The 114518-nt window shown below is 42.2% G+C and overlaps 6 protein-coding genes across 8 annotated transcripts; 2 read left to right on the top strand and 4 right to left on the bottom strand.

Moving 5' to 3' along the window:
* Positions 1 to 2844: 2844 nt before the first annotated feature.
* ARPC3 (actin related protein 2/3 complex subunit 3) lies at positions 2845 to 12410 on the bottom strand. The gene is made up of 7 exons (XM_045846422.1): positions 12278 to 12410; positions 10090 to 10189; positions 6543 to 6619; positions 5002 to 5070; positions 4063 to 4189; positions 3661 to 3755; positions 2845 to 3162 (listed from the first exon to the last, which is right to left on the bottom strand). The coding sequence occupies exons 1-7, from the start codon at positions 12281 to 12283 to the stop codon at positions 3100 to 3102; spliced, it is 537 nt and encodes a 178-aa protein (XP_045702378.1). The 5' UTR covers positions 12284 to 12410; the 3' UTR covers positions 2845 to 3099.
* A 1104-nt stretch (positions 12411 to 13514) lies between these two features.
* On the bottom strand, positions 13515 to 21780 carry GPN3 (GPN-loop GTPase 3). Its single transcript, XM_045842332.1, has 8 exons — positions 21648 to 21780; positions 19632 to 19740; positions 17699 to 17866; positions 16512 to 16636; positions 15627 to 15742; positions 15381 to 15477; positions 14742 to 14870; positions 13515 to 14143 (listed from the first exon to the last, which is right to left on the bottom strand). The coding sequence occupies exons 1-8, from the start codon at positions 21693 to 21695 to the stop codon at positions 14081 to 14083; spliced, it is 855 nt and encodes a 284-aa protein (XP_045698288.1). The 5' UTR covers positions 21696 to 21780; the 3' UTR covers positions 13515 to 14080.
* A 147-nt stretch (positions 21781 to 21927) lies between these two features.
* FAM216A (family with sequence similarity 216 member A) lies at positions 21928 to 29819 on the top strand. Its single transcript, XM_045842346.1, has 7 exons — positions 21928 to 22576; positions 23884 to 23924; positions 25692 to 25813; positions 27347 to 27476; positions 27558 to 27735; positions 28273 to 28355; positions 29508 to 29819. The coding sequence occupies exons 1-7, from the start codon at positions 22485 to 22487 to the stop codon at positions 29621 to 29623; spliced, it is 762 nt and encodes a 253-aa protein (XP_045698302.1). The 5' UTR covers positions 21928 to 22484; the 3' UTR covers positions 29624 to 29819.
* An 872-nt stretch (positions 29820 to 30691) lies between these two features.
* On the bottom strand, positions 30692 to 38861 carry VPS29 (VPS29 retromer complex component). 2 transcript variants are annotated; one of them, XM_045842352.1, is made up of 5 exons: positions 38786 to 38861; positions 36732 to 36743; positions 33875 to 34066; positions 31421 to 31656; positions 30692 to 31188 (listed from the first exon to the last, which is right to left on the bottom strand). In XM_045842352.1, the coding sequence occupies exons 1-5, from the start codon at positions 38786 to 38788 to the stop codon at positions 31071 to 31073; spliced, it is 561 nt and encodes a 186-aa protein (XP_045698308.1). In that variant the 5' UTR covers positions 38789 to 38861; the 3' UTR covers positions 30692 to 31070. The 2 variants fall into 2 exon arrangements, with proteins under 2 accessions (XP_045698308.1, XP_045698317.1); XM_045842361.1 differs by lacking the exon at positions 36732 to 36743 and having other exon boundaries at positions 38786 to 38859.
* Positions 37507 to 57394, top strand: RAD9B (RAD9 checkpoint clamp component B). Of its 2 annotated transcripts, XM_045842313.1 has the most exons (11): positions 37507 to 38101; positions 40953 to 41023; positions 42116 to 42265; positions 42478 to 42592; positions 44741 to 44840; positions 49029 to 49135; positions 52309 to 52415; positions 52501 to 52565; positions 53116 to 53238; positions 54216 to 54453; positions 57269 to 57394. In XM_045842313.1, the coding sequence occupies exons 1-11, from the start codon at positions 37987 to 37989 to the stop codon at positions 57392 to 57394; spliced, it is 1317 nt and encodes a 438-aa protein (XP_045698269.1). In that variant the 5' UTR covers positions 37507 to 37986. The 2 variants fall into 2 exon arrangements, with proteins under 2 accessions (XP_045698269.1, XP_045698279.1); XM_045842323.1 differs by lacking the exons at positions 37507 to 38101; positions 57269 to 57394 and adding an exon at positions 39077 to 39118 and having other exon boundaries at positions 54216 to 54689.
* A 1869-nt stretch (positions 57395 to 59263) lies between these two features.
* PPTC7 (protein phosphatase targeting COQ7) lies at positions 59264 to 96950 on the bottom strand. Its single transcript, XM_045842749.1, has 6 exons — positions 96408 to 96950; positions 75352 to 75531; positions 69732 to 69930; positions 65953 to 66076; positions 64086 to 64215; positions 59264 to 63074 (listed from the first exon to the last, which is right to left on the bottom strand). The coding sequence occupies exons 1-6, from the start codon at positions 96637 to 96639 to the stop codon at positions 63016 to 63018; spliced, it is 924 nt and encodes a 307-aa protein (XP_045698705.1). The 5' UTR covers positions 96640 to 96950; the 3' UTR covers positions 59264 to 63015.
* Between the last annotated feature and the right edge of the window lie 17568 nt (positions 96951 to 114518).

The following is a 114518-nucleotide window of genomic DNA, read 5'->3' as shown; positions in this document are numbered from 1 at the left end:
CAGAAAAAGTGATGGATGAGAATAGCGGTGGGTAAAAGCGTGCCCGAGTGTGGACCATCTGTCGAGTCCTTTGTGCTGCTAATAAAGTACAGTTTCAACTTCCAAGCCTGACCCTGGCTCTCAAAAACGTGGGGCGATACCTCCTGCTAGGAAAGTTTCTTCCCCATCAGGTCCTTTGCCCCCTAGTTTCCCTCACGTCAGGCTCAGTCACGGCACATAGCTGGCTCGATTTACCCCGTTCCCATGTAGCCTGTCTAACTAACTTGGCCCACTTGTTCTGGTGAGCTCAGGTAGTTCCCGTGCCGCCTTCGCTAATCTTTTCCAGCCGACCTCAGTGTTAACTGCCCGCTCTCTGGGCCTCTACAGCACTGGGCAGTCACATCCATCTTCCCGTGTGTCTCAGTTTCTATCTTGAGGGACACATTTCTCATCAGATGGCTGAGGTCCTGGACAACAGAGTTCACACTTATATTTCTAGAACATCCTTCCAACGGCTGGCACAGCAGAAGGAACAGCGCAATCTCCTGACCTTGTTGCCTGAATGTGTTACTAAAAGTAGCAACGGAGCGAAGTGACCATCTTATGGGCCAGCCCTGAATTCGGAAAGACTCGGCTTAAACTGTCATTTCTGCCAACTTCCAGATGTCTGGTAGTATATTATCCATATGTCATTTATATTAATTATATTATTACAGCAAGTTATTTTTAATTTTATTTAAATTGTTGCAGTACAATTTTCTTTTACTCCCATCCCAACCCACCCACCCAACCCTCCCCTTCTCCCTCCCATTTCCACCCAGCAAGTTATAATTTAATTTCTGAAGGCCTCGCTTCTTCACCTGGTGAAGAGGTGTCTACCAGCGTCTGCCACCAAGGTTCTTGCAAGGGTGAAATAGGACGAACAATGTGCAGTGTGAGCACACTGCCAGGTCACCTATAAATCAGAGCCGCGGCGCTAAACCAAAGTGGAAAGTCACGATTGATGTTTTATCTCAAAATCAACACGGAACAGATGTGGCCCTAATGTTCCACTCTGCTAATGGAATGGTCCTCCAAACTTCTGTCAACAACATGAAGGGAGGAACAAACCAAATGGCTTTTGGACACAGTTCCAAACCTTTTACTCAAGTCTTCAGTACTAGCAGTTGTGGAGAAAAGGAAAAGGCAGAATAAAACAATCCTCATAAATCTTGTTTTGAGTCTTCCTATGGACTGTAATCTTTCAACACATGACAGTAATGGGTGGCATATTAAAATGGTAAATATAAACCGGATGCTTAAGGAAAAAGAGCAAGGTGACTGTTGTCCTAGTCTGTTTTGGGCTAATAAATTTTTTTCTAGAATTTGATTTCCCATCTATGAAAAGCTTTTCCCCCTGGTTATGAGGCTAGCACGTATTTGAGTGAATTACAGTGTGCATGACCTAGCCCATACAAGTCTTTGTAATCATTCCTGCCTCAAGAAAGTCACTGTTAAGGGTCTGATGTACGTACACACACAGTTTTTCCTAGAGTACGTACAATTAAATAAACACGGGTGGAATCAGATTAAATACTACCCACAATGGTTTTTTTAATAAGGCATCTTTCCATGACATGACAGGTAGAACCTCTTTTTTAATGGCTGCATATTTCATTTTTTGGATGTAGCATAACTTACTTATCCAATTCTCTATTTAAAAACCACATTATTTCCAGGTGTGTGCGTGTGTGTTTCAGCATTCAACAATGCTTGCACTGGAGTGGCTGGATCAAAAAGAATGAGCATTTAAAACTGTTACACCATTTTAAAAAGATACAACCGCAAAACAAGTCAAAATAAGTCTTACAGTTCTCACTAAATTGCTTTCCCTAAAAAGTTGTACCTGGTAACAACCCTCTTTTAATGTCAGCATTGTGTTGAATGAAGCTGTACTTTCAAATCCATGACGTTATACTTCTTGTGTAATTTGTTTTAAATCCTTTGGAAACTGTTCCCTTGGGTGCATTAAAAAAAGGGAACACCTCCATTACACAGGAAGTGTTTGAGAGGCCAAGCTCCGGCCCCCACTGTGTGTGCTCCCCCTGCTGGCACTAACGGAACAGGCACCACAGAGAGCTGGTTTCTAGCACAAAGGCTCCACAAGTTTTTAAAAACCACGTTTGTTAAAAACAAACGTCTAATCTTTATGAATCACTGTGGCTTTTTTTACTTCCTTTCTGACATGTCTCTCAGAGCCTGTAACAGAAGTTCAACCCAAACACCCAGAATGTGACTTGAGGTAAGGTATTATAAAACAAAACCACCCAAAAAACACTCTCTTGGTTTCAAGACCGTCTTTCTTGCATCTGCAGTATGTTTTTTTTTTCCCCAATCCTCACCCAGGGACATGCTTATTGATTTCAGAGAGAGGGGAGGGAAGGGAGAGAAACTCTGATTGGCTGCCTCTCGTACACGTCTCCACGGGCCACCGAACCCTCAAGCTGGGCTTGTGCCCTGACTGGGAAGGGACCCCGCAACCTTTTGGTTTAGGGGACGCCGCTCCGACCCACTGCGCCACACCGGCCAGCGATACAGAGTGCGTTTGGACATGCTCATACTCCTGAGTACGCGAAATGTGGTACTTAGGTCGTAATTCAGATCAGATGCTCAAGAGCATTTAACTCGCACATTAAAATTACACGTTAACCCATAAGGCCAAAATGGCAACCCGAGTTGACCGAGCATCAGGGTAAACTCCAGTTTTTATCAGTGGCAAGGGCTGCTAGACTTTGCATATATGCTAAAAACCGCTGAATTGTACACTTTAAAAGGGTGAGTGTTATCTCTCGAAAAAGTTTAAATGAATGCCAAAGATAAGCAATGTTTTCCTGACATAAAATGTTAGAAATTTCTTTATTATTACTTATTAAGCACCAGCTTAATACTGCAGAAAATTTCAAATCACCCCTTGACAACTCATTCTCCCCACCCCCAAATGCTTGATAATGAGCTTTTCAAATAAAGGCATGTTCTCTTCTCTCTTCTGTATAAAACTTTATGAAACAGACAAAGAACTGTGTACATCTTGCTGTGAAATGCAGCCCTCGGCTGTGGATACAGCGTCTGCCCGGGCTCTCTTCACTGTCCAGGTCCCGAGAGACTCTTGTTCATGAACTGTCTCTTCACAAAGCAAGTCCACCACTAACAAGAGGGGACAAAACAGAATGAGCAGTGGCAGTCAACTCACAATGCAAGTTCAAGGTTAAGGACGGAATGTGAATTTGTTTAAAACAAATTTTAATATTAGACTGGCAGCCCTTATGTTATACACACTCCTTGAAAGCACATGTAAAAATTTCTTCCTTTTTTATTTTTGTTGACCTAAAGGTTACTCAAAATTACAAGGACAAGATAGATGTAATATATTCAAGATATCTCAAGCAACAAAACCCATGTTCTATGGGGCTTTCGGTGTCTCGACATAAGAACAACCAACCCGAATTTTTTATTACATGCAATCACTATTCACTGTGATTCGGTGAATTCCTACTGTGTGCAAGGCACACACCCACAAGCTTAGCAACACTGCAACGCAGAAACTAACAGTATTCTTGCAATGAAAGACCTTTGTGCATTTCATTTAATGGAAACTATAGGATGCAAGGTGATTTATCAACTGAATAGCAAAGAGGGTCTTACCTTGCTGGGTTTATCATTCTGAGGGTCAAAAACTTTCTCACAAAGCCGCAGTCCAGTCTCTTGCCTTAGCTGCTGTAAATAGGCCCTCATCACTTCTAAAATAAGGAGCAGGAAGAATACAAAGAAGGTGTCTTTGAGAATGCATCGCAAATGTGCTCGCTGTTGATCTGGGCACTGACCTTTGCATTCACACAGGGTAAGAAATAGAAACGCCAGTCTGAAGGGATCTCTCCACGCCATACTGTTACCAAGACTCTCGTGTGAGAGTGGCTATAAGACAGTACGTGTGCTAATGATTCCATTCTCAATTATATACCATTCAAGGCAAGAAGAGCAGGGGGGAATATATCAAACGGAGAAAACCTCGTGCTACATAAAGAGAGGGAGAGACCCTGTTCTTACCGTCTTCCTGTTTGTTCGCAGGTTTGGCATAAATTGCATTAAGTGGAAAACCAGGCTCTCCAGGAATGGGAAAATTAGTGATTCCCAGTGTATACATTTCTTTCTCGCCTTGGCTTTTGGAATTGCACTAAAAAAAAAAAAAATCATATATACACATGTATTTTACAGGGAGAAGGATAATAATATCCAATTTGCAATGTTTTAGTCTAAGCTGGCTATGGCTGGGGTTCGTATTTTTGATGACCTTTTGTAATCTGGTGAAGCCTGCGGCTCCCTTCTCAGAATCATGTTTTCCAATGAATAAAATAAAATACATAGAATTACAAAAAAAAAACAATTATAGTGAAATAGAAAATTATAGTATTAAAAAACCAAATTTATGATACAGTCATACACATGCTTCTTTATTCATACACTAAACACAAGATCTTGCACTGGCTGAAATAACTATAATTCTGAAGTAGTAATAAGTGTACACAAAGTTGCAAAAAATCTACTCTAAATGCAACGTGAAATGCTGTGAGTTCTATTGGAGAAAAAGTCACAGGTATTGCTAATACAACTGTGGGTTCTTGTCCACGTTAATAATGAAAGTACTAAATTCCAGTTAGAGGTTGGTGAAAAGAAAGATGGAATCTTTTCCCTCTCAAGTTCATGGACCCTTGAATTCTACCCTTGGCCTCCAAGTTAAGAATCTCTGACCAAAGGCTTAAAAGGAATATTCTGCTCAAGATTTCTGTCTTGGGAAAATACATGCAAAGCCTTACCCTCTGATTAACTGACAACGCTGTAAGTTTAGAGATCTACATTCAGAGTTTCCTCTTAAGTCCATGCTGTGTGTCAGTGGAGATATGTCCTACTTGCCCTTAAAGCCCCACCAAGTCCAAATACCTATTAGTAATTTGTTTTCCTGACAGATGATCATCCAAGTTTAATTACCTTTTGGAGCCTCTTCAGACACTCAGAAATGTAGAGCGTTACATATATCAAGGTTCTATCAGCTTCATTCTACAGGGTAGAAAAACAAAACTTAAAAACAGTCCTGAACAAAACACAACCATGTGCAATTAATGAATTCAACCTTTGTCTTTTGCTTATCGGCTGAAAACTATGAAAAGTGTCGTTTATACAGCACCAGAAATCCCCGTTCTCCAAATGCAACCTTCTCCAGCCCCCTTCTGTCTGCCCTGGGCTGGGCGGCGCTCCTGCTGTCCTCAGCTCCTCCGGCTGCGGGGCTCCCCGGGCGCTGTGCCAGCAGCCCCTCACTCCGCGTGGGAAGCAGAGTTCCCAGAGCCGCCGGGGAAACCTGAGGTGCACCATATGGTGGCTGGCTCATTTTTAAAAAGCCTTTCACTTCAGGATCTCTGCCGAGAACAGAAACATCCATGACTCTAAAAGAGGAAGCAATTATTTCTCAGGTGACTTGTTTTTGAAGCGCTCCATAAGCTCAACGCTTAACCTCACCAAAAGGGACATGTGGACAAGGCCAATGGGTGCTGATGGAACTCGGCATGTACTTCCTGTCAGATTTTACGCAGATTTATAGTCTGAAAAAACAAGCTATGCATTTCCCTACGTTTAAGATCATGTGATATTCAAAAGAGAATGAAAATGGCAGAATTATAACATTTATTCACACCTATTACAAACACAACACTTGGACCATGGACCCAGAAAACACTCTGCTCATCTCGGAGAAAGTTCAGACTATAGTTTGGAGACCAAGAGTCGACAAACACGGATTTCGCACCCTGTTTGACTCCCAAAGGTCCAAGTTCGGCAGGAAGTTCCATATTCCAGAATGTTAACCATAAAATGTGTTGACATTTCTTGTAACCTGCTCACAGCGGGAGCTCGGAAACCTTTTCCCATTTCCCCATCTCCTCCCGCCGCACCTTCCCCGCGGCCTCATTCCTGCCAGGGACTAAGACAAGGGGAGGAAGGGTGCTGCTGGTAGGAAGGACCGGGTCACTGAAGTTTCTTCATTTCACCATCTCTGGTCCAGGACACAGAAGTATATAAAAAAGCAACATAGCATATAGGATTTCCAGTTTTGGATGGGCACATAGTAGGTGCTTAATTCATGCTGAATACAGAACAAAGGACCAGATAATAAATATTTCAGGCTCTGCAGGCTATACGGTTTTTATCACGACTACTCAACGTGGCTGCTGGGGTGTGAAAGCCTCCACAGGCAACCTGCCCACAGACTGTGTGGCTGTGTTCAAACCACACTTTAGTTACAGGAAGAGGAGATGGGCCGGCTTTGGCCCTCTGGCTGTCGTCTGCCGACCTGGTGCAGACTTCGGAGGAAGAAAACGAGACATGAATATTGACGTAGAGCCTCACATTAAGTGCTGCTCTGGATTTTTAAAAGCATGCAGTCTCATTCCACTCACTCCTCAGAGCAGCCCTGACTGCCAAGAGGGATGTTTTCCCTGTCAGAAAGTTAATTAAATATGAAAAGCTCTGTACTTTACCTTAATTTCATAGTTTTTGAAGAAGACATTGGCCTTGAAGTAATAGATGGCTTCATCCACAATATCTGTATCTTTTGCTAAGAAGGACACAAGGGGAGGGGGCGGAGAACATTAGCTTAATGCAAAACACAACATCTACAAAAGCTATAAATAAGAAAAGTATCTACAGTCAATGGTCAAGAGTTTTGGAGTTGAAGGAAATGAGACTACTGAAATATAATGTCTTTAGAAACAACTTCTAAAAAAGTAAGTACATGATTCATTCTTATATTGGATTGACCAAAAAGTTCGTTTGGTTTTCTCCATACAATGGCTCTGGTAGTGCCGTTGTTGTCTTGAACCTCATTTGAAACAATTTTGTTAGATTGTACTGTGACAGCTGTCATATCAGTGTGCACTTAAAAAAAAACAACCAAAAACCCTATCAAGCCCTGGCTGGTGTGGCTCAGTGGATTGACTGCAGGCCTGAGAACTGAAAGGCTATTGGTTCGATTCCCAGTCAGGGCACGTGCCTGGGTTGCAGGGCAGGTCCCCAGTTGGGCGCGTGTGAGAAGCAACCCATGCACACCAGTGTTTCTCCTCTTCTTCTCCCTCTTTCTAAAAATAAATAAATACATTCTTAATAAAAAAAAAAACACTGATCAAAATTGGTGAATTTTTGTGTAGCCATTTAGTATTGAACATGGAACAAGATACGCAACATTTTCAGTGTATTACGCTTTACTATTTCAAGAAAGGTAAAAACGCAACTGAAACACACAAAGAAGATTTGCGCCATGTATGGAGAAGGTCTTGTGACTACTGAACGTGTCAAAAGTGGTTTGTGAAGCTTCTTGGTCCTACTGACACTTGAACCAAAGAACTCTTTGCTCCGGGGCTGTCTTACGCACTGGACGGTGTTTAGCAGCGCCCCTGGCCTCTACCCACTGGTAGCCAACAGTCGGAGACAGCTCACATACTCAAAATATCCAAATCGATAAAGTTATTGGTGAAAATAAAAATGTGTCTTTTACTTTACAAAAAACCATATGGACTTTTTGACCAACCCAACAGCTTTAGTATTTTTACAAAAATTATACATGCTCATTAGAAAAATTATGTAATCAATACCAAAATATTTTCAACCGTCACCCTAGTCTCACTCCCCCAGAATGACTACTATTGATGAATATCATTCAAAATGACCACGTTTGATGAATGTCATTCCAGACATCTCCTAGTGCGTTTACAGGAGATACAGACTAAACTTTGACAAAATGATTTTAAAAGTATTCAATATAATTTTATTTGAATTTATATACTATAGTTTTCAGAGAACAAAAACTCTCAACTATCATTTTGGAACCCACTGAGGTTCTCATACATAACTTTCTGTTTATATAAAAACTACGACTTCGAATATATTTACACAAGCTGTTCTAGGTGGCTAGAGGCTGAAAAAAGCCAGAAATACTGTGGCGACAAAGACAGATCTCATTACACAATTTCTTTGGCAATTTTCCCCGTTTTTTATTTTAAAAAGGTCACAATCCCAGGGTCTCGGTATCCGGCAGCTGGTTTCAGCAACACAGAGACAGTTAGTTATGTTTCTCATCCATCACTGCTGTCCCTCTCACACAGCAGAAATGCACAGCAAGCCTGCACTGCTAATGCTCTGTAATTCCCTTCCACGTACCCCTGCTCGTGCCTCTGCTACAGAATTTCAGCGGAATCTGAACTCTAGACTTGTGTTCCTTGCCATCTTTTTTCTGAGTTGCAAAAAGGAAACTTCTTCGAAGGACTCAACAGTGGTTACAAAAACCAGCTTGTTCTTTCAAATGTCGCCCTAGGTGCATGTGTGGTGAGGAGGCTGCAGGATTCAGAACCTACAAGGGTGTCTGGCACGTAAAAGGGGTTCAAAAGGTATCTGTTGGAGGCAAATAATTGGATGACTGCCAACAATTTTTTAGCCCCCAGCCAAGGTTTACACTTTTCCATAATTCCAGTTCTGTTCTAATCCAGTCCCCCGGGGAAGAGTAACAGGTCATTCTCTGTCTGTAGAAACCCCCAGAGAATTGTAAAGGTGGTGGTTAGGATTACTCTGTGGCCAACTGCATGTTTGGATACACCACACGGTATTCTGCAAAGGCCTGAAAAGGGTTCTTCTCAATGAATCTGCACCAACATTGACTCATTTTTTTCTTTGCACTGGGATTCTTTTGCGTCATCTGTCTTCCTTTTGGCCTGCTCCCCCCGCCCCCAGCTGTTCCTTTTTCTTCAGAATCAGGTAAAGACTGTGGTGACTCACCAGATTTATTAAGTTTACTGAGCTTTCAACTGGTGTTGGAAACAAAATTAGATTTTAAAAGGTCAAGTCAAACAGTCTGGCAGAGGGATGGAGATGGCCTCGGCACAAAATTGGTAATTAAAACCTTGGCCTTGGACACCGTGAATGGAACTCGGTGCGGACCCTCTCTGGAGGCAGGGAAACCATGCCCAACATGATGCAAAGTACCCTGTTGGCAGGGTGTCTCAGAATGTGTCAGAGGAGTCTCAGATAGTGTCTGAAAGAACGGAGCTTTCTGAACAGTATTTTTAAAAAGGCTCTGAAATAAAGAGAGAAAATGAGTACCCAGAAAGAAAGCCAAGATATAAACTCAGTATTAGTAGTGTTATATAGGATGCTTAAGATTTAAGACGAAGGTAGTATTGCTGAAAGTGAAGCTCCTGCCCCGGCCAGGTGACTCAGCTGGCTGGAGCGTCATCCTGTACACCAAAAGGTTGTGGGTTCGATCCCCAGTCAGGGAGCGTGCAGAAAGCAACCAAGAGACGTTTCTCTCTCCACTGATGTTTTTCTCCCTCTCCCTTCCTCTCTCTCTAATAATGAAAAAAAACCCTTGGGTAAGGATTAAAAAAAAATTAAATGAAGCTCTTGAAGAATGGCTAAAGTAGATTTAGATGGGCAAGAGGTTAAAACATGTTTTGTTTTTTTCCAGCCTGATAACAGAGAAGGGGTGGGGGGGGACATGGCATTCAACAGAAGGAGTAGCACTGGTTTGTAAGAACTGACTGTGATGACAGAAACAGTGTCAAGACTTTTTAAAAAGATTTTACTTATTGTCAGAGAGAGGGGAATGGAGGGAGAAAGAAAGGGAAAAGCATCAAAGTGCGAGAGAAACAGCAACTGGTTGCCTTTTGCACGCCCCTAACTGGGGACCTGACCCACAGCCCTGATGGGAATGGTGTCCGGAGACCTTTTGGTTTGTGCGACAAGGCTCAAACCGCCGCGCCACACCAGTCGGGGCCGGGGTCAAGCACGTTTTCTCTCACCCCTCAACAAAATACCCTGGGGAATTAACAGCAATACATTTCCTATTAGATGCCACCTATACCCACGCCCTTGAAAGGTCTAAAGAGCAATGCCCTACCACGCAAAGAGAAACAGAAAACACAAGAGCACCCAGAGGCAGAAGACTGAGCTACGGATTCCCCTGACTTGATAATGTCAGAGGGTTGCCAGATGTCCCAGAGCGACACCTGAGAATAACGGGAAGGGGTTTAGACTCACTCTCTCTAGGGGCGGGTCCTTTGAACTGACTCCTGATTGGCAGCAGTGCCATGTTGCCGACGAGTCTGGTGTCGGGGTCCATGAGGGAGGAGTGGTAAGCCTGCAGGGGCAAGCCGGGCAAGGGCACAAAGCAGAAAAGAACAGATGTCAGCGGCGCAGACGAGTGCATTTCTCCAAAGGAGTAAAAGAGGAACCCACCCAACATCAACCATGGGACGCGGCAAAAGGGATGGTGGCAGCCGTGCGCGGACTGGCTCTTACCGGCTCACGGCAACCAACGGGGAGATTTTTAGGAATTAAAAAAATGTTGAGCCAAGCTGCTTGTGGAACACAACCAGTATTAAAAATTAAATTATAGACACTTGCGATCAATTATATTGAAAATGAAAGTAGTACAGACTCAAAATTCATCACTTCCTTTTTAAAAAATTATTTTACTATTGTCTCTGATCTTCAAGTTATTTGTGTCTTTTGTATTTTTATGGCAGAAATACTATATAATGGGGTGCTACTTTGCATCTCCGTCATGCTCGGTGAGGTCACACTGGTAACTGGCGGAAGTACCCACACGACAGAAATAGGCCAACACCATATAAACCGGGGTACCCGCCCATCGGCTGTTGTTAAGCCAGAACCCGAGCACTGGCTTTTCAGTTCTGCCCCTTCCTGGCTTTATATCTGAGACATCACTTTTCTTGCCTTATTTCCAAATTTGTAAAATGAGGATATATATCCTGCTTTCAGTGGGTTGATGGGAGTTAGAGGATGCGGGGCGGGGGGGGGGATCACATTTATGAAAGCAATTTCTGTATGATTCCTAGCCCTGCCTTTTACAAAATGCCTGGGTTTTTGTAAGACAGCAGGGCCCCATTCATACATTCATACATTCATTCATTCACCAAACGATTACTTAGCACCTAAGTGCAAGGCATGGCGATCTGAAGGCAGGCAAGACCAGTATGGTCCTCATCCCTGAGGAACTTTCGGGCCAATGGAGAAGACAGGTATTCGTAAGTAATGGCACGGAAAGTCCAGGGTGCTTGCTCTATGCCCAGCTGGGATGAGCACAGGGTTGCAGAGTCACTGGGTCAGTGTGGGGGTTAAATGGGATAATTTATATAAAGCATGTAGCTCAGGGCCTGCCTGGCACACATCAGGTGTCACATGGTAGCTACGGGACTCGTAACATATGTACCCATAACCATGGCTTGCGCCGTTTATCACAGGTATGCTTAGGCAGCCTCCACCCTCCCCTCCACCAGCTACCGTCTTGTTTCCCCATCTGTTTCCTTCATAGCATGTCGCTATCAGAAATATCTCCTTTATTTTAATTACATGTACACGTTAATTGTCTGCCTCCCCATTAGAATGTAAACTCCCTAGGAGCAGCGACTTGCTGGCCGTATTCACTGCTCTAACAGTGCTGAGCATGCAGCAGGTGCTCAGTAATGTCTGTTGTTTGAATAATCCATGTTACTGAACGTCCTTTTCCCTATTCTGCAACATGGAGGCCAACCATGATGACGTAAGTGTACCCCGCAGGCTGGCTGTCAGAAATTAAGAGAAAGCCGACCACCACCACCAATTTTACTTCTACTCTGAGGCACAATAAAATAGAAACGTTTGGAAACCAGGCGCAGATCCTGAGCTTGCGCTGGGGGCCCGAAGCCCAGTGGCTGTGGGGTGGCCGTCACTGCGGGGGCCACAGGGGAGGAAGTGGGTCTCACAGATGACCAGAAGCGGAAGGGGCCCGCCCCCTGGGGCGGTGGAGGAAGTGGGGCTTCAGAAAAACGGAGAAGCCGGACCCTCGACTTGAAAAATGAAAAATGAAAAATAAAAAGCGCAGCCCTTGGCTTCGCGGCTCTACTGAGGCTTTGGGGACCCAGCCGGAGTCAGAGGCTGCCAAAAGGGCAAAGATGGGGTCGGAACTGGAGAGAAGGGGCCGGAAGGGCTGAGGCAGCCTCTTCTGCACGCCCACTCTGGAGTCTTCTGCTGCCCCCCCGGCCCCCGCGGCCGACATCCCCAGACCTCCCCAATCCTACCAGAACCGGCCCCCTCCCCTCTTCCCTTCTCTGGACCTCGCTTCCTCTCTGACCACCTTGGCCCGCTTCTCTCAGCGCACGCACGATTCCTCGCCGCTCTCCCCAATTCTCGCGGTCACAACACACCCCTGACTCGGACCCCTTACCGGCATCCTTGCGGCCACCGAGTTTCAACCCAGAGGAGCAGGAGCAGGTTAGACAGAAGCGCTTCCGGTCTGGCAGCTTGGGTGCGGTAGGAGGAAGTGAGCCGGGGGGAGGGTGAGGGGAGGGACAGCGCTTCCGGCCTGTTCCGCCACTGGCTGCTGCGGCTGCGCGAACCGAGGGGGGCGCCAGGGGGCGCGCCAGCACTAGCTAGGGGGTTGCGTCCCGTGTGCGCGTGCGCGAGGCGTGCAGCTGGCGATGGATCTTGGGGTTACAAAACCCGTAGGAGCATTCTTGGGGCCACACTATTGTAAACTCAACTCGACTCCATGCCCATAGCTTATCTGCCCTTCCCTTTTACGATTCTTTTACTTAGTTAACTTTTGATATTTATCTCTCCATTCATGTGAACGTCAAAGGCAGGGATTTTTGTCGCTTTCGTTCACTACTGTATCCCCGGTCTAAAATAATGATGGTACATAAGTTTCAATAAATATTTGCTAAGTGAATGAATGCACCCAACCCACTGGTTTCTAAAATGGGGAAAGGACAGCACACTAAGGGATCTGTGCATTCATTCCTCTATACTGCTGTTCTTTGTGCAATGGTTGAAGAAAATGGACTGTGGGTTTGAATTCCAGCTCCAACACTTACTGGCTGTGTAATTTTGGGGTAGTTAATGAACCTCTCTGCATCAGTTGCCTCCCCTGGAAATGGAGATGACAGTACTTAACTCAGTTTGGTGAGGATGAATGAATTGCATGTAAGAGGCTTAGAATTTACATGCCTAGAACATCTGAGGCTCAGGAATTTTTAATCTCATACTAGAAAATGCCTCATGTTAAGAGCCAAGTTCATTGATGCTTTGGGCCGTTTCTTTGACTGGAGTACTTCATCCCCTCTTCCACAACTGATTTCTTATTTCGGTTTCTGGCCAAACAGCACCTTATAGGAGGAGTCTTCTTTGACAATGAGCCCAAAGTAGCCTATCACTCTCCCTTTCATTAGTTTCTTCTTCCCATTCCTTTATCAGAGGTTTCCTTGTTTATGGCTAGTCTCCAGGACCCAGCAGGTCAGCTCCCTGAGAATAAGGTCTTGTCTTCTGTCCTGCGCGCTCCCATTTTATCCCCAGTGCCTGACACCCACCAGTAAATTGAATCACGTCAGGCTCTCCTATGTGGGAGAGTTTACTAATTCAAAAATTTGCCCTGGCTGTTTCAAATTCTGAATGGAGAACAAGAGTGTAATAAGAAGTCAGTGTTGTTTATTTTACTTATATACATATATCTTAAAACATAGTAATGTTTCATTTTTTAATTATACAAACAATACATTTTCAACATGGGAAAATTGAAAGACAAATAAATAATGGTCTTATTTATACCCTTACAGAGTTTTACCTATGGACACACACATGTATATTTTGTTACAATAATTCCTGCCCATGGGAAAAAAAAAACCTTTGAAATATAACAAAAGCCAAACAGAAAAAAATAAAGGTAGCCTGGTCCTAACTACCACAGGCGCTAATTTACATTATATACAAATCGATGTGCATTCATTTCAATTTCAACTTTTAAAATCTAAATTGATGCTGTAAAAATATAACACTAAAGGATTCCACTTTAAACAGCAGCAGTTTCAGAATAACTATGAACTTGATTCAGCTGTGCTGTGGATAAAGAGCCACGTATTACTTTTTTCATGAAAATAAGCAGCTTTCTAGTATTACGTCCTTTGAGAAAAATGTTTTGCTGGTTCAGCCACAAACTCTCTTCACATATATAGTTACTTTTTAAATAAACTCTTTATTCTTTCTGGTGCTCTTGAAAATATTCATCAAACATGGAAGACGACTCATCTTCATGTTCCTAACACAAAGGAAACAAAATTGAAAGTACATTGATTTCCCCAGTTACACCTAGTACGTGTTTACGTATTTTTCAGGTAATTCTCTATGAGGAGCTGACGCCCCAGCACCAGCTCCGGGTGGTGTGCACAGGTTAACAGTTAACAATAACGGAAGGCACGACCAGTAGATGATCTCCAGATATGTGATCAGTGAGAGGGCTTGGATCTCACTAGAAGCAGTTCTCACGTGAGCTGGCGCTCACTCTGACTCTCAACTACTTTGCTGTGCCAGTGCTCCCCCGACAACTCTCGTTAGTCTTTTCCCCGACATATGTGAGGGCAGCCCAAGTTCAGTTGGGTTTCACCTCCTCTTTGCACCTACCCCAAGCTCTGAGTACAGAGAGGCACAACTCAGTAACGGTGCCTCAGTAAAAGGTAGCGCCAAACTGATACTGCTCTTTAAGCTCAGGTGTCAATCTGAGAGATCACCCAGAAAAGCCCAGGATATGGCCAGCACTAGGACAGAACTTAATTTGAGTTCCTGGGATGATGCAGGAGACCAAGAAATGCTGGCAAACATTTTTACCAAAAGTCAATCAACACCCTAAACCAAATTACCTTCGGTTCTTTAAATTCCAAGTCTTCTCCATACTGAATGGCAAAATCGATATGCTGTAGCACAATGTTCATGCTCTCTTCGTCCGACTGATCGTACGGCAGGAACCGAACCATGCTGTAGTCGTCAATCTGTGAGTTGCGGATTTCAGAAAGGCTCATGATGAAATTATGCAAAACGCTTAACTTTTAACTACACTGGACTTTTATAACCACTTACAACGATTAAACCATTTGTGGTGGGGGGGTAGTAATAGACACACACAGAACAGAAAATCGATATTAATTTTTCTGATCTGACTTACTAGAATACTCAACTGACTACTTAACTAGATGCTGTTTCATAGGGATTCCTCTGAATTCAACAACCACTGGAAATTTCAACAGGGCACGGACAGTTCTGAACCCCCAAAATGGCTCGGAATAATGGACATGTCAGTTACTTTACTGGCTGTTGCCAATAACTGCTTCTACATCAAACCGCTGACTGGCCAGCGCACAGCCTCTCACCACCATCTCCCCTTTGCAAGGAAACAGGGGTGGACTGTGTTTTCCATAATGGTGGTCACTGACTGGACACTGGTGAACACCTGACCAGATCATTTAAAAAAAAAAAATCTCAAAACAACTTAAGAAGCTTACCAGTCCACATATAGCTTTAGTCAATTTTTTGAATTTTTTGCTTCTTAAGTCACTTGTAGAGTCCTCTAATAAAGAATACATGTCTGGATCTAGAAACCTTTAAAAGTGAGAAAGAGACAGATGAGTAAAAGGAAAAATGAATCGGGAAACTGGATTTACAGGTGCACAGAACCTCACATGTAAGTAAGGCTTAGAGGGTTCACCTCTGCAATTCGGACCTGGTGATAATGGAAGGCGTGAACTTACTTCTCAATTTCCTTCTTAGCCTTCTTACTCAGCAGGTCCATTTTCGTCATGATGTTAACTTGTGGGATTTCTAGAGAGATCATAGCACTCAGAGCTGCCAAGATGCCAGAAATGAACTAAAGGAGGAAACAGGGAAGGGAAGATGACATCAACCAGTGCCAACAAAATCCCCCAGTCTCCGTGTGCAAGAGAGGCTTCCGCTCCCCTCAGAGCAAGACTGGCCTTCGTGGAACAAACGCCCATCCTAAAGGACAGACAGTCCAACAGTCCGCTGGCTGACCCTTGGCTTCCAAACGCGTGGGGAAAAAAGATGTAAATTTAATCTATGGGGTTCACAAACCTCAATTTAGATGATAACTTTAACCTTCTTTCCCACTGACAATTCCTCACGAGTTATTTATTAATGAGAAATAAAGTTTTAGACAGTTCATAGCCCTGGCCGGGGAGCTCAGTTGGTTAGAGCATTGTCTAAACACGCCAAGGTTGCAGGTTTGATCCCTGGGCAGGGGATCATACAAGAATCAAGCAATGAATACGTAAATAAGTGAAACAACAAATTGATGTTTCTCTCTCTTCTCCTTTCTGTCTAAAAATCAGTAAGTTAAAAAAATTAGGTAGTTCATAAACGAGATAAATGATCCTCAGAAAATTAGAAGCATATATAATGTGCACCGGCTTCATTTTTCCTGGTAAGTAGTTATCCAAAACCTATCTATTATAATTTATCATCCCAGTGAAAAATACATTATAATAACTTAATAGTAAGGGATACTACGTAACCCTAGAGTACGGTTTGTGAAACGCCCAGAACGGCACAATGACTGAAGGAGACTGTCATCTGCTCGCACCCACGACTGAAATATCGGCCACAGATCATCCTCCAACCTTGAACGACTCCACCATGAACTGGGAATCGACCAGGAAGACTCCGCAGACTCGGAACTCCCACTGTTCCAGCTGCTGGACCAGCTGCTTCATCACGGGCAGGTGCGTATACAACTCAATCTGACCTGCGTAGAGATCATCACAAGACCCTTACAATCAGGAAATACATTAAATCATCAAATTACAGGAAAAAAACGTTCCCCAAAAATGGTTTTAAAAACACATATTCTGTTTTAAGGAGCCTTATAGTCTCCTGACTCAATCACAAGACCATGAGGTTCATCACACTTTAGCTTTTGCCCATCAGAAGCAAGTGCTTCAGAGGTGTGTGTAGTGTGGGAATCCTGGTCAAGCGGTGCACTTGGTATCTGCACTTTTCTGTGGGTGGGTGTACGTTCCATGAAAAGCAAAGGGATTCTGACTGGTGTGGCTCAGTGGGTTGGGTGCTGTTCTGCAAAGCAAAAAGTCATCAGGTGGATTCCTGGGCAGGGTACGTGTTTGGGAATGCATGGGTCCAGGTCCTAAATAAAATCTAAATAGAAGCAAAGGGAAAAAGTAAGAGCCACAAATGATCAAAGCTAGGTGAAGCTCAAGTCTAACACTTACAATTTGGCTTCCGAAGTCACGTGCGATGATCTGCCCCCTGCCAGCCTCAGTCCCCAAGTTTCCCCTTTGCGCACTGGGCGCTTCGGCCATGCTGGCCTTTTTGGTGCCTCAGACTTACCTCTTCCTGCCCCTGGGCCTGCGACACGCTGTGCCTGCCGCCTGGACCACAGTCTCCCTCCCCTTCACCCTATGGCGCAGCCTACAGGCCGCCAGACCAGAAGCCTCCCCTAACCTCCCTGCTGCGTGGTGATGGGCTGTCTGCTCCTGCGGGGCGCATGTCACAGATGAAGAGTAAATAGTCATTGTGGTGGCTTTTGTTTATACTGTCTAGCACTGACCCTTGACTGTGAGCTCCCTGAGGGCGTAGACCCTGGTGGCCTGGCTCTCTGCGGTATTCCCAGGGTACAAAGTCGAGCACGCAATAAACTCAATGGACGAACGAGAGAGCCAGCGAGTAAGAGCTTCATACCTCACTGCAGGGTGTGGAGTTCAGAGCTACAAAGGCTCACTCCACCTTCCCCCACTGAGGACAGAACCAGCGTGACGTCAAGGCAAACAACACCTTCAAATTTCTGACCCACCTGGACAGTCAAAAAGGATGTAGTCGTCCTCTACGTGGCCGAGGCAGCTCTCTAGCCAGTCAAAATTATTGGCAAAGTACTCCATGCAAAATACCAATCCTCCATTGGGACCGAACCGCAGAGAATCGTCCTCCATGACGTCATCCACTTCGATCAGTTCCCGGATGTCTGAAAAAGATAGGCAGGACCCACGATAGAGGAGTGTCCACTTGAAAGTTATTGTCCTCACTGGTGACAGTTAACAATTAGAGAGAAACTCACATGTATGACTTTATTTCTGTACATGGCTGCTCACTCCAGTAGTGTCTGTGGAACTAAGTTATCACACAGCCAGACTGTAAGAATGTCACTGCTTGTGTTTACAAGCAAGGCAGAGACTCACGACGCTATATACACAGTAATGCACATTTTGATTTTACGTGCATGGGTTCTCTACGGAAAGACAGCCCAGAGACTGGCAACTGGCTGCGTCCTGGGAGGGGAGCCGACTGCTGGGACACAGCTGAGAGGGAGACTTGACTTTTTTGCACCTTTTGCATTTTGAGCCATGTAAACATACAACACCTATAGCACAACAAGTAAAACCAAGCCAAGAAAACCAACGATTACTGCTTAACACGAAGAACCCAGGGAAGCTACTTAACCTCCCTGTGCCAACAGCTCCACGCCCCCAACTTCCCGGCTGCATCTGACATAACCAACCACCATCGCTTTCTTGAAACATTCTCTCCTCCTGGCTTTTGTGATGCAATGTTCTCCTGACCTTTAATTTTTTTAAAGGTTTTATTTTATTTTTTAGAGAGAAGGGAAGAAAGGAAACATCAGTGTGAGAGAGAAGCACGGATCTGTTGCCTCTCATACACCCCCCACCGGGGACCTGGCCCACAACCCAGGCACTTACCTTGACGGGGAATCAAACCAGCGACCTTTCAATTCACAGGTCAGTGCTCAATCCACTGAGCCACACCAGCCAGGGCTGTCCTGACTTTTTTGCTACCTCACTGACTTCACCTCCTCTACCCAGCCTCTGAAGATGAGACGACTTCCAGGCTTGGTCTTGGTTGAGCATACCATGTCCCGACATGATCTCATCCAGTCCTGCTCCATCTCTATGCTGCTGGCCCTCAAATTTATGTCTTCAGGTCTGACCTCATCCCCGAACCCCAAACTATCATATCCAATCAGCTTCCTGATGTTGCCTCTTGATATCTATCAGACATCTCGAACTTAGTAAGTGCAGAGAAAACTGCCCCAAACCTAAACCAGCTCCTGATCATTTCTTTCTTTCACTTATTATTCTTTTTCTGGAATACCCTTTCCCATTTCTAGGCTGCCCAGTGACCTTCACGTCCCCTCATCCTGGAAGGCCTTTCCCCAGCCTGGTGAGCACATTACACCTTCAGGTCTGGGCCCAACACCATCCCGGCCTACACCGAAAGCAATCTCCCTAGTTACTCCCTCTCCTCAGCCGACAGGCAGTCCTTATCTCAAAATCTGTAAACGGGTGACTGCTGCTTATCTCCCCCACTAAAGGGTACATGAAGGCAGGTATAGTTATGTGTTGTTCCACAGGCATCTGAATGAATATAGTAAAAGAATTAAAACCCACGTAGGTGGCTCACTCAGAGTATGAGCAGCAGTAAACCAGACTCACGGCAGTGGCACCAAGCATGAAAGGGGCCGAAGGGAAAGGTGGGGGAGGAAGGCATCTACTCACTTCTGCTTCATACATACGAGACCGAGAAAGGATACTGTCACACACATCAACAAAAGTGGATGTCATCAAATGACATTTCAACTCATGCTGTTCACCGTGAAACCAGGGGACCGGCTGTAATAATTTTTCTGCTTCGGGGCTGAGCGGCCAGCACCCTGTGCCTCCTCACCCCCTCATTTTCCCCACAGGAGCGGGAAGGCTCTGCTCAGGACTCACCGGCCATTACGGAGTAGTTGAAGTGTTCTGCTGCGGGATCAAGGTTCACGACTTGAACGGACCGGTTGAGGGCTTCACAGTGCTGGACCATGGTGGCACAGTAGGTGCTCTGCAGGGGCACAAGGCACAAGGGGTCAGGGCAACAGTACTGTCTGTCATACCCCAGGATGACTCTCTCCGCCCCTCGGGCAGTGCCCAGTAAGGACAAAACTCGGCCCTCCTCGACCAAGAAGCTGAATGAAAACAGAAAAGGCACTGAGCTGGGAGTCAAGACGCCTGACTGGCTGCGGATCCAGCCAGGCTGTGACTCAGGGGTAACTTTGGGGTACAGCTTCTCCACTCTGCCCCTCTATTTTCTCATCTGTATCTGGGTTGACCTCCACGACCCATAAGGCTCCCTACCGCTCTCCCATGCAACAAGCAGAATTAAAGAGACTATTTCCGGTCACATACTGCAGCACCCACCACGTGGAGTCTCCACTAGGACCTGCATCGTCCAAACAGAGCTGCAGGCAGGGCGGTCAGCGATGATGCGTCTGAGGAGGGGATGCTGGAGCAGAGGAAGGGGAATGTGCTTGCCAAGCCAGAGGAAGAGCATTCCAAGGAGAGGGAACACCGAGGTCGATAAACAGTACGGAGGTGGGCTATGGGTTCGCAACTTTTGGTTTAGAGAGTCCTTTATCACTCCGGTAGCTGTGATCACACTGTGTTAAAACCTCTCGGCTACCTGTCTTCTCTCCCACCCTCTATGTGAAGGGAGCGATGTGTTGTATTCAGTTTTGTAAGTCTAGGGACTAGCATAGAACCTGGTACATAATAAAATGCTTGGTAATAACTTCTCACTGACCGACTTCATGTTTGATTCTAAACTCCACAAGAGTACAGATGTCTGGGTGCTTTGTTCAACAACACAGTCCTCCGGGCCCAGGACAGTGCTTGGCACAGAGATCAGGCTCAGTGAGATTTTCTGACAGCTCAGCATCAAAAATGTATAGAAAGATAATTTCTAATATGATCAGTTTGAAAAGCAATCTAGAAAATAGAAATAACCTCCATCTGGCTCTCTCATCAGTGACTTTACTCATACATGTTGGGTAGGCAAGCCCCATATCACGGCCACACGTATGTACAGCTCCCGTACCCAGATTAGAGCAAACCTCAGAACAATGTGTTAATTTAAAGACTGAAGCTACCCAGCATCCCCACAGACTTGAGTGTTTCCCACACTCTGGTTATTTGACATCTTCACCATCTCTACCACATTTGAAGGCCTCTAATATTATTCCCTTAATATTTGTTTACAAGAAAAAAAAATTGTGTCCCTCTTGTAAACAGAAAACCAGCTGTATTTATCCGAACACGAAGGTAACCATGAAACTGAATGAAACTTTAGAACCTTTTTGATCTAGATAAATATAAATGCCTGTCAAAAGCTGTGAGGCTAAGATCTGAAAAGGCTTGGGGATTTAAATAAGTGTCGAAGAAACACAAGCATCAAACCGACAACTTCACCTCATTGCAAACTGCAGACAATCGAGAAGGGAGCAACTTTTTCAATACGTGATTCAATGTACATTCATGTCAGGCCCATGCCCCCTCCTAAAATCGCTCAAATACCAGAAGTCTATGTTTCAAGGTCTGAGAAACAGTGATTAAGGAGACCCCTGGCAGCTAGACAGGGCCAGATTCGGTAATTAGACAAAACTGAATTTCAGACGCCATTTAACTAGCCGTGATCCTGGGCAAAGAACCTCTATGTCTCCTTTTTCTGTAAAATGGAAATAATAGGACTTATCAGAGGGTTGTTGTTGAAATAAACGAAGCGTTCAGCGCGGTAGCTGGGGGATATACACAATAAACATTAGCAACTATCATTACTCCTTTTCAAAACAACAGGAGCCTGAAGCCCAGGCTACAGAAGCGAGCTGCTAGGGTCTCAAGATCCCTCCGCGGGAGCCGGCCTCCCGGCCTCCCACGAACTCCGATGTTTCCCTCTTTCATCTGCCAAATCCTCACCTTCCCGCTGCCTGCCGGGCCCATGACCAGCTGCGCATACCGAGGCATGTCTGCGCCCCCGGGGCCTCCCGCCGCAGAACCACTAGTGCGAGCCAGACGGCCACGCTCCCTCCAGCCTTCGCGCAACGCCCCGAGTTCCGGAAACACGAAGTGCGGACCAATCACAACCCAAAATCCGTTCTGTGTCCCGTTCTGCCCACCCCTCCGACTACGGAGCCTCCCGCAGGTCAAATCCCGAGTGAAACGCGTCCTGAGAAAACCGCGGGAAACGGGGGGAAGTTGAGCGCGTGCACAGAAGTATTAACAACTGGCGGAAGCCGGCCGTTAGGAGACCGGCGAAGCCTTCTTACTTTGGTGGTAACTGTTAACGGATAACGGATAATACTCAGCATTCCTGCGCCGGGTGCTTTGGTCTTTGGTTTGCGTACTGATGTTGGACCTACACGGTGACACTCAAGATTTGCAGATTTGCTGAGGGTCCGGAATACTGAGGTGGAAGGCACCTCCTGTTTAAGGGGGCATGTATATTTCCTTTCCGTGACGCATCCGTTCCACAAAAAGATGCAAACGTGCCAACGCGCAGTCAACTAAAAAAAACAAAAACAAAAACAAAAAACCCACCCCTCTCCCAATTTAACTCCGGGATCGTGGATCTGCCCTTTCAGCTCTCCCGAAGCTATTCGGACGGTGTCCGGGGAGCACCGGAGGGGGCTAGAATCTGGCGCCCTCCTCTTCACCCTCAAGATCATCCGACCTGACGCACGCGTGCTAATCCTGGAGGGAAAGAAGGGACAGCTTTTCTCGCACACAGCTCGCGATCCGGGCACCCGGGACGAGATGCCCGGCCAGGGTCCGGTGCCCACCAAGACGTACTGCTGCTCTTCCGCAGAGCCACCTGCAGGGGCCAGGACCGAGGGTGGTGACAGCGGGTGAGGCTGCGGAGCCCTAACGGGTTAGGGAGGACGGCGACCGGCCCCGCGGCGCGATGCCCCTGGTAGAGGAGTGGGTGGGAGGTGGCTGCTCCAAGCGACTGGTCCCCAGTGCACTGAAGCGAGAGGCGGGGAGAACCTTTGTTGTGGCCCGGATGGGAAATATGGAAGCCAACTCATTGTTTAAGGGAAGGGCTTCTGAGGAGGTGTGTTTGTGGCAATGACCAGGCGGTGACTGCGACAGTCGCCTGCATGCATTTTTCTGCCCCGAGGGGGGCGCAGCAAAACCTGCTGGAAAAATTGCGGTCTGGCCACCGGACCTCCACGGAACCCCGGGCGACGGAGATCGCGAGACTGCTGCAGAGTCCCCTGCTCAACCCAGGGCTAACCAAATAAATCAGTTCCCTGAGTGTGACTTTAGCCACCTTTATGTCAAGTGAGGATTCATAATCGTCAATGAAACAGATGACTATGAAGATTAGAGACATTTGATCTTGACATGTTCTTCATGCAGAAGTTTCTTTCTTCATAAGCCTACTTTATTTTGAGCAGGTTTTTACTATTATTTCCCGGATGCGGAAGACAATTGGTTGCTGAAGTCCCTGCAGAAGGCAGTACCCCCTCCTCCCTCTCATCGGTCATTCCCGAGCTGTTCCTCTCGGTTCAGCTCATAGCCCTGGCTCCGGCCTTTTTTTTTTAAATATGTGGCCTTTGTTTCTTTTCTGTTCATCACTGTGCTTAGTGAAGTGCTGGATCCTAGTATATTAGGAGATAAATGAACTCTTGCTCATTGGATAGATTGAAGGAGGAAGGAAGGGTGTGTTAATTTGAAAAAGGAAAAAAGAACTTGTACAAAATTAGAAACATTCTAAACTAAGTTCTAGTACACCTTAATTACATACAATAAATAACAAGATAGTCTTTTCCATAGCCAAACTACTTCTTTAAAAGTAAAGACAGCAAGAACATATTCTGGATAGCACAGAAGCCCAGACTACATTACTGAAATCAATGTAGGAATTACAGTAGGTTAGGCGGATATAAAAGTAAGACCAAACCTGGCTTAAAGTAAATCCTGTCTAATATGGAAAAAAAAAAAAAACCCTCAGATAACTCACTTTGAATAAGTCTGGAGCCATTAGGACATAACCAGAATTATAGGAGAAAATTTGCCAAACATTCTTTCTAATGAAAAGTATAAAGCATATGCAATGCTATTCTTTTTTTCATTTGAAATACTTTTTAATGCTTATAACACTGTCAGTTATTACCTATTATTTACACCCTTTCTTTCTTTTTTTTAACAGATCAGCTGGACATTCTTATTACCAGAATTCCAAAAGTACTGGTGAGTAGAGCATAGAAAGCAGATAATACCTATAAATGACATGGTTCAGAGAAGCCAATTTTGCTATAACTACTCACACAATGGAGTTTTAAAAATAGGTGTTATTAGTATCCCTTGGTGAACGTAGTCTTCAAGGTTGTTCAGAGAACAATCAGCAGGTTCTTTTCTCCCTTTAAGATATCGTACATCAAGCATTTTAAAAACAATATTTCAAAATGCCAATGAATCTGAGAGCTGTTTATAACTGATGTTGGTTGAGAAGCCCAGAGCACAGCCTGGGGTTTATACACAAGCTGACAAGAAAAAATTTTAATTGAACAACTTCAAAGAATGTAAAATATTTCTGAGTGCTGCTGTTTTCCTCTCTCTTGGAGTCAAGGATAGAGCTGCTGGAGTTAAGAGGGTTAGACCAGGCTATGATATGCGTCTCATAAATACTTATTATCAGGGACAAAAAATTATATTCCTAGATAATTAGCCCACATTTATGACTTGAGAATTTTAAAAAGTAAACTTTTGAAATGTTCACTTGATATTCACTTTATTGTTATAGTTTCTAAATTATGATTTAAGAGCCATAATACCAATTTCCTCATGATTTTCTATTTGTTGGCAAACTACTTAGCAATATTTGATTTGCCCAAGTCTGAAAGAAATAACTCAATTTGAAGTTTAATATGTAAAATTATAGTGGCCTTTGTTGTCAATAATATTGAAACAAAACCGTGCTTAAGTAATTTACTAAGTAAAAGCTTTTCACTGAAAGCCTGTTCCGCCAGCTTTATCTGGAACAGCCCAGATGTCCATCTACAGGTAGACGTAGCATCAGGTGGTGGTTTGTACGACATGCAATGGAATATAACCCAACAATAAAGACAAACTATTGTTATACTCACATGGATGGATTTCAAACTAATTTTGTTGAGTTAAAAAGCCAAACAAGATAAAACATCAATATATACTGTACATTTCCATTCGTATCAAACTCGAGAAAATGCAAACTAGTTTATAGTGATGGCACATCAGTTGGGGGAGGGGTGGGCAGAAGGGAAGCGTTACAAAGAGTTATTTCTTGATTAAATTTTGCCAGATATGGCCTTTCCCCCTGACTGCTACTGAAGTTTGCACCCTAAAGTAAGTTACTGGTCTCAATATGTCTGAAACTGAAAACTAGTTCCCATTCTTCTGGGAAGATGTCTCAACTTTCATTTTTATTGAAAGATTATCCTTCCAATCAGCCCACATCAGCATTTTAAACAATGTGATAACTGAAATTATGTAAAAATAGTGTTTATAAACTTCTGCAGAGCTCTTTATTTTAACACTGTCTCATTAAAGGGATTAAATTTGTATCATTCTATCTTGGGTATAATACAGAGTAGAATTTTTAAACTAAATACTAAAGTCAAATGAATGATAAAATTTTGTTATAAATCTTTAAAGTGCAAATCCTGCATGTATATTCCTGTTTAGTATGATCTGACATACAATAAACTAAAAAAAACATATGAGTTTGCATCTCAGCTGACTTCAAAATTATGTAGTCCATATATAATGATACATGTACAGGAAGTATATTGATAAATACCTTAGATTTTTGTGCTTTACAACCAAATGGCATAGCATATAGTCTCTTCGTATTTAACAGTGATTCATGTCACTACTCTAGAATAATCATTGACACATGCAAATACATAGATCTTAATAATTAATTTGCTGAACTGATCTTTCTCATGAAAGTCACACAATTAATGTCCTTGCCTACAGATGGAATCAAAGATGGGCACAAAATGAATTCCCACATAGTCAAGCTACAAGAGTTATGGAAAACTCCTCAAATTCAAACAATTGACATTCCTCAGTCAATTACAGATGTGTCCTTTCTAAAGGTATGCTAACTACCTACCAGTACTTTATTTAAATACCACTTGTCTTTGTATTGAGAGCTGAACTTGCTTTTTAAAAAGATTATATTTATTTTTAGAGTGAGGGGAAGGGAGGGAGAAAGAAAGGGAGAGAAACATCGATGAGTTGCCACTCATATGTGTCTCCGGGGACTGAAGCCGCAACCCAGGCCTGTGCCCTGACCCATAATCCAACTGCCAGTCTTTTGCTTTGTGCCCAATACCCACCCAAGTCACACCTGTCAGGGCGGGGCTGAACTTTTTGTTGAAGACAAGCTATTTAGAGCAATGATTTTGACCCTTTTTCATCTCATGGCACACACAAACTACTAAAAATTCTGCAGCACATCAAAAACTATACTTTTTGCCGATCTGACAAAAAATAAATAAGTATAATTTTGATTCATTCACACCAGATGGCTATTGCTTGTCTGACTGTTGTCAGTTTTTCATTTGGCAATCTAAAGGGAAACAGGCCAGTGGCCCTGACGACGTAGTCGGGTACTGCATGTTTTAAATGCTCCAGTGGCACACTGGTTGAAAATTGCTGACTTAGAGGGTAAGGCACTGCAGAAGACCAGTTGCACCCAGCATATTGTATAGGAGTCCATACGTATCTGTTGGGTAAACCCATGAATGAATGGATCATTATAGATTCCTTATCATAACAATAAGGGCTTTATGATATGTCAGATCCGATGTACCTTTGTGCAGGAAACTCAGTACTCCAAACATAAAGGAGGCTTACTAAAGATTTGTACCAACTGGTAAAGATTTTCTGGCCAACATTTTGAATTTTCCCTGGATTATTATCCATCCAGTTCAGGAAGTCCTGTGTGTGTATATATTGTTTGCATATATGCACATGTACTGGAATCGCGCATTTTAGGCAAGTGTTAACCTCTACAATCAGCAAGTACAGTGAAAATCTTAGTCGAAATTACTTCTATCAGAGACCATCAGACTACCCTGAAGTCTGCTCAATACAGTTTTTCTTCTGGTGCTAGAAGAGAGTGTTCCTTCAGAAAAAGTAGGAGTAATTGGGTTGCTTTTATATCCTACACTACATAGAGGGTGAGATGCCCACACTCAGAGAGCCACGTGGAATTAAGACTCCCTGACCTGGGGTGGTGAGCACACAGTACAATACACAGATGATGTGTGATAGAATTGTACACCTGAAACCTATATAATTTTCTTAACCAATGTCATCACAATAACTTCAGTTTTTAAAAAAGATGCGTCACACACACAAAAGGCTCACTGACAAAATAGCATATTCATATTTTCCTTATTCTTCTGGGGGCAGTAGTTCTCAAACCTCGCGGGGCACGTGAATCACTTGAGTGGAAATGGCAAGCAGAGTTACTTGTATTGTTTAAATGGCCATTGCTTTCTTTCTGTTTGGCCAAATTAACACAGTTGAATTTGCTTAAGTAAAACGTACAGATGGTGCAACTCTGCTGGACGTTCATCCTTTCAGATAAAAACCTTTGTAAGCCTTGCCCTCTCTTTCAGCATCCAGACCTCACCACGTGCCAGGAGCGCTACCTGTGCGGCATCGCTAAGGTCTGTAACGTGAACTACCTGAGGGTGTTAATGAAGAGGCAGTACATGCACATGGTCCAGCGCAACTCTCAAAAGCCAGGCAGGTGCCCCCGCCGTTAGTTTCTGACGAGTCGTCACAAGAGATGAGAGGGTCTTCTAACGGAGGTGCTTTGTATGACAGGTGTCCTCACTCATCACAGGAGCCGCCTCAGTTCCCGTCCCTTGCAGAGGCAGCATCACCCCTGCACTACATGGCGACACCAGCTGGATAGAGAGGACTCGGGGCCTTCCAACACTGCAGCTGCCCCTGCACCTGCAAAACAGCATTCCCTTTGGCGACCAGTGAGAAACAAAGGAGGGTCTGTTTCTTATTGTTTAAAAGGAGGAAAATGTACCTAATTTTATTTGGAGGGTAGCTCAATGATATGAAAGCTCGGGATCCCTATTATGTTCACTTTGCTAAGTTCAGAATAGGTTGGACAAAAAGCGCAAAAGGATATCTTACAGTCACTTTACTGAGCTGACTGGGATATGCCACATCTTTTAGAACTTATTTTGTGGAATTACCAACATTTCTTGACCAGCTGGAGATATGGAAGACCGCCCTTTGCAGTGATTCCCACTGAAATTCAAAGTAATACAAACACTTCCAAAAGCAGAAGGGTATGGTTGCTTCTGCACAGGGGAATACTATACACAAAAAGAGGGGAAAAGAGAGGTAAGCCTAATTATTCAACCTGCACAATAGTTAGCCTTGCATTTCAGGAGAATTTGGGGGCTGAACGGGTCTCTGGCGATGCTGGCAGCTTAATAGAGAGAGTTGGTGTGGTCTTCCACATGTATCAGGCAGCTGTTTACTCTGCAGGTTCCAATTAAGATGCCTCTCTTTCTTGTAGACTAAAAACTGGATATGTGTCTAAAACAAGATATAAGTCACTGAAGATTTTTAGAAAAACAGGAAGACTGTTCATGAAATCAGGTAAATGTGGAATTTAAAAATGCATTTTTAAACATCTTATGCTTAAAAAATATTAAACCCAATTTGGAGTCATTTTTATTACAGAAGGCGTTGAAAATTTAGAATGTGATTTGCTTGTATGGCTCCAAACAAAATTAAACATGAAATATATTTCTTCTCTCATTTAAAAGAACACACTGCTCAGAGGAGTAAGATTCAAGGTATTTCCAATTCTAAATAAAGATACAGGATCAAGGTCAGAGACTTCACAGAGAATTTATCGAAACCCAGATTCACAAAAACATGACTTTTTCAAGCCTTTGCATTCTCTTATGAAGTAGTGTCATTTTTGGATGGACAACATATTTTGTGTGGCATCAAATAAGGTACAAAGGGCTGTTACCACCGATACCATTTTAACAGTCAACAAACCAGGGGAGGCGCAAGCCAAGCAGGTGCCAGAGCAACTCAGAGCAACCCAGAGTCAGGAAGGATCCGCATACAGGGTCCTCCTGCCACCATCACAGACTACCACAAAATGAAAGAGACAGAAAGGAAGAAGGACCAAATGCTCAGAAGTGTTCCTCAGAATTGACAAAGTGGAAAGGATGAAGTGGAAGTAACTTTCTAGTTACTACCACAGTGAGCAGGGAAGGGGATAGCAAATGGGGAGGTCAGACCTTCTGAACTAGTACCCGGTTGCTGTGTGACAGCACCACTCAGCTCTGCTCTGCACGACATCCTTGGCCTATCCAAGAAGTGAGGGGAATGGCAGGGGTCAAGGTGAGTCTGGTTCCAAAAAGAGCAGCTGGAGGAAGCCCCAGGTAGGGGAAAGGTCCCTGTGGTCCCCAAGAGAGAGATGAGAAGGAAATTAAAGAACATGGAGAATGCTGAAACTAACTTCCCTCTAACCAGGAGTTCAAAAAGCAAAGGAAAAATAGGACTTAGAGAACTTGCTATATAACTTGGCTGGAATACAATAATGGGTATCTTATTTTAAAAAGTAAGAGATTTGGGGGAAGGGGGTGTTACTACGTTTTGAAAATTATAAGCAATCTGTTTCTGCTAAATGTTTATCAACAAGATAGGTCACTTTGAAGGTTGTTCTTATATACAAATTTCAGTTTTCAGGATGAAATAATTTTGTTTCCAACCCTTTTTTGTTGTCTTCAGTTTCTACAAATGATTTTGAATCATACATGAACGAAGACAAAAAGGAAGAGTCACTAAGTACATGTATGCAATCCATGTCAATTGAAGAACAGGGAGAACATCGGATGTCACCTTGATGAACTTGTGTATCGAAATGCCAAAGCTAGGGTAGGGGTTGTGAATTGTGTCCTCTGTCTGCCTTTAGGACAGTATTGTTATACACCATTAAGTCATTCAATAATTCTAGTTTGTTCAGAAACTTTTATAGCAATGTAATTGGTTTGATAAAGTTCTATGTTCCAATATTTGTGTAATAAAGTCTATGTGCAATAATGCTTTTATTTCTAGCTTGATACAATTAAAAATTTTGTCGCATAAATGGGATTATTTTTTCTTTAAATCTGATGAATACATTGAATAATTCTTTTTCTGTTTACAGTAAGTCCTAAAACAGCAACACTGGAATATTTGACAAGTATTTTCTTGATTGGGCTGAGGAAAAGTCTTGAAATATCCTAATAGAGCATAGTATTCAATAGAGATAACACCCTGGCTTGCAAAGAAGATGCTTAATAAACACTTGCTGCTTGAATACAACTTAAAAAGGGCAATTTTAATTTGCCTATTTTATGAAAATTGCCAAATGTTTGGCCTCTCACACTAGAGAGCAGAGAAAGAGGTCTTTGCATTCTTCTTCCCTTCTAAACATTAGTTTCAAAAAACTCTTCTTTGTTCAAACTTGAAAAGTAGGAATAGGGCAATTTTTTTAATGTTATTTACTTATTTTGAGAGAGGGGGGAAGGGAGGGACAAAGTGAGGGCGAGAAACCATGATGTAGATGCCTCTTGCACACCCCCAACAGAGGACCTGGGCCTGACATCCAGGCACATGCCCTGACTGGGAATCAAACCAGCAACCTTTCCGTTCACAGGCCAGCCCTCAATCCACTGAGCCACACCAGCCAGGGCAGGAACAGGGCAATGGAAAGCAGCAGTCTGAAGAATCTCTGCTGATTTGCTCTGTCCATATGGCATCTTATTCAGAAAGTGAAATCCGAGTTGAGAATTATGATTCAGAATGTTGTAAGAAACGAGAACGCTCTGAAAGGGCGTCTTGTCCATCTCATCACTTCAGTCCTTGTCCACAGTTTCATTTGATCTCTCATTTTCATGGTTTTTAAAAATCAGAGCAGTTTATCGACAAAGTGTAAATGAAACGTAGCTTTATTACTGGAGAAGAGAAAAATGTGTACAAGAAAGTCCAGATTTTTTCCTCATGCACTACTTTTATAATAAAGTCCTAAATATCAACTTTGAAGATATTTACAAGGATAAATTTTTCTTAATATGTGACCATTTACTGTGTGGTGGACATTTTTTCATAGAAATCATATACTTAAACTAAATAAATTCTTAATAGTTTACAAGAAGCTTAGAACATTGTATTAACAGAAGACGATGTTTTTACTGCAAAATATTATAAAAGTGATACAATTTTGTGGCTCTTAAATGTTTAATTACTTGATTTGAACAGGGGAATTAAAAAAAGAAAAAAAAAAAAACAAAAATCAAGACAGGCCGGGCTTTAAGATTTTTTGTATTCGATTCGTTCTACTTTCACATCATCTCCAATTAGCTGATACACATAAGTGACAACTGTAGAAGCCTGGATATCCATCAACACAAATGAAGGAATAATGTTTCTGGAAGAAAATATAAATACTGTCAGTGTTTTTTACTAAAAAGCAATAGCACTGTAAATTTCAATTTAAGATGACAATTTGGATTCCAGGAGAAATCTGGTTGTTACATATTAAAAATAATTATCACCAAAAAGGCTATAATTATTTAAATGTTTGCATTTTTAATGAAATATCACACATGCAATTATTAAATTTATAAAACCCCCAAATTCGCAAATTACATACTACTTACGTTTCCAAGGCATTATACGCTCCAGTGGCAGAACCTGGGTTAATGTAGAATTTATTTTCATGCTCAAATGCCTCAAATTTGTGTGTGTGTCCTGAGATAAGAATGTCCACATCGAACTGCCGCTGCAACAGGGCTAAGCTGGCCATATCTCCCCATGGAATAACCTGATGTCCATGGATCAAGCCAATTTTGAACTGCCCAACAGTCACAACTTTCTGTTCCGGGTAATTCAGATTCTAAAATACAAAATTGACATAAGGAAAGTAAGTTTTAGAGATACCGATGTTCAAAAATCCTGCCTTTATTTATTTTTTAAAAGCCCCACCTGAGGATGTGCTTATTGATTTTAGAGACAGAGGAAGGAAAGAGAGAGAGAAACACCGTGAGAGAGGAATGCGGATCAGATGCCTCCCGTACATGCCCCGACTGGGGACTGAACCCACAACATAGGTATGCGCCCTGATTGGGATCGAACCCACAACCTCTTGGTATACGGGACGATGTTCCAATTAATGGAGCCACCAGACCAGGGTGGAAAAAAACCAACCAACCTGTTTTTGAACATTTGATCTCATGGATTTTTTGCTCCACAACCAACATATTGATTAAATATCTGATTTCTTCTCAGTCTCTGAGGCCGTAACTAAGCTCAAAACATAACCAGAATTTCCATGCAGTCCCTTCTTGTGTTTATTTTTATAGAGCATAGATTACTGTGAGCATGCTGTAGAAAATAATTATTCCCCCAAATCTGTGAGTTCTTCTACCTAAGCATCCTAGGCATATGACCTATAAGCTACGGTGAGTTTAAATCATACTGCAGGCTGTAACAGTTATATAGATGGCTGAAAATGATGATAGTTAAAACACATAGTACTTAGTATGAATCACAAATTATTCTAAGGGCTTTATAAATGTCAACCTACCAAATACTTACAAAGAACCCTAAGAGGTAGGTTCTATTCTGACCCCCATTTCATGGATGGAAAAAAACTGAGGCATGGTTAAAGCTGAGGTTAAAATAACCTGAGGTTAACAACCATTACTAAGTTGTTAAGCCAAGATCCAAACTCTGGTACATGTTTCCAGGGTCTGTGACTTGAGCAAATTTATAGCAAAAATTTGAATTCTTGGTACTGAAACTGTCTTGAGCATAACACAAACAGAACCCCTAATGTTCTTAACAACCCAGACCCACATTCTCATCACTGACAAGAAGCTTGCCCCTTCCCTTCTCATCCCTGTGTCTTTCACCGCTGGGCCACGTCTAATTTGCTCAAACCTTTTAAAATCCACCGGGAAAAACCCAAAACCAACACTATGGTCATTCAGTTTGGTATAAAGGACCCCCACTAAAAAGTACCAATGAAGTTAAATAACTTATGAAAATGCTTGTATTTCTAAGAATCCTTCATAAATGTTTATACTAGAATCACCTTTATCATTCTAAATCATACAATGTTAATACTGGCAGGGGTCTTAGAAGTCATCTATTCCAATCATATTTACATAGAAGGGAACTAGGGCCAGAAAGGACATAATTTGCCTAGATTTTCCTTCTAATGAATGGGTAAAGTTGGAACCCCAGAATTTCTAACTTATTTCTTTAAATCAGGTTTACTGAGATATAACTTACATACAGTGAAACTGTCCTTTTTAGTGTACAAGTCAAGGGGTTTTGACAAATGCATACAGTCATGTCGGCACCACCACAGTCAAGATCTAGAACAGTTCTACGACCTCAACACTTCATCATCTCCCTTTAGTTAACACTCTGACAGAGAACCACGGCAGGGTTTTCAACAGATTAGTGAGCTGCTCTTCACGTTAAAAAGGTCACTCTGATTGCTACCTGGAGAACAAACTGTGGAGGGAGGAAGGGTAGAATCAGGAAGTTGGAATACAGGAAAGTGATATGGTGCTTGGAACAGAGTAGTACAGGTGGTAGCAATAAGTTCAAAACAAAACATTTATAAACAATGACAGTAGTATAAAAAACAGTGACAAAACCATCTTTGTGTTGATTTAGTTAGAACAAGTATTTAATATGTTTATCAAGCAGTCTGAAATCAGTGATTTTCACACAGGAAGGGGTATGCGTAGTAATTTTACATCTGGAAAATAAAAAAGGACCTTTCACAGTTGAGAAACTGGTCTAAAGGATAAAACTTTCTTGATAAATATCAAGAAAAGAAAATAATGGGCCTGGCTGTTGTGGCTCAGCGGATTGAGAGCCGGGCCTGCAAACCGAAAGGTCACCGGTTCAATTCCTGGTTAGGACACACGGCTGGGCTGTGGGCCAGGTCTCCAGTTGGGGACATGCAAGAGATAAGCGATGTTTCTCTTTCTCCCTCCCTTCTCCTCTCTCTAAAAATAAATAAAATCTTAAAAAAAAAAAAAAAAAGAACAGAAGAAAGAAAAGGAAATACTGGGAAGGAAAGGGAAATACATCACCTCGTCGAAGTCTCCTCTCACAATATGAACGTCACCGGCCAGAGTCTTGAGATAGTCATAGCTCTCTTTGGTGCAAAGGTTTCCAGTGCAGAGTATGTGCTGAATCTTCCCTGGCACCAGCAGTTTTTTGAACTTCGCTGGCAAACTGTTGCACCGGTGTGGGATGTGCAGGTCTCCTAATACCAACACCAACTTCAAAGTGTCAAGGTGAGACAGAGTGTAATGTTAAGCATGAGGTCAAAACAAGATACTTTCTTCTAGTAACTCCCATTTTAAATTAATCAGAGATTCCAGAACACGAAAGAGCGGAAGTTATTCATACAATTCCTTATCATGACCATTTAGACAAACGCACGTATCATGTATATAATAATGTATTCTGTTCTAAATCAATCTTTTTTAATTTGATCACAAATATGCTATACAATAAATATGTATCATTCTAGTAACCAAGAATAAAATCAAGCTTCCTAAAGAGATTCATTTACAGACCTATAAACTACACTGAATAACAAAATTGCAAAATGAAAATATATTACTGGGCCCTATGGAATTTGGAATTTTTGAAGACTGATATGGTAATGCATATTTCTGCAATTATAATGTAAAATAACATGTATTGATTCCAGGGACATTATTAAGAGAACTGTTAGAAATGTAATGATAGAGAAAAAAGGTAATTCTATACTTTATGTTTACTAGACTGATAACTATTTTAAGGAATAATAGCCAAAATATTTGCTACAATATTTGCTACTTAAAACTATTAGTTACACATTACAGAAGAATAAAAACAGCGTATGCTTCAAAAAGTTTCAATAGGGCAACTGTGTGCTTTTGAATTACAATCTTCATCTTCTCTTTCTTTCATTATTAGAAATCCTCACTGTCATATATTCATTGTCTAGATTAAATTGCTTATGTACTTTGTTTAATTTCCAAACTTAAAATAACATTTTCGCAATCTTTCATGTGCATTAGAGCATTAAAAAAGAGGTCAGTTAAACAAGTGATGAATTTAGCAAGAGGAACATAGTCTCAGATGATAAAAATTCTTAATCTATAAAATTTTAATTTTAGAGATCTTACATTTAAATTTTTTTTCAGTTATTTAACAGAATATTGTCAAAAAGCTCATTGAAAAATAATATCTGCTCTCCTGCCATGGCTGGTGTGGCTCAGTGGACTGAGTGCCAGCTTGTGAACTGAAGGGTCACAGGTTCGATTCCCAGTCAGGGCACATATCTGGGTTGTGGTCTGGGCCCCCAGTTGGGGGCATGCAAGAGGTACTTGATCAATGTATCTCTCACACTTGACCCTTCTCACCCTCCCTCTCTCTCTCCCTACCCATCTCTCTAAAAATAAATAAATAAAATCTTTAAAAAAAATCTGCCCTGACCAGTGTGGTTCAGTTGGTTGGGCATCAGCCCATAAAGCAAGAGGCAGCTGGTTTGCTTCCTGGTCAGAGCACAAGCCTGGGTTACAGGTTAGGTCCCTGTCAGGGTTCATATGAGAGCCAAAAATCAATGTTTCTCTCACATGATGTTCCTCACCCTCTCCTCTAAAAATAAATAAACGAAATCTTTAAAAAATAAAAATAAAAAGATCTGCCGTGCAAAGGACAACAATTTCCTCACGTTGATTAGTACAAGCACCTTCATCCTATGACAGCATGTTTCCCCACGCAGACGTCCCATTCATAAACGTACGTGCCCTTTCACTGCTTTTAAAAGAGGCACCATTGTTCCCTAATGTCAAAGAAAACATTAAATATCTAAAACAAGATAAAGCAGAAAATGGTGTTGTCACCACTGACTTTGTAAATTGAAATTAATAAAAAGCAAAATGTGTGAATTTAAAATTATTATTAAACCAAGCTTGACTGATCTGGCAACAAATATCAAAGGGATTACAAAGGGAAGGAATTGTTATCAGGAAGTAGAGTAACTGCAGTAAAATTAATGCACTTTAAAATAAATTGTTAAACAAGTTTCCTCTTTATAAAGAGTGTTCAGCTGAATTTGCTCAATGACTTAATACGGTTTCAATCCAGATAGATAAAACACCTGTAAAACTAAAAACCACCATGAAGTCTCCACCTTCATTGGTAATCAATACAAAAGTACCTGGAGACAGAACAATCTTCATCTTTAGAGGGGGATCCCTTCAAATATGGATTGAAGTACATAGTTAATGTGGAAAGCTGGTATTTGAGAAAAAGGTAAAAAGTAGATTTCTTTATTAAAAAAAGAAATAACAAACTCATAAACTCAAAAAGTAGATTTCTTTATTAAAAAAAGAAATCTCAAACTCATAAAAGGGTACATATCTGTATCAGGTTAAAAATGTCTGGGGCTAAAAACGAATGAGCTGTTCAATCTTAATGAACTAGAAAGAGCACTAGTAGGACATGATACTTTATCATGATTGACAACCTAAAATTCTCTAATGTACTGTGGATTATGCCCATGTGCCTAGACTATCAACATCCTAAAAATATATAACTGTATGAATGACCACACAGCAATTATTTCAGATTAGTAAGAATCCTAACTAGGGCTCTGGTTTCCTACAGGTGACAAGGTGATAGGGGAAATAATGTCACAAAACAAGTGTCATACTTTAAGGAGTGCCCTTGCCCAAATTCCACACTTTGATAATTCAGGTTAGACATAGCTTTTAAGAGAGCAAAAGATTCTGGAAATGGCAGTCTTGTTAAATTCAAATGAAGAACCAACCCAATCAAAGCATAGGAATTTGGTTATTTCCTATTTGACTAAGACTATAAAGGGGTGAAAATCCCAGTAATCAGACACCCAACCACCATTATTAGGAGGAGCTAAGAGAAGCAACTTACTCTGTGCCCAGCCTTAGTGGAATGAAGAAGTTGATTGCAGACAGGGGGAATGAAAAAAAAAAAGGGTGAAACATGACCAATGTTAAAAGAAAGCAACAAAAAGAAACAAACCAAAAAAAAGAACAAAAAACTTATATCAAATGAATATGCAAACAATTGTTAATGATTTTGGAGTGTTATGAAAGAAAATGTTAAAAATCAGCTTTGCTTAAACGTGACACATACACACACACACACACACACTTTTAATAAATTTTGCCTTGTCGATTTTTTTCCTAAACTTATTCTTCACATTGACTCGCATCCCTTTCATTTTCCCGTTTTGTTTAGAATTGTATAAGACAATTCAGAAAATTCAGCAGTCATGGCTTAAATGAAAGCTAACATTTTCCAGATTCTTATGGCTTATTTATTCCTCAAGTATATTGATTTTAATTATCTTACGTTAAAAATTCTGGTTGTAAAATTATGCTGCAGTTAGGTCATTATTTTGAATAGACGATCTAACACAACACTACAAATATCAAGCGATGAAGTCACCAAAGGTGATAAAAACAAACACATTCCTCCAGATGAAAATGGACCTTCCCCACACCGAAGTCTGCTGCCTGCAGACTCTTGGATACTACTAAGCGTTGAATGTTTCTACCTCCTTTGCCAAATAAAGTGCTTTTCATTATAAAAGAATCAGCTAATGCTAAATTTTGACCAGTTCTGTTGGACATGCCAGTGCAAGTACCCTCAAAAAGTGTTCACCTCTCAAAAAGCTCTTTAGAAACATGTCGGGAAATTCCTCCTTCTCCCAGGACTTACTATCTCAAAATTACTGTAAAAGGAATTGCTCTAAACTGCAAATTTGTTTATAAGCAAAAATCAAAAGCGAGATGAAAGCTTTTTACATTATATGCAGAAGCCTATATACCATAAATCTCTGTGAGGTCTATAAGCCACCTCAAAGGCTATGTTTGTCCTAGGCTTGTGATAATCTTAAAAATTTAATGGACACCCGTCAGAAATTCAAGTTCCTTTACAGTTAAGCCTCATCAGCACAAATACCAAGATAATCAGAGCTCCTTTGGAAAAACTGTTCTCAACTTTTTAAGGGGTCACGGGCACCTCTGATCACTGATTCCAGCTGTGAGCCCTCGCCAGTAGCAGCTCCCCGAGTTTTTCCGTAGGAAGGTCTTAGGCGCAGCAACCCATTGCGGGGAGAAGGTGACGGCCCGGCCCGTGGCAGGCGGGGCCAATCTGATGAATGAACCAAGTCAAGCTCCCCAAACTGCTCCGTGAGCGCCAACCCTGGCCCTTCACCCAGAAAGCCGTGCATATTCTCAAAATTTCCCAAACAATTTCAAGGAGTTCACAGACTGGTAAGGGACCCTACTCTAAAGGGAGGGGGGGGGGCGGCATCCTAGCTAAACCAGTGGTTCCAGCAATTCGAAGAGCCGAAAATGCAGTCCTTTGCGAACACACTGCCACAGTGCCATGGCAGCTGCACCTCGTTTCGGGGGCGAAAGGGATCGTTTTTATATCCCCTTTCCTTAGGTGCCAAACTGCACTGGGTGAGGGATCCTGCTCGCTACTTCCCGTTCCGAATCCGAGCAGCCAGCTTTCGCCAACGGGGGGTGGTAACGCGTCCACCCCAACCAGCGGGAGGTGCCTTTTGCGGGGAAGAAGTAGGGAAACGTCTGGAAACGCAGGGGAACCGTGCCCCTTTCTCGGGGACAGTCGAAGCACAGAGCCAAAGGCCTTTCCCGGCTTCGGCATGTGCGTCTCGAGACAGGACTAGGAGCAATGATGGGCCTCTCTCCCCCTAACAGGTCCTCTGGCGTCTTGGGCGGGGGTGCAAGGCCAGAGCCCGCTGCACCCAGACGTGGCCGTTCCCAGATCTCCCTTCCCACCCCCCCAGGGCCTTCCCCCCGGCCGGGCCTGGGCCCCGCCCGCCCAGGCCTCCGGGATCGCCCAAACCGTCGCCCAGGCACTCCCAGTGGCTCCCTACGACGCAGCCCCCCGGCGGAGGGCCAGGCCTCGGTCGCCGCAGCTGCCATCCTCACCATCCTGTCACTGGGCTCCGCTCAGCTACCACAACCGCCACCGCCCTCTTCCTCAGACTCCTCGGCGATCCGCCCACCGCACCCACAGCCAATAGGAAACGAAGACTGCAGAGACCTCTCTACGGTGGCCCGCAGAGGCCCTCCCCCGCTGTAAAGCAAAGCTGCTTTCGGGGAAAGAGGGGAAGTGGAGGGGAAGGGTGAGATCTCGTAGCTTCCAAAAGCTCGGGCCACATCCGGGAACCCGGGGCGTCGAGTTGAGGCGCACTTGGCGACCCGGCTGGTTAGGGCCTGCAGCCATGCTGAAGTGCGGGATGAACGGCAGCCAGGTTAAAGGTGGAGCAGCCTTTTTTCCTAGCTAGGGAGGAAGAGGGAAAGCCCGAAGTGCATGGGGGAGTTCCACCATCCGCACACTTCTTCCCAGTTGCTTTTATGCATCAGGGCTGAGGACACCAAAGTCTCCTCAGAGCCAGCGCGCTCCCCCATGGTCCCGGCCCGTGAGCTTCTGAGGGGAAGAAGAAGGCCCATGTGCTTCGATTTATGCACAATATTTATATTTTCATTGGTATCTAAGAAATCAAGTTGCACCATCGGGCGTCAAAATCGGGAAGATACTGCGTGGGGCGGACTCGGGGGGTAAAAAATAATGCTGGAACAGTTAAAAGTATTTTAGTGTCACGGGGAAAACACAAACCAGGTTTTTATCGTCGCCCCGCCATTTTTAAACGTACGACCCGGGACACGCCACTGAATCACGTTGGGGCTCAGTTTCTTCCTCACGCAGGTGACAAGCAGAGCATCCCTGTTGTGCGGATGAGATGGAAATGCACGCAAAGCGCTCCATAAGTGGGAGTGGACGGGGACGATGGTTACGCGTGGTGCTTGGAACACGCGTGGGGCTCCAGGGAGTCTGTGTTGAGAAAAGCGACTGAAACCTGACCACGATCACGGACAGGCGTGCTGTGTTGGGGCTGGCTTCCCCGGCGTCGAGGACGGCTTCGGAACCGGAAGTGCCCTTCGGCGGCGCGTCCCTCCCTTCCTAACGAGCAGGGATGTGCGTGCTTGTTTGCTCTCGCGGGCCTGGAAGCGCTGCGAGGGCGCGATCTCCCCCTTCCTTCTCCGTCCCTGGACCGCCATTGCCGCGCGCGCTGTGTTTGGGGCCATAGTCGACGCTCAATAAATAAACATTCCTTGGCTGGACGAAAGGCCTGCCCGAGGCAGCTCGGTGAAAAAGTAGTGAAATGGATGCGGTACCAAAGGACGTTGCCTCTAGCTTTTTGTTTTTCTTTTTTGTTACAAGGCCATCCGTTGTTCTCTCAGTTGGAGACCCACGCCGCCCAACTCCTGCTCCTAAAATTCATAAGCATTATCATCTGATGTCCTGGAATGATTTTTCCTTTTTTTCTCCTTTTCCATTGATTGATATTGCCATCCATTTTTTTTTTTTTATCGCAGCATAACATGCCGTATCTCTTTGCTACGCTTTTTTTTTTTTTCTCACTTCTTCGTAACTCAAGAACATGAAAGGGTCACACCCGATCAGACGGGATTTCACCCAGCCCTCGCCTCTGTTTCTGAAAGGACATCTAAGTGTGTGTGGTGGGGAGGTCCGACACCTTCCACACAACATCCGACATCAGACGTGCATCGTGTGTGCCTCCAATTTCTCTCCTCACTCGTTTCGACTTTGCCACGAGTCAAATTATTCAAACCCTTCAAACCAACCTCTCCATTTCTTGTTTTTACATTTTTTTTCTGGGGTGGGGGGAAAGACACAAGTTTTAAAATACGTTAGAACGAAAACTATACTTGAACAACAAATAAAATAAAATAAAATAAAATAAAATAAAATAAAATAAAATAAAATACATTAGTGCAGAAATTGGCTTGCCACGGTGGCTCCATGCCACGCTGCAAACAAACAGAAAGGAAGAATTCTGTTGCACGTTATCGTTTCACACACTCATTCTTCGAATTCATTGAACTGTTACTGTGAACCTGGCATTTTGCCAAGGGTATTATCACGGTATTTCTTACAGTAACTCGTAGTATTAGTCTATAAACACTGTTCTTTATGAATTTAAGTCCTGTGAATGCTGAAGTAGTCTTGTGATTTGTTTTTATTGTTCGAGAGAACGAATGTAAGCAGCAACTTTCTTTTTCTCCGTAGTATTCGGGAAAGCAATCCAAGCTCTGTCACGAATTAGTGACGAGCTGTGGCTAGACCCGTCCGAGAAAGGTGTAAGTACAAAAGTTAATTCAGACACTGTCTATTACCACAAAAGAGGTCTAGATTGTATGTTAACTAGGAAATCCAAAAATTGTAACTATCCCTTTCATTGTTCATCTTGATGGCGCATATCTGAATACATTTAAAGCAGCAATTTTTAACCTTTCTCATCTCGTGGCACATGTAAACTAATTACTAAAATTCTGTGGCATAACAAAAAATATATTTTTTGCCGATCCGACCGAAAAATAGGTATAATTTTGATTCATTCACACCGAATGGTTGTTCTCATGTTGGTTGTTGTCATTTTTTTTTTAATTTGACAATCTAAGGGAAAAGAGGTCAGTGCCCCTGAATAAATAGTCAAGTATTGCATGTTTTAAAAATTCTTGCAGCACACTGGTTGAAATTGCCAATTTAGAGCAGCATAGTAAACTTTAAAATCATGCAGATAAACACAATTTATTTAAATCAAAAGTCACAAACTGGTGGCCAAGAGGCTACATATAGCTTGTAGAAGTGTTTTCTGTGGATTGCACTGTGTTTTTTAAAGAATTGAAATAATTTCTAACAGTTAAAAATGGGGAGAGTCCACAAGAAAAATCTGAATTTCTTGCTTCTCTTGAAAACCCAGAAAAGGTCTGACAGTGTGGGGCCTTTATACCCAAGCAGAAGTAGTTGGCGGACACTAACAGTTGCTCTCTTTACACAAGGCCAGAGATCACCATTTTGCTGCGTTCTTTTTTCACTCCCTTTTATATTGCCTTCTGCCACTTCCTGTATTACAATTAAGACCCCTCTAGGCATTTGCCGTTTTACAGTTTCAACATGCAAGATTTTAGGTGTAATACCTATATGTATGCAATATAGATATGTAGACGTATGTATGTATATGCAGACTCAATATGCACTGAACGAATGCAATCCCTATAACATATATTATAATTCATATGGGCAATGCAGACATATAATGCAGTTATCATCTGATAGCATAATTTGAGTTCATTTAATTGCTATGTGAAACAAAATAGAATTTTTAAAATTAATCATTTAAAGAAGTTTGATTTTTTTCCCCCTAAATAGTTATTACTGTATTTTCCCAGCTTGCCTTAAGGTCTGTGAATTCTTGTCGGTCAGCGTATGGATGTGTCCTCTTCTCTCCGGTGTTTTTCCAAAATTACCAATGGTCAGCTGCTGTGGAAATGAAAGATAGAAACACAGTATCAAATTTAAATTGCAAATTGGGAATGAAGGTAAAAATACAAGTGGTCCTAGTTTTCTTTTCTATTGTGGAAATATTCAGTATATTTGACATAAAATCTATTTTGTATTTAATACTTGGTTTAATGCCATGTAGGACAAATGTGTTCATTTATAAATATACACACTCTTTTGTGTTAGTTTGTTAAACTAATTAAACAACCATATTGAGTGTGTGCTGTTCTATAATCTGTTTGTATTACAGTCACTTTTGCCCATCTTTAGATGTCCGAATTCCCTCGAAAGAAATGTCGAGATGTGCAAAATATTCACCAGATCTGATAAGTGCAAAGTAATTATTCAATTCTTCTGCAGATATGGTAGGTATAATTAAAACTAGTTTAAATGCATTGTGTGCTTTTGTTAATATTTTTTAAGTTTAGAGTATTCAAACCATATGCAATAATACAAGAGATCTCATTGCATTATTGCTTAGAATTTATGTAGTTTTGTGGTAGGAAAGCTGAAAGTACCTGAAAAGTATTATCTTACTTGACTTTGAAGAAGTATTGTGAGATGATTAGTAGTATTTCCCTTTTATACTTGTCAGTGACACAAACTTTACTTGCATACAAACCAATTATTATTTTTTAAGATTTTATGTATTTATTTTTAGAGAGAGGGGAAGGGAAGGAGAAAGAGAGGGAGAGAAACATCAGTGTATGGTTGCCTCTCATGAGCCTCCCATTGGGGACCTGGCCCGCAACCCAGGCATGTGCCCTGACTGGGAATTGAACCTGCAACGTTTTGATTTACAGGCCTGCGCTCAATCCACTGAGCCACATCAGCCAGGGTACAAACCAGTTTTTAAAATCCAGTTGCATTTAACCAGTTGGTTGTTCTCAAATTAACTGGCTGCTTGATATTCTGTAAGAGTGCCTTGGTAATGGTGTTCTTTGGTAAGAAAGAAAAGAATCATTCCCTCTAGGAGGCAGATAGTATTAGATCTGGGGCTGAAAGAAGTGTGGTGACTGGCCCAAGGTCACAGAAGTAGTAAATTGCAGAGCCTGGGTTAGAGTCCTGCCCCTCAATAGTAGGAGCCAAAACCTTCATTCATTCTCTCTGCCACACCAAGCTATAAAGCGGTTTTTCTGCCCCCCAGCCTTGCACAGTCTTTATTCAGATGTACTCATAGGACTTTTACATACTGAAATATGTACGGCCTGGTGCTTAACAGCGTGGGCTCTGGAGGCCATCGTGTCTAGGGGGGAATCCTGCTCTGCCCCTTCCTTACAGAGACCTTGGGCAAATCATTTACATTCCTACGTCTCAGTTTCCCAGTGTGTAAATTGGGGAAAATGTTAGTACTGACCTGCTAGGGTTTTTGCGAGGATCTATGAGTTCTAGGAAGTTATAATTCTAAACTGTTTAAAAATGTGCCTGGCACATTTTCTAAGTGTTAACTCTAGTTATATTTATTATGATTGCTGGTATTTTATTTGAAGTTGGCAGGTGGAATTTTATGCTTTAAAAAAATCTTATACTTGTGATATTGGTCCAAATCTTTCTTTTTGTAGTACGTGCTCAGTAAATATTTTTGAAATTAATAAATGTTGCTGTTATCACCTAAGTAAAAAAAAATAATAAGTTGAGAAATGTTATCGCTAGTGAGACCTTTAGATTCACACTGCTACATTATTATGCTGTAGAAGGTTCTAGCCCACGTGGATTTTATTACATGGGCTCTGTATTCAAATTTAGAATTAAATTCTAGCTATAAGGTAAGTCCCCACTTAACATCATTGACGGGCAAAATGATGGATAATGAAGCCAACTCTACCATAGGCTGATTAATGTAAACAAGATTTTAGTTCCTAAGGCATCTCATCAACATTGTAATGCAACGACTTTGAATGAAACATTGTTGGAAGACCTGCTGTACTTGTTAAAAGAGCATAGCCTTGAAAGGTCGTTCAGCCTCACCAAGCTATTGCTTCCTCTCCTGAGATTAAGTGCACACCCCGAAGGGATGTCGTGCGAGTCCCAGGTGAGGAATGTAAAATGTGTGCCGCAGTTCCCCGCACAAAGGGCAATAACATTCTTGCCACACACTTTTCCCCTCTTCCTCTCAGCGGAAAAGAATCCACAGGCCCCCGATGTTCAGCTTCATAATCCAAAGGTGCCATCCAGCAATATCGGTCCTGGATGCCAGGTACTGAAGGGGAGTCATAGATACCTGAGCTGCAGTGGGCAATCGATGTTTTACACACAATTTAAGAAATGACCTGTATTTCAAAAGAATGTGGGAACTCGACTGCCTGCTTGGTCAGAGGGTCTGACATGTTGCCTGGTGTCCACTAGGGGGCGATAAACACATCCACTAAGGCCGAGTGTTTCTCCACACTAGGCACCTGCAGATACTAAATATAACTTCACTTACAGTATTTTAATTTGGCTGTGAAAGTTAAAGACTTTTTAACCTGTTAACTTTGCAATTAAAATTAACAGGTTGCTATACTCTCTTTAAGGTATTAAAAGGACCCATAATGTGTGTTTTCAAGAAAGTCAGCCTTTGCAAGTTATTTTCGAAAAGAGTACGTGTACTAATGTACTAGTGATTCAACCAAGGTAATGAGTTCTCTGTTCTGGTTTTTTATTTTTCTGAATGTAGTATGGTTACAGAGTAAAGAATTAATGTCCTAGAGCTTTTAAAGATTTTATTTGCTTATTTTTAAAGGGAAGGGAAGGGAGAGAGGAAGGAAGGGAGAAAATATTGATATGAGAGACAAATATCGATAGGTTGTCTCTCGCACACTCCCAGCCTGCCTGCAACCCAGGCACGTGCCCTAACTGGGAACTGAACTGGCAACCTTTTGGTTTGCAGGCTGGCACTCAATCCACTGAGCCACACCAGCCAAGGCTCTGTCCTAGAGTTTTATTCTTAGGATTTTATTTATTTATTTTTAGAGAGGAAAGAAAGGGAGAAAGAGAGAGAGAAAAATATCAATGTGTGGTTGCTGGGGGCCATGGCCTGCAGCCCAGGCATGTACCCTGACTGGGAATTGAACCTGCGATGCTTTGGTTTGCAGCCCGAGCTCAATCCACTGAGCTACACCAGCCAGGGCTGTCCTAGAGCTTTTAAATCAGTTACTTTTTTTAAGCTAACACTGGACTTGGAGAAAGCTCTCACAGAATCGAGAGAGAGAAAGAAAACCTTGTTAAAGATAATAGTGGACCAGCAGTTTTCAATCTTTTTCATCTCACATCACAGATACACTAATTACCAAGATTCTGCAGCACATCAAAAAAAACATTTTTTTTTGCCAATCAAAGGTATCATTTTAATTCATTCACACCAGATGACAATTGTTGTGTTGACTGTTGTCATTTTTTAAAACTAAATAGTCAGGAATTGCATGTCTTAAAAATCTTGCCGCACACCGGTGTGCCGCAGCACATTGCTTGGAAATTGCTGTAATAGATCAAAACTGCATAATGGTAGCAGTAATAATTTAGTGGCCAAGAAAGTTCTAAAAATATTCCATCAGTAGCTTTCTTCATCAAATGATATCAAGAAAAATATATTATCTAAGAATACTTTCCATTTATATGGTGCCTTTTATCTGAGTCTTAGAACATGCAGCATAAGAAAATTTCAGCATTTTTGATGTGAACTGCTTTTGTCCTTAAGTGTTTCCATTTTTCCTCTAGAGAATGAGTCAGTGCACTCGATTTTTCAATGCTAAGCTGTAACATTAAACATTAATTAGTTTGTGAGCCAAAAGGTATTTTATCCTTGTTGTTTTTTTAAATTACAAAAGAAATATGTGCTCTCCAAATGCATCTGCAACTCCTAGAAGATTGCAAAGATTAAAAAATGAGCCCTGGCTGGCGTAGCTCAGTGGATTGAGCGCGGGCTGCAAACCAAAGCATCGCAGGTTCGATTCCCAGTCAGGGCACATGCCTGGGTTGCAGGCCATGGCCCCCAGCAACTGCACATTGATGTTTCTCTCTCTCTCTCTTTCTCCCTCCCTTCCCTCTCTAAAAAATAAATAAATAAAATCTTTAAAAAAAATGAAAGTCTTTCTCCTCCACCTGCCCCCTCTACCCCACAGCAGGGGGAACGTCTGTTAATAACTTGGTGTATATCATTCTAGCTCTTCTCTGTTTATAGCTATTTTGTTAAATTTAGAGCCAATCCCTGTAACTCCTCCCTCCTTATCATTTGGTTATCTCTTTCTCCCACCTCTCAAATTTATGTCACATACCAGATAAATATTTTATATAGTTTTTCATAATATATATCATACATAGATTTTTCAAAGAAAATATCCCATTATTATTATCATTTGGCAATTTGCTTTGTTTAGTTTCTGTGTCAGTTCACCTAAATCAGTCTTATTCTTTTTAACGACTGTGTAAGTTTTCACTGTATGACTTAGCGGTAATTTCCTTACCCTCAGCCCTACAGCAGTCCCCTCCCCTCCCCAGCTGATGCCTGGAACCCGGGATAGTGCCGAACCCTATAGACACTATGTTTTTTCTTAGACAGACATACCTGTGATCAAGTTGAATTTATAAATTAGGCATAGTAAGAGACTAACAATAACGAATAATAAAATAGAACAGTTGTAACAATATACTGTTGCAAAAGTTGTGTGAATGTGGTCACTTGTTTCAGGCGTCCCCTCGCTCAGGACTTCGTGCAAGCTCAGTTCTTTCCGGTGTATCACGTTGCCCTCAGTCGGAATGTGTTTTCTGCTCCTGTCTTCCACCCTCAAATTTAACGCCTTTTCCATCTTAACTAAGGACTTACCATGCACTGTTGGCCAAAAGTTTTGCAGCTTCAGGTGCAACAGCAAGACTAGCAGGAATCTCTTTTTCTTCTTTACAACGTCACAGAAGGTTTGTTCTTACTACTGATCCTTAGTCGTATGCAACCTCAGCATACGACTTTTTTTCTTTATTTAGTAAGTCTAGGAGAACTTTCGCCTTTTCACTTAAAGGAAGCACTGTATGGCTTCCCTCTGGCATATGCGAATTGTCAGCATCGCCACTCTTGCGATTCGGGGATGTTATTACGTAGAATAAGGGTGCCTTGAACACAGGCACCGCGGTGCTCAGCAGTCGAGCTGATGACAACGGGACAGCCCCTGAGTGACTAGCGGGCAGGTAGCACCCACAGCCTGGAGACGCTGGACAAAGGGATGAGTCACATCCTGGGCAGGAGGGCCCCGGATGGCGTGAGATTTCATCACACCACTCACACTGACAAGCAGTTTAAAAACTTACAGATTATTTCTGGAATTTTCCAGTTAATATTTTCAGATCGCAGTTGACTGGAGGTAACTGAAACCCAGAAAAATGAAACCTCGGTTAAGGGTCATTTCCAACTTTTTACTATGTGTGGTAGTAACACAAAAAAGTAGGTTGTTCCAACGTTTTACTACCACAGACAACGCTGCTAGTACCAGGGCAGTGCATTAGTTATCTGTTGCTGTGGAGCAAATTCCCCCAAATCTGGGAGCCTTAGAAAACCAGACATTTATTACTTCACGCTAGTAAGTGCAGCTTGACTGGGCGCAAATGGCTGAAGGTCTCAGGTTGAGGAGCGGTTGAAGTTAAGCCGCCAGCAGGACTGGGCACTCATCTGAAGGTTGTTGCGGGGCGGGGCGGGGGCGGGGGTCACTTCCAAGCTCGCCGACACTGTGGTTGGGAGCCCTCGGAAGATCCGCTTCCAGGCTCGCTCCTGCGGCTGCCTGCCGGTGGACGCCAGCTCCTCTCGGGCAGGCCTCCGTGGAGGCTGCCCACCGTCCTCCCGACAGGGTGAGGAGGGACAGGGAGAGGGAGACTCCCAAGACGGAGTCAGAATCTCAGAACGGCCGTCTTACCACTTCTGCCATTTTCTTTTTGTTAGGAGGGAACCTCATCGGCCCAGCCCGCACTCCAGGGGAGGGGATCATGTAAGGGCAGGAATCCCAGGAGCTGGGGACCCTTGGGGGCCTTCTTCTGGGCTGCCTAACACAGACAGAAATGAAACTGCCGGCTCCAACACAAATTTTAAATTTGCACACGTACTATCAGATTGCTATCTGGAAAGTCTGTACCAGTTTACATTCCCACCAAAAGTGTAGGAGAATCCTTCTGAGTAAAGGATACGATCAATCTTTAAAATTCTTGCCAATATAATAGGTAGAAAATGATATTAGTAGAGTCCTTTGTCATGTCTATTTTATTACTAGGGAGTTTGAGCATCTTTTCATATCTTTATTAGCAATTGGTATTTTTCCTCATTTTGGAATTTCACACTCATGTTGTCAGTTTTTGTATCAGGCTGTCTGGTATCTTGGACAACATCCCCCTTACCACTGGAAAAGTTTCCGATGAACTTGGTAGGTGTTCTGACATCCTGCATCAAGAGACACCGCTGAGCTCGTGTCTGGCATCAGGATGACACCAGCACCACAAACATTCTCAGAATCTGTTTTTTTATCTACTCACGCCTCAGTTTCAAAAGTAGCTCGGAACTTATAATGCAATAATAGGCAGAGGTTGGTTTATCCTGCAGCTTTCACATGTCTCACTAAGAATGTATTTTACTCTTCTCTTGGCCTCTAAATGGAGCTACAATCATTAAATATACTAAAATATAGCAGCTCATATAGAAGAACGAATATAAAGTCCTTTGGGTGAATTTTTCTAAATCTAAGCCAACTAACCTATTTACTTTTAGATTAAGGATTTGAGCTTCATTAGGAAGCTGTTTTCTTTCTGTTTGTTTTTCAAATAATGTGGTATTTTTATTACGTCTCACAGAGTGCTTGCTGAGGCGGCTGTCTTTTTTCCATCGAGTCAAGAGGAAGTCACCCTGGCTGTCACTCCCCTGGAAGTCTGCATGAAGAGTTCTAGTGAGGAATCAGTGGGTGAGTGTCCTCTTTGTCACGTGCTTTGATGTAATATTACTTCCTGGCTTTCTTGACTACTAACCACTCAGTAAATATTGGTGGTATAATATTTATTTTGGTCTAAAAAGCAGTAACATGTAGAAAGATCATTAAATTCCAGTTGTTTTAAAATTAGGAGAATGGTTACAGAGAAAAATACTTTTAAAGTTAGGAGTTCAAGGTCTATTTCTCCTCCTTTATCATACTTTGTACTTAGCATCAAGAAGAATTAAGAGGCCAGCCATTGAGATGATCTTTGACGACATAAGCAAAAGTAAATTTAACTTGGAAATGTAAGGTATTCCCGACAGCAAAAACGTAGGGCAGAAAATGTGAATGCTTCTTAAATCAGTCTCCCAAGAGTTATGGAGATGGTATGGAGAAACTAAGGCATGAGTAAGTCAGGAGTTTTGGTATTAAGAAAATCTTCTTGGGTCTTTTTGGCACAAGTTGTCGAAGACTCTTTGATCTTGTATGATTTTTGTTGGTGATGGCAGTAAAGAAAGTGTACGAAGGGAGGAACCGCGACATTTTCAAGTGAAAAACCGGTAGAACCAGGGATTAAGTTGGGTCAGATGACTTTTGCAGCATTTAGTTGGTGCCAGGTTCGGTTCTAAATGGTTTGCATCTCTGAATTCATTTGATCTTCCTGACAACTCCGTGATGTAGGTACTGCGATGACCCCCATTTTCCGTCTGGAGAACAGGAAGCGGGGAGAGACTAAATGACTCGCGGGGCGGCACACGGGTGGCAAGCGTGGTCGTGGGTCTGAGCACAGGGCCCAAGCTCCCGCCCCCCGCGCCGGGGCTGCGCCTCTCAGACTCCACCCTCCGTTGGGTCCTGGCCCTCAGGAGCGCGGGGCCTGGGAAATGTGAGCTGGACTCGCGGCGGGTCTGTTTATACCCCACGCCCCCGTCTCTGAATAAAGGCGGCCATTTAACAACCAGGAGACACTGTCCCTCCCCGACGACTGTCTAAAACTGTCTAACGAGCAGCTGCAGTCGTGTTTGCCTGGGGACCCGACCGTTTCACCGTGTTCCTGACCTTACTCTCTGCTGATGCCCTGAGAGTGACACGAGCCCTCTTGTTTGAGGTGAATGCATTCGTAAGGTATCGTTTGGTCCTTTAAAAAGTATATACCATTTATCCTGTGTTCTCATACTGACACAATTCATGTTCGCTGGAGAAAATAATTTTTAAAAAAGACTAATAAAAAAATCACTTGAGATCCCACTATCCAGAGACAAGCACCGTTAATGCCTGTTGTATACTTCAGATCTAACAACAGGCGATCGGTTGGGTTAAAGTAATGAAATACTTCAAAGCTGTTAAAAGTAATTGTGTATGTGTATATATACATTCCTTTCTCTCTGAGAGTGCATATAAAAGACATTTATTGAAGCTAATTTGGTAGTGAAAAACACAAAACACCAACACACACAAATAATTAGAAAAATATACTTACCAACATGGAAAAACAGGATATGTTGTTAAATAGATTATGAAGTAGTATGCACAGTATGATTGTATTTTTTAAAATGTGCCTAAACATTGAAGAAAATAACAGGAAACAAAGTTCAATACCTCACTAAGGAAATTGCATACCGTGACCACATGAAATTTGTTCTAGAAATGCAATATTGGTTCAATATTAGAAACTCCAGTAATGTAAAACACTACGTCAGTAGGTTTATGGAAAAAAACATGTATATGATTATCTCCATAAATGCTGAGAGAGCCTCATAAAATGTGTAACATTTATTTTTAATATGAAATGCTAAAAAAATATAGGAATTGATGGGCGCTTTCTTAAAAATAATTAAATGTATATATATTTACATATACCAAAGCCAGTGTCTTAGGAAGACTAATTTCCACTAGGATCACAGATAAGGATACCTACCATCTCCTCTTCTATTTAACACTGTACTAGAGTTATTAGTTAATGCAATTAGAAGAGGCAATCAAAGGCACTAAAAGTATGACCATTTCTGTTTGCAAATGACATGATAATACACCTGGAAACTCTAGAGAATCAGCGATAAAAACTAACTCAGACAATAAAATAACTTAGGCAGCAGGATATAAATGATGAAGAAAATAGCTTTTGTATATACAAACAATATCCAGTAGGAGAACGTAATGTTATCATAGCAACACAGAAGATTAAATACTTAGACATAAACAGTACATTTAATGTAAGTCCGTCCATAGCTATAAGGAAATATTGATGACTCATTGGTAGCTAGAGCTAACAGGCACATGCGAGATTGGGACTTTTAAAGTAAAAATTTGCTTAGCTGAGGGGTTGAAAATAAAGTGTAATTTCTCAAATAGGCTCTACCTATAGATATAGTTGTCGTTCAAGGTCCTTACGTTGCAAGGTTTTGTTAAAAATGCTGAATGATATCTAAGTTACTAAAGATATGAATGAAAAAGAAAACAAAAGATGTGTCAAAATATAATAGTTTTGTTCTATATAAACTATGTTCATAAATAGTAGTTCCCTTTAGAATAAACTTGTGTTTATGGCATCCTGGCTATTTAATCATTTACAACAAGCCACTCCAAAATACAGTGGCTTAAAATAATTTATTCTTACCTCTCGTGGTTCTGTGGGTTGACGCGGCTCAGGCGGGCAGTGCGCACGTGGGGGGGGTCTCTCATGCAGTTGCGGCTGGCGCTGGGGCTGGAGTCACCTGGAGACACCCGAGATGGTTCGCTGCCAGGGCCGGTGGTCGGTGCCCGGAGCTCGGCTGGGTTGCTAGCCAGGGTGCCGGCTCACGTGCGGCCTCCTCACTAACTTGGACTTCCTGTAGCATGGAGTCAGCGTGGTGGCTGAGCTCCAAGAGCAGGAGTTGCAGGACAGAGAAGGAGGGGGACAGACGTGGAAGCTGCTAGTCTCCAAAGGCCGGGGCTCCGGAACCAGCACCAGGTCACCGCCCGTGCAGTCCTGGGCAAAGCAGCCAGAGCGCCCGCCCACCCGGATTCTGGGAAAGGGCAGGGGGACAGAGGCCCCAGCTCTCAGTGAAGGAACGGCAAAGAATTTATGGCTATTCTAAACCTATCGCTTAGGTTATATTTTTATATTCAAATTTAAGAAATACCTCTGGAACTAATTTTATTCCTTATTTTCCTACACTGTTAAACAGATTTGAACAATTCTGTGCACAGTGAGATGTTTGTGGGTCCAGCTGAGTTTGACTTCTTTCAAATTGGAATCGACACTGAAATAACATTTTGCTTCAAAGAACTGAAGGTAAAGAAACATTTGCACCAAATTAAAATTTTCACTGGGAGTTTTAAAGAAAGCCTTCACTTTCTTCTTCTTCTTTTCCTTTCAGGGAGTCCTGTCGTTTTCAGAAGCTACACGTGCTCCTATATCCATTTATTTTGATTTTCCTGGGAAGTAGGTTCTTGGGAACTTTTCTGAATTTGTTTCCTTTTCTTTTGTTAGATATCAATAATGAAATCATGTGAATCACTTCAAGATTAATTCACACCTTCTTAACCTTAAGGAGGTCCTTAACCTTACTAGAAACACTTAAACTAAAATTTTTAAAGATGTCATAACATGGTGTTTTTTAAAATGGTAACTTGATTGAGAAGGACATATGCTTCTGCAGAGCGCAAACATTTATACATTTGACGTGAATAAGTTGCTTAACTAGAAAATGATACATGGCTTAACCGGGTTAAATCTCTGTGAAACTATGATACTTTATATGGTATTTCAGGACGGAAATTCCAAGTGAGATTGGGTCAGGGTAGATGTGTTTTATGGAATCGGATCTGGTGATTTCTAAGGGCCATTTCAGCTCTTAGGACTGTGTTAATCTGTGAGAAGACATAAGAACTTTTCTGTTTTTCTTTCACACCTGAATTAGGTATTGTTTTCTAGTGTTTCCTAATGCCCACCAGAAAATGATTGTTCTGTGTGCTCTGACTTTCCTTTTTAGACCAGTGGCTTTAAGTATTGATGATATGTTACTGGAAGCCAACTTTATTTTGGCTACATTGGCTGACGAGCCAAGTAGACCGTCTTCTCCGCAATCGTTGTGTCTTCCAGAAAAACAGAAGAGGTAAGGCTATGTTCCAGCATCTTTACTGGTTGGGGAAAAGCCATTACAGTCTATTCAGAAGTAATTCAATGGCACTCATTCAGGAAACAGCTGAGGAGTAGAACATTAGATCGGAAATTCTGACGGGATCAGGAAGAGCTGCAGTAAAACCTGACAGGAACAGAAATGTCACCAACCTTGCTCTAGGTATTTGCTCTCTCTCTTCTGGTCAGAATTGAACAGGACTCTCCGATTTGCCTTTGTGAATACCTCAAACTCGTTTCCATCTGGAATAGTTGCTTTTTAGGAGTGATACAGTGTTCAGGTTCAAAGGAATGTCTATTCACACCTAGAACGCGCTTTCTCAAAGGGACAGCCATTGTTTTCCTTTTTTCTTTTGTCTCTTGATAACTTTTTTTTTTTGGTGTGGGTGGGGGTACTTCAACTGTTGAACCAGCATAACGTTACTGTGGGACGTTTGGAAAATACAGAAACGTGCAAAGAAGAAAGTCAACATCGCCCACAAGTGTACTCTAGACATAGCCGCTGTTAACATTGGCGCGCTCCATTTCCTTCCAGACTTTTAATTTTGCATACGCTTGCATTTTTAAACAAGACTGACATCAAATAGCATATGTAGCTTTTTATCCTGCTACGGATTATGGCTTGAAAACGTGATCTTTAATGACTATATGCAATGTTGTCGTACGTATGTATAGTAACTTATTTGACTGTTTTTCTAACTTGGCCCCGTTACCATTATCACAAGACTGTGTCATGCACACCAGGTTGTTTACTGAAAAATTCTCATCTGTAGAGAGAATTTCTAAATAATCATGTATGTACATCTTAACCTTCAAAACAGGTAGTTCCATATTATTTCAGTATATGCCCTAAACCAGTGTTATCATTGACATACTATATTGCTCTATTAGTTATATAAAAATATACGCTTCAAAGGAAACAGTCCATTCATTCAATCCCTGTTAACACCTCAGGTCAGATCTGGAATGTTCAAATGCAAAGGCTTGTGAGAAAGACAGCGGGACCGCGGAGCACGTGTCAGGAAGGGCAGCGCCCAAAAGGCTCCACCCTGACGGGACTCCCGGGAACACGTCCACGCCGGGAAACTGGGGCAGTCCTCTGGCCAAAAGAGCGAATGGGGACACCAGTGAGGCGCCCGGAAGCAGCGTCAGCCCCACGGAGGAAGAGCCAGGGTCTCCGCAGCTCGGGAAGGTAAAGACAAACGTTGAGACACGACCACCACGGCTCAGTCAGGAGCTCCCATCACCCTCCCCCCTTTGCCGTCTCCCTCCTCCCGCCCACCCACGATGCACTGAAAGTCCATTGGCAGTGGAGGGTGAAGCCAGTCTGAGGCGGAGAAGAGAGTGACTTATAGAATGTTAATACAAAGTGGTTAAATTGCTCATTGAGTAATTTCTTGTTTTCTGTGAGTTTTTTGTTTTTTTGCTTTGTCCCTTTACCTGAGTAATTTCTAACAAAGTATATTCAAGCAGTGGTTGAGATCGCTTGTTTTCGAGAATAAATAATTGCTTATAGCATACTTATATTTATTTTTTGTCACCTCCCATTTTTCTGATTTTATTTATTTTTAGAGCGAGGGGAAGGGAGGGTGAAACAGAGGGAGGGAAACACGAGTGTGCGAGGGATGCATTGTTCAGGTGCCTCGCACGCGCCCCCAGCTGGGGACCTAACCCACAGCCCACGCCTGTGTCCGACTGGGAATCCAACTGGCCACCTCTCGGTTCGCAGGCCGCCACCCAATCCACTGAGCCACACCAGCCAGTGCGCATACTTACATTTAAATACATATAATAAGCTAGTCGTATAATTTGTTTTCTAAAATAAATGTTCTTCTAATTTTATTTTATTGAAGATTTTACTTATTTTAGAGAGGGGAAGGGAAGGAAAAAGAGGGGGAGAGAAATATCAATGTGTGGTTGCCTCTCGCATGCCCCCTACTGGGGACCTGGCCTGCAACCCAGGCATGTGCCATGACTGGGAATCGAACTGGTGACCCTTTGGTTCATAGCCCATGATCAATCCACTGAGCTACACCAGCCAGGGCTCTAATTTTATATTTCAAATTTGTTTGGAAAACCCTTTATTCATAATGGTACAATATAAATTTTATCCCCCAAACAGCACAGATATCCCCATTCATAGAGGAGTCACAGTAAATAACATATCAGTATACCAACCTTTTATTAGATTGATGATGAGCTCCACAGAATGCTAACTAACATTAAGCCTTATGAAATCTATTGAATTGAAGATAAACACAATTTACTGGAAACAGAGGCATCATTGGGAAATGATGATAGTCCCAATTTTACATTTACATTAATGTCTCATTCAAGTCTGTTTTGCTATTGCTATTATTATTGATTTGGAAATATGAGTTCCTTAGAGTTAGAAATTTGGAAGGAGAGATATTTCTTCTAAAGGTAGTGACAGAAATAATCTGTATATTAAGTCACTATACAGAAGACTTTTTAGGACAGCGAGCCTGGATCCTGGGGCAGGGGATGTGGTGTGCACAAAGGCCCCGCGAAGGAGGGAGCGTGGTGGTTTCAAGGCACTGAAGGCCGGCTGGCCGGGCGGGCGGTGGAGAGCAGAGAGCCGGGGGAACGATGGCGCAGGGTGAAGCTGGAGCACCTGATGAGGGCCAGATCATGCCAGAAGGGTCCTGTAGGCCATGTGAGCAGCCGTATGAAGTATCTTGGCATTTAGAGTACTCAAGGGGTTTTAAGAGGGAGGGCTGACAGAGTTGATTTTTTAAAAGATAACTCTAGCTGCAGCAACTGTATAAATGGGGTACAGTGAGGCAAGAATGGAAGCTCAGTTGTAGCATCCAAGAGATGAGACGGTGATTCCTTAGAGATGGAGAGAAGGGGCCGAAGTAGACAGCTACCTGAGGAGGTAAAGGTAACATGACTTGGGGACGTTGGTTATGCGGGTTAAGGGGCCTCGAGGTATCCAGGATGCTACTCACATCTAGTGGTGAGAGGCCAGGGATGCTGCTCGAATCCTCCCGATACACAGTACGGTCCCCACAACAAAGAATCGTCAGGCCCCAAATGTCAGTAGTGCTGAGGCTGAGAACCCCCGATTCAAGGCCTGCATAGAGGAGGGCAAGCACACTGAGCTAAGTCTAAGAGCGACCAGGAGAGCGTGGCGCGAGGCAGGTCCAAGAAGAGTGTCTCAGTATCAAGCGGCATGAAGACTGAAGATAGTCATTGGCTTAAGCATGTGATGGTATTTGGTGACCAGAGTAGGAAGTTCTGTGAAGTGGTGGGGTCAGGAGCTTTTTTTTTTCCTTTTTTTTTAAGATTTATTTATTTATTTATTTTTAGAGAGGGAGGGGAGGGAGAAAGAGAGAGAGAGAGAGAAACATCAATGTACGGTTGCTGGGGGCCATGGCCTGCAACCTAGGCATGTGCCCTGACTGGGAATCGAACCTGCGATACTTGAAGGAGCTTTTTTAGATAGGACTGAACAGGAGCATGAGAAACTGGAAATAAGTGTAGAGAAAAGCAGAGGTGGGGCAGGGAGGGAGGAATGGGGTGGTGGTGGTGCTCTTCATATATTTTAAAGATGAGAGACATTATTGTAAAATGCTGATACTCCTCTCCAGTAGAGGGGAGGCCTGGGAGGGGCTATGAGGCCGACAGGGAGGAAAGGACAGGCTTTGGCTGAGAGGGGTAGCGTCTGTAGCAGGGGGAGGGAAAGGGAAGCTGGGAGTCAAGCAGAGTGGCCGGCAGGATCTGCCTTTGTCTGCCTCCCACAGCCCTGGCGCATGTTTAAATGGCTCGGGCAGGGGAGTCCGAAGCAGATTACTGACCCCAAACTGTGTGCCTCTGGGGAGGGGTGGGTCCAGTGGCAAGGCTCTGGGTGTTCCATGAGCCAGCACCATCCAAGCTCGGGAGACCACACTGGCCAGGTCTCCGAAAAGGGGCTGTTTGTTCCCTGGAGCATTTCCTGGGAATTCTTACTCTGAATCAACAGTGCAGTTACTTTTTCCCCCCAGTTCTCTTCCATGTTCTTTGGAGCAGTTTCTTCCGACCTGCAAGAACACTGCGACAACCCTTTCGACAGTCTGGCAACAGCGAGTGACAGCGAAGAGGACATGAATGGCAGTTTTTCCATATTCTAACCCTTATGACAGCTGAGTTGCCCACCACCCTCCGATTTAGTGGCTCATACCTCAAACCTGTTTTCACACTTAGTCTACAAAAACGTTGTCTTGGACTTCCTTGAAATGCAGGATGGGCTTCTGCTTTTGCAAACATCATCTCATGCAACAGCCGTTATCTAGAAATAGCTGTTTGTCAAGTGTGTATGTTTTTATGCTACTTAGGAGGCAGTAGTTTTCTGCGCAGGGAAAAGTTTTGTTGCAATTCTTCAGCTCAATGCATGTTCACATGGGAGCTCTTAGTACCTTCTCTGCCCGTTTTATAAAGGTATTTAACTCCCTTCAGCAGCCACTTGGAGTGTGTCGACACTGCTTTAGGGTTCTGTGACTGGTAGTCAGGCATCTTTGTATTTGATTGCAAACACTGGAGTTTGGTGCTTTCAGACATGGTAAAATTTATGCAGTCTTGTCTCATGTAATAGTTGACCTGTTTGTCCATGGCTTTTTGTACTTTGTTAAGATTTTAAGTAAAATTAACCCCTGGGGAAAAAAGGTCAAGAGTAAAAATACATAGCTACCCCCTTCACTTTGGAGTGTTTTTATATAATTTTACTTGATAGCCTTAAATTATCGATTTTCAGATGTGATTTCCTACAGTGTGGTGCAAAAAAGAGTTTAATGGAAGGATGCCAAATTTATTTCTGTATGGTCTGGCATTGATCACTAACCCCCACTGTCAAGACAGCCCGGTCTGGCGTGGAGGGAGGTGGAAGACGAGTGCCTCTGTTCTTTGCCTCTTTAAGAATCAGCTTGTTACCTGCATGGCCTGAACAATCTGGCACAGAAACACTGTTATGTAATGTCTTATGCTGCACGCCTCCCCCTCCCCCAAACCTGTCTACAGCCATAACCTGACAAACGAGACTCCTGTAACATCTCATTGTTGAGTCTTTGCGAAGACATCAGGTCCCGAGGAAATGTTAACCGGCAGGCAACTGTACTTTAGATTTTGTGTGGAACTCATAAACAAAGGTGGCTGAATAGATCGGTAAGCTTTAGAACTGTGAACAGACTTCTAAAACCAGAGTGAATTTGGCTCTTGTAGCTCAGTCATGAGTCAGAGCTACCCACAATAACCTAATAAAAACCCAAGTGCATCCCAAAATGTTCCTCAGTGAATGAAAATGGGCTTTCACCGAGCTTTTTGTGGAAACTGGCAATGCCCACATAACTTCAAGAGGTCCTTGCACACGTAGGCTAAAGACATAATGTATCTTACGCTTACACTGATGATGAACACTGAATTTCACATATCCCTAGCAACGGCAGACTACGCAGAGCACGTTCACGTGTGAGTGACTGCAGTCTCCTTGCTGAGGAGGACACTCTGGTTCGCCCATGGAAAGGGGCAGGGGGCAGAGACCTGGAGGCGTCATCAGTAACTGCCTGGGTGTAGCACTGGTCTGTAAAAGATAGTCCCACTGTTGATTACACTGCATTTAATTTGGATTTTAGAATTCAGAATTTTGGATTTCAGAATGCTAAATTTAAATGACACCAGATTTTTCTGTGATTTACTTCATACCACATGGACGATACAAAAGCCGCCTCAGCTAGGAGACCACATGTGTTTTACATTCAATTATCAGCCCATTCTGATGAACTTTTGAGAAAGCTAAACTGCTGTAATAAACCAGCTGGTGAAAAGAGCTCAGGCAGATAAACTAGTAAAAGACAAAACAATAGCTATACAGTACGGAGTCACTGCTACACTAGTTGACTAAGGGGCTTGGAAATGTGGACTTGATAGCGACCAACACACTCAACATCCACACTCAACATCAACAGCTGGTGTCTTAGTTACTATTCAAATTTAAAAAAGTACACAGATTAGTATAAATACTATATTTATTAAATATCTTTACAGTTTATTTAAATGTATTTACAGAACTATTCCTGCATAAGTTATATTTCAGACATCCAATTCAGATCATTGCCTCTTAGGTAAGACAAATAATGATAGTCTTAAAACAGAAAAAAGCAGCTCATTAGTATACACAAATTCAAACCTGCTTCATTATTTAGCCATCTTTGCCACAAACTACCTGCTAACGGTTAAAATTTTGACATGAACACTGTCAATTTTTAGTTGGGAAGTTCAATTTTACAAATTGACTTAATTTTTTATGAATAAAATCCAAATTTTTTTGCTTTATAATTTCAGTTTTATAAGCAGATTTTTTTTGGTATTGTAAAATTTGTTAAATGCTAAAATGTATCATTTCTAGGAAAATTGGATGCTGTAGCTTCCACCAAAGATAGCTGGTATAAGGTGACAAGGAGCCAAGAACTTATTACCGTTCTAGCCAATCTTGTTTACAATCTCTACAACGCTCAACACTGACTCAGTAAATTCCTACAATTCCTGCTTTGTTACTTGATGTGGTAGGTTGGTGGTACTGAAGGTGGTACTGAAGGCTACTGTTCTACCCAGAACACATGCGGCTGGTAGGAGAGACACTCCCATCACGCAAAGCTTGAAATCTAGTTGCTAATCTAGACACAGCCGGACCCCCAGACGCGCACACCTGGAATGGATTCTTTTGTGACATAGTACCCATCAACCATGTCAAGCCAGCACAGTAATTCAGGACAAATAACTCATTCCCCCCCATCATTTCTTCTTTCCGTTTTTAAGAGCCTATGGGCTCTACTGCTTATCTGTTGGGTAAATTTTTTTTTTGTGCGCAGGCAGCTTAAGTTCACAGGAAGAAATAAGGTTCTGATATGTTTAGAGTGCACATTTTAAAACAGAACAAAATAAAAATTTCAAGCATGTGATAAAAATATTGATTTTTTTATAATACAGTATTGCTTTATAAATATAGATGGAAAAGCTATAAACTTTACTGGTCTTTGGTGCATCCAGAGAGGGATAAATAATTTGCCATTTGTAAATTAGAAATCCAAATTCTTCTTTTGTTATAAAAGTCCATCACATGAGGCGTGTGTGTGTGTTGCTTTATACTGATTGATTTAAAATACAGTTCACACACACATCAGGTTCAGAATCAGACACACCAAGTGGCATATGTCAAGTCACACCCCAGAGACTCGGGTCCTGTGAGCTGGAGAATTTCAGCACGGGTCCCACACGGCCTCTGACACTGGGCGTGGAAGGAGAGTTCTCGGTGAGCAGCACTCTGACTGACCACTGGCGGTCATAAAATTAAGTGCATAACACGAACAGGACAGGGAAAAGAGAAACTGTTTTGTGTACAAATCTACAGGCCAGGTCCAAAGTCAGTTCCACTGTGAAACTCAATTCTTGTCCCACTAATTTCAACGTCACTGGAACAAACATATTGTTGATTTCTTACGATCATTTCTCAAAAAGGTAAGTTGATTAAATGAGTTGTGTTAAAACACCACCAATCTAGCTTTACAAAGATTGTGTCTGACGAGTTAAATGAGAGCAGAGAAAAGCCACCGACTTAACCAGCTCTACCAGGAATCAAATGTAGGCATTGCAAAATTAATGCAAAACATATCCAGATCATTGGTTACAAACCTCTGACCAGAAATAATTAAAAACCCAATAAAAGAACTAATGTCGTCAGCCCAAGTATAAATGTACTCCTTCACACAAAACCCTTCTGGATGCAACTTTCTTTACTTTTTAAATACACAGAGACTGCAAATATTTTGTGCAAAATAAATACCCCGCCACTTGCCACTCTGGCTTCCATGTTTTGTCACAGCTCGATGGGTTCTTGTTATTTAAACAGTCTCCCTCCACAAACCCCGCTCCCCACCCAGTCTCCTCTACCAAAGAACTGTTTTGTCAAGTTAGGGTAGTTAAGGCATTCTGACATGTAATTAAAGGTGATTCAAAATAGATATCTAACATTATGCCAATTTAGGAATAGTAGATAAATTACGGAACAGCTTACAAATGAATAACTCATTCTTATTATAAATGAAATGCCTGTTACAAGCATGATGCATTGAAATATAGTAATGACATGTACATGGTACATGTTAAACAATTTTAAATAAAACAAAAGCTTGACAGTTACTCAAATATACAGTACAAATTCACAAAACAAAATCTTTAAAACAAGTTGAGGTAACCTCAAACATAAGTTTTGATGCAATAAACCAGGGAGTAAGTATCTCCTTTAGAGACACTTTCTATATTCTCCTCAAGTAGATTCTCATCAGGTTTAATTGCATTCTCATCTATACACCAATGTTACCTGACTTATATATAAAACATGGCTTTAATTTAAGGATTGCTAAGTATATATATTTTTCTACCACCAAGTTAATGAAGGAAAAAAACTGACCCCAAAAGATATATCTTTACAGCAGTTGACTTGTACAGAAACCTTAAAAATAAGTTTGAGCTTGCAGATAATGAGAAAACTGAATGCGGGATACTTAAACTATACACTGCAAGATGGCTATTCGGAAACTGTAAACATTAAGCTTGATTCAGAAACTCCTAAATTTCTGTGTAGGGCAAATGCAAACATCAGAGCATCACTAGTTTTCCTCGTGGACGTCTGTGCTGCCGCCACTGCCCACGGCACCCTTCCCACACGGACTCCTGAATTTGGTGCATGCTCATCTACGGAAAGCAGGCTACTAACGAAAGGTCTGAGTGAAACCAGAAGTAGCATGACCATCAAAAGCCCCAAAGCTCAAAGAAACAGCTGTCCGTTTTCAACCCATGAGGCCTGCAGGCCTAGAGCTCCCACGAGGGGGCATCACAGCAGACGGCTGGGAGGAATTTCAGCCATAGCATTAAGTTTCTTGGCTTTGAGGAGTTTACAATCTTGAGTAATAGTCCCACTAAAAAATTTCGGTAGAGTTCCCCCACCCCTCCTGCGGATTAGGCCACCAGCCTGTGATTTGGACTAATCAATAAACTCCCAAAACGCTGACCACAGGATCACAATTAGGTATCTTTTAAAAACCATGAAACATTTGCATCCAGAGAATTAAACTGGATTTTTCTTCCAATTTGTAACAAACCCTGCCCCCCAAAACTCCTGGGATCAAGATTTCATAATCCAGAGCAATATTTTAGACCAGAATTATAAGCCCCTGAAAAATAGGAGTTTATAATGAAAACACAAAGCCACACCCAATCATAACAAAGACTGTATAGTACACGTGTAACATGTGTAACATGTCTTTTGATGAATAATGTGTTTTTAGATGTACCATAACATATAATTTGTGTTAGACTTTTAAAATCCCTTTTACACACTGTAATTTTGAATTCACTTTACCAACATTACTCATTTTCTTCAATACTTCAAGCATTTTTGAAAAGTAATAGCCATTTCGGCTTTGAAAACCTCCACCCCATCATGGAAACGACAATGAGAAGTGAAGGTCCATCTTCTAATCTTGATTCTCTTCCAAGTTGCTGGCAGATGTGAGCTAGTGAATGACAGTAGTGGTTCTCAACAAAGATCTCAATGGGGTCTCAGAGAGACAGGCAAAGGCTTACATCACTGGCCATTGAGATCAGTGGCAAAGAAACGTGGTCCCGCCAGCAGGATCCGCACATGCGGCTGGGGAGAATTTGGGGTAACGAAAGGAAAGGCAGGAGTTGACACCTAGGTGAGTCAGTCTGTATACTCGGCCACTATTGAAAGAAGGACGGTGATGTCATCTGGCTTTCCACCTAAAAGGAAAATGAGAACGTATTCATGTATCTTAAAAGGAAGTCTCAATCGAAACTGTAAGCCTAAAAAATACTAGGATGCAAACGCTTGCAATTCAGGCAGGTTTGGTTTGTCAATATATTCTAGTGGAGAAAAGAAAAAAATATTTGATAAAGAGAGATTAAACAAAAACACCGAGATTATATATAATTTAACTGAAGCTTAAAAGAAAAAAAAAAAAACACTCCTTGCTCTTTAAAACAGGAGCTCTGTTAAAATGGCCACCATCTCTTCTGTTTATAGCAATCACAGTAAAGGCAAAAGCTGGGTAAGATAAATTCTGCCTGGAGAGAAGTAACATGTTTCTAGCCATAAGCCTAATTTGGACAAACATACCCACTGTTTTGAAACCAGGAACAGTGTTGTATTCTAATCTGCCAAACAGCTATGGCATGTACTTTTTTTCTTCTACTATTTCCTGGAGGGCTAAGAAATGCTTTACATGTCATACATATCACCCAGTAGCCAGAAGGACTCTTCAAGCAAGGACAGTTTAACATTGCTTCCCTCTTCAAAACCTGCTGTGGCAGTTTGGCAGGCAAATACTGTCGATGAGTCCCACAAAGCCAGAGGAAAGGAGAAGTGAAATGTCAGACCCGCGAAGGGCACAATGTTAAACTGCTGGGAATGTCCAGTCCCTGCGGGCAGAGCCCGGAGGCCTTGTGGGCTCAGGCCCAAGCAGTGCGCTGGGGGCAATACAGGGCTTCAGGTTCCGCCTGCCTGCGCAGCCTGTGCAGGTCGGTTCTGAAGGGCATCCTCCGTGGGAAGGCGCCACAACATGCACTTGCTCTGCCCTTGTCTTCCAGCGGAAAGGCCCGATGACCCAGCTCAAAGCCACTGGCTCACAGCTGGGCCAGCACCCCTCAACGGTCTCGCCCCAGTGCTCCGGGTTACCTCCCCCCACAGCCCCAAGTGCTCCCTTCTCACTGTGTTCCCAATTAGTCTCTGTGACCTTCCTAAAGAATGCTTACCTCTCACATTCAGTCCGTTGTCACATGCAAACTGTGCGAAAGGTGACATATAATTTGGGTCATAGGCCAGCTCATGAGCTTGCTCAGCAATGCTTCTTGCTGTTTGTTGTATACTCTCATAATTTGAATTCTAAGATGAAGGATGAGGGAGTTATTTTTACCATAATACCTCACATGACTTCTATATTCAAGTAAACTTACAAATACCACTTTTTAAAACAGTAACATTTATCTAATCACGGTTCCCACCACTTCGCCTCTCACTCCAGTGAGAGAAGACATTAAAACGCTACACCCTGACTGAAATGAATGAGACCCAGCGCTGACTGCACACAATGTGAACTGCACACAATGTGAACTCAGAACGTTTTTGCTAGACGGCCTTGGGCCCTGAAGTTTGGATTTTGAATTCTGCATTTTTCCCCCATTTCAAATTCTTAAGGTATTTTTGCTAAAATGGGATGAGACTGAAAAAAGGCAACTTTTGATTAGCACTTAAGGGATGAGCTCAATTTCCTTGCTTAGGAATGCACCCCTGGCCAACCCCTGTTTGCTCTCCAAGTAACAGCTGCCAGCTACCCTACTGCAAATGCCTTTGGAACTTTGTATCCTGATGGAAGATGCTTGCCCAGCTGTATAATCTTGAGCCACACCCTCACCCTTGCTGCTTCAACTTCCTTGTCAATAAAACACGATGGGAAGCAAGATCCATTTTAGCTCTAACATTGCAACATTCAGAATGGTTTCAGGACAAGTAACAGGCCTCTGCTTCAATGCTGCCTCGCCGAGAGGCCTTCCTTGACCCATCTTTCTAAACTAGCTGCCCTCTCTATTCTCTGTCCCTTCACGCTGCCTTTTCTCCTTACTTACCAAAAACATTACAGGGAGGGGCAAAAGGGGGTTGGTTTATATTGTTCGTATCGAAAATAATACTATAATCGATAAATAATATCAGACTTACAATAAACTCTGAGTTTTGCGTGTATTATCTGTCTTCCTCCAGTAGAAGAGAACCTCCAGAGGGCAGGGAATGTGTCACTGCTGCCTACCACCCAGCCACCACGCCAGACTGCAGTGCCACTACCTGTAAGCACCTGGTCTTTAGGGAGTTCCCCTCACTGAGGAGGCCCGGGACTAAGGATTTCACGTGCACGGTCTCAGGTAATCACCATAACCCTCTAAAACAGGACCTTTTGTACCCCCATTTACAGGTGAGGAAAATATTGCTTAAAATGTTTAAAAACTTACTCAAAGCTATACGGGTTAGTGATAAAAGCATGAAAAAAGACTCCCCTTTCCCAGAGTTATATTTTCACAAAGCTAAGAGAATGTGGAAAGACTGATTTTCACTCCCACTCTCTGTGTGGGTCAAGTCTGAACTGCTCTGTTGCTGGTGGCAGCTCAGATCACATCAAGGCCCCTAGCTGCCTGCTGTCCTTGGCCGCCGTCTGGGCTGGCTTTCTACGACAACGTCCTACTTCTCCCGGCCTCAACAGCCTGCTGGGTGTGCTAGGGAACAAACGGAGAGAAGGACCAGGAGCCAACCACTACTAAACACCACCATTAAAATACAATAAAAAATACAAATAATAAATTTCTTAGCTAGACTTATCCTACCTTTACCACCCTACTAAAAGCTTTGGTAGGAAGAAGTCTTTTTTCCCTCAAGTGATCCATTTGTGAATATTTCCATTTACAATCGCTTGAAAGATTAGAACTATTAGAATAATAATAGCTCTAATCTTTTCCTCTATTCACAAAATAGTCCTTTTTAAAACTATAAAAAGAGGTAGTGCAATTGAATCAGGAAAACTCAACTGCCTGGAGAGGGCTATTTTTCCCAAGGACCAACCTTGGAGTCAATTACCTTTAACTTCTTCAGCTCCTGCAGGATCATGTAATCAGGCATGTTGTCAAAGAGTCCATCTGTCGCTGTCAGGATAATGTCTCCCAACTGGACATCAAAAGATGTGCTATCAGCAGCATCCGGGCTGTGGCAAGGACAGGGGAGGGGCAAAGTGAAGAGAGCTCTTTAGAGATACCATGCGAAGTTTTCAATAGGCACTGTGTTACAATGAAATGAGGCTTCAAGAAAAACTAACTTGTAATAGGAGTAAATAATAAAAGCTAGTCATTTTCAAACTCCTAACCTTGACACAATTAATCGAAAACTCTGACATAAATATTTCAAAAGCTTAACTGAAATTACCAAGTAAAACAGAGTGTGGTGATTAGTCACATTTGGTTTAAAAGGAGGAGGCCTTCTTTTCTGAGTCAAATTACTAACATGCCTCTAAAATCCCAGGGCAAATGACTCTTTATTTCCTAATTCTTTAGAGCCACATTCCATCCTCTCTTATTCATTTTCCCCTCATCCATTTCCCCGCATACTTGAATCTGGCTCTAGGAGGCTGTGTTATAGGGGAACGACTAACTGAGCACCATGGAGGAAAGTATGCAAATCCTGTAAGAATCCATTCATAGGAAATACCTAGAAACTACAGTACTAGTAATTGCTAGTACAGTACTGGTAACACCATGTTAGTAATACTAAGTGATACTTATTCTGGCAGGGTAAGGACTGTGTAGCTGCCAGGGCTTACCAAGTGCTCCTCATGTGAGTGTCTTTATTGATTAATGGGCCTGGACCAGAGTAGGTCTTCTGTATATAGTGATTAAATGAAGAAACAAAGTAACTGGCCCTCCAAACTTAGGGGGAAAACAAACACTCTGAAATGCAGAGAGGAAAGAAGGTACAGAGGTGAAATAGTAACAGTGGCTGCCTCTGAGGAGAGGATGTGTGGCTGGGGGCAGGGATAGGAGGCAGATTTTTGCACTACATCTTTTTGTATAAAACTTTTAAAAAGATAGGGAGATCTTCTTCCTCTGACAAAACCGGATGAACACAGGCAAGAATGGGGAAAAAAACAACCAGGTGGAGAGAGCAGAAAAGATCACACATTCAAAGAGTTAACGGCCCCGCCAGAGGCTGCTTCTCAGCCACTTCCAAAGGCTGATTCCCTGCTTCCAGGCCTCCAAAGTGAGGAGGGGTGAGAGGGACACCTAACAACATGGCTGAGCCTGTGATTAGGGAACGAAAGGCAGGAAAAATTCATATATTGACCCAGAAGGGAGGGGCCGGAACCAGAGGACCCTAAACTTGACAGAAAACCCCCAAACCTGTGTAAGCGATGTGGTATAAAATTTGTGAACAGAAAACACAAAAAGCAACAACCCGCCCTGCTGGAGATTTACACTGAGTGACCTGAGGAGGTTTCTGACTCATCCGCTCTGGCTGAGGAAAGCAGCAGCACATCTAGAAGTTCCGTGATGGGGTTTGTCAGGGAATCAACTAACATACATGTATACAACAAATACTTTGTAAAAGCAGCTACTAAAGGAAAACCTGTAAGTTAAAGTTAAAATAACAATTCACAGATAAGATGGACTAAGAGCTAAGGAGGTAAGATACAGCAGGGGGGAAAATGACTAAAACTGGTGGAAACCAGGTTGATTTATTCTGCAGAATGAAGAGAAGCTATACAAGACCCTTCACATTTGCTCAGTCTTTGGAAGCCAGTCAGACTCTAGAAGGTTAGATTAATGCCAGGCTGGCCCTGAGGCTCTGTTTTACGCTGAGGTGGTTCTTTCCCCAGGAGTGTCCTTTGCTGTTCTGCCTGCGAGAGACTCGCTACCATTGGACAGTTTGTCCTCTTCTCCCAGCACTCCCACCCGCGAGCTTGGTGTTCTGCCAGCCGCAGTTCTGCCCATTCTGACCGAACACACTGTGCTGCTGGAAACTTTGCCTGCACTGAAACACGAGCTGAAATCACATGCTGGCGAGCTGTCTCTGGGCTCCAGGGGAGGCAGCCTCCACCTCCCTGGCAGGCCAGGCCGAGTGCTGCCCTCACCGGACTTTCCCAAAGATAGTGTGTGAGATACGCCAGGGCTGCTCCAGCCCTCAGAAGCCAAAACAAGAAGAATCAAATAAAGGAACATGAAAACACTGTTCTCCAAAAACTGTTAGCTGACCTACCGGGGCTTTGGGGTTCTGAATTCTCCCCACTCCAATATGCTTAATATTAATGTATATTACAGCCAACTGAAGAAGGGCCCATAATCCAATATTCTCCCAATTGTGGTAATCTGTTTTAATCTGAAAATAAAAATGCTTCCCTCTTTCTAGGAGTCAACAATAGAATTCAGATGGGCAATACTGAATACTTAATTACACAATATGCTCATTCTAGTTTAAAAGATGGTAGTAATCGGTTTATCTTAGTTAGGACTTAAGGTCTGGCTTTATAAGAACTACTAAGTGGAGACAACAGGCACCTACTAGAATGCTTCTATTTTTCCAAAAGGCTTATTACCCAGTTAACAACATTTATGAGTCAACAACAATGTCTGTGCTAGGTCCTATAAGTTTGTTACAGGGAGTGAAATCTGAGACTGTCTTAGCCTTATTCTGCACTCTGATCTTAGAAAAGATAAACCGTAAAAGTTGATTCAAAAAAGTACTGATGGTCTTGAAAAGTACTCTTGACAATTTAAAAATGAACGGGGAGGCATCCGAAGATAAGGAGACCACCTCAACAGCGTTGTCACAGAACATACCCTAGACCACTTTTGATTCCATTTCCTGCAAGTGAACTTGGCCCTAACAGGTTCTGCATGGACTGCAAGTTCTATCTGTTACATGTAAGAGGAGGCCCTGAGAATCAGGAAGTTTTATTCTGATAAATAAAGCAGATGCTGTTTGCACTCTTCCCTAGTAGTGTATGCAAAATCTTGTATAAGCAATGGCGTGCATGAACAATGACTCATTTCTCCAGCACAATTTAACACAACTGTATGTATCACATGGTCTTGGTATGAAAAATTGATATTCTGTACGCTTGAGACAGTATTTGCACAGTCTTGCCAAATTATTGGTTGTTTATAAGAATTCAACTTGGCTATAATATAAAGTTTGAGAAAAATATCTTTCATTTATTTTTTTAAAAGATTTTACTTATTTCTTTTTAGAGAGAGGAGAAGGGAGGGAGAAAGAGAGGGAGAGAAATATCGATGTGTGTAAGAGATACATGGATAAGTTGCCTCTTGCTGGCCCCCAACCAGGAACCTGGCCCGCAACCCAGGCATGTGCCCTGACAGAATCAAACCTGTGACCTTTCGGTTTGTAGGGCGATGCTCAACCCACTGAGCTACACCAGTCAGGGCTAAGCAAAATATCTTTGAAGTCAATCTAAAAGGTCCTCCTGCCCTGGCTGGTGTGGCTCAGTGGACTGTGTACTGGCCTGCAAACCGAAAGGTCGCTGAATTCCCTGTCAGGGCACATGCCTAGGTTGTGGGCCAAGTCTCCACGTGGGGGCGCGCAAGAGGCAACTCATCAATGTATCTCTCATACATTGATGTTTCTCTCTCCCTCTTTCTCCCTCCCTTCCCCTCTCTCTAAAAATAAATAAATAAAATCCTAAAAAATAATTTAAAAAAAGGTCCTCCTGATTAAGAACATTCTCAATGTGCCTTCTTTACTCACAAGAGAATGAAAAGCGTCTATCTCCATTGTGATTAAGGGGGATGGGAGGGAACCTGTGGGTGCACCACATGCTATTCACAGTTAATGGTGAAAGGAGAGACTACCTGTCACTCAAGACGACTCCCTCGGCTTCCGGTGGTGCAATTGAGAGCTGGAATGGAGTGTTGAAGTAATGCTGCTGCTCATCTGATCGATGTACGACTTCACCACCCCTGACGACCAGAAAGCCTGAATCTCCAAGGTTTGCTGTATGTAAGCGGTGGCTAGTTCTGTCCAGCACCACGATGCAGGCAGTACTGCTACCTAGAAACAAAAATGGTCTCCATTTATTTTCCCTTCCCAGGCTGCCTTTGTATACACATTTTTATCAAGTTACTCCTAAGAGCAACATGCCATAATTTGAACCTCCTTTGCTTAAAAAGGACCTTTCTTAATTGTGACCCATGTTGCCAGCAAGTGTCACCCATAACCTGATCAAGGTCCAAACGGTGGGAAAGAAGAAAGGATTTGTATTGTACATAGTAAGTGGGCCACCGATGATCTGAATTCTTCCATTTGCAGAGACAGAAAACAATAAACATGGTTGCTGTTTAACCACATTATTTCATTTCAATAGTGCTATTAATCTATGCCAAAAGCTCAAAAGCATGTTGTTGAAATATTAAGCTTTAATACTTAAATGCCGGAATGAGAATGTTACATTTCCCTGAAATTTCTCATTAGTAACTAGCAGGAAACCTGCACAAAATTCACTACCACTTAAGACAGGCACATAATGACAATTTTTAACCAGATTTCCATTGGTTGAGGTCACGAAGAACTTTTATCGGGGGTTGACTCACTATGAAGTAACAAGGCTAATTTCCCCAGGTAGGTTGTGGAATCGACCCCTTTGCTTTACAGAGACTACGGATGTTCAGACAGAAGAGACCACATTCTAAGCAGAGAGCAAAAAGCTTCCGTGTACCTTTGCAGCATACAGCTTATAAGAGCTTTCCGAGAATGAAAGGCATTAGTAAAACTAGTAAGATCACTTTCAAGTACTAAAATTTAAACCTATACCTAAAAAGGCAAAATAGAAAAATAAGCAGTTTACCAAGAAACATATGAAAAATGGTCATCACACTACTAACCCTTTTGTCTATCAGTTTAACAAGAATCAAAAGAAAATAATGCACGGTGGTATCAAGAGTGTAGCGAACATGGTCACCGCTCATTCCCGTAGTGAAAGGGTAAAACTAAACAACCTTTTTAAAGGCATATATAGCCCTGAAAAATGTGCATATCCACTGGTGAGAATTTATTCTAAGAAAATAATTAGAGATGCAAATAAGACTTAAGCACAAAACTATTGTTTAAGATCAGGAAGAACGGGAAGCAACCTCAACATCTAAAATTAAGGGATTGGTTAAATAAATGACAGTTCATTGGTGGCAGTATGATGGCAGGCTATACGCTGTCACATATACCTGAAGAGTATTCTCTTAAATAAGTCAGCCTGCCTGTGTCTGAATGCTGGCTCTGCCACTTACTACTAGCTGTGTGACCTTGGGCAAATTACTTAACTTCTCTGTGCCTGAGTTTCTCACATCTATAAAAGTGGGGATAACAGTAATTACTTAATAGCAGTGTTCGTGAGGATAAAATTAGTTAAATCATGTCAAACACTTATAGCACATAATAAGTGTTAGCTTTTTGACAACCACTAAATTGTTAAAGAAATACATTCAAAAAGGAACAACGATAAGTCAAACAAGTAGGTTACAAGCTAGTAAAGTTTCATTTTTAAAAAAGTGATGTCAAACTTAAAGAACGGTATCTCATAAAGAGTGAATTAAAAAAAAAGCAATAGCAGACAAAGGCCAAACTGTTAAGATGACAGTTAAAAAGCAAAACGAAACAAAATGAACAGGGTATGGAACTAGCTATGTTAAATCTCAGGACTCCCTCATTTTCTAGCTGTGTGACTGGCTGCTAGTAGGCAAGTCACTCACCATATTTTTTGGACCATAAGACGCACCTAGGTTTTAGAGGAGGAAAATAGGAAAAAAAAAGTTGGAAGCAAAAAATGTGGTAAAATATTTAATAACATAAATAACAATATTTCACCAATGTAAATGTAAACAGAACTCACCAGCAGCATTAACAACCATTATTGCTCCGAAATGGGGGGGGGGGGTCTTATAATCCGAAAAACACGGTATTCTGCCTAGGCCTTGGTTTCTCCTAACATAATGGTGGATAAAAGTACCTATGAACCTAGCTCAGCGTGCTGTTGTGAACACACTACAGATCCGATTCCTGTTACCATTATTCTATTCACAAACATACAGAGAAAAATACCAGGGAGAATGATCACTAATTTAATTTTTGCTATTAATTTTTTCTAAATGGAAGTGTATAACTTAATAATTTAAAAACACTTAAATATAAGCATTTGCTTCATTGTAATGTTCAGAAATTCCATTCCCTTGTTTCTACAGTACATGCGCAGGTACTAACCCGACATTCTAATGCTAAGCTATATAGTCCTTATTCATTAAGTGTCAAAGAAAAACACAAGTAGTATAATTAACTGGCAGTGCTGCCAGACAACCGACTCCATAGCTTACATGGGCGCTAAGATTGTCAATTACCCTTCCTTCCTAACTCAGTGGAGAGAAACTCCAATCATTTATCATTAATAGAATCATCACACAAAAGATCTTCTGAAAGCTGATGGAATTAATCTGAGAACAAAAAAATGACAGATGAGTAGCACAGCCTTGAAATTTTTGCTGCAGTAAGGACTCATGTTGATTCATTATTACTCACTGGTAAACTGAGGCCATTTTTTTTTTTTGCTACCTTCGTGTCCATAACCTGCTGAGTAAGAACCAAAAGGGTCCTGACCAGTGAAGGAGCTTTAATATGCAAAGTACCAACAAAGGCAAGCCCAGCCTTACAGAATCATCTGGGCTTGGAGCATACACTCCTCCTCCGCCTCTTCAAATCACTGATGTGCTGGCGTGGCACAGGCCCTAACGGCCTAGTACTGGGAGAAGAGCTTATCATTCCCAGGTGTTTGGAGGGGAGCAAGCAGGCAAAGAAGAAAAGAGGTGCTGAGCACAACAGCAATGAGTGTTCAGTGACTGACCAGTCCACACAGGTACCCAGGCAAATCCTTCATGCTATCATGGAAATGTTTTTATCACATGGCCCTTTATCTTATAAACTACAACTAAGCCTTTTGTGTAGCAAATAGGGAATGAAATGACTCCTCAAATTCTTAAATTACATTGGCTTCATAAGACCTACATCTACTTAAGGGTGTCTGAGAAAATATATGAGGGGGGACACAAAAAAATCTGGAATTAGCTTCTGTAGAGTGGGCCCCTTGTAGTACAGGCTCCCCCACTAAGTGAGTGTTTTAGGGGCCCATCTGTATCAGTGCACCAGCTGGTGTCATTGTGAGAGGCTGTGTTTGGCTTCAGATAATTTTTTTTTGAAGACTCTTGATGTTTTGCCCATTTCCTAATGGGTGATTTGAGTGTACCTGCCCATACCATGCTGAGTGCTCAGCAGTTTTTGACCAAAGAACAGCATAACCCCCATGCCCCACTTTCTCTCGCCCCAAGTGACCTTTTTTTTGTTTCCCTGACCAATTTTTTTGTTTTTCCCATGAAAAAAAGTCCTTAAAGGGAAACATCTTGCTGATGTAGAAGAGGTGAAACAAAAAACAGCAGAAGCACTACAAGGCATCAAAATCAGTGAGTTCAAAAACTGTTTTTAGCAGTGGGAAAAAGTCTCGATAGGTGTATTGCATCAAATGGAGAGTACTGTGAAGGTGACTGAAGTTTAAACATGTAAGAATACACACACAATTTTTTAATAAATAAATTTCAGGGTATTTTGGGGTATCCCCTTCATATGTCAACAATTAGCCTGTGATGCCAACCCAATGCTAAAATCAGCTAGATATTCTCAAGATATAAGTGGTTACTGCTATCAGTTTGCCCTTTATATTGGTAGTGTTATAGGCTTTTTAGCAATTGCTGATTAAAAAAAATATTACCTAATCTTGTAAATTATCATTATTTGCAATTATATCTGAAGTTCAGTAAAACTCAGCAGTTTACCTTTGCAAAAGACTGTCTGTTAGATGGTATTCTGCAATGTCCTCTTTTCCCTTAACAACATATTTCTGAGTGCTCAGGAAGCTTTAAGTCCATTCCTTTTCATATACATAGAAGGAAGGAAAGAAGGAAGGAAGGAAGGAACGGAGGGAGGGAGGAAGAAGGGAGGGAGGGAAGGAAAAGGGAGAGGGGAGGGAAAAGGGGAGAGGGGAAGGGAAGGGGTAAGGGTAGGGAAAGGTAGAGAAGGGAAAGGAACACAAAACAAAACACAACACCAGGATCTCTCCATTTAACATATGAATAAGGGGGTCAGAGGTTAAGTGCCTTGCCCTAAGTCATATGGCAAGTTGACAGAGAGGTGCTAGAAATAGAATCTGGGATGTTTCACTATGCCAGGCAAGCTCCAAATTGCATGTCCAAAATAGCAAATTAAGATGAAGTGGTATACTGAAACCTCAAGGCCAAGATTTTTCTTCAGTTAGAAAGAAAACAAGATGGTTAATCACAGCATGAAGAAGACAGAAGACGGCAGCAACATGATGAAAAGAATCCCTTCTTAAGAAGGACTTAAGTTGAAGGCAAAATTCTACAGTGTGGAGCTCTCCATTAACACTGAATAGAGGCTGATTTTGAATGTTGATGGTGACTGGGAGGGAGGGCCTTCTAGTAACCAGAAAGATGCTGGCAATTGGCAGCAGGGTAGTAACACCCTTTCTGAAAGTCTGCTTAGAAGGCTGGGTAAGTTGTTGGGTAAGTTTCCAGGAATCCATTTAACAAATAAGTGTAGAAGCTTGGCCAAAGGATGCTCTATTAGCATACCAGATAACCACTGGGTATTTGTACATCTTCTAATACAAGATTAACAGGTATCTATTCTGTGCCATGCTATTTCACCGACTAATCAGCTAACTGCTATCTATTAGTCTGGGATATCTATCTGCAACCTGAACTCCCCACAGGCAATCAACTGAATTTTACATGCCAGACCTCAACCCTTTTTCCTCCCTTGGAAGAACCACTATCCTGAATTATACAATCATTTGCTCTTCTTTCTTCTTTTATCATATTTTAGGATCCCAAACAATAGAGTTTTACTTTTCTATTCTTCTAAACATGAAATAATATGGGATCAGACTCTTAGGTGGTATTCTGCAATGACCTCTTTTCCCTCAACATGTTCCTGAGTATTGCGCGCAGCTTTAAATCGTTCCTTTTCTAAATGCGTTCTTCTGCTATAAATGGACTTCTGGGTGGTTCCTGGTTTTCTGCTATTATAAGCAATGCTACTATGAACACTCTTGTACCTACTCTCTGATGGCACAGATGTGTAAGAGTTTCTCCAGTCTACAGACCTAGAAGTGGAACTGCTGGGCATACTGTTCATGTTTAACTTTATTCTGTAATTCCAAATTGTTTTCCAAAGTGGCTGTACCTATTTATATTCTTTCCAAAAGCAGTAGTAAGTATTTTGTAAGTAAGTGGTAAGTATTTGATAGCCTCTCTATCAAACTATGCTTAAAGCTAGGCTGGTTAAGTAATTTTCTTGGTTTTGTTGTTAACCATCTCCTGGGCATCTTTAGAGAGGAAAACACATAGGATATCTACTTACCAAGCAAAGGTACTTTATTTTGCAGCAACTCACAGTAGCTTGTGGTGAGGATTCCAATGGGATTACTCGGGACAAACCGTCCTTCTTTTACTAACCGTTCACATGTCCGCATTAAAGTCCCTGAGAACTGAGACGGATCAACTCCATAGTCTCTCCATCCTCCTACACCATCTGCAACCCCTAAAAAACAAAATTACATTTAAAGGATGTTCTTACCAACTTCTCAGGAACGCCTACTCATCTTCTCCTGACAATTCATTTTACCTACATACAAATATACATATATACCCTAAAATTCAGAATAAAAAGTGCTCACGGTTAATGTATTATATACTAATACACCTAAGCCACATTCTCTACTTAGAATTTGATTTTTCATATATTGATGAACAAACATGTGAGCTACCACAGGGTGGCATTGCCCACCAGCCAAGAGTTCAATTTCAGCAGGACTCATCTTTGTACTGAAGCATGTCATTAATCTTTGTTGTATTTTATAAGAATGAAAAAAAAAAAGATTTTTTAAAAAAAGTACTGATGCTAGTAACAATACAACTGGCCCAGAGTTTGCAATAATTAAGAATACCACAAGAGGCAAACTTTCAACTTCAAATATTAGTCAATAACTGTAAAATAAAGAACAAAGTTAAGAATATATCCCATTTACTTTCCTCTTCCCTTAGAGACAACCACTATCCTGTACAGGGCTGAGTTTTCCAATGGGGCTGATCCAAAATGAGATGTGCTCTAAATATAAAATTCATTTTGAAAACTTGGTATGAATAAAAGGGTAAACTATATCATTAATTTTTTTTATATTGACTTCATGTTGAAATGATATTTGGGATATAAAGTGCTAAGGAGAATACATTATTAATTTTACCTGTTTCTTTTTATTTTTAATGAATGTGTATAGTAGGAAATTTAAAATGACAACGTATGGCTCACACTATGTTTCTAGCGGACAGCACTGATATAGAGATTTTCATGGGCCCCCTAGGGCTGTTGATGAGTTCAGTGTGTGTAAGACTCCTTTATCAAGAGGAAACTAGTGTTCAAGAGTCAGTAAGAAATCAAAGTCAGCATCATACCATTTCCTCTTCAACCCCTTTGCAAAACACTAAACTAGCTGTTCAACATTAAAGTCATCTGTGTACTAAATTTTAAAAAACAGAGAAAAAATGTCAGACATATAGCTAAGGTTTTGAAAAGACCATATATGAATCTTTCCGGAAGAATCTATAATAAATATTAGCCCTGGCTGGTGTGGCTTGGTGAATTAAGCACCAGCCTGCAACCTGGAAGGTTGCTGGTTTGATTCCCAGCCAGGGCACATGCCTGGATTACAGGTGGGCTGGGGGCATGTGAGAGACAACCGATCAACGTTTGTCTTGCATGTCAATGTTCCTCTCCCCCCTTCTCCCTCCCTCCCTCTCTTTAATAAATAAAATCTTTTATTAAAAAAATATTAATAGTAGTTGTTTTGGAAATAAGGGGCTAAAAGCAATCAATGAATAACTGGGAAATTTTAGTTTTTACTTTATACTATTCTATATTATTTGCATTTTATTTTTATAATGAGCCTGTATTTTTATAATTAAAATATTAATTATGAATTTTATATCTTTTAAGGCTTTCTGAGCATAAAACATACTCCCTACATATACATTTACATCTTTTATACATTCAACTCTGACACACATTTTAAAAAACATATTTGGTACAAAAGTAGGGGAGTGTCTGTATAAGCATTCCTGAAAAACTGGCTTCATGTGAAATGAACACGTGAAAGTGTTTTTCTGATGATGGCATTTATCAAACAGAAATGAAACACATCCTAAGAAAAAATAAGAGAACACAGAATTGGAAGACAATAAAGTGGGTAGCAAATAACATCACTGTTGGAGCAGCAACTTCCCCCACCTTATGTGGCCAACCAATAAGCAAAATTTCAATCTGGGGCAATTCCACATTAGTTGACTAGATGGATGTCTGGGATTTATTTCAAAATAATAGGGGTGAGGGGTTGGGGGGAGAATGATGGAGGAATAGATGAAACAAGATGGCTGAGAATGGATAAATGACGTTGAAAAAGGTACACTTATCTTTCTACTTTGATATATATTTGAAAGTTTCATTATACAAAGTTTAAATAGTAATAATGATAATAGGAAAAAAGATCCTTCTGCCTACTGTGGAGAACAAGAGCGGAAGAGGGGATGAGTCAGGAGTCCCAGCTGCTCAGTTGTAAAATGGAAGTGGTACCGTTAAGGTACAGTTAACAAGGCAGGGATTTAGGATCCGGTGTAAGGAACGGACTTACAAGCGAACTAACTGGGTGGGGTGGGGGGTGGGGGCCACAGTGATGAGGGAAAGAGAAGCATCAAGGATGACAGGTCTACCCTACCATGAAGTAGTGTCACTTTTTTTGTTTTTGAAGCAACTGGGTGGAAATTCTTAAGAGAATTTAAGGTAGTTTATTTAATAGACACTGCTTTTGAGGAATTCTTGTATCATTAGGGATAAGCTTTCACCAAGATTTTAAACACAACAGTTTGTGTTAAAGAAAAGAATGCAATTACAATCCTTGCAACTCCATCTGTTGAAGCATTTATTCCTTTCATACTGCCTGCTGGAGGAAAGAATTTATTCTTAACCAGTCTCTGATCTAAGAGCCACAATTAACTTTAAATACAAACTGGTTTATCTACAAATGCCCTTCACAAGAAAACCATTAAAATCTGAGATAATGTTGAGAGTTGATCCTGGCACTCACTAAATAATCTGTCAGCAGGTTATAGAGTTTGACCTGACATAGCCCTTCAACATAATCAGATTTCTCCCAGAATAGAGCGCAACCTTTCAGGCACCTGTTTGCTTTTATAAGGGAAAAAGAACACAGGCAAAACTCCTTTGGCTAAATCTCTTTAGGGGAAAAGGAGAGTTAAAAACCATATAAACTTTTTAATAAAGCTTGGGGGGATAGCCTTAGCATACATATATTACTTTATTTAAAAAGAACAAGTTATATAACGTGAAGAGTCATATTTGGGATTAGAATCAGGCTAAAGCTAGGTAACTTTCCACACGTACATTTGAAACCTAGTTTAATTCATATTAGGCAATTATTTCTACAAGGAAATCTATGTTTCCTCTTGCATAAACAAAAACTTCAATCCACAAAGAGAACACCTTTTAAACAGTGGAACTGGTCTAGATATAAAGGCAAATTTCTTTTAGAGGTAAAGAAAACCACTGTTAAGTGAAAAGATTGTTTAAGATACCAAAGATATCAAACAGCAAAGGTAAAAAATATCCCTAAGAGCAAATGGAGGCCACAGAGAACACTAGGAAATGGAGGACTGAGGGAGACACATCCTACCTCTTGGAAGCTCACCTTCTAGTGGGCAGCTAGACCACTCACTCACAAATGCCTCCTATTAGTGCTGCTACAGAAGGGTCAAGAGCAAGTGGTTAATGCTTATGGGCACTGCAGGAATGGAGCAAGACGTGATTCACTCAGGAAGTGGCTTTTAGATTAGGCCCTGGAAGGTAAGTTAGATTCCCAAAGATAGGGAAGAGTAAAAAAAGGAAAAGAACGGCAGACAATTAGGTGTAGCTGGGGCCTGGGTGAGTGGGGAGAAATTGGAATACGGAGAGAGCAGTAGCTGAAATTGTGGGGGGCCCAAAACTGCAGACCAAGAACTTCAAGCTTTATGCTACTGACCTGTGCTACCCAATATGGGAGCCACTAGCCACATGTGGCTATTGAGTTTGAAGCATGGTTAGTCTGGATTGAGATGTGCTGTTAAATATAAAATACACTCCAGATTCCAGAAACAGCACACCCTGCCCCCTCCCCCCAAAAAGAAAAGAAAATGTCTTAGTAATAGTCTTTTTTTTTCTGAAAGATTTTTATTTTTTTATTTGTAGAAACAAGGGAGAGGAGGGAGAAAGAAAGGGAAACATCAATGTGTGGTTGCCTCTAGCGCGCCTCCAACTGGGAATCTGGCCCACAACCCAGGCATGTGCCCTGACTGGGAGTCAAATCTGTGACCCTTTGGTTCACAGGCTGGCACTCAATCCATTAAGCCACACCAGCCAGGGCAGTAAAAGTTTTATGCTGAACATGTTGAAATACCTTGGACATACTGGGTTAAATAAATAAATTGAAATTAACTAACTGTATTTTCTTAATGTGGATACTAGAAAATTGAAGATTACATATGTAGTTTATAGTATATTTCTAGTAGACAGAGCTACTATAGATAATAAAGAATCAACAAGGTTTCTGGGTACAAGTAATAGAATCCAATATACATATATATTTGTTATCCTCACCTGAGGATATGTTCACTGGTTTTAGGGAGAGAGAGAAACATTCACATGAGAGAGAAATGTTGATTGCTCACCTCCCACATGTGCTCTGACAGGGGATCAAACCCACACAGATATGTGTCTTGACCAGGAATTGAACCTGCAAACTTTTGGTTTATGGGATGATGCTTCAACTAACTGAGCCACCCGGCCAGGGTCCACTCCATAGTTTAGAAAAATAATCCTGATAGCAGTGGAGAGAATGGGTGGGAGAGATAAGAGGTAGAGTCAGCTGCTGCATGATTTTAGGTTAGGGGTATTGAGAAAAGTAGAATACACAACCACTGGAAATATAAAGGATACCTGGGCTCAGTTATGAATAGGCTTTGTATCATTAGATTTCTGAATTTCAAGAATCAGTATTGAATAGATGATTCTCCAATTAGGAAGAGGGTGGATATGCCTTCAGAAGACTTTGAATTCTTTCTCCAGTGCTCTGAGTTTCAGGTGCTAGCAGGGCATTTTTGAGGAAACATTCTGTATAAAGTCAGGAATTACAGTGCCTACAGCAAGGAAGGCAGTCAGAGCCAGATCTCTGATAAAGATCTGAAACGGACACAGGGGTGGAAGAGATGTTCAGGGAGAGCAGAGAGAGCGGTAAACTCTAGAAGTGAATTCAAGGACATCTCATCTTAGGGATGAGAGTTCCTGGCCCAAAAGCTCATTTGTGAGCTGCATTCTTACTTGGCACATCGAATTACAGAAGCAGATATGATGACTGATTAAGTTTAAGGATCCAGTTTGTCAAAATGATACAATTTCTTTCATGGAGATGTAAAGTACAGTATAGGAAATGGAGTAGCCAAAGAACTTATATGCATGACCCATGGACATGAACAGTGGCGGGGGGATTGCTTGAGGGAGTGGGGGGCACTGGGTGGAGGGGAGCAAAAGGGAAAAATCAGGACAACTGTAATAGCATAATCAATAAAATATAATTAAAAAGAAAAAAGAAAATTTCTTTAGAGGTGAACAGAGATGTAGCTGAAAGGTGGCCTGAGTTAACTGGAAAGGCTCTGAAAGGCCAGATAAAGAGTTTGCATTGAATAGAGAAGCTATTTCCTTTAATTTACTGTAATCATTTTATGTCTCCATTAACAACCTTCTGTCAGCATACAATCTAGTTTAAGTGTTTCCTTTGACCCAAAATCCAATTAAAACCATTGTTAGATTAAGATAATGATTACATATCTGAAATAGTTAAGCCAAAAGACCTAAAGGAAACTATAAGGCACAGAAGTTTCCTTTAGTTGTACCATTTATGTGGAAATGTCAGTTTTATGAAATAATCAGCCAGAAAATATTTATGATTTTTATATAATATCTTATGTTTTCCATGGACTTTTTTTTCCCAAAGTAAAAGCAAAAGCACCACCCTGAGTCTCTCCAGCACTGTGCCCCATTATCAGCCATCACTGCGAGGTCTCCATTCTTCTTACACCCTCCCAACTACATGGACCTTCAGCTTGAAATGCAATTAGTTACAAAGCCAACACTTTCCAGAAGAAGGTGATGCCCAGAGAGTAAATACTCAATTTCAATTTTATAAAAGCATCAGTGAAGAAAGATTTGGCTGACATAATTTCAACTATTAAGCAGTACTCTAAGGTAAGAGCTTTATTCCTGCATCTTTGATGATCTGGAAGCATTTTACACGGAGACTCACCCTCTAATGAAGAAAGACAGTTCTATAGGGATTGTTTTTCCATCAGTGAAACAGCTATCTACTAGGATAGGTACTTGATGGTGAACTGAAACTCCAGAGGAGAAATTGAGTAAGAATCTGGTTGGATCACAAAGGTTGAATAATAAAAGTCACATGAGACTCTCTACTGAGTAGAGGGATAAGAATCTGGTTGTACACTTTCTGCAGCAAGTGTTCCTCTAATGAGGCAGCTGGTCAAACAGTATTTATTGCAATGCCACAACTGGCTTCTTTTCAGATGCCCAGGATCTTCTTCAAATCTATAATCTAGTGTTCTCAAAGTCAACCTTATTTGTCTAGAGGCATCACAACATGAAGCTTTATAACTAGAGAAAAATGAGATCAGAGTGTAAATTCAATTTCTATCCAATGGAACGGATCACATTGTATCAACATTTCTGAAGCTTCAACTATTTCACTCCCCTGTGATTCAGGACTGTGAAATGTATCTGCAAATAATTATCCCAAAGGGAACAAAAAGCAGGATTACTGAAAAAATATACTCAACAGTTGAGTTATTCAGAAAAGTATCATTTGCTTTGATTAATAGTCCTTTAGTCCTCTAGAGGTGAAATTTGTAAATTATGATGTTCTTCCTGTTGTAACAAGCAAGTGATATATTTCCTTTGCAAGAAGTTTCTCCAAAACCACCACTCTGCCTTAATCACAACGAAACCTACATCTTCTCATTCTCCAGAGGCCAAGTCTATGTCAAGATCTCAAAATCTCAGCAGTACAGCTAACTCAAAGCTGAGGCAATGAATGTGAAAGGATGAAAAGGAAGAAAGGTTCAACTCTGTGATAAAATGTATGAAAATGAAACCCATAAGCAAAACCCAAATTCTGCTAAAACAAAACAAAACAAAACAAAACGCAGTCCAGGACAGTTAACAAAACTCAAATATGGGCTTAAAGCAGGAATAAACAGTCCATTTTATGATTTAGAATTAGAAACAAAATAGCTATTCCTTGCTAGCTCAGTAAACATGAAATTACTTAATAATTAATCAAGTTAAAATGCACATGCATACATACACACACTCATACCCACTGTACAGAATACTTCATTAACTAGAGATGGTAATTTCCAGACTATTCTTAGCAGTTGCCTTAATTTAAAAAGCAGTGAAAATACTGTAAAGAGGATTAAGAAACGATAGTGTGCAAAGAAACCCAAAGTCAACCTTTTAAAAATAAAAGTATTCTTCTAACTTTAGCTCTTTTTAAAAAAAGATTTTATGTTATTTTTAGACAGGGGGAAGGAAGGAAAGGAGAAAGAGAGGGAGAGAAACATCAATGTGTGGTTGCCTCTCATACACCCCCTACTGGGTACCTGGCCTGCAACCCAGGCATGTGCCCTAACTGGGAATTGAACCAGTGACTCTGTGGTTTGTAGAAAGGTGCTCAGTCCACTGAGCCACACTAGACAGGGCTTTAGCTCTAACTTTAATGTTTAGAAGCTAAACTGTGCTCAACTGTGGCTTAGGGACCTTGGTTATCTTACAGACTTAGATATGAATCACTGCCTCCTTGCCACACAAATTGCAAAGTTGAAGGTGAAGTCACAGAAAAGGTCACTTCATTCCTTTGAGATGCAATGGCATCTTCCTGAAATGCTCAATGCTGTCAGCAATGCTTTTCTGGACAGGAGGAAGGAATAGAAAAATCATCTGGGGGTCACAAGTATGTAAAGTTATGAACCAAGTGTGTTACAGAATTAGGGGATCCTATTATCACTAAGGCTTGTTAATTTCTAGATATTAGGAAATGTTATATAACACCTAATAATTCAACATTTAAATAAGAAAGTAATAGTAATTAAAATCTAGCTATCTGATGGGTGCCTATTTGTATTGGCCCTTTAGATTAAGGCCCTTTAGAAAATTTTCCTGTTTCTAAGATTAGATCTAGAATTCTGGTCTTAAAGATTAACCTAATATTTGTAAAAATTAAACTGCATGTCCTTGACCTAACCCTGAAGAGGATACTATTTACCCCCTGCTTTCTTCACCCCCTTTGTAAAAATAAGAGTTGGCCTTTACTAAAACACCACCCTCTGGAAGAGGTTAAGAGTCACATGTTGCCCTGGCTCAAAAGCTTCTTCTTTTCCAAATGAGAACACAATTTCTTTGAATAAGTCATTCAAGTATAGAACACTTAATTTCTGGACACTGATCATATTTTCCCCACATATTGTTTAATTAATAATAATTGGCAAAAAAAGTAATTTTTGTCCTTCTTTTTATATTCCACTTTCCCATTTTATGGTAATGAGTACATATTACCTTCATGGAAGGGATGACAAAAACTATAAATCCAGTTAGAAATATATTTTATATTTACATTCAATAGTAAAGTTATTCAACACATTTTATTGAACATTTCCTATGTGCAAGACATTGTGGCACAAGGCAGCTAAGAGATTTACATATAATAAAAGATTTCCTATACTCTGGTTTCTCTTCAGATAGTATAAATCGTTTGCCTTTTAAAAGATTTCCTGCCCACAGGAACTTAAAATCAAGTGGCAGTGGTAAGTGAAGGGGGTTTAGAGAGGTTCAAGATAAATGGCTATAATAAATATTCATCAATAAAAACAAAAGCAAAGATCAGATTACATCTAGCTGAAAGAATCAGAAAAGTAGTGAAGGACAGAAACTTGAGTTCTGGGGAAGACGTTGAAGAGACAGGCATTTCCGGCAGCTGGCTGTGATTCTGACTAATACGGGTACAGTACAAACACAAGCAATAAAGGTGAGATTAGAGCTCTAAGAGCAGAGAAACCTGACTGCCAGGTAAATGACTATTACACCACTGCCAGGAATTTCTCACCAGCAATCAGCCCAAACAATACACTGCATGAGTTAAGGCTTTTAGGAGGTCCCCAGAAGGAAAGGGCTGGCCTAAGGCCACCAAAGTCATTGTTGCCCACTGGCTAGTTCAACCAGGCTTAATGAGGCCTTCATTTGCTTTAATTAAGGGGCTCTGCTCAATTATTAGCCTAAGAATAGCTAATAACTAAGTAGCAGTCAGACTCAGCAAAGATCACCTCAGTAAAACAAAGTTTAAAATGATCATTTCTGACTTGAAAGGTAGTGTGTATACACTAGGCAAGGGCACAGCAGACAGACTTTGGAGTCAGATCTGGGTTCAAATTCTAGCTCCAGGACTAGGTGTCCTTGGGCAGCTCTCTAAGCTTCAGTATTTTCACTCATAAATGGGACTAATAACGTGGACATCACAAGGTTGGTGTGAGGAACAGGAATACTGTGTTAACAGTGCCTGCCACAGTGCTTGGCTGGCAACCAGTATGTAATAAATGAGGGTTACACCTGTCCTTAAGAAAGACCAAATAACAGCATGTAAACTAATCTAGCCCTCAGCAATCAGGAAAAAAGTCTTTGACCAGTGTTTGTAGGCTGCAAGTTCTGCAATCACTGGTCTGTAGCGACAACCAAAAGACAATTCCCACTCACAGATAGTGTATAAAAGATACAAGCTATCCATTCACCTTTCCCAGTCACGCATCCACCATCATTTAATATTCCATTAAACATTGAACAGTACCATTTTTCAAGTGCTAAGAGGCATATATATATTTGCCTCCAGAAAAATACACAAGGACAAAACAATTCATCTGCACCCTGAAGAAAAGAATTAGTGTTCTTTTCCCAAAATTGACTCTGCAGTAACCTTATTTAATAAATCTCTCTTAAGTGCCTGCTGCCCACTATGGTTTAGACTTAGAAATTTCTCATTTTAAATGGGAAATCTTAAAACAACTAGTAATACATAAATGGGCCTAACCATTTCCTTAGGTCACTACAATAACCGCAGCATGACTTGCCTGTCTTTCTCCCTCTCTACACGGTGGGACCCTTCAGGGCTGAGTTTCTTTCCCAAATGCAGGCCTGGTACCTGGCACAACAGCTCTCAATTCCCACCGCACATTGAGATTATTTGAGGAACCCAAGCCCCACCTCCTGAGTCAGAATGCCCAGGGAGGGCCTGGGGCTTTTTAGCAAAGACTGAAAACCTAACTGCACAAGTGATTCTAATGAGATTCACTGCTGGAACATTTCAGGACTTAGTGAAGGTCAGCTGGAGGCAGGCATCGTAAGTGCCAGGTGATTCTGTCTCTAAAAGCCTCTAGCTTCAAGCAATTCCTCATTTTCCATTCCCAAACTTGATCTTTCTTTTGCATTTCCTAATCCGATTAATGGTTGTCGAACACACCCACACCTCAAGGCTAGAAACTTCAAGCAAGCTTTCAGATGCAAAATCTCAAAATCAACTTCAGTTCCTCTTTTTCTTGGTCCTGTTGATTCTTTGTCTGCAGGCCAACTACTTTCCACTGCCCTAGTTAAAGCCTTTTCTAGCAAAGACTATTTCAGTAGTTCCCTAACAGGTCTTTTGCCTCCCATTCTCCCATTACACCCTCTATCAGTATTTTTTTTTTTTTTACAAGATTGCTGTCTCCATGTTACTCTTCTAGTCAAATATCTGCCATGTATATATAGCTACACTTACTTGTACATATAAAAACATTCTCTAGAAGGATACATAAGAAATGGATAACATTGGTTCTTTGGGGAAAAGACTTTGCATCTAGAAAACTGGAGTGACAGAAAAACTTCACTGCGTACCCTTTAGAATTTTGAATACCTTTTGAATTCTGTGCCATCTGAACATGCTGCCTCTTCAAAACAACCAAACTAAACCACAAACAACAAAGGCAAAAACATCTATATCTTCCTACCAAAAACCAAAACAACACCAAGCTCCTTAACATGGCAATTGTGACGTTCCACAATTTGGTCTCAATCTATTTCCTAACATCAATTCTCAAATTGATGCCCCCCGGACCCCCAACCCACCAGCTCAAACTACTCTCTACCCATAAACAGCTTTAGTTTGGGGAATCTTCTGTGCTGCTGCCCATCCCTCAATCTGGAGAGCCTTACAATTCTCCTCACTTGTCTCAATTTACCTATTTCTTAAGACCTGACTCACGCTTCTACAATACCCAATGTGTGTGTATTCTTTAATACTATTCCTACGTATATGTACCTTTCCCATCGGACTATGAAACTTCAGGGCTGAAATCTGTTTTGTTCTTGGTCTCTACAGCACCTGTCGGGGACTAACAGGAAACAACCAGTAAACAATGAATTCAGTTGACTGAACTGGAAAGTTAGAATACCAGCACTCTGATACACCAACCAACCAGCATTGAGAACTGCAAAAAGAGAATGAACTCATTATCTCACTTCAGAGTAGCACAAGCTATTGTGCCCTGCCTGGGTGGAAGCTGGCTACAAGATGCTCCTCTCGCAGTCAAAAGAAGGCTGGATGACAAGAGCCTTGAAAAGCAGTCTGGAGATGACACAACTACCTACTTCCTTTGCCACTTGCTGGCTGTAGGACACCGGCCAAAACACTTCTCTAAGCTTTAGCTTCCTCATTTGTGAAGTAAGGGGCAGGAGGACAAACTCTCTCAACAGTACCTTTTCCTAACATCTAAGATTCTGAGATTCAAAGTCACACTGCAAGAAAAGGGAGCCTGTTTTGACCATGAAGATGTTGTAAAAGTTTTCCTCATTTAAGCCTATAACAGAAAGTCAAGCCAACTATTTTTCAATTTGAAATTCTGATAAAAGTTACAGATCAGTATTAACTGACTTCAGTGAATTCAAATGATCTGTAAATAAAGTAGTTTTTATGTGTAGAATGTGTTCGCAAAACACAATAACCTTGTTATCCAAAGGCCACTGATTGATTCTTCAGCGAATTCAGAGTACATGAACAAGAAAAACAATGATAAGATGAAAGTTGCCGCGAAAGAACCGAGAGAAGCAGATTTTTTCAAACAATGCACACAGAAGACATTGCTGTTTAGATGGTCTCATTTCATAGAAACACTGATGACCATATTACTAATTAGTGGTCAACCTAGATCTAGACCGCAAACAATTTTTCTTGCTCTTATGCAAATAGCTCAAATCTGTTTTATTATTCAAACACACTGATGTGAAAACAGAAGCACTTTTTGTTTGCTTTATTCAGCACAGCTAACCTTTTGCATCTACCTCAAATGACAGCACAAACTAATGCTGGTAAGCCAAAAAACTTGCTGGATAATGGCATCCTTGAAAGATTAAAATGTACAATCATAGTAGTACAAAAAGAAATTCCCTTTCTTTTCAAAATAGTCTATTAATGAGCAAAAGAAGAATCAGTGCAAAAATGTGGTGGAATTGGCCTGAGTCAAAATAGTCCTGCATCCTTCAACAGAAAGCACTCTTTGTAGTAAGTCACTTTTGTGGTCTCTGGCAAAGTTTTTGCAGTCATTCTGTAGTCCTTGGGATTCACACCAACAAGTCAATCAATTCTAGAACTGTTCACCAGCAACAAATTTATTCACCTCAAAAATAACTGTTTAAAGGTTCAATCCCTGCTTGGGGTGTGTACAGGAGGCAACTGATCAATGTTTCTCCCTAATATCAATGTTTCTCCCTAATATCAATGTTTCTCTCTCTCTCTCAAATCAATAAACATATCGTTGAATAAGGATTTTAAACAATCTGTTTAAGGCCCTCACTGGTGCAGCTCAGTGGGCTGGGCATCATCCCACAAACTGAAAGGTCAATAGTTTGATTCCCAGTTAGGGTACATGCCTGGGTTGTGTGGCCAGGTCCGTCATGAATGAGAGGCAACCAATTGATGCTTCTCTCTCAAATCGATGTTTCTCTCCCTCTCTTTTCCTCTGTCTAAAAGATAAATAAAACCTTTAAAAAACTGTATAAAAACCTCAGTAAATTTATAAATTTACTGCCAAATGTGACAGACTGAAAATCAACAAGCTTATCAATGAGGGCAATTTCATAGCAATTAGAAAAGCATAAATTAGCATAACCTTTCTGGAGCGACCTATGCAAATATTTCTATCAGGGGCCTTGCAAATGTTCATAGCCTTTGACTCTCAGGAACTCCTCTTCAAGGAATTTACCCTAAAGAAATATTCACATGCAGATATATTTACCTTAGTGTTACTTATCACAGAAAATTGGAAATAATCTAAATAAAAATAGAATACTGGTTAGATAAATTATGGACTATACTTACAGTGAAGCATGATGCAGTTATGCTTATCGGTATGGAAATATACTCAATTTACATTACATAAAATGACATCACAGAGCAGACTACATACTAACTCAATTTCATTTAATAAAGTGTATCATACAACTGTAAATACATACAGGCTGAGAAAACCACACCAACTACAGCTGTTACGAGTTACAGGTGTTTTTTTTCCAAAGATTTTATTTTATTTATTTTTAGAGAGAGGGGAAAGGAGGAAGAAAGAGAGGAAGAGAAACATCAATGTGTGGTTGCTTCTTGCAAACCCCGCTACTGGGGACGTGGCCCACAACCCTGGCATGTGCCCTGGGGACTAACCAGCGATCCTTTGGTTCACAAGCCAGTGCTCAATTCCCTGAGCCACGCCGGCCAGGGCCAGGTGTTTTATACTGTGCTTTTCTGAACATGTGTTACTTTTTTACACACAAAACAAAACCATTTACTTAAAAACAGTAGACATGGAAGCAGGAAACTTAGGTTCAAGTATCTGCTATGATACTAGCTGTACTGACTTTATTGATGAGTCAGTTTTATAGATGTGTATAGAAACAGACACAGATTAAGTGGAGATAAGAGCAGTTATTTCATAGTTAAAAGAGTAAATAAGGGCCCCAACCCAGTATTTACTGGGTGGCTCAGTTGGTTGAGCGTCCTCCTGTAAACCCTTGAAAGGTGGCTGGTTGGATTCCAGGTTGGGGCACATGGCTGGGTTGCAGGCTCCGTCCATGACTGGAGCACATGTGAGAGGGGACTGATTAATGTTTCTCTCATACATCAATGTTTCTCTTTCTTTCTCCCTCCCCCTCTCTCAAAAAATAAATAAATAAAATAGTTTTTAAAAAATAGAAGATCAAATAAGGTAAAACATAAAAATGCATCATAAAATCTAAAGCACTATATTAAAGCACTGATAAGACAAAGCATATTTTGTGTTAGATATTGAACAAGTGCTTAGGAGAAACAGAGTGAAGTCTTTCCCTCTTTAAGAAAAGCTTCTGAATCAATGGATGCATGAACAAGTGGAACAACAAATAGATGCTTCTCTCAAAATAAATCAATAATTTTTTTAAAATTAAAGAAAAGTGTCTGTTGGGTCCCAATCCACACAAAATCCTGTTTGGGATTTTATTCCAAAGCATTTAGCATCTTTTTTTTTTAATTAAAAAAAAATGTTTTTAATCCTCACCCCAGTACATGTTCATTGATTTTAGAAAGGAGGAGAAGGGTGGGAGGGAGGAAGTGAGAGAGACAGGGAAACATCCATGATAGAGACGAGTATCAATGAGAGAGAAATATCAATCATTTGTCTCCTGTACGTGTCCTAACCGGGATGGAATCCACAACCTTCCAGTGCACAGGACAGCATTCCAACCAACTGAACTACCTGGCCAGGGATCTTTCTTAAATTTTTAAATTAAATTGGAAGAGCTGTGCCTTTTGCCAACTCAAGTTTAAATGAGTATTTTTTAACAGCCCCATACCCTCTGCAGTGGGTCAGCTTCTGCAAAAACTTTTGATTTAGGATGCAATTCTTTGAATTGCGTGAATTGTTTAATAACAAGAAACAAATGATTCTGGATCTCAGGGAGATAGAAAACTATCAGATTTTTTAAAATATTCAACAACTCCCAAAAAAGACAGATCACTAAATTTTATTACTAATGATATTTATGTATATACATACATACATACAATAAATTCAGGGTACCAATTCTTAAAATGACACCAAAAGTTAACACTAACTTTGAATGGGAAAATCACAAGGCACACCATTTTTCAACTGGCTAGAATTTCTGGTTCGAAATGTCAAATTCATTTGGAAAGAAAATACTCTTAATTTATTTTTCCAAAGCATTTTCCTGAAAATGCTGAACCTAAAGCCCCAGATGAGGCCTCTCTAAAAAACATTTGACCTATGTAAAGTGAATTTGACATTTAGCTTGAATTTGACATAAGCATTTATTCAAAGGACACAGTTGTAGGTCAAATACTCCGACCTGATGTAGTGCCTCTTGAGTCACACAGGAGTACAAACTCCAGTTGGACATGGTGCAACCATTCAGGTTATGTATTGCCCAGTTTCAAAAAGCAGTGCTAAAGTTCAGGGAACAGCCTCCTCCCTTCCAAGTCCCCTCCACCAAAAATGTGGTCCCACCACAACCAGCTAACATCTGCTTCCTACCTTCTGCTATAATTTATACCCTTTTTACAAAAACATATTTTCTGAAAAGAAAAAAAATTCATGCTTTTAAAATTTAACTACTTGCTCTACAAAAAAGATTTACCTAGAATCTTTTAAGAATATATTAACACACTGAGAGAAAAGCTGGAATTTAAGAACATTTAAAACTAAGTTTGAGAATCTCTAGACTAAAGATTATGAACAAAAACAAAATAATACTGAATGTAAACTGTAATTGAAAAAAATTGTTAAAAAGAAAATTTGCAAAGGGAATAAATCTCATTCATAGTATGATTTCTTTTAAAAAAATGTGAGCAAAGGAAAAATGGCTCTGATAGTATAACAAATGGGAAAATGACTTTAAAAACAATGTGCCTTATAAGAACCTACAAAAAGTACAATATATCTATATAGTAAAAAGAGAAAAATATCAGGGAGCAGAAGTTTAAAAAATAAACAGCAAGATTCCACTATCAATCAACTCTGTAAACTTACTTATTACAGAATGACAGAACAATCAGAAAAGTCAGACAGCAACTAGTAACACTTTTTTTTGGCCAGTAGGTTCTTACACCTGGCTGTCTCTATGAATCCTAGAAGGCTCTTTTGATAAACCCATAATTCTCACATGGAAACTGAGTTGGTGGTGGGGTAGTGGTGGAGGTAGAAGGATTGAGCAAAAAAGAGAAAGAGAAAAAACCCATGGACACAGATAATAGTGGGGTGACTGTAGGAAGGTAGGGAGTGACTATAGGAGGGCGGGGAGTGACTGTAGGAGGGGGTGGAGAAGAGTATGAAGGGTGGGGATAAACGGCGACGAAGGAAAGTTGCCTGGGGGTGATGAACTTACTATTCAGTGTACAGACGATGTGTTGTAGAATTGTGCACCTGAAACCTGTAGAATTTTGTTAACTGGTGTGTCACCCCAATACATTCAATAAAAAGGAAAAAATAAAATAAGTACTGCCAATCTTAGAATTTACATAACTGATTGTTGCCAGTTTAAAAAGATTTCCCTTGTATAAAATAATTACATTAGAACTATAACAATGTATTTAAAACTATATTCCTCATAGTTAGTTACAATATTACTGGAAAATTCCATTTGTAAGAATACACCCAAGAGAATGGAAAATATATGTTCACATAAAAGCCTGTACAGGAGTGTGTCATAGTGGCACTATTCACAACAGCCAAAAAGTGAAAACTACCCAACGTCCCTTAATAAACGAATGAACAGAAGGTGGTATATCCATATAATGCAATCATATAGAGATATGAAGTACTGATACATACTACAATGTGGGTGGAACCTTTAAAATATACTAAGTGAAAAAAGCCAGACACAATACATCAGATATGGTATGATTCCACTTATGTAAAATGTCCAAACAGGCAAATCTACAGAACCAGACTCTACTTTCTGTTGCCAGGGATTGAGAAAGGGGAGGTTTGGGAATGACTTCTAATGGGTAGGGAGTTTCTTTTGGGGTGATGACTATGTTTTGAAACTAGTTAAAATGGTTGTGGTTGTGCAACCTTGTGAATATACTAAATGACACTGATTTTTTTCACTTTGAAAGGTGAGTGACATGGTAGGTGAATTATGTATCTTAATTCAATAACAATAGGACTGAAATCTAGCTGAGGGAAATTCCAAAGAGGACTTCTGAAAAGGCTGAAGTTAGTGCTCATACACACTCTCCCATGGTGACTAGTTTGTTAAAAGGACAACTCACTTTCAGATTTAGAGGTTCTACCTAATGCATTGAAATTATCAGGGCTGCTGGAAAACACCAAATTCTACCTCATCTATTCACCTCCTAAATCAAATTTTGACCTTGACATTGTTCATGTAATCCTTATACCTTCCAACAACTACTTTTAAGACTGAAGTTACTCACAAAAACACTTGACCACAATCCTGGCAACCATCAAAATCAGATCTGAAGGCTAGAATATGAAACTGTTTTCATTTTTTTCAAGGTTTCAGGTTATCAAGCTTAAATAAATATCCCACAGTTTTATAAGAATTACTTTACAACTCACTATTAACATGGCATAGACCATGCAGCCATTTTTTAAAGAAGTGATTTCAGCAAACTGTGGTTTAGTATGCAGGAGCTTTGTTGCATTTTAATTATGAGTCACAGAGTGAATAAAGAAGTTGTAAACACACACACACACACACACACACACACACCTTTAAGTGGGAAAAGCATTAGAAGGACAAATAGTACCAGAAGACAGAGGGGTTTTGAATTCACCTACCTTGTCAAGAAAACTTGACCAGTGTTACAAGGGAAAGGATTGGAATGGCAGTCTTGGTGCTAGTCCTAGTTCTGCCATTAGCTAGTGCAGTAACCTTAGCAATGTCACCTGACACTCTGTAGGCCTCTGTTTTCTCATCAGTAAAATGAAAGAACTAGACTCCAAGGTTACTGAGTCTTACAACTCTCAACAGGCTTTGACTCTATTGTTAAGTAGCTTAGGGCTGTAGGAGGCCTAGTAATGACACACCATGCAGCTCTGATATTTTTGTGGACTTGGGCATCCATACCTACAGAGTAAGAGAACTACTAACCACAAGGAAGAAGGAAAGAGAAATAAATGCACATAGTTCCTGCTGGTTCTGGTTCACTCCTGTTGGACCTAATAAAGAGAAAGCACTTTGGCCAACTTTCCACGGGATAGGAGTGGTTCCCATGTCTCACCACACCCATCACAGTTGGTTTTTCCTAAAAGAAATCCAGTGGGAACTCTACAAAAATGCTGTCAAGGACTAAGTACTTTTAGTCACTGCATGACCAACGGGATAGATCAATTCTAAATTAAAGAAATAAAACAGCTTTCTCTAATACAGAAATAAACAGCTTTCATTCCACAGTCAAGTAGCCCTAGATGACCAGTGAGTTCCACAGATACTTAGCAATAAACGTCAGTCCAAAGAAAATGAATTATCTATAGAACTAGAAGGTTGAAAACAGTTTCAACATAACATTATTATTCAACATAACCTTTTGAATAAAGGTTACAACTCCAACTTCCAGAGTAAAAAAAGGCAGTATTAAAAACTCGCTGAGACTTGCCCTGGCTGGTGTGGCTCAGGGTACTGAGTGCTGACCTGCAAACCAAAGGGTTGCAGGTTCAATTCCCAGTCAGGGCATGTGCCTGGGTTGCAGGCCAGGTCCCCAGTAAGGGGTTCGAGGGAGACAACCACACATTGATGTTTCTCTCCCTTTTTTTCTCCCTCCCTTCCTCTCTGTCTAAAAATAAATACATAAAATCTTAAAAAAAGAACCTCGCTGAGACTCATAACCTCTTTCATAGCCCGAGATAATCAGACCTGTGATGACAGAAGTCACCGTCATACGTTCTGGTTTGTGGAAGCCAAAGATCAAATGAGGCCAACTCAGGAGTTGTTTCAGGTGGCTTCCAAGATGGCCTTCCAGAAGAGCTCCTCCAAAACAACAGGACAGTCCTACAGAATCTGTCTCCCCCTGATTTACACACACACACACACACACACACACACACACACAAAATGGCCCTGCCAAATATGGCCCCAGATGCCCGGCAGCACGCCTTTCAGGAGCAGTACAGAGCTGTGGTTCTTAACCTGCTCCCCATGCAAGGGCCTCTCGACCGCACATGGATGGGCTTCGTGGGGTCAGTGAGGTCCCTGAATGGGCCCTTGGGCACCCGAAAATTCTTAGAACCTATGAACCAGGGAAAGCTATGAACCACTAGTTTGTAGCCAGATATAAAACAGAAGAAATCTACTGGAGGTGCTCATATGAGTAAGACAGGAAGTAATGCCTGTTACTCGAGGTGCAAAATAACAAAGGGTGCCCTCATTTCAAATCAAAAGAAAACAAAACAAAAAAAAATGATCTGATGGTTAGAAGTCTTTAAGAGCCAGAGAGTCCACTCCCTTCATCCTCTAGTCAAGATGAGGAAAATGAGCTGAAGGATTCTTGCCCAAAACCACAGATCACAGGGCTCCTAAGTTGCAAAGCTGACCACCAAACCAGGCCCGGTTTCCGTCAGGGTGGAATGTTTATACTTTTTTTCTGAATGACTTTGACCAAAATTTCACAAATCTTTCTTAAAAGCCAGCACACAGCAGATTTATGAGGGGGAACTTAGTGGCTCACGATCCCCTATGCTATGGCACTACGACTGCAATTTGAAAACACAGCACAGGGCACAAACTCACGGAGCGAAGTGCTTCCAAATGCAATGGAAAAGGCAGCCACGGGTAGCCCTTTTAAAAAGACACCGAGTCAGGGTCAGGCTGACTTCGGATTTGTAGGGTTTCAATCTGCAAGCTCCTCAGCCTTCCAAGGAGTCTGTGTCTGTCTTTCCCTTTTGAAGTTAACATCAAGAGTGTTGCCTAGAGCAACAATAATTTTTTTTTAAAAAGTGTTGCCTAAATATTAAATGACTTTTCCAACCCAGGTAATGGGACCATTCATAAATTAAACCGGGAACAACCTTTCCAGTTCCATGTCCACAAACATTACGTGCAGTAGAGGCAGAGATAATAGGCACTTACTCTGACATCAAATTAAAAAGTAATTATTGTCATAAAAAGTTACAGTACCATTTGTTTCACTGCCAAACTGTTTCAGTATATGAAATTTAAAGGAACCAACAACTCAGTCTCACCTGAGAAGTGAAACCAAAATGACATTTGAATCCAAGTTCAATGACAGCACGTCCTTCAACTCCAAAGCGCTTCATTAAAAGAGATTTAATGGCACACGATTCTATACTGTGTCTCTGAAGACGTACGTTATGGGAAAGTTTGTGACTTATATTCAGCCCTTTCTGCAGGCTCCCGTCCTCCGCTCCCACTCCCAGAGGCATAGCTGGAATAGGCCTTGGGACGCACCTGTGGCCTGAAAGTCTTGAACCAATTCTCAAGGCTTCCTTGGCTGCAGTCCAGAAGATGTGACCATTCTATTTTGGGTCAAGGAGACTCTCTCCTACCCCAGGTGACCCCGAGCGGGCCAAGATCAGGTTCGGGATACTATACAGTGCGAGCGTTTCTGCACCAGGCCCGGGGCCCCCACTGTGAGACTCGGGAAGGAAAAGGATGGAGAGATCTGGTCACAATCGCGGCGGCGAAAGAATGCCGCTGGGCTGTCTGCTGGGGATCCTGCAGCCCCCGGCCGGGCTGCGGCGCCAGGAACACGCGGAGAGGCAGGGATCCCCGGGACACGCGGACGGAGGGAGGAGGAAGGGAACAAGAGCGAGGCTGGGAGCCTGCAGGTGTCGTGGGACGGGGAGGGAGGGGGCGGGGGACGGAACGAGGTCGTCCGGGGCTGACACGGCCAAGTGACTAAGAGTGCGGCTCTGAACTTGAACTGGTCACCTTCTCCGGCTGTGTGACCTTGAGCACGTGGCTTGACCGCTGTGCGCCTCAGTTTCCTCATCTCTAAAATGGGGGTTGGTCAAGCGGAAAATGAACCTCGGCGCGCTTGGCACGGCGCCTGGCACATAGTAAGGGCTCCCTACGTGTGCGCTACTATGGGCTCTCGGGCTCCTCTCGCTGCCCGAAGAAAAGGGGGAAGCCCCGAGCAGGGGAGTCCCGAAGAGGCGGGTCCCGGGCTGGGGTAAGGGACCCCCGGCCGGGGCACTCACCAAGCACGTCCGCCGAACGGTGTCGGGCCACGAAGCACGCGTCGTCCCCGTAGCACGCACCCTTCTTGAGGAGGCCCTTACGGAAGTCCTTGCCAAAGCCGCAGCCGGCCGTCACCAGCCCGTAGTCGCCGCCGCCGCTGGCACCGCCGCCTCCGGCCCTGGGATCGGTCTGCGAGAGGCCGCCGAGCACGGCGCGGGCCACAAGCCGCCCGTACGAAAGGACAGAGAACATCGCCGCCGCCGCCCCCCCGAGGAGGCGCGGGGCACGGGAAGCAGGAGGACGCGGAGGCCCGGAGCCGGCTCTCTCTTCAGCCGCAGCAGCGCCGCCGCTGGGGCGCTCCTCAGGGCGGCGCGCGGTCGCTGCCGCCGCCCCTACCCGACGCGCGGGGCCTCGCACACGCTCCGCCGCTCGCACCGGAGCCAGAGCGAGGTCAAAGCCAGTGGCACCTCCGCCTCAGCCCGAGTGGGGTCCCGGCTGCAGCCACCGCTGCCGCCGCCATCTTCCGCTCCACTAGCGTGTTCCGGGCCGCGCGGGGAGCACCGCCCCCTCCTCAGCCACGCCCCTATCCCCGCCCACTATTCACGGCTTAGGCCTAAGCCCCGCCCTCTAGGCTCGGTGCCCAATGCAGTCACCCAGGTCGAGTGTGCGCAGAGGGTGTAAGCGCAATGTCTCCTGGGAGTTGTAGTCGCTTTTTACTTGACTGCCTGGTATCTAGGACTTCAGAGGATTCCTCAGACTTGGGACTGAAGTTAGTGAGAATTAAGGTGGCTGTTTGAAAAATTTGTACCTTTTCAACCATATCTTTTAAAGGCTCTTATTTCAAGTAACGCCACCATTTCTTTAAAGAAAAACCTGGAAGAAGCTAAGATCAGGTCAGGTAGTATTTTTCGGTAGTATGTATATTAAGAAACTGAAGTACACAGATCTAAAGACACCTCCAGAATGTATATATTGGAAGGGTTTAGGGGCGGCAATCGGGAAAGAAGAGCCGTTTTGCATAGTATTTAGGAAAATTTGAGAAACTGTTATACGTTCCTATCAGAATAGGGGAGGTGAATGGGGAGAGTAGTGATGGAGATTCAGGCAAGACCACTGCAGATATGTCATAGAGAGGTGTTTCAGACTTTGCAAATGGTTCTGCCAAATTGAGAATAAAAAATCCCAGGCCCCAGATTTCTTTGCAAATCTTCTAATTTTCTGAGGATCCACCTGCAGGTCTCCCAACCTCCGGCTTAGGTGCCCAGAGAGGCCATGCAGCACCAAAGACTTGCAAAGATGACACCCTCTCTCCTTCCACGGCTACCAGCTCTTCTTGTCAAAAGACAGTCCTTGGCAAGAAAGATAGCTCCGCTACTTTTTTTTCGGCTCAGCCCACCCCTAACAAAGACATCACAGTATCCTTTTCCAGATTTCGGCTATTTTTTAAAACATTTTTCTGAAATTGTTTAAGTTGAATAGTAACTAAATTTAATGGGGAGTGTGTAATCTAGTGGGGAAGATTGGCTCACCAAGTGTGTGTGACATGTTGTATGTGTGTATAAATGTACATGCATATTACACACCATGCCTGGTGGTGGACGTAACCTAGCATTTGCACACCTCTCCACCCCATGTGGTGCCATGTCCCCTTCACTAATGGCTCTAGCCATGCTCACGACTTCCTTGGGGCCTTTGTTCTTTTTGTTCTTGCTCTTCCTTCGAACCCCTAGAATGTAATTCCATCATCTGGACATTTGGGCACACAGTAAATACACAGTTAAATGAATGAAAGGATGAATATTTCACAAGATCCTAAGCTCCCCAAGGGCAAGGATCACTTGCCATTGTATGATTAGAATCTAATGCAATCCCTGGCATGCAGTAGGGGAATTCATAAATGTCTGTTGAATAAAAGAAGGAGTAATTGAATAAAAACCGTAAATAATATAAAAAATAATGTGTGTTGAATAAAGGAATGATTGAATGGGGCTCACAAATAAAACAAATTGAGATTCCACACAACTGATCAAAATAGGAATAATTTTCAGGTTTATTGAAACATAAATACATTATCACCCAGAAGCACTGGTTCCTTTCCAGATCACTTTTGACAGAGTTGGAGTTAATTCCGTGATTCCCAACTTATTCTTTAAATTATTCTTTTATTATACCTTTCTTAACACATCTAAAGTCCTGCCAACCATTCACTTAAAGCACATTATTCTGTTACCCTAATTACTATCATTATTAAACACTTTTGCAATTTACAATGTGCCAAGTACTCTATACGTTTATGTCTTTAAGGGTTTTTATCAAATTGGATGAATAAATCATTTCACATAGTAAGTGGCATTTTGTCAACTGTGTAGACCAAAAAAAGTTCATTTTCTGGATAGAAAATATAGTGATCTCAAGTATGTAATCACACCTTGCTATTTCTTACGGCCTGCAAGAATTGGAGAGTGCCCAGAAGAGGGGGTGGAGCCTTGCAGATCCTCTACTTGGCATTTATGCCTGTGCCAGCTGTGCTAAAGTTTATTCTTCCAAGTACACACACCACTATCAAATCCCAGCCAGGCTGTCAAGTAATTCTACCCCAAGGACAAACTTTTTAAAATAGCGTGTCAACCTCTATCCCTTACCTCATCATCAGACTCCTTCTGACTGTCCCTGCCTTTCATTTTCGGAACATATATTATTAATTTCTGTGTTACTCATGAGAACCGGTTGGATGAGATGAGCAGGAACATAAGATGTGACTCTGAAGCTGGTCACCTCTGCTTTGATGGGACTGCTGTTTTAACTGTTAAGTGATATGGGTGCCTTGAATTTCTTGCAAATGAGTTTCCTGCAAATGAGTTTGCTCACCGAAGCACAATGGGAACGGAATCCTTTCTGAAAGCTCCGTTGCACTTTTTGGAAAGGAGAGGAGACAGGGCCTCAGGTTCCCTTGAATCATTTATTCTAGAGCCAGCTTTGAAGTTTCACCAGCGTGGGGAAGCCAGGGGAGGGCACTTGGGAAAAAATCATCTTTCCCTGTCCTCTGCCAGGAGCAACATTCACTCCTGACATTTTGCTAGACTTAAAAAGCCCTACTAGCTTTCTCCCTTAACAAAGTTACATTCTTGACACTTCAAGGATTCCTGGGAGGTCAGTTGTCACTCTCAGTGGCAAAGAAGTGTTGAAAATACCATCTGAGCTCCCAGGGCACCTCTGTGACATTAGGAAAGAGCTTTGCACTGGAGTTACCCGCAGGCCCTAAAAAAAGCGAGAGAAAAAAAAAAAGGTATGAATTCCCTAGTGAGATTTTCTGCCAGACTGGCACACTGAACTCTTCTGATTTCTATTAGCTAGCCTATTCAAAAGGAGAACTAATTAGTTTATGGCAAGATTTCTCAACCTTAGTATTACTGACATTTTAGGCCAGAGAATCCTTTGTTGCAGGGGGGCGGGGGGCTGTCCTGTGCATTGGAAGGGGCTTAGCAGCATCCCTGACTTCTACCCACTACATGCCAGTGACATGCCTCCCTTCCCAGTTGGGACGACCAAAAATGTCTCAGATATTGCCAAAATATCTGAGGGGACAAAACCACCCCTGGTTAGAATCGCTGGGTCATACGAATGCCATACAGATGGACAGATATGTGGCAGGGCCCTTGTTATGTCCAAGGCTTTTGGCCAAGGACACAAAGGCAGCTGGTACCTTCACGGACATCACTGTGTAGTAGGAGGGTTAAAATTAAGTAACTATATAGAGACTATAAGCACCGTGGATTGAAGTAAAGCAGTGTGGGGAGGAGAATGGGGCCATGGGGGCCAGAGAACACAAGGCCCCTCGTGAAGAGGTGACATTTGTGAGAGACCTGAAAGGACAGAGGGCTGCAGAGGGAGTAGAGCCATCCCTAGAGGATGACACGGAAACTCAGCGGAAGCAGGATGCTTCCTGGACATCAATGAACCCTGGACATCGATGAATGCCTGGACATCAATGAACCCTGAAAACATTGGGCTACATTAAAGAAAACAGTCCCCAGAGACCATACGTTGTATGATGCGATTTATATGAAACGTCCAGAACAGGCAAACCCGCGGAGACAGAAAGCAGATTAGTGGTTGCCAGGGGCTGGGGGGAAGGAGAAGGGGACGTGACTAATCATGGGGGTGGGGTTTCTTTTGGGGGTAGTGACGATGTTCTGGAATTCAATAGTGGTGGTGGGTGCACAACCTTATAAATATGCTGAAGAACATTGAACTGGACACTTTAAAAGGGTGAATGCTGTGGTATGTGAATCACATCTCAGAAAACAGCTCAGGGCCCACCGCAGAGGGCCCTTATATGCTAAGCAGAGGATATTTAATGCTGAAGTCACCGAGGGGCAGTCACCAAAAGCTTTTACTCTGCCAGTAATAATGATAATAAACAATATTATAAAATATAAAATAATTCCAAATAAAATAATAATAATAATAGTGGTCATGAGAACAACAATGAGAGTGAGAATGCCAGATACCATAGACTGAGGCCTTAGCACATGCTTTACGTTACCATCTGCTCCGACCCCCCTGTTTAAACACACGACCACCCAACAGTCTCATTGCGTTTTTCTTCACAGCACCCTGGACTTGCTTCTTTTGTTTGTTGTTTGGTGTCTCCCTGAGCAAAACGTTAAGTTCCCCGAGAGCAGAGGATTTTGTCTGTTTTATTCCCCACTTTATCTCAAGTGTCCAGAACAGTGCCCGGTATAGAATTAGTGCTAAACAAACACCTACTGAGTGAATGCTGCTGAAGAAAAGGACCTTAGAGATCACAGAGAACAAAGTGTCTTATTTTCCAGTGGAGGGAAGGTGGCGAGTGCCGTGTCCATCCCACAGAAAGTTAGTGGGTGGAGACGGCTGAGCCGGAGGGGTGTTTAGCTGCTCCTGGTGACTGCCGTGAAAAGCCTGTCTGGAGGGACTAGCCAGAGGCTGTTCGTCCATCAGACTGTCTTGTTTTGCATCGTGTGTGATGGCCATGTTGCTCCCACCTCGAACCCATTTCCCCCGTTCTCTGATAATAGTATCTTAATTTTCTTTTTTTTTCTTTTTTTAAAATCTACTGGATTTCTCTCTCTTTTTAAAAAAGATTTTATTTATTTATTTTTAGAGAGGGAAGGGAGCGAGAAAGAGAGAGAGAGAGAGAAACATCAATGTGCAGTTGCTGGGGGTTCTGGCCTGCAACCCAGGCATGCGCCCTGACTGGGAATCGAACCTGCGACACTTTGGTTCGCAGCCCGCGCTCAATCCACTGAGCTACGCCAGCCAGGGCCCAGGATTTTAATTTCCCTTGGAGAAATGAATAATCCAACACACCTCCTTGGTTCCGGAAGGTTGGGTGGGTCTGGACCACAGGTGGATAGGTGACCCAGGTCCGACCAATCAGAGCAGGACATTCTCTTCGTCACAGTGACTGGACCAGAGTGAGAGCCCGTGACCCAAGCCGGGCCGGTGAAACTCCACGATGGGATTTTGCTGAAAATTTTGAGGAGAAATTCTTACTAGGGTTAGTAAGCTGGTAGAATGTAAGCTTGAGCCCACTTACGTCCATCTTTGCCTCTGCCTGGAAAGAGCGGCCTGAGAGGGGAGGCAACACCGAGAGAAGCAGAGCCCAGAGGCGGGCGGTGAGAGCCAGGGGCCGGGCGACCTCCATCCAGCACCCCTGCGTCCGTCTGGCTTTACCTGGAGAACACCAGCCCCTGAACTCCCATTCATTCTCTGTTTTGCCTGAGTTGCTCTCGGTTTGGCTTACAATGCAGTGGATTCCGACAAACAGGTCATGTGACCCAGGTACCATGGCTACAGTTACTGAATCAAGAATAAGTCCCCAAACCCAAGGCAGCTGTTAGAAGGGAATTTACCCTCCGCTCATTTACATGAAGAAGCGGGAACTCGCACGCTTCAGCGGAAAAACCACTGAGGGAAAATTCCTGGCCTCTCCCTTTCATGCTTTCCAGAGGCGAGGAGTAATCTGCCTGGTGGGTTTGGGGAAAAGATGCTAAGCTTGTTGCACAATCCTTTTCTCTGTGTGCTTTCTCGCTGCAGCCTGACCTTCGGAGACTCCCATTTCCTCTCCCGCTGCGGGGAGCCCGTCCCCGTGGAGGAGCCTTGCAGTCACCTGGCCTGCGACTGGGGGAATCATGAGATCCACAGGGGGACGGACTGCGTGATGAAGCCATGTTCTCCGATCCGCCTCGTTGGCAAGGCTGAGACGTTTAAGCTCTAGCTGCCTGATTCATATTGTACGTCTACCTCTCAGTGGATTTAGACTGTGGAAAGGCTGAGAAGGGTGTAAATTAATGATTACCTCCGAAACCGTCCCCCCACCAACATGTTAGTTTGCTCTTTAGAAAACTTGGAGAGGCAGGTATGAGGACAGACATTTGGGAAATGAAATAACGTGTGGAAATCAAGTTTCTGATGCAGTCAAGGTTCTAGGCTTAAAGGTAATTGTGGGTCAAGTACGTTCTTCACCTGGGCAGTGGTGACAGGTAGTTTAGTAAGCAAAGGCCTGAGTACAAAGGCCTCTGGGCCTGGCCTTGACCTACCCGTGTTGAGCACAGCTTTGACCTCAGCAGGCGGCTGGAACAGGGATTAGGTTATTGGGGCGGGGTGGGGGGGCGCCTTTCTGTCCCAGGGAAGGCTGACCTTAAATAGGGCAGAGTTAAGCCTTCAGACATCTAGGCGGAAGGTTTTTGCTGGTAGTACACCTGTCTGCAAAGCTTTAGGCTGGCCTTGACACAGCAAAGGCATCTAAATCATTCATATTCGACAGGGCTCACGTCTCTGAGATTGCAGCCTTCTTGCAGCGTGAACACAGGGTGTGGGGTGGGTGCTGCAAAGGTAGCGGCCCATCATCTGTACTTCTGTAGGCTGTTCTGAGCTTCCTTCAGGGCCACGGACAGGACCCATGGAGGGGGCTGATCCCGACTCCTTTTGTGGTGGGCTGGTAAGGCTCGCCTCACTGCTGAGATCCCGGCGGCGCGCGGGGGGGCGGGGGGCGGGGAGCTCTATAGTTACTTGCATAAGCCTCGATCGTGGCTTTGGGTCTGGGAAGGCCAGACTCTGACTTGACCCGTGGATGGGGTGTATTTTACTAATGAAAATACAAAAAGAACAGGGTCCTTACTATACAGGAGATGTGTTTTCTGGTGTGTGGGTTGAGGTGGAGAAAGCTAATGAAACCCTCAAAGCTAAGGCGGCTGCTGAGCAAGTTCTGCCTGGAAGACACTGTGTCTGGGAAGCAGGTTTGCTCAGGAAATCAGGGAGGAAGGAGGTTGTGTTTTAAGACGTGCTTCCGTCACTGTACCAGCTGAGAACCAGTGGAAGAGGGAAAGACAAATAAAGGAAGACTGGTTCACTGAACTGGGGGAGGACAGGGGTTTTTAAGAGCTAGAACTGTGATCTTAGTGGACAGGCCAGACAGATGGAAAGAGAGATGGACTTTTGGAAGGCTCAGGCAGGCAGATAGGAACAGGAAGAAGAGACTCGTCATACATGGAAACTTGAGAAGAAACTGAGGTAATATTACAGGTTAGTAGGGGAAAGTTCTTTTTCGATGGTATGAGGACAGCAGTTTTCCTTCTGGAGAAAAGTTCCCGAGTGAAAAGGTGAAGGGGTTAAGCAAAAAGAAAACAAAAAAAACGGACAACAGGGTGGCAACTGCCAGAGGGAAAGGGGGAGGGGGAGGGGGAAAGGGCAAAGGGGGGATCCGCAGTGGCTGAAGGAGACTTGACTTTGGGGGGGAGAGCATGATGCAGTGTGCAGACGACGTGTTGTGGAGTCGCACACTTGAAACATGGGTTTCGGTGGTTCATTAACCAGCGTCACTCTGAGAAATTTGATTCAAAATGATACATCTCATAAGGGATTAATATCTAGAATATACTAGGACTCCTACAACTAAAAAAAAAAAGATAAAAAAATGAGCAAAGGACTTGAATAGACAGTTCTCCAAAGAAGACATACAAACGGCCAATAACAGAGGAAAAGATGTCAACATCACTAATAGTCAGGAAAATTCAAGTAAAAATTCAAATCGATTCTGCCCCATTAGTATGAACACTATAAACTAATTTAAAAAATAGAAAATAACAAATGTTACCAAGGATATGGAAAATCTGGAATAGAATGATTCCGCCCATGCTCCATTTTGTCAAATATAAAGAACTATGCCTGTTTGGGCTGAGGGGAGGGGGGTGCTGGGGAAAAAGACACAAACCCTCTGTCCCCACCACAGGGGTTTCTGTCCTCTGAGTACGACAACAGAATGGGGTGCAATTGAAAAGTTCCTTCTTTCTTTGCTACCCCCCTTGACAATGTAGGGCTCTTAGTTAATGGGCTTTATTGCTAATTACTAGGGAAAAACAAAAGTATTAACAGTGTCAAAAGTTACAACATGACTCATTCAGATAGAGAATGAGCACGTCAAAAATTTATTCAGCTTGCTGAAGAGGAAACAGTAACGCTGATGCAGAGAGCGTTTTGAGGAAGCAGGAAACTTAGACATAAAACTGATTAATCTCTGCAGGGTAATAAAAACTATCAAGATGCTGGGTTCTTTTTTGTACTGGCGAGAGATAATTTGAAACTCAACCAGACAAAAACCTGAGCCTTTCATCAATAGTAAACAGCTAGGCAAACAGAGGCACAGTTCTTGGCCTATGGCCAGTGGGCTGTATCTGGCACTGACGTTGGCATTTACAATAAAGTTTTATTGGAACACAGCCACACCCATTTGTTTACATATTGTCTACATTGCTATACAATGACAGAGTACTAAGACCATAGAGTTGAAGAGTGACAAAGAGCAGGTAGTCTTAAAGCCTAAAATATTTACCATCTGGACCTTTACAGAAAAATTTGTAAACCCCTGCTAGAAAACTAATTTTTTTAAAGATTTTATTTATTTATTTTTAGAGAGGGAAGGGAGGGAGATAGAGAGAGAGAAAGAGAGAGAAACATCAATGTGCGGTTGCTGGGGGCTGTGGCCTGCAACCCAGGCGTGTACCCTGACTGGGAATCGAACCTGTGACACTTTGGTTCGCAGCCCACGCTCAATCCACTGAGCTACGCCAGCCAGGGCTTGAAAACTAATTCTTGAGTGGGCTTGTTTATGGTTTAGATAACATCAAAAGAATAACTCTGCCCTCTCTTCATCTTATTTCCAAATTTTGAGTAGGTCCCCCCCCAAACAAGATGTTGGGCTTAAAATTTGGGGGGACATTTTGTGAGTTATCTCTGGCCTATAATTCCTAAATCCTCCTGCCCACCCACTGCAACACCCCCTTTCTGCCATGGTGACTATTTTGATGCCTCTTAGCCTCCCCAGAGCCTTCTCTTGGAAGGTGGGGCTTGTGAAAACCTCCTTTCAAGTGCAAGTAAGCCTGAAAAGTTATTAGTATTAAGTAGTGGCCTTTACAGACTTATTTTTGCTCAAGAGGGCATTCTACTTCTGAGTAAAGACTCGAGTTAGGGCTGTGCCTCATATTAGAACATTCCCATGAAAGGTGTTCCTTGAGGGTGTGTGGGGAGGTCCTCTCGGCTTCTTTGAATTGTTTCAGATCTGTTGCAAACTGTTAAGTTCTAAGAAGGCAGTGACAGTGTGTGCTTGACCCTTGCTGTTTCCCTGGTTGCTGGCAGTAGGAATTGCGCAGCATGTATTTGCTGAGTGAAGGATAGAACCAATGAAAGAATGAAGACAGAGGGTTTTCCTCCTCAGGGTCAGCTGTGTGAATTTTTAGTGATGAAGGCTGCCACCTCAGGGGAAAAGTGGAACTGCAAGATTCAGGACTCGGAGTTTGATGAAAATACAGTCAACTTCAAGGCAAGATGACTTGAGAACCAATTGTTCTCCTTTAGCTTTATGGAGAATTAATCAACATCAATTTGTCCTTTCCAGTTGAGGAAGCCTGCACCCTTTCTTGAGTAACATTTTTTAAGCCTTTGGCATGCTTAATAAGTGCCTGGCACTTATTAACTTTAGGTGCCCATAATTTTGTGACAGGTACCAACCACCACTATCCCCGTTTTATAAATCAGGAGTCTAAGCACAGAAAGCCTGAGGTCCCACAACTCGCGAGGGGCAGAACTAAGGATCTGCCACTGAACACCGTGGCTCCAGAATGTGTGCTTTCAACCATTGCGCTACACCACCTCTCTACGCCCGCGTGGGGAATAGGCACGTGACTCAGAAACAGGCTGTCCTCGCTGGCTCTCTCCGGAAGCTCTACCGCAACGACAGAAAAGGGGCCTGAAAGCCCGCAGAGAATGGGAGAGGAGGTGACTGCTCACCAGAGATGTCAAACCCTTTTTGGAAGACAGAAAGTGGATGGATGGTTTACTGAGTAGACAAACCTTGACTAGGTCTTGCAGAAGGGGCAAGCCAGATGGAACTGCTGAAGAAGCCCAGACCCAGGAATCGAAGGGCCCAGGTACCTGAGCTGAGGGGTGGGACTGAAAACAGATCATTAGTCGTTACACGTACAAGTATACTAGGAACTGTTCACACCAGACCCACCTCTGGTGACTCCTGGCCTCAGTACTGGCAGAAGATCAGGCGAACTTGAAACAGAGCAGCTCAAGGTTTGCAGAGAGCGGTCAGAGAAAAGGGTGGAGGTGAGGAAGGGATTCAATGAAAGTGTGAAGGTAAAAAATTGTCTAACCTGTTTCTTGATAATCACATGCTTGGTGATAGTATTCATATTGTTATTCTGAGACTCAGCGCTATGCTAGGTGGGCATTTTGGGATAAAGCAACAAAAAAAAATTATGTTGGAGTTGTTGAAAAGCAAGCTTTGCCCTGGCTGGTGTGGCTCAGTGGACTGAGTGCCAGCCTGTGAACCAAAGGGTTGCTGGTTCGATTCCCAGTCAGGTCCCCAGTAGGGAGCATGCGAGAGGCAGCCACAGATTAACGTTTCTCTCCCTCTATTTCTCCTTCCCTTCCCCCTCTCTAAAAAATAAATTTTTAAAAATCTTTAAAAAAGAAGCAAGCTTTATGGTATGGGAGAAAAGAAATACATATGGAAGACCAATATGGTTAAGCAAAACCTCTCTAGTTTTGATTTTCATTGGGAATACCAGTATGCTGGATTTTATCAGAGAGGTTAGGTAACTTCCTCACGGTCACCCAGCTCATGAGGGATGACATAAAATTAACCTAGACTAGTCTTGCTCCAAAATTTTTGCAGGTGGTTCAGGGCAGGAGGGCTTCCTTGAGGAGACAAAATTTGAAGGATAAGTAGGAGCAATAACTGAGCATCTCTCTGGATCTCTGAAGGATCTGCTTACCATGACCCAGTAACCTTGGGCTGATCTGGAAAGATTTTGTTTCTGAAATGTCAAAACTGAGGGCCAGCCTCCAAATCATTGACAAGTGACCAATAGAAATTTACCCAGGCAGCCTCCCACTGGTCTGCCTATGCCATCCCTTTAAATAATTTTAAGAACAGTCAGATGTATTTTCACTAATTCCTCAAAGTAAACACTTCTTATAGTAACCATAGAAGACTATAGTGTTCACCTGAGTCTAATTTTTTTTTTAGACTCAAAAAGTGTTCCCAAGGCTTAAAATCTGCTTTCAAGTCTACTGTGAGCAGTAGATGGAGGGCGAGGCTGGCAGGAGGGAGAAGGAACTTGGCCCTATTGTCCAGTGCTCCCCCTCCTGGACCATAGGAATGAGACGGTTAAGAGAGGTGACACGTACTTTGTAGATTTGTTTTATTATTGTGGTTATTTAACTTAAAATTAGTTTTTAATGGGAAAGTATCTGAATAATACATTGAAGTCACCCCCCTTCCTTTCTCTCCCCGCAAACTATTAGCAATCACCAGCTTCTCACATCTTGAAGAGAACATTTGAAGAGGACATTTTTGGCCGATTCCTGCTGGGAGGGGAAAGAAGTTAAAATATGACAAATATTGTATTATCCCACTATAGTAAGCAGCTGCCCTCTGAGAGAGAGAGAGCAGAGCTGGATTCAGATGAGAAGGACTGTATTTCTTTTAAGGAATTCACCAGTGATCTACATAAAGAAAGAGGTATCGACTTGTGTCTTTGTCCAAACAGACCTAGATAAGCTTTGTCTTTTCTCATCAGGCCACCTCTCTTCCCACCCTTCCCTAATAAACTGATAATACTGTCGAGTCGGGGATTCTTGGGGTTTGGAATTAGGGTTCGGTCCATCCAGACTTTTCATACTATGGCCACAATAACTGTGAAGTTTTCAGGACATTCCAATTTTTGCATTCTCTTCATAACTACATGCATGCTTGTCAGGCCAGGGGTTTCTTTTTGGGTATGGAAATCATGCTTCAGCTGTGTGAGGTTGATGATTTTGATACACACGCTTACCTAACCTTGTATTTGCTTTTCTTTGGTCTCCACATCCTTGCCAACCAATTTGGGTTTGATAAAAGGTACATGCTTTGAAGCAAGCTGTAGGAGAAATGTCTGACCCCATGACAGGGCAAAATGAAGCAGGTTCAGGACACAAGCAGAATTCACTGCCCTGGCTAGGGTGGCTCAGTGGGTTGAGCAACCAGCCTGCAAACTGAAAGGTCCCTGGTTCGATTGCTGGTGAGGGCACATGTCTGGGTTGCGGGCCAGGTCTCCAGTGGGGGCCACGTGAAAGGCAACCACACATTGATGTTTATCTCCCTCTCTTTCTCCCTCCTTTCCCCTCTCTCTGAAAATAAATAAATAAACTATTAAAAATAAAGAATTCACTAACAGGCTTCCAGGAAGGGGTGAATGAAAGCAGAACTACCTGTGGGTCCCGAGCACAACGATGAAAACATGTTTACAGCGCAAAAACAGAACTAGGAGGAGGGTGGGGAGCAGGGCCACTCAGCGGTACCTGGAGGCCAGCTAACTTCCATTTTTTGAGGCTCTTTGTCTACAGAAAAAAGGAAGAATTCATTTCTTCATTTAATACTTAACGAAAGCTTTCGGCACCCCAAGATTAAAATGCAGTGTAAACATGCAGTGTAAATGTGCCATTATGAGATGACTGAATTTCTGAGAAGTCAACTAATAGAACCACAAGGAGATACCACCACACACTTACTAGAATAGCTAACAATGAAAATGAAAACAAAACTGACAATCCCAAGTTTTCACAAGCATGTGGAGCAACTAGAAATCATATGCATTGTTAGTGGAAATGCGAAATGTACAGTCACTTTGGAAAAAAGTTGGGCTGTTTTGTTTTTTTTTTTTGTAAAATTTAACATACACTCACTACACAACTCAGAAATCTCTCTCCTAGGTATGTACCCAAGAGAAATGAGAATGTATGTTCACACAATACCTGTAAGTGAATGTTTTTTAAATGCATTTCTTATTTATTGACTTTATTTTTATTTTATTTATTTATTTTTAGAGAGAGAGGAAGGGAAGGAGAAAGAGGGAAACATCAATGTGTGGTTGCTTCTCATGCGCCCCCTACTGGGGACCTGGCCCGCAGGCTGGTGCTCAACCCACTGAGCCACACCAGCCAGGGCTGTAAGTGAATGTTTATAGTGGCTTTACCTATAATTGCTGAAAACTGGAAAACTCTAATTCCTTCAAATGTAAATGAATGAGGAAATTGTAATATGCCCATTATCAAACACTTGTCTGCAAGACAAAGGAGTGAATTGAAATAAAGCTTGCATATATGGCCAAAGGATTTTTAACAAGGGTGCCAAGACCACAATGGGGTAAGGACAGTCTCTTCAACAAACAGTGCTGGGAAAACTGGGTATCCATGTGCAAAAGAACGAAGTTAGACCCTCACCTTAAGCCATATACAAAAATTAACTCAAAGGGGTTAACTATCTAGACATTAAGACCTAAAACCGTTACATTCCCAGAGGAAAACATGGGGGAAACTTCAGGACACTGGATTTGGCAATGACACCATGAGTATGACACCAAAAGTATAGGCAACAAAAGAAAAAATAGACAAATAGGACTCCATAAAACTTAAAAAAACTTCTATATGTTACAATATATGATCAATGGAGTGAAAAGGCAACCTATGGAATGGGAGAAAATAATTGCAAATCAAATATCTGATAAGAGGTTAATATCCAGAATATACAAGGAATTCCTAAAACTCAACAACAACAAAAACCCACTTTACACATGGGCAAAGGGCTTGAATAGACAATTTACTAAAGAAGATATACAAATGGCCGATAAGCACAGGAAAAGATGCTCACCATCACTAATCATCAGGGAGATGCAAATCGAAACCGCTCTGAGATAATTACCTCACACCCTTCAGGATACTACTATCAACAGGACAGAAAATAAATGTTGGACAGCGCCACCCACTGGCGGTCCTGGGATCTGTCTCTTGCTTCAACAGGGTTTGGATGGAACAGACCCAGGGACGCCCCTTCTTTTCCAACTACCTCCAACCTCTTTTCCAGGCACTGCCTTCGGAACCACCTCAGCCATCCTCAGCCTCCAAGACCAGCCAACACCGTTTTTTTTTTTTAACTGTAATTCTTCATTACCAAACAACCATGAGCTCCAAATTCATCAGAATTATTCCACCCGGGTGGAGGTTGCCTTCAACCGCCTGGTCACCCAGCATCTGCGGGCCCCTACACCTACCTCGCTCTGGGCTTCTGTCTAGACCCCAATGATGTGGCTCTGGAGGCCCTGGGCCACTTCTTCCACGAGCTGGCCGAGGAGAAGCAGGAGCGCTCTGAGCATCTCTTAAAGATGCAAAACCAGCGCCATTGTCTTCTAGAACAAGCTGAAGCCTTCCCTAGATGAATGGGGTGACACTCAGGACACAGGGCAGCCACCACGGTCCTGGAGAGGAACCCGACCCGGGCCCTGTCGGACCTGCCTGCCCTGGGTTCTGCCCGCACAGACCCTCAGCTCTGTGACTTCCCGCAGAACCGCTTCCTGGATGGGCAGTTGACACCCACCCAGAAGACGGGCGACCACCTGAGTAACACCCAAACGCTGGCTAGCCCCCATGCTGGGCTGGGTGGTCTCTTCAAATGGTGCCCCCTCAAGCAAGACTAGGAAGCCTTTGGGGCCCATAAGCCTTTGAGGGACCCCTCTGTATTTCTCTGGCATTTGGCTTTTGCCTGAGCCTCTCCCTGAAACCACAAGACACCCTTTTAACTACCCTGGAACCCTCTCCCTTGCATTGGACCAAATGGAAACAATAAAGCTTTTTTGCAGAAAAGAAAAAGCGTTGGAGAGGATGGAGAGAAGTTGGAACTTGTGCACTGATTGGTGGGAATGTAAAATGGTGCAGCTATTATGGAAAACAGTATGAATGTTCCTAAAAAATTTAAAAATAGAATGATATATGATCCAGTACTCCCACTTCCTGTAGATATCCAAAGAATTTAAAGTAGGCTCTTGAAGAGATATTTGTACACCCATGATTCTTAAAAAGCCAACTAGTTTATTCAAACTTCAGTATGGTCCAATAATAGAATGCAAGTTTAAAATTGTCTGGTAAACAAGGAATGATTTTTTTTATTTTTTAAATATTTTATTTATTTATTTTTAGAGAGGAAAGGGAGGGAGAAAGAGAGAGAGGGAGAAACATCAATGTGTGGTTGCTGGGGGCCATGGCCTGCAACCCAGGCATGTGCCCTGACTGGGAATCGAACCTGTGATGCTTTGGTTCGAAGCCCGCACTCAATCCACTGAGCTACGCCAGCCAGGGCAGGAATGATTTTTTTTTTTTTTATCTCCGTGTGTATGTCTGCAACCATATTTATTACTTCATTTTCAGAAAAGGTCCAACTTGTAAATGCGACACCTTTCAAGAATGTGAAGTCTGCTCAAACAACCCTTCTGCACCCCATAATGTTTTGGAAAACATTTGAAGCACCGGGTAGCTGACAAGGCACATGGGCGATGGGAAGAGAAGTTGAGCAGTATTTTCTTCTGGGTTTGATTTAGACATCAATTATTGGACTGCTCACTTCAGTCAAAACAGTAGAATCAATCCTTGATGTCCTCACACAGCCTTGAATTTCCCTGGAGCTCTAAACAATGCCTTCATAAAGCTCGATGATTCTTCCTCCCTGTTTGTAAAATACTTGGCTCAGATGAATACATAAAGATGGATGGATACACTTAATCATAGGGAAACCTGGGTACTCAATTTTAGGTAAGTTAGCAGCCACGACTTTCATAACAACGATAACCAACTCCCCCCAGACCGCAGGAGAGACCAAGACAGAGTGGTCAGCACTGCCTCGTAAAGTCAGCCTTAGCCACTTTTCTTCCTGGCTCCTTCTGTCGTTGGGCTTTTGGGCTCATAGGCAGCAGCTTCCAAGTGCAGAATTCCAAAAAGCTGAATTGTCTTGATCCCTCCCAACATTTGGCACCAACGATAAGAAACCGAGAATGCCAATAATCCTGGAGAAACAGATGGACATTTTAAATCAAAAACATTTACGCACGACCCAAACGCTGCAGGTTTGGACAAACTATGGAAATCTTAGCCCTTCCTTGTGTCCTTCCATCCTGATGAGAAAACCCACCAAGGCCAGAGAAGAAGGAAGGGAGACAGGATCATCTGGACTGAAAGAAAAAAATGCCTGGCAGATCTGGGTCCCCTGTGACATGCAGTTTTATTGTTCCCCAAGGTCTGCAAAATGGATCTGAGTGGATGCAACCCTCATTTGGATTTTGTAAGCTACCAAGTATTTGAGATTAGACAAAAGGGATGGTGAGATTAGTTCCTAAACCATAAAGCACCAAGACAAAAATGTTAGAGCTGAAGGGCACTTTTTCAAAGTTTAAACCAACAGCCTAAAATTTCAAAACAGAAAATAGGACAGAGTGATTCACAGACACTAAGGAATGGAAAATAAAGTACCTGGAAGTAAAGGTTTAAAAAAACCAACAGCAATAAGTATTGGATTTACAGGCTATGAGATGAAGGTTTGGAAAATACAGTGGGTTTTTTTTTTTAAGGGCAGAATTACATCAGTTATTAAAAGTGTTCCAGGCCCTGGCCAGGTGGCTCGGTTGGTTGGAGCATTGTCCTGCTGTGCCTGGGTTGTCTTGGCTGAGGCACATACAGGAATCCACCAGTGAGTGCATGGACGGATGGACCGGCGGGCCAATGTTTCTCTCTCTCCCTAAAAATCAATAAACAAAAAAGTTTTTTTAAAAAGTGCTCCAGAAATTCAGTCAGATGCTAAAGCAATCCTTTGTAGAAAGAAAAGGGAGATATCTGTATTACACATTTGATTCAGTTATGTTTTTATACACTTTGGAATGCCACAGGAAGGTGCTAAAGGTGTCGCTTTGATGATTTTGCTTTGGTATATAAATTTAATAAACTAGGTACATATACTGTGTGGGCATTCTTCTGAATTTACAAATGTGTTTCTGCATATTAGATTGATCTGCTGTGACTCCCTGTCTTCGTGGGGCGGGCTTCTGTGGTAGGAGACCTGTAGGACTCAGTGGTGCAGACTCCTTGATTTCCTGAGCTGGATGCTCTTGGGATGCCCTTTATACTCTTTATGTGGGCCCTCTTGTTGTAATTGGGTTTTGGTTGTTGTTGGGTCCTTCTTTGGCGGGTTCTTTCCTCCTGCTGGCTTACTGAGAGTCACACCGCCCACCAAGAGTTGGCTTTAACGTTTAGCCCTTCCTATGGTCAGAAAAGGGGTTATTTCCAGGGGGATGTGCAGGGAAGGAGGAGCAAGGAGTCTTTCTCTGTAAGTGTGTTTCTTGAATAAATACCACATGTTTAAGTATTTTGACATTTACTCCTGAATTGTAAGATTAAGTATGAAGAGTATAGCCAACATCCCCAGGCTGGAGAGCCCTTATACATAAGCCAGTGTGGAATGGAGGCGCTTCCCTAAGTCTCGAGGGTCTTCATGCCATTTTGTACAATTACAGTAGAAATACTTTTAAGACTTATTGAACAGAAATTATCGGGCCACCTCTCGTGACACATCTAAAAAAAAAGGGGGCAAAGCAAGTGTTGACAGTGTGGGTAAGAGAAAATACAAGGATGGTGATGTAGTCATCTCTGGCTCCTTCAAAGGTCCTTATTTAGTAGCGTTAGGAGAGCGGTTCCGAAATTTCTGTTCCCCCCACCGGCTGCGTCAA

The sequence above is a fragment of the Phyllostomus hastatus genome, unplaced genomic scaffold (assembly GCF_019186645.2).
Source record: "Phyllostomus hastatus isolate PE091 unplaced genomic scaffold, TTU_PhHast_1.1 phas_contig_1162, whole genome shotgun sequence".
Taxonomy (NCBI): Eukaryota; Metazoa; Chordata; class Mammalia; order Chiroptera; family Phyllostomidae; genus Phyllostomus; species Phyllostomus hastatus.
Note: the sequence above shows the minus strand (reverse complement) of the source record. Positions and strands in the feature narration are given on the sequence as shown.

Excerpts from the sequence above, each read along its gene's own strand:
- RAD9B (XM_045842313.1), top strand. The coding sequence starts at position 37,987 with ATGAACCAAGTCAAGCTCCCCAAACTGCTCCGTGAGCGCCAACCCTGG. Across the intron at positions 42,593-44,740 it reads TCAATTCTTCTGCAGATATG|GTATTAAAAGGACCCATAAT; the intron begins GTAGGTATAATT and ends ACTCTCTTTAAG. Across the intron at positions 53,239-54,215 it reads CTTCCAGAAAAACAGAAGAG|GTCAGATCTGGAATGTTCAA; the intron begins GTAAGGCTATGT and ends TTAACACCTCAG.
- FAM216A (XM_045842346.1), top strand. The coding sequence starts at position 22,485 with ATGCCCGGCCAGGGTCCGGTGCCCACCAAGACGTACTGCTGCTCTTCC. Across the intron at positions 25,814-27,346 it reads CAGATGTGTCCTTTCTAAAG|CATCCAGACCTCACCACGTG; the intron begins GTATGCTAACTA and ends CCTCTCTTTCAG. Across the intron at positions 28,356-29,507 it reads AAGACTGTTCATGAAATCAG|TTTCTACAAATGATTTTGAA; the intron begins GTAAATGTGGAA and ends TGTTGTCTTCAG.
- ARPC3 (XM_045846422.1), bottom strand. Across the intron at positions 6,620-10,089 it reads AGGACCCGCCCCTAGAGAGA|CAAAAGATACAGATATTGTG; the intron begins GTGAGTCTAAAC and ends TGTCCTTCTTAG. Across the intron at positions 5,071-6,542 it reads TCAAAAACTATGAAATTAAG|AATGAAGCTGATAGAACCTT; the intron begins GTAAAGTACAGA and ends TCTACCCTGTAG.
- VPS29 (XM_045842352.1), bottom strand. Across the intron at positions 31,657-33,874 it reads TGAGAGGAGACTTCGACGAG|AATCTGAATTACCCGGAACA; the intron begins GTGATGTATTTC and ends TTTGTATTTTAG. Across the intron at positions 31,189-31,420 it reads GCGTATAATGCCTTGGAAAC|AAACATTATTCCTTCATTTG; the intron begins GTAAGTAGTATG and ends ATTTTCTTCCAG.
- GPN3 (XM_045842332.1), bottom strand. The coding sequence starts at position 21,695 with ATGCCTCGGTATGCGCAGCTGGTCATGGGCCCGGCAGGCAGCGGGAAG. Across the intron at positions 17,867-19,631 it reads CAACTACTCCGTAATGGCCG|ACATCCGGGAACTGATCGAA; the intron begins GTGAGTCCTGAG and ends TATCTTTTTCAG. Across the intron at positions 15,478-15,626 it reads GCTAAGAAGGAAATTGAGAA|GTTTCTAGATCCAGACATGT; the intron begins GTAAGTTCACGC and ends TCACTTTTAAAG.
- PPTC7 (XM_045842749.1), bottom strand. The coding sequence starts at position 96,639 with ATGTTCTCTGTCCTTTCGTACGGGCGGCTTGTGGCCCGCGCCGTGCTC. Across the intron at positions 66,077-69,731 it reads GGAGTCGTCTTGAGTGACAG|CCCGGATGCTGCTGATAGCA; the intron begins GTAGTCTCTCCT and ends TCCTTGCCACAG. Across the intron at positions 64,216-65,952 it reads AGGAGCTGAAGAAGTTAAAG|AATTCAAATTATGAGAGTAT; the intron begins GTAATTGACTCC and ends CCTTCATCTTAG.